The sequence below is a fragment of the Dermochelys coriacea genome, chromosome 24 (assembly GCF_009764565.3).
Source record: "Dermochelys coriacea isolate rDerCor1 chromosome 24, rDerCor1.pri.v4, whole genome shotgun sequence".
Lineage (NCBI taxonomy): Eukaryota > Metazoa > Chordata > Testudines > Dermochelyidae > Dermochelys > Dermochelys coriacea.
In genome coordinates, this window is record NC_050091.1 from 16838968 (window position 1) to 16950461 (window position 111494).

The 111494-nt window shown below is 54.7% G+C and overlaps 2 protein-coding genes and 2 long non-coding RNA genes across 17 annotated transcripts; all 4 read right to left on the reverse strand.

The window, feature by feature from the left end:
- Positions 1–31257: 31257 nt before the first annotated feature.
- Positions 31258–53570, reverse strand: LOC122457392. The gene is made up of 3 exons (XR_006276914.1): positions 53487–53570; positions 35302–35306; positions 31258–31268 (listed from the first exon to the last, which is right to left on the reverse strand). It is a non-coding gene; the product is annotated as an uncharacterized LOC122457392 (long non-coding RNA).
- Positions 43174–52376, reverse strand: LOC119847859. The gene is made up of 3 exons (XR_005290171.2): positions 52311–52376; positions 51853–51933; positions 43174–46015 (listed from the first exon to the last, which is right to left on the reverse strand). It is a non-coding gene; the product is annotated as an uncharacterized LOC119847859 (long non-coding RNA).
- Positions 53571–58402: 4832 nt separating the features above from the next.
- On the reverse strand, positions 58403–66252 carry SCN1B (sodium voltage-gated channel beta subunit 1). Its single transcript, XM_043501880.1, has 7 exons — positions 65268–66252; positions 65172–65237; positions 63798–63964; positions 62720–62960; positions 61551–61692; positions 60421–60530; positions 58403–59928 (listed from the first exon to the last, which is right to left on the reverse strand). Exons 2-6 carry the CDS (start codon positions 65212–65214, stop codon positions 60464–60466), a joined length of 660 nt encoding a protein of 219 aa, XP_043357815.1. The 5' UTR covers positions 65215–65237; positions 65268–66252; the 3' UTR covers positions 58403–59928; positions 60421–60463.
- A 3747-nt stretch (positions 66253–69999) lies between these two features.
- On the reverse strand, positions 70000–98179 carry GRAMD1A (GRAM domain containing 1A). Of its 14 annotated transcripts, none has more exons than XM_043501879.1 (20): positions 98042–98179; positions 91904–92100; positions 90304–90324; positions 89379–89463; positions 88713–88816; positions 83138–83233; positions 82382–82462; positions 81819–81940; positions 81245–81398; positions 79772–79976; positions 79318–79458; positions 78434–78552; positions 77982–78124; positions 75522–75625; positions 73722–73907; positions 73197–73284; positions 72622–72633; positions 71860–71967; positions 71471–71591; positions 70000–70941 (listed from the first exon to the last, which is right to left on the reverse strand). In XM_043501879.1, exons 2-20 carry the CDS (start codon positions 92000–92002, stop codon positions 70855–70857), a joined length of 2076 nt encoding a protein of 691 aa, XP_043357814.1. In that variant the 5' UTR covers positions 92003–92100; positions 98042–98179; the 3' UTR covers positions 70000–70854. The 14 variants fall into 14 exon arrangements, with proteins under 14 accessions (XP_043357814.1, XP_038239032.1, XP_043357808.1 ...); XM_038383104.2 differs by having other exon boundaries at positions 91904–92105; positions 98042–98156; XM_043501873.1 differs by lacking the exon at positions 72622–72633 and having other exon boundaries at positions 98042–98156.
- Positions 98180–111494: the final 13315 nt, after the last annotated feature.

Below are 111494 nucleotides of genomic sequence, written 5' to 3' on the forward strand. Positions count from 1 at the left end.
ACAAAGTTCCTCCTCTGCCTTGGTGGGTCCTGCGCTTATTGGCGGATTTTCTCGCCTCAGAGGTTCACAGCAGCCCCCATATTGGCCACTTTCATGGCTCAAACCTGCCGTTCACTCGGTTAGCCTCATCACTGGCCCGCATGGGGAAAAGAAGAAGAACAATCCCCGCAGCCTCTGCTGATCCACCTAGGGGATTAGGGAACAGAACAGAGACCTTCCCCTCTGATGGAACCCGCAGTCCAGGTCAACTCCTCTGGTATCAAGTAGGGAGTTGGAGGAATGGGGGGCAACCTGGGCCCGCCTGCTACTCCGGGTTCCAGCCCAGGGTTCTGTGGATTGCAGCTGTCTACAGTGGCTCCTGTAACAGCTGTGTGACAGCTACAACTCCGTGGGCTACTTCCCCATGGCCTCCTCCCAACACCTTCTTTATTCTCACCACAGGACCTTCCTCCTGGCATCTGATAACGCTTGTACTTCTCAGTCTTCCAGTATTCAGAGTAGCAGCCGTGTTAGTCTGTATTCGCAAAAAGAAAAGGAGTACTTGTGGCACCTTAGAGACTAACAAATTTATTAGAGCATAAGCTTTCGTGAGCTACAGCTCACGACATCTTCCAGTAGTACGCCTTCTCACTCTTAGCTTCTTGCGCCTCTTGCTCCCAGCTCCTCGCATGCACACCACAAACTGAAGTGAGCTCCTTTTTACCTCTGCCTTGATCTCCTCCCTTTTGCTGCTGGGACCTGATAAGGCCTTAAAGTTACCTTTGCTCCAGGGTCTGTGATAATATGGTGATATGCTTCGGTGGTCCTACCTGGTTTGGTTGAAAACACATCCTGGTATCGATAGATCATCTCAGTTACGTCCTTTTTCTGGTTTGGTGTCAGATCAGTGGATATCCTGATCTGCTCCTGCATGTTATTTCCCTGGATCGGGGTCTCTTGGGCCACTACACACGGCTCTTGTTGGTGCCAAGGCTTTAAGAGGTTAATTTGTTCTTGTTTCCAACATCCTGGCTGCCACACCTTGTAGGTTACTTCCCCCACGGGTGAAACCACCTCATAGGGCCCCTGCCATTGGGCCAAAAGCTTGCTTTCTGCCGTGGGTACCAACACCGTCACCCGATCTCCTGGTTGGAACTGTCAGACTTTTGCCTGGCGATTGTAATGGGTTCGCTGGTTTCCTGTGCCTTTTCCAAATGTTCCCGTAAAATGGGGGTGACCCGGGCTCTCCGTTCTCGCATCTGCAACACATGGTCAATTATATTTCTCCCCTCACTGGGTTTCTCTTCCCAGATTTCTTTTGCGATATCTAGTATGCCACGGGGATGGCGTCCGTATAATAACTCAAAGGGGGAAACCCAGTTGAGGCCTGAGGTACCTCCCGGATTGCAAACATAAGGTAGGGTAGTAGGGTGTCCCAATCCTTCCCGTCCCGACTTACCACTTTCCTTATCATTGCCTTGAGGGTTCGGTTAAACCTTTCTACCATCTCATCCGTCTGCGGATGATAGACCGAAGTCCTCAATGTATGTATATGGAGCAGTATACAGAGATCCTACATTAGCTTCAACATAAATGGGGTACCTTGGACTGTTAATATTTCCTTTGGTAGCCCCACTCGGGCAAAGATCCCCACCAACATTTTGGCTATCGTTTTAGAGGCCGTGTTCCACAGGGGGACAGCTTCTGGGTAGCAAGTAGCATAGTCCAAAACAATAAGTATATATTGGTGACCCTGAGCTATCTTCTCCAGGGGTCCCACCAGGTCCATGGCTATTCACTTGAAGGGGACCTCTATGATGGGAAGGGGTATTAAAGGTGCCCTCAAGTGGGGACAGGGACTGTGCAGCTGACACTCTGGGCGGGACACACAGTACCTCAGTATTTCTTCATGTACTCCGGGCCAGAATAACCGTCGTAGGACCCGGGCCAGGTTCTTCTCTGCCCCCAAATGCCCCCCAAAAAGATGACTATGGGCAAAACTTAATACAGCATTCTGGTGTTTTTGAGGTACTAGGATCTTCTGTACCTTCTGTCCCTGTACTGGTGCAACCCAGTATAAGAGATTCTTCTTCATTATGAAGTAGGGTCCTGGTCCCTGGGTTTTTGCTTGCACAGGAACCCCATCTATTTCAGTCACCTCCTTCCTAATGTTGTTGTACCTTGGGTCTTCAGCCTGGTCCTGTCCAAAATTTCCTCTCCTGGGGTTAATCTGCCTGAGATCTAGGGGGCCGGTCTCTGTTGCCTCTACTGGTTCAGAGGCGTTAGGGTGGGGGTCAAACTCGGGTGCTTCTCCATCCTGGGTGATGTCATTTTGAGCTGCTCAGGTCCATCTACCTATGAGAGCGACCCTCTGGCTTTGAGTCAGTATTCGGGTTCCCAAGGCCTTAGCTGCCCTTCTTTCCCTTTTCGTCTTTCTACCCCATCTGGGAGGGGAGAACAAATCTGGGGATATTTCAGAGAAGATTGGGGGTTGACAGTCAACTGGGGATGCCTCACTAATTTCAGGGTCCCCCTCTCTCGCCAAACCCCCTACTGGGATTAAGTCTCCAAACCCTGGGAAGTCCCTTCCTATGAGCACTGGGTATGGGAGTTTAGGGACTATACCTGCTGCTACCTCAGTAGTGTTCCCCTGGATTTCAGTTTTTACTGGGATGGTGGGGTAGTAATTAACAGTCCCATGGACACATGTTATTTCTGTACGTTTAGCCTGCAGCAGCTGACTACGCTTCACGAGCTTCCCTGAGAAAAGTGTGATAGCACTCCCTGAATCAACCAGTGTGGTGGTCTCTACCCCATTTAGCTTCACTGGTCTGGTGTACATATGTGGGGTTAGTGAGACCCCTACAAGGTGGATTAGGTAGCATGGGTCTGCTCACACAGGAATTGGGGCGAGGATGCCAGACCACTGATCTCGAGGCCAGGCCTCCCATAGGGCTGTCCTCTCAAAGGCTAGGAGATATGCCTCTATGTCATCCTCCCACGTCATTTTCTGCAGGCAATTGCTGGCCTGTATTATACGCGTCCCACCATGGACACGGTTCATCTTTGCAAGGGCCTTCACTTGATTTACCAGTTCCTGCAACATAGTACGGTCTTGAGTGGCCTGGTCCATCAACAAGCAATTGGTCTCTTGCTGCAGCCGCACTGCCTCCTGTTGGGCAGCAGCCTGGACACGGGTAGCCTCCTCCCAGAAAAAGGGACCTACTTAACCTGGGGCTAATATTGCCTTCTATCACTCTCCTGTAGCCATATGGCCTGACCCTGTCACAAAAGATAAAAAAGCACCCCCACCTTTGCCCCGGCCCCGCCCCTACTCCACCCCTTCCATGAGATCCCACCTCTGCCCTGCCTCTTCCCACCCCTTTCCCACCCCGATTCCAACCCCTTCCCCAAAGTCCCCACCTCGCTCCTCTCCCCACCCTCCTGGAAAGCACTAAGCAACGCCAAACAGCCAAACTCTCTTGTTTTTTTCTTGTTTTTTTCAATGGTTTGCCTGCAGAGGGGGTAGGGCTGTTTCCCTGGCTGTTAGTGGTTTATGAGGTGACGGGAGATGGAGTTTGTTGTTACAGAGGACCCACGGTGGAAATGGGACCCCAGCCAATGGCCTGGAGAATGGATACCCCAGCGACTGGTGACCTGGTGACCGGGAGGGTCAGCTCAGGAGTCGCAGCCGGTTCTGGCCAGTGGGAGGACAATGGGCTGCAAAGAGAGGACCCCGGTGACCTGACCAGCTGGTTCCAGCCAGCAGGGTACAAAGCAGGGCTGAGAGGAGAGAAGGCCCAGGTGACCCTGTTACCTGGATAGACAATGGACAGAGGTGGGATGTGGGGGAGGTGATATCGGATGCCCAGCTGGGAAGCACGGGGCGGGGCGGGGTCTCTGGACTGGAGAGAGGGAGCAGGCAGAGCCCCTTGGATGCAGGGGAGGCTTAGATGTACGGTGCTGAGGGAGGCCAGGCCTGAGGCCTGGAGAGTTTCCTGTGCTGGGTTCAGATGCTCAATAAAGACTCCAGTTTTACACTGGCTGGGAGTCGCTCCGGGCTAGAGAACAGGGGGGCATTATTCCCTCTGGGCCTGGAGGCCCCGGGGGTCCAGAGCGAGGGGACTCCCTGAGGGGGCCCACGGCGAGAGACAGGTGTGCTAAGGCTCAGAGAAGTGCAGTTCCAGGAGGCAGAGGGACTTAACCCCCGAGAGAGAGTGGATCCCCAAGAGGGGCTGTCGCACCGAAAGGGGTTCCCCACCAGGGACCGTATGGGCCAAGAGTGGGCACAACCTGGGAGTCTGTGACACCCCGTTCCCCACTCCTTGAGCCAGGCAGTCTCTGCCCTGGGGCCGGATCAGAGCCAGTGCCCCATGTGGGGAAAGGCCCCATTACTCATTAGCCACCCCCTAGGCCAGCCAGCCCTATGTGAATTGTGTTCTGTGTTGGTCCCAGCTTAGCTCTTCACCAAGGTGCTAGGGTCCCTGAAGCAGATTGACGCTGGCAATAGGGAGGTGATTGGTTTGGATGAAGCTGGGGATGTCTATGTCCTGTACAAAGAGAACTGGCTCTATGTGTTGGGGCCCATGCTGCACGTGTCCAGGGGTCCAGGGGCATGTGGGCTGTGGACAGGCACAACTACATCTACTGACTGCTGGGCAGCACCTGGCAGAAAACAACAGGTACCCATACCGCAGGGGCTAGAGGCAATCTGGGGTGTCAGGGTCCTTCTCCCCGAGGGGCCACCCTAATCCATCTGGGACAGGGCAGAGATCCCTGCTTTGCCATCCCAGCTGAGGTCCCTGCATCCCCGTGGCTATCGGCTGGGACCTGGGCTAGGGGCTCCCTTGCCAGCAGCTGGGCTGGCTCGGCCAGGGGAGCCAAACAGAGAGCAGAACACAGCTGTGCCTGCTCTAGTTACTAAAGACTTTATTATTAGGGCTTTTATAGCTTGAAGGCAGGGCCCCATCCTGCCATGCACTGCACAGACTCTGACTGAGATTGGGGCCCCTGTCGTGCTAGGTGCAGGCACTGCCCAGGCTGAGATCAGGGCCCCTGTTACACCAGGTGCTGCACAGACTGTGACCGAGATCAGGGAGGGTTTATTTCCCTTGATCCCAGTCTCATCCCTTGTCTCAGGGTCCCTTGCACAGCTCGACCCAGGGAAAGACCTGTTTGTGAGTGGTGTTGACGCCTCCATGGGCACCTGGTGCCTCTTGCGACTGGGGGCCATTCTGCAGTGAGGCAGCCCCTCCCTGCCCTGGGCCCACATGAATGGGAAGCTCAAATACATCAGCTATGGCTGGTGGGGCTGCTGCGGGGTGAACACTGTCAGCCAGGTCTGGTTCCGCTGGGGCATGTGGCCGGCTAGTGCATGGCGACCCACTGGGTGCACAACCTGGGCACACTCACCATGATCGAGATTGGCACTGATGGGAGCGTCAATGGGGTGAATAGCTAACACAAAAGCTAACAAAATGTTAGGAACCATTAGAAAAGCAATTGAAAACAAGACAGAAATTATAATTAGGGCTGTCAAGCGATTAAAAAAAATTAAACGCGATTAATCGCGCTGATAAACAATAATAGAATACCATTTATTTAAATATTTTTGGATGTTTCTACATTTTCAAAGCTATTGATTTTAATTACAATACAGAATACAAAGTGTACAGTGCTCACTTTATACTTTTTTTATTACAAACATTTGCACTATAAAAAAGAAACTTCAATTCACCTCATTGAAGTACTGTAGTGCAATCTCTTTATCATGAAAGTTGAACTTGAACATGAAAGTTGAACATGAAAGGGAACTCACCAGCTGCGTGCTCCTCCACTGTTGTGCCCCAGGTGTCTCCGGAGGGGAGCAGGGCCGAACCCCTACCAGCAGCCCCAGCAATCAACACCAAGACAGTGCATCCAGGAGCACGAGGGTGGGGGAAGGGCTCATAAGCCCCTACTCCGTGGGTGCTCCAGGGAAAAAATAGTGTGTGCTCTGCACCCACCGGCAGCCAAAGTCCCCTCACTTCCCCACCTCACCACCCACCTCCACCGCCAAACAGCTGTTTCGTGGTGTAGCAAGCTCTGGGGGGGAGGGGCAGGAACGTGGCATGCTCAGGGGAAGACGGAGAGCTCAGTGGTTTGAGCATTGGCCTGCTAAACCCAGGTTTGTGAGCTCAATCCTTGAGGGGGCCATTTAGGGATCTGGGGCAAAAATTGGGGTTGGTCCTGCTTTGAGCAGGGGGTTGGATTGGTGACCTCCTGAGGACCCTTCCAACCCTGATATTCTATGATTCTATGGGGGGGGGATTTGGGGAAGAAGCTGGAATGGGGCAGGGAGGGGGCTGAGTTGGGGCAGAGATTTTGGGGAAGGGATTGGAATGGGGGGTGGAGCAGGGGCAGGGGTGGGTCAAGCACCCACTGCTGCGCCTATGGAAGGGCTGCTGATTTGCCCCATCTGCCCCAATCATAGTCCAGGAGGCTGTGGCTGCAAAAAAAGCCCCTGGTGGCCGCATTTGAGAAATGCTAGGCTAGGGACACACAGAGCATGAGGTTGCATTCCTGGCTCATAGCCACAGATGGACTCATCCTCCGTGAATTTATCTGGTTCTTTTTTGAACCCCATTATAGTTATGGCCCTCACAACATCCCCTGGCAATGAGTTCCACAAGATTGACAGTTCCACAGAAGGAACAATTTCTGGCATTAATTGTTTGTCTGGGTGCCATGTGTGCTAGTGAAGCCCTGGGGGGAGGGATAGCTCAATGGTTTGAGCATTGGCCTGTTAAACCGAGGGTTGTAAGTTCAATCCTCAAGGGGGCCATTTAGGGATCTGGGCAAAAATTGGGGATTGGCCCTGCTTTGAGCAGGGGGTTGGACTAGATGATCTCCTGAGGTCCCTTCCAACCCTGATATTCTATGATTCTATGACTGGGGTGGGGGTATGAGGGCAGAACATAGCCCTGAGCAGAGTCAGAGCCCAAGACTGACTAGGAGGTGGCGTGGTGAGGGGTTTGAGGGGAGGGGGGTCTGACGGTGCCCCCCATAAGGCTTCATGGAGCTATGCTTATGAATGCATATATGACATAATTGGAATATGTTTTATGCTACATATGCCATGTAATTTATCTCTGTAGAGGTTATGATCTACTGAATCTATTAGTCCTATTTGTATGCATGTATCATTTTCATATTCGAAGTTATGAATATTGGCTGTATACCTGTTTGATTCTGAGTAGGTTTTAGTGAAGTAGTTGGTCAGCTGCCTGAGAAAAGACTATTCTCAGTAAGTGCCCAGTCAAGAAGCCCTTAAGCTAACAATGAACTTGGAGATGCCAATCCACATCTGGGCTTTCCCAGGAATGTGGCTTGGCTGGTAAGGAACTCAGTCATGCTTGGACATGTGACTTGCCAAGATGACTCCAAAACTCCATTTTGTAGCTGGACTTTGCATAAGAGAGAGGAGGGGGTCTCCACCCACAAGAGAAAGTCTATTTAAACCCCTGGGAGACCCCTCCATTTTGTCTTCAGCTGGCTAAAGAGAGAGCCTCTCCACCCCCAAAATACCTGAAAGAAACTGGAACAAAGGACAATAACTACAGGGGGTGTGAGTCATTGCTGGACCCAGAGTATAAGGAGATTAGTCTGTAAGAGAGAGCTTGCTGGAACTGGTGAGGTTTTTATCTGTATTCAGTTTTGTTACCATACTAGACATAGACTTGCATGTTTTATTTTATTTTGCTTGGTAATTCACTTTGTTCTATCTGTTACTACTTGGAACCACTTAAATCCTACTTTCTGTATTTAATAAAATCACTTTTTACTTATTAATTAACAGAGTATGTATTAATACCTGGAGGGCAGGGAGGGCAAACAGCTGTGCATATGTCTCTATCAGTGTTATAGAGGGCAAACAATTTATGATTTTACCCTGTATAAGCTTTATACAGGGTAAAATGGATTTATTTAAGGTTTGGACCCCATTAGGAGTTGGGCATCTGATTGTCAAGGACAAGAGCACTTCCTAAATTGCTTTCAATTAAGCCTTCAGATGTTAGATGACGTGGTTCAGACCTGGGTCCAGCTCAAACCAGGCCGGGCACTGAAGTCCTAAGCTGCCAGGGCAGGAAAGCAGGAGCAGAAGTAGTCTTGGCACATCAGTTGGCAGCTTCCAAGGTGGTTTCTGTGATCCAACCCGTCACAGGGGATACGGCTGAGAGTGAGGTGGCACCACCCTGTTTCCTCCCCCACAAAGACACTTCCTGTGTCTTCCCCCAGGACTATTCTGACCCTGCAAAGCCCTATCCGAGGCTGGACTGCCCAATGGCACCGTCCCCCCCCCCCTTGCTGCCTTTGGGCCATGGGGTGTCCAACACCTCTGGGAATTGGCCCCTTCCAATCCTGCATTTCTCTGATTTAACATGAGATTCTGCAGGCTCCAAAAGAATTCATCTTTGCATAGCTGCCCTGGAGCCCTGGACTGCCCCAGGGCAGGGTCAGGGCCAGCTCCAGCGGCAAGGCAAAGAAAAAAGAAAGAAGCAAGGCCTGCGCTGAATTGCTGCTGAAGCGGGGGAGACCTGACCCCACCTCTGGCCCAGCCCCCGGGTGCTATTGACACGCCGGGTTTGCAGTGCCGGGGACGCAGGGGCAATCTGAGAGCCACCCCCACGGGTCTAAACCCTCTGAGGGTGCTGGCGCCAGGCTGGGCTGCTGCATTTTGAACCGTCCCTGGGGCGGGGAGCTGAGGCTGGTCTGCAGCAACCCCGCTCTCAGTCAGGCCCAGCCCGGCTCGGCTCGCAGGGATGAGCAAAGGAGCAGTACGTTTAGCTGCAGTACCCACAATATTCCACTAGAGGGTACCATGACACAGGAAGTGGGCTGCGAATTGGCTGTGCCATTAACATTAAACATCCTGTGCCTGGCTAGCTCAGCTGGTTTGAGCATGGTGCTAATAACACTAAGGTCGTGGGTATGAGCCAGAGTTGCTTTTTATCCCCTGACAGGAAATAGACACATGAGAGCTGCGCCTGCTCCTTGTGTTTATTTATGTCTTTAATTGGAGCCAAAGGCTGCTGAGAGCCCCATGCTGTCATGGGATGTTCCCCGCAATGCATTACAAACTGGGCCCCGGGGACATGCAGGGAAAGTGGGTGACACAAATACTGCGCCTTAATCCCACAGCTCTGCTTCTTGCGCTTTCCTCTACAGCACATCCAGCCTTCAGCACAGGTCTCCCAGGCCATTGACCAGAGACAGGAGAGAACTGGCCAGAGCTGGGGCATTTCTAGTCACTGCAGGACCCAGACCATAGTCTGCCAAAGCTTGTGTCAGCCTGTCCGCTCCATGGGCAGAGCAAATACAGGTGGGGTTAGAGTAAGTGGAAACTAAAACAGCAAAGGAGGGTTTCAAGCCAGCCCCTTCTGGGGTCCAAACCCAGCAGGGGCCCACTGTGGGGTCAGCTGCTTCTGGGGTCCAAACCTAGCAGGTGACACTGTGGGGCCAGCCAGCCGCAGTGCATGGACAATAGGGAAAAGATGACTTTGCTTTGTTGACAACACAGCAAGCTCGCAGCTGGCCGGCTTTTCCTCTGCCTGTATTTGAGCCCTAAGAGCTCGCTCACCCCACTGGTTACACCAGGTCATGCCTGTCTCCGCCAGGAGGAGTGTAAGGAATTCCGGCCCATAGGCTGCCTGGCTGGGCAGGGTTAGAGGTATTGCAGACAGCTGATGACATTGCTGACAATTATTGTTCATTCCCCACCGGTGCTGGAAATAGACCCCAGGAGAGCTGATTCCCACTCCCAGGTCCCCAAACAATCACAATACACAACCCTTCAGGTGAGCTGAATCCATCGCCCCACTGCAGCCATGCCGCGGGGGTCATGGAGCTGGAGCAGCTACCTGCTCTTGTGTTTTTCTGCTGACAGTAGCATAGCCTCCATCTTGGGGACTCAGCCCCCAAATCTGCTGTGCCAGGCAGGGCTGCTCCGCACTGCACTGACAGGGAAGGAGCCAGCAGTTGCCCCTACACAGAGACTGTGGAGCGCAGCTGGGGCAGCCCTTCAGTGAGTGGGGTTGGCAGGGGATTTGTCTGGGAGGAGGTGCTCTGGGTTCGGGATGGGTGGGTGGTTTTCACAATGGTTGCCAACCCTCCAGGATTGTCCTGGACTCTTCAGGAATTAAGCAGTAATTTGTAATTAAAGATTATGTCATGTGATGAAACCTCCAGGAATACATCCAACCAAAATTGGCAACCTTAGCTTTCACAGCTGGGCAAAGGGCCAGATTGGGAAGTTGTGTCAGAGCACAGAGGGGGCTTTGCCAGAGGGGCTGCTGAATGTTGCTGGGGAGTGTTGTGCCTCTGGGGTCAGGACAGGGACAGCCGCAGGGGGATCAGTTACCTAGTGGGGCTAAGATTGAACTGTGAAATTACCTTACCCTGCCCTCCCCCAGCCCATAACCAATCCACACCTCCCCCACTGAGCTGGCAGGGCCTGTTCTCAGCACTGCCCAAGGGAATGTGATGCAAAAGGGCAAGGCTGGTGCTAGCAGTGGGATTTGACCCTCAGCTTCCCAGAGCTAGGCCAGCGGGTTTCAGGGCATTGGGAAAGGGGGAGTGGGGAAGAAAAGTGAGAAAAATCCTCTGGCTCCGGTGATTTCAGCAGCAGCAGGTAGAGAAATCCCAGCTCCTGCTGCAGAGTTTCCTGGGGCGCTCCAGGGGGTGTCACAGCAAGCAAGGCTCAGAGCTGGGCAGTTTGTCACATCAGGGTAATGCTCCCCTGGCTGAGCAAGCCCTGCCATGGCCTATTGGCTCAGCTGTGCCCTGGCAGCAGAGGAGAGAACCTTGCTGCACTTGGATCTTTTGCAGCATTTTCTCCCCCGTCTTCCCCAGCCCAGAGCCCAGTGACCCCATGACCTACAACCTCACCCCGGTGGACAGCCCCTCTGAGTCCAGAGACAAACCCCTTGGTCTGGCCTCTCTCCCAGCTGTGACACCCCCTCAAAGCCCAGAGCGACCACCTCTGGGTCACAGCCCCAGAGGCTTGGCTGGTTCAGGGGGCTGGGAATTGGGTATGGCTTTGGGGGTGGGGGTGGGGGTGGAGAATGGGGCACAGGGCCTTTCCCCTCTAGGGGACACCAGCTCTGATCCGGCCCCAAGAGAGAAGGCAGCGGCAGTATAATTGGGAGCAGGGCTGGGGGATGGGGCACTTTCCCCTCCAGCATCTGCCATGCAGTCTGAGCGCTGGACGTCCAGACAACCGACTTGCTGCAGCTGCTGCCCTCACCCCAGCACTCTCTCAGCTCTTGGCCTCAGTCACATCTGGGGGCTCCTGCAGCATCCGTATGGGGAAGAGGGTCTCTAGCCTGCTGAGGAGCAGCCAGACCCTGCCCCCTAATCTCTCCCCTGTGAGCCCAGCCACCCCAAGCTCTAGTCCGGCCAATTTCCATGCACCCCACTATAGTGCTAGGAGCAATGTCCTGCAGAGAGCTGGGTCAGGGGGATCAGTCGGGGGCATCGTGCTGCAGGGAGCAGAGCGGAGACTCAGCAGGGGGTGCTGTGCTCCAGGGAGCAGGGGGGGCTCAGCAGGAGGTGCCATGCTGCAGGGAATAGAGCGGGGGCTCAGCAGTGGGGCACTATGTTGGGGGGAGCGGGATGGAGGATCAGTAGGGGGCGCTGTGCTGCAGGGAGCGGGATGGAGGATCAGTAGGGGGCGCTGTGCTGCAAAGAGCGGGATGGGGGATCAGTAGGGGGCCCTGTGCTGCAGGGAGCGGGATGGGGGATCAGTAGGGGGCCCTGTGCTGCAGGGAGCGGGATGGAGGATCAGTAGGGGGCCCTGTGCTGCAGGGAGCGGGATGGGGATCAGTAGGGGGCACTGTGCTGCAGGGAGCGGGATGGGGGATCAGTAGGGGGCCCTGTGCTGCAGGGAGCGGGATGGGGGATCAGTAGGGGGCCCTGTGCTGCAGGGAGTGCGGTGGGGATCAGTAGGGGGCGCTGTGCTGCAGGGAGTGCGGTGGGGGATCAGTAGGGGGCCCTGTGCTGCAAGGAGCGGAGTGGAGATCAGTAGGGGGCGCTGTGCTGCAGGGAGCGGGATGGAGGATCAGTAGGGGGCGCTGTGCTGCAAGGAGCGGAGTGGAGATCAGTAGGGGGCGCTGTGCTGCAAGGAGCGGAGTGGGGATCAGTAGGGGGCGCTGTGCTGCAGGGAGTGCGGTGGGGGATCAGTGGGGGCGCTATGCTGTAAGGAGCGGAGTGGAGATCAGTAGGGGGCGCTGTGCTGCAAGGAGCGGAGTGGAGATCAGTAGGGGGCGCTGTGCTGCAAGGAGCGGGGTTCGGGCTCACCAGGGGGCACTCTCCCCTCATTGTGTTCACCCTGATGCTGTGGCACAAACCCCGTTGACCACAGACCCAGGCCAGATAGCGCTGTGCTGTTGGCCCTGGGAAAACACAAAGCCCAGAGACCCCTAGCCCCTGCCACCACATGTGATCGAAATTTAGCTCTTGACCCCAGGGCTGCCCTGTGCAGGGCCTCGGGACAGGACCCTGCTCCTCGACCCCAGCACTGTGCTGGCATCGGGGCCTGGAGGGGGTGGGCAGATATCAGGATTTCTGTCTGGCCTCTCTCAGTCCCAAGAGAGAACAATCACTGTTAACAAAGAGCACAAAACAAAAGCCTTCACCCCCCCCACCCCTGCAAGATTTGAAAGTATCTTGTCCCCTTATTGGTCCTTTGGGTCAGGTGCCAGCCAGGTTAGCTGAGCATCTTAACCCTTTATAGGTAACAGGATATTGCCTCTGGCCAGGAGGGATTTTATAGCACTGTACACAGAAAGGTGGTTACCCTTCACTTTATATTTATAACAAGTCCCCTCAGCGCGGGATCTGGCCAGGCTCAGGACAAGACACAACGATCCTTCTGCTGAAACAGAGCAAAAATCCAGAGCTGTAAATCATATACTCTGGTACATCCCATATGTAAGGGGACTGTTGCCCCCATACTAACATTCAGTGGGGGTGTTTTACTTGCTAGCTTCCAGTACTAAAAAGGGGGAAGGGTTGATGGGGAATCAGGACCCTGAAACTGACAGCCCCCAGGAACAATGAGGAGAGGCCAATGCTCCAGGTCAGCCTGAATGACAGGGCTGGCAGGCTAATAAGGGAGTCAGGAGGCCTGGGAGGTCCTGTCCTCTGTGTGAGCTGGAATTGCCTGGGTCAGACAGAGTGGGGCTGAGCTAAGGAGAAAGCAGGGGCCCAAGCTGAGCAGGGGAGCAGAGCTGTGCCAGATCCAGAGGGACCAGAAAAGCAGCCCAGAGAGAGCAGACCCTGTCCTGGGAGCAGAGCTGCAGCAACCAGAGGCAGAGGGGCCAAAGAGGCAGCCCAGGGAGCTGGTGGAGGCAGAGCAGCAGAGACAGAGTGGTGGAGCTGGGGCTGGAGCTATCCGGAGCTGGGTGCGGTGAGCAGCTGGGAAAAGCGAGGGGGACCCTGGGCAGCGGGCCCAGCACAGGGAGGTGCCTCGGCCAGGAGGCTCTGCAGGCCAGGCTTGGATTGTAACCCCGAGAGGGTGGGGGCGACACTGGGAAGAAGAGTCCTGCCACTTAGAGCCTGAAAGCATGTGGCCACCACCAGAGCGAGTGTCCAATCCATACATCCCTGCAGCATGGCCAGGGCCGGAGAAGGAGGCCGGGGACTTACAAGGAACAGACTGTGAACTGCCCTGACGTTCCAGAAACACTGTTTGTGATGTTCCCTGCCACAGAGTGGGCTGATGTGTTTCCTTTAACCTTTCCCATTTCCCCTTATTCTTTTTAAAATTAATTGTTGATTAAATAACTTGCATTTGCTTAAAATTGTATGTAATGGTCAGAGAAGTGCCCAGTGCAGAGAGAGTACCCCAGAGTGCCCAGTGCAGAGAGAGTAGCCGCTGTCCTAGGTGACCACAGCAGGGTTGGGGATCGAGCCCCCCAGGAATCCTGGGCCCAGCCTTGTTGGGGTTACGAGGACTCTGCCAGACAGTAGAGTGGAAGGGGATTCCTCAAGGGCAGGGAGGCCACTGGGCAAAGGAAGTGGGAGTGAGGACTCAGATCCTTTTGCTAGCCCACTTCACCGGGGTCATGCAGAAGCCAGAAACGTTCCTCACAGCAGCAGGACCATCCCGCACTCACACTTGGGCAACAAGCCCCATCAACTCTCCCAGAGCAGGTCTGCACAGACGGGCACGGCTCAGCCGGGGGCAGCTGGGGCAGGCCAGCCAGACACAGGTTAGGAGGAAATGTTATGTCACTCAGAGCTCACCGGGAGGGGGGAGGGATTTTCTGGCCTTTGCTGCTGCTAGACCTTTGAGTGAATGAGTCCCTTGGCAAGGCCCTTTTGAAGCTCGGCACCCAAGATCTGTTGGTGACCAGCCTATTGTGTCTCTTGAGCAAGCCTGGAGTTTGCTGCGGGTAGCTTTGCCTGAAAGGAGCCCAATGTGATCTCCGCAGTGCACAGCCCCCCACTCGCCCCACTCCTCTGCCTTAGCCATTGGGCCAAATTTTCAAAAGGATCCTCTACATTTGGTGGCCTCCACCCATGTCTACAGGAGATGTCTAGTTGTCAGAGTCTCACAGCAGCCACAATTCTAACAGAAGTGAATGCGGGGGCAGGGGAGGACAGGACTGACTTATGAAAATCAGGCCCTAGATGGGCATTTAAATATTGACATGTTCTTGGCAATATTAACAGCTGCACTCAGTGTTTAGACACTGTGGCATGCCCTGGGTACAGCCTGGGCTGTGGAATTGCTGTGCCCCCTGAACTCTCTAGCTCAGGGTACCCGCCTCACTGTTCAGCTAGTGACAAGCAGGACTTCAAGCTTCGCTCTCACCCAGCCACCAGCAGTGAAGGCCACCCATGCAGGCTCTCACAGCAGGTCATGAACTGTACACAGGGAGACAGACGCAAATCTCCCTGCCCCAGCCTTGCACCCCAAAAATGTGCATCTTACACTGCTCAAGACCCCCTTGATCAGAGTAAGCTTATTAATTAGTTTGTCATACCAGCAAAGGGTACAAATATGCACCAGCCTTTATAACTCCCCAAACTTCAATCAAAACCACATTGGCTTAGCTAAAACATTAAAATAAGTCTATTAACTACAGCAAGATCAATGTTAAGTTATTATGCATATTAAACATAGAAATTGAGAACTGGTTACAAAAGGAAATAAAAGATAAAAAACCTACAATATTTCCTCAACTTTATCAGGCTAAATCAAATTTGTAGCAATAAGGTTTCTCTTTCCCCAAAGCCTACAGCAGTCTGTGCTGATAACTGGAAAGCTTTTCCAGTTAAGACCACTCCCCACAGTTCAAATGTTTCTTTTCTTCCAAATGATCCTTTTGCCTTCAATATATGTCGGGGAGGGGACATGAAGTGGTGATGTCATTGTCCCTTATTTCTACTCTCTTCCTTGCATTCAAGACTACCCCCTGCTGGGGTGCAGCCACTCAGTCTGTGGTGTACATGAGCTTTGTAGGGGCTCCAGGTGAATTGCAGATAATTTGCTCACACCTTTTGTGTACATGAAGCTTCACATGTGCGGCTTTTGTTCATTGTCCTTTGTTGCCTCTCAGGGGCTGGTCTATGGGCATTCCCCAGACACAACATGTTTCGGTAACAAGCATAGAGCAAAATTTCAGAACTTCGCACATAGTGACGATACACACATTTTAGCAGGATAGGTTTCAGAGTAGCAGCCGTGTTAGTCTGTATTCGCAAAAAGAAAAGGAGTACTTGTGGCACCTTAGAGACTAACAAATTTATTAGAGCATAAGCTTTCGTGAGCTACAGCTCGATGAAGTGAGCTGTAGCTCACGAAAGCTTATGCTCTAATAAATTTGTTAGTCTCTAAGGTGCCACAAGTACTCCTTTTCTTTTTTAGCAGGATAGTGATGCTCAGCATAACTTTTCCAGTGATACCTCACAAGGCGTACTTTGCACAAGATTTATCATAATTTTGTAAAAGTGGTGACCATAATAGTGTAGACTGTCACAGACACCTTTTAGACGACTTAGATACATTGCCAGATTTGTGGTGTATTGTGGACTGGGCTGGAATTGCAAGCTGTCACTCTAAGAATTGGGCAGATTCCTGGTCCTATTTGCAGAGAGGGGCCTCTGTAATGAAGTGTGCAATATGGGACTGATGCAATCTGGAAAGAACCAGCCTAGAGCACAGTGGGGAGAGCTGGGTCTCTCTGCCTTTGGGAGCAGCCTGCTTCATCTCTCTCTGGTTTTGGTTTCTCTGTATTATTGTTCTAGATTCAAAGAATAAAAGTTGTTACAGTGCAGCCTTCCAGCAAGAGGATATGATATTTCCTGCTTCTCTGTGTGTGTGCTGTGAACATAACAGAAAACTGGTGACAAGGATGGGAGATAGATAGATATATGTTTAAAGATAGGAAACACAAGTAAAGACAAAATGGCTGCATATTGCAATATGGATAATTTCCAATTTAATGAAAAAGAGGATGCTTTTGCAGCATATGCCCAGTTCCTTGAGCAGCATTTCTTTGAAAATGATATAGAAAATACTGATAAACATTGGTGTGGAAAACCACATTTACAGGATTAAACACTGATGTTTTCAATAAGAACCTGGTAAGCTGCCACTAGAGTAAGAGAGTGGACAGAAAGCAGAAAGAAAGTATAACTGTCAGCTGGAGAAGTAGCCTGGTAAGTGTTACAGTAGTGAAAGGACTATACGCAATCCAGCTAGAAAACCGGATGGTGTCCAAGAGACCCTGGTGAGATGCTTGTACATGAATGCACGGAGTCTAGGCAATAACCTGGAGGAAGTGGAACAACTGGCACAGGAGGCCAAACCAGCTACTCCAGGGATACCAGAAACACAGTGGAATAGCACTGATGACTGGAAGACATGTACGGAAGGCTGTGCATGTCCATATCTAACATTCCTACAATATCATGTTTCAGGGCTTCTGCTGGTCACCTGTAGGGGTCAGGAAGGTGTCCTTTCCACACTGCCTCAGTGTTTTACGGGGTTTTGTATCCTTCCTCTGGATCATCAGGGACGGCCATGGCTGGAGATGGGACACTGGGCAAAGTGGGGCAAGGCTCTGAGGTGGCACTGAGCCATTCTCTCTCTCTCTCTCTCTCTTTCAGGTGCGTGACTGGCTGCATCTTGCTCACTATGATGGTGGGAAAAAGGCTGTTTACTCTCAGGCAGGCTATCCAACAGGTGTGACTGACACCTGGCTGTCTGGGGCCTGGCCTCCATCACTGCAGTGTCTGAGAAGTAAATGCTTAAGCCAAAGACTGGGACATTTACCACCTAGCAATTAATGCCCATGGAGGGCACACCCCCTCTGCAGGAATCCAGCAGGGTTTGTCCAGCTGGGACCAAAGGACTGAGGAGTGGCAAGGTGGGGCTGGACCCAGGAGTTTGGACAACGGGACTTGGAGGGGCATAGTGGGAGCCAAGGGGGACACACCGCTTGGCTGAGGCTCTGAGTAACCAGAATGGATCATACTGTACCTTTCTGGTCTCTGAGCTAACCAAGCACTTTCTATGCTGTGTTCGAGATGTCTAACAAACCCGAGTGCTTTCACCACAGTGGCTAAGAGTCACCACAGGTGCTGAAGGTGGGGGTTCACTGCTCCTTTTGGATGTTTACATCTCTCTCAGGTGCCCATCTCATGTAGACTCAGTGAAGGGAACTTGTGGTATGAAGCAGGGGTGCTAATGGCTCCAAGATCCAGTCCAAGGGCTGTGAAGTCGAGTGGCTTATCCCAGTGAAAGAGTGAGACACTGAGGGGGTCCTCCCAGGGCCTGTTCCAGAGCACTGGTCCTGAGGATCCGTGACACTCACATGCTCGGACCTAACCAATCTCTAGGCGGTTTCAGGAAGGAATTTCCCCCCAGGGCAGATTGGCAGGGAACTTGGGGGGTTTCACCTTCCTGTGCAAGCTAGGGGTCACTTGCTGGGATTATCTGGGCATCTCATTCGGTCATTTCTCTGACACTGCGGAGGCCTTGGGCACGGTGCTCCTCAGCCCCTCCTATTCTCTGCCTGCGGCACGTCATAGTCTGAGCTCCTGAGGGCCGTGATACCTTGGTCTGATTTGGGTTTCTGGGTTTGGTATGCGGGGGGGAGTCTGTGGCACACAGGTGATGAGACTAGAATATCTGGTGGGCCTTCTGGTTCTGTGCCCTAGAGCAGGGATTGGCAACTTTTGGCACGCGGACCATCAGGGAAATCCACTGGCGGGCTGGGACGGTTTGTTTACCTGCAACATCCACAGGTTCGGCCGATCACAGCTCCCACGGGCTGCGGTTCACCGTTCCAGGCCAATGGGGGCTGCAGGAAGCAGCGGGGACTGAGGGATGTGCTGGCTACCACTCTGAAAGATGAGAGTGGTATTTTTCGAAATAAAGTGTTTACCCTGGGCATGTCAGAGCTATAGACCAGCTACACCTGTTACAAGACAGTCATAAAGAAACCCCCGCACCACAGCCTGTCCCGGAGCTGGCCACATGTAATTCTTGTGGGAGATTCATTCCACATGTATCATAGGGTTGCCAGGTGTCAGTTTTAACCTGTTCCTCCCCACTCTTCAAAGAAAGATCTCAATAGGCTTCATTAGGAGCATCTTTGTTATTTTAAATGCTAAATCTGAGCTGAGATCAGTTGTGGTAGGACTGTGTTTCTGCCCAACCTGCTAAGAGCTAAAATCACGGAGAACTGAAATCACCTGAGATGGGGCAGTGTTTCTGCCAGCCTGCAAAGAGCTGAAAATTACTAACAGAGTGATGTGCAGAGGTCACAGCAGAGAGACAGGTTGCAGCAGAAGGTGACTGACAGTTGGCTGGAGAATGAGTAGCTGGTGAGCCACTGAGCGGAAAGAGTGGCTGGCAAGAAATCAAGGAACCTTGGCTGGTGGGACAGCCAGCAGTGAGAAGCAGCAGCAGCTGGCAGGGTGGCCAGACAAAGCTAGTGCTCAGATGGCAGAGCAAGCAAGGTGCCTTCTTCCCCAGCTGGGAGGTGAACTCACACAGGTGGACCTCTGAACCCTGGGTCCTCACTGACCAAGGACAACCACTGTGAGTGGGGCATGGTGAGAGAGCAGAGGGGGGCACAGTATAGGAACGTTTGGTTGTAGAACTCAAGAACATGAGTTGGAAGGATCTGCCCCACGCACTCTAGGGTGGGTGTCCGGCTCACAGTTTTATGGTTATGAATCCTGCTTGTGGCATTTTCCCTAATTAATGTTGGGTGACTTCCCTCTTCTCATTAAAGGTTTCTTTTCTACACTCAGACTCTGTGCTTGTGAGTGGGAAATATTGCCCCTCAGAGGCGCCCAGGGATAGTGTGTAATTTTCCCAGGTTAGCGGATGGGGCCTTGAGCAGGGTTTTGTGTTGCATTGCTGGAAAGGAACCCCTAGATATTGAACCCGGCCCTGGTTGCCGCTGGCTCCACTTGGCAGAAGGGTTACATTAGAGAACATCAGACAAACTTGCGAATGTACATGCCCTGGCCCCTTTGCCCCTCTGCACGGGGGCAGCACGGTGAGGAAAATCCCGTCAATAGAGTCTCTTTTGTAGGTGACCTCCTGAGTGCAACATAGGAAACTGCTCTAGTAACAGGACAAGGCCCCGTTGCGGGAGAAGATACACTGCGGATTGCTAGAGTGGCCAAATCCCATAACCAAAGAGCTGCTCACCCCTTACTAGTCTGAGAACCTGGAGCTACCAAAGGAGAACGGTTCTGTGTCCAGGGGCAGTGAGTTATATGGGCCCATGGTGCCCGGGCTCCCGCAAATTCAGTGCTCCAGCAATGTTAGGGGCCAGGTCTCTCCCCCAGCTCCATCGGTCACCTCCGTGCACCTCTCCTGAGCATCCCTGACCGCCCTGGGCAGTGGGCGGCTGCCCTGCCACTCCGTGCTGCACTCGCACGCCAGGGACAGACTAAGGCAGCTGCTGCACCAGCGGAGGGAGGAGACGCATGGCATGTGACTCCAGGGGGGTGAGGGCTTATCCTGGCTGGATCTCCTGAGCAGCAACCTGGGGGGGCTTGGGTAAGTGTCTTGCCGGGGGGCTGGAGAGGGGCCTCCCACCCCTTCTTCCCAAAGCTCGCTGCTCCCAGTGGGGAGAGGCCGGGTGGAGTCTTCCTCTCTGCCTCCCCACCCGAACCCCAGGGCAGCCTGCCTGCTGCACCCCAAACTCCTCATCCCAGGCCCAGCCCCATGTCCCGCACCCCCTCCCACACCCCAACCCCCTGCCCCAGCCCAGAGCCTGCACCCAGCACCCAAACTCCGTCCCAGAGCCTGCACCCCTCCCGCACCCAAACTCCCTCCCAGAGCCTTAGACAGGTATGGGGAGTGGGTGAGACTTGGATCCATTCTGGACACCACCAAATATTATACAAACCTGCCTCGCTGTCTGTGCCATAGAGTCTAGAGTTATCGCTTGACATGTTTGGTCACAGAGACCCCCTTGGGACTGTCACCTGATATGCTGGAATTACCTCTGAGCCCATTTTCCACTGCCAGCTTTAGACTCCAGAACCTTGTCTTGTTGAGCCAGACATGCTAGTCTGCTGCAACACAGACCCAGGGTCTGAACCATGCCCCCAAAGCTGCAGACTTAAATGAAAACAGCTTAGCAGGTTTCTTATCTCCAGCAGCCAGACACTCAGCTCCCAGTGGGATCCAAACCCCTAATAAATTCGTTTTACTCTTTATAAAGCTTATACAGGGTAAACTCATAAATTAACCACCCTCTATAACACTGTTAGAGAGATATGCATAGCTGTTTGCTCCCCCAGATATTAATCACTTACTCTGGGTTAATTAATAAACAAAAGTGATTTTATTAAGTATAAAAGTAAGATTTAAGTGGTTTCATGTAATAACAGTCAGAACCAAGTAAGCTGCCAAGCAAAATAAAACAAAACACACAAGTCTAAGCCTAATGCATTTAAGAAACTGAATACAGGTAAATCTCACACTCAGAGATATTCCAGTAAGCTTCTTTCACAGACTAGACTCCTTCTTAGTCTGGGCCCAATCCTTTCCCCGGTACAGTTCTTGTTAGTTCCAGCAGGCATCTTAGGTGAAAAGCACAGGATTCCACATGACTGGTACCTCCTTTGTTCTGTTCCACATCCTTTAATAGCTTTGGCACAAGGTGGGAATCCTTAGTCTCTCTCTGGGTTCCCACCTCTCCTTCTAAATGGAAAAGCATCAGGTTAAAGATGGATTCCAGTTCAGTTGACATGATCACATGTCTTGTGAGACTTCATTACCCACTCGCTGGCACACATGTATAAAGGAAGGCTTACAAGTAAACAGAACCATTTACAACCAATTGTCCTGGTTAATGGGAGCCATCAAGATTCCAAACCACCATTAACGGCCCATGCTTTGCATAATTACAGAGTTATATTTCATATTCCTAGTTTCAGATACAAGAATGACACATTTAGACAAATAGGATGACCACACTCAGTAGATTATAAGATTTGTAATGATAGCTTACATATCAGCATATTCCAGTCACATCATATCCACACGTATAAATATACTTTTATAAAAATATGGAGTGCAAAGTCACAATCGCATCACAAAGCTCACAGGGGGCAGTGCGGGTGGAGTTCCATGCGCAGCACCACAGACAGGGCCCAAAGTTGGTTTTGGTGGCTGGCTTTAGATCACGATATCGCAGTGGAAAGTATCCAGTGTGACTCCTGTACCAGCCACTGAAACAGGCCAGAATCAGCACCATGTCACCAGGGCAGGGGGCCGTGAAGCCATGGAAACAGCTGCACATGGGCTTGCAAAAAAAAAATACACAGATGTACTTAGTCGTGGCTGATGCTTATTCTCAGTGCCGGGTGCATGGCACCATCTGCTGCTGGACAAACACCGCCATTGCTGGCCCCTACCTTGTGCTGCCTGTGGCTTGCTGAGGTGCTTGGTTCAGATACCAGCCCACAAGATGTGTCTGAGGATCTTCAGACATTTCTACAGCCAAACTGTGTGAAACCTGCTAGGTCGGCCACCCATCACCCAATGGCCTGGCAGACAGAGCAGTCATCAGCGTACGGTGAAGAGGGGCGTCCGCTCCGAGCCCCGTGATTTGGAGGGCCCAGTGCTTCATGAGGAGGTGGGCAGGCAGTGAGAAGGAGCCCTCCTACTAACCTCTCCCTCCCCGCAGCACCTCCTGCCTGCTGGTGGACCCTGCCGATTAGCGCATCCTCCTCCTCCCTCCCTCCCTCCCTCCCTCCCTCCCAGTACCTACTGCTGATCAGCTGGTTCGTGGTGTCTGGAGGCACTGGGGGAGGGGAGGAGCGAGAGTGCAGCGTGCTCGGGGGAGGGGGCAAAACTGGACAGAGAAAAGGTGGGGTTGGGGCAGGAAGAGTGGGGGAGGGAAGAAGCAGGGCGGGGATGGGGCTTTGGGGGAAGGGGTGAAGTGGGGGTGGGGCCTGGGCGTGGTCAGAGGGCAGTACCCTCTGCAGATAGAAACTCGGCGCCTATGTCCCAGCCCCACATCCCCCTAGGGGCGGCCCTGCTGGCAGAGAACTGTGTGTATGGAGATCCCAGCCATGCTACAGTGTGAAGATCCTGGTCTCACAGACATCACCGCAGAGTCTGCCAGTCTGAAACCTCCTGCAGAGCTGGGTCACCTGAAGGTATCAGTTACTGACTAGACTGGATTTACTGAGCTCAGACTTACTGGGAGCATTTAGAAAAGATAACGAACAGTGAATGCCCCCCAGGATTTCCTGCCTCGGGCAGACAGCGGGGGTAGAAACGTACAGGGGACGTGGGCAAAGGGGGATGAAGCCGACAGTGGGACATGGGATGTATGCTGCATAGGTGGAAGGGGAGATAATGAAAATGCCCATTGATCAGCTGTCCAAGATAAAAGTTCAGTGCCGGAACAGGACAAAGGCCCGGTGTCATTCACGTATGGCAGGTGCCACCAGCCCAGTGAGAAGGGGGATGATGTGGCTGTTCAGTTCTGTGAAATGGGCCATCTCACATGTTCTGGGGCAGCCTGCCTGACTCCTCGCAGGCACAGGGCCTGCGCAGTGGCTCCTAGCCGTCGGCGCCGAAGGCTTCGTCTGGTATGTTCTTCATGTGCTGTGGGGCACTGTGGCAGTCCAGGGCGGCGAGCCTACCTTACGACACTGCTGCTTATTATAGACACCCTGCTCCTGCCAGTGTGATGCCCTGACCAGCAGAAACACGGCTCCCTTGTCTTGTCTGGGTCCTGTGAGCAGTGTTGACCTTCTTCCTAAGCTGGCTTCATGGGCCCAGCTTGTTTTCAGATTTTGGCACATTTGTCTTTGGAGGTTCTAGACAATTGAGGAAACTCCACAGCTCGCTCTACGCAGTGTTCAATGGGCTCTCCCTTCATTACTCCGGAAACAAACTTCTCTGGGAGCCTCCGTCAGAAAATTACCAGAACAACAAGCAACAGATAGATGTCTCAGGCTTGCCAAATATGTTCAGAAATACGTTCGTCTTCTAGTTCTGTGGCCATCAACTGGTAGATTGTGATCAACTGGTTGATCGTGGAGCCTCTTACAGTCGATCTCAGTCACAGTGGTTGCCAGCCCTCCTGAAGACAAACCAGGAGATCGGTTGCTAACAGTCCAGCCGGGGCTAAGGCAGGCTCCCTGCCTGCCCTGAACCCACGCCGCTCCCAGAAGCATCTGGCATGTCTGGCAGCAGCTCCTGGGCAGGGGGAGGGACAGGAGGTCTCCATGCACTGCCCTCACCTGCAGGCACTGCCACTGCAACTCCCCTTTGCCACTTAGGAGCCTCATTTTGATTTTCACAGGACATTGGCTCCCAGGGACAGATCTTTAAAACTATTTACACATCTAAAGATGCAGATGGGAGTCAAGCGCCAAACCTCCCTAGGCACTTTTGAAAATCCCACTGGGCTTCTCTCTGCATCGCTAAGCACCTAAACACCTTTGAAAAACTGGCCCCCAATTCCCACCAAAAGTCAATGGAGTTGGGCACTTACCTCCCCTTCATCCCTTTGAAACTCTCCCCCCTGAGGCACTAACAAAAAGTTTACCCAAAGAGTCTTTTATTATTCCATGGTATTAAGGGCCTTACCAGTTTCCACTGAACTTAATGGGAAGGCTTCCATCAACGTTAGTGGCTTTTCCATGAGGACCTAATTTTCCAAATATCTCAGCACCTTGGGTACTGAGGGAGACTTCTCCTTGCCTTGCAGCACTCTTCATTTGGGAGAGACACGGGCCAATGGGAGGTGTTGGGATCCTCACTTTATCATTTATTTCTTCAAGAGTGGAACTTCTCTGGGCTGCTGACAATTGCGTTAGGCTAATTAACCCTCTAGGAGAAGAGCTGCCACTTGGTCTCACCCCACACACAGCTCAAGAATGAGCCAACTTTGTTCCCTATTAACAAGTTAGTTACACCTAACTCTTGGGAGTTCTCCAGGACTAATGAGCGCTACTCTGCCTTGCCCAGAGAGGGGATGATTTATTACAAAAACAAACTAATTAAGATGCAGTTCCCAGAGCTGTTCATCTTGTAAGAATAAACAGAAACTTCAAATAAAACTGTGTACAGACCTCTTCTTGCAAAAACCTGACATTTCCTATTTTCACACAATACCCACTGGAAAGCAGATTGAAAATGGAGATTTTAAGTGAAAGCGATAATATGAAAGAAATCTGTTGGTGCAGAAGTGGTGACCACCCCGTGCTCCAGAAACTCCTTGACACCCTTTGAAAGGGTCCATATTAATTACAGGGGGAACCCTCTGCTAACACATCACCAGGTATTAGAGTACAGGGACCATCTACTCCCTAGAAACTTGCATTCAAGAGGGCAAGGTTTATCCACTACAAAGTGGCTGCCTGCTTGAAGATGGGTGTTGACACTCTCCAGAGGTGCACTGACCCCCAGCTGTAGACAGGGACCACCAATAGCCCTATCTGGGAATGGTAGGAACAGGCCAGGCAAAGATGCCCTGCCCCCACCTGGACACAAACAATGGACGTCACTAGGGGCTAGATCCACAAACAGATTTAGGCATCTAACTGACTTTTTAGATGCCAAAGTCCAAAATTAAGATCTTCAAAACCCTGACTCAGCCGTCACCTAAACCTGTAAACACCTAAAAATCTGGTACTGGGCATGCACAGAGCCACCTCAGCCTTCATGCCTGGTTGCCTTGCTCACAGCTAGGCCCTGGTGAGCTCCCAAAGCCTATCTCACCAGTGGGGCCCAATTCTGTGCCTATGCTCAGGGGCCACCTAGCAGGCCCCACACAAAACACAGCCAGTGGAAGAGGAACTAATTGTGCTCTCCTGATAGCCTTTAGCCCAGTGAGTAGAGCACTTACCAAGAAGGTGGGAAACGTGCTCAGTTCCACACACTGCCTGATATGCCTCAGGGATCTGAACCCAGGTCTTCCACACCCCAAGTGAGCACCTCAAACAGGGCTGGCTCCAGGCACCAGCGTTCCAGGCAGGTGCTTGGGGCAGCAATCTGCAAGGGGCAGCACTCCGTGTGCCGTTAGGGCGTTTCCGCCCCTTGCAGATTGGAATGCTGCGGCAGCCTCTATGGGCAGCAGCTCCAATCTCTTTCAGCCACTCACGGTGGCAGCAATTCGGTGTGCTGCTTGGGGTGGCAAAAACTGTAGAGCCGGCTCTGACCTCAATTGGGGGGAGGAGCCATTGGACGCAGGCTACAGCTGAATACTGGGGACAACAAATGACAAAACAGGGACAGGAGTGAGGTCAAAGGTTTAAAAATCAGGGAACCAGAGGGGGACATGGTAGATGGACATGTGCCCCTGTGGTGGTGGGATTGAAAATGGTCAGTAATCATCTGGCCTTCTCTGGCCAATGTGTTCACTTGGGGGACTGGAACGATAGCGGCACCAGGCTGCTGCTGCTTCTTCCATCACTACTGGGAGTTCTAAAGAACTTGGGTACCCCCATCACATTCTATTAACTAAATAACAAAGCAGAGCAATGCTGGCACAGGGTATACTGTAATGAACCTATTGGCTCGTTACTGGATGTGGTGCAGGAACATATTTCAGGCAATCGCCTGTGGAGGGCTCCATGATGGTCAGTGAACTGGAAATGGTAGGGTGCAAAGGGAATCAGGTTCAGGGACAGGGATGGCTGTGGAGGGAAGGGCAAGTACCAGGTAGCTTGAGAAATGGGCCTGAGAAGCTGAGAGCCAATCAGGGAAGTAGGCTGTGTCTGGCAGGGGGTAAAGGCATAGGCGCCTACGCCGTGGGTGCTCTGGGACTGGAGCACCCACAGGGAAAAATTAGTGGGGCTCTGCACCCAGCATCAGACAAGTTTCCCCCGCCTCCTCCTTCTCCCCGCCCAAGCGCACCGCATCCCCGATCCTCTGCCTACCTCCCAGAGTTTCCCACTCAGCCGCGGTCAAACAGGTGTTTGACAGCGTTAGCACGCTCCAGGAGGGAAGGGGAGGGGAGGAGCGAGAACATGGCTCACTCAGGGGAGGGGGCAGGGAAGAGGCAGGGCCAGGGCAGGGATTTGGGGAAGGAGTTGGAATGGGGGCGAGGAAGGGATGGGAAGAAATGGGGCAGGAGCGGGGCCTCATGGAAGGGGTGGAGGGGGGGGGCAGGGCCGGGGGCAGAGCAGAGGTTGAGCACCCTGGGAAAGAGGGGAAGTCGGCACCTATGGGTAAAGGATACAGCTTATAAGCAGGTTTCAGAGTAGCAGCCATGTTAGTCTGTATTCGCAAAAAGAAAAGGAGAACTTGTGGCACCTTAGAGACTAACAAATTTATTTGAGCATAAGCTTTTGTGAGCTACAGCTCACTTCATCGGATGCATTCAAGCAACTGCATATCTGGACAGAAGGGGAATGCAGAGGGCTCCCCAATGAAACCACCAGACAAAAACACCTAAATTTGGCCTTTGGGATCTACAAACTAATATCAAATTGACCTCCAAGTCAGGAAGGGATTAGAAAGGGCAACCCAGATACTAGTATTAAAATGGTCCATTGGGCACAGTTATCCTTGCATCCGTCTACAGTAGAACCCCGTTTATCCAACCCACCATTATTTGGCTCTTCGTGTTAACTAGACAGCCAGTGCACACAGCTCCAAATGGGGGCAATCTCTCCTCTGGCCTCTAGATGGCGATACAGCATTGCACTTTCCCATTATCTGATTTATCTGGATTTTTGATTATCTGATCTGGCCCTGGTCCCAGTTAGATCAGATAAACGGGGTTCTGCTGTACTTGGGTGCCATAGAGGCAATTAGGAACCACATGTCCTTTGTTATTGTATCTGCTAACCAGAAACTGGTCAGAAGATGGATTTTCTTTCCGCGGAATGTTTTGATCAAAACCAACAAAAATTTATTTTCATCTAAATTTTCCAGAGAACATTTTGATTTTTCAGTGAAAAATTCAAATACTGAAAAACTTTGGCTGAAAACCAAAATACTTTGTTTTGGAAATGTAGAGATTCCAAGGCAAAAAGGGACCATTGTGATTGTCTAATCTGGCCTCCTGTATAACACAAGCCAGAGAACTTCCCCAAAATATTTCCTAGAGCAGACCTTTTACAAAAATAGTCAGTTTCAGAGAATCCACCATGGCCCCTGGTAAATTGTTCCACTGGTTGATTACCCTCCTCTCATAAATATAAAGGGAATGGTAACCACCTTTCTGTAGGTTTCAGAGTAGCAGCCGTGTTAGTCTGTATTCGCAAAAAGAAAAGGAGTACTTGTGGCACCTTAGAGACTAACAAATTTATTAGAGCATAAGCTTTCGTGAGCTACAGCTCACTTCATCGGATGCATTTGGTGGAAAAAACAGAGGAGAGATTTATATACACACACACAGAGAACATGAAACAATGGGTTTATCATACACACTGTAAGGAGAGTGATCACTTAAGATAAGCCATCACCAGCAGCAGGGGGGGGAAAAGAGGAAAACCTTTCATGGTGACAAGCAAGGTAGGCTAATTCCAGCAGTTAACAAGAATATCAGAGGAACAGTGGGGGGTGGGGTGGGAGGGAGAAATACCATGGGGAAATAGTTTTACTTTGTGTAATGACTCATCCATTCCCAGTCTCTATTCAAGCCTAAATTAATTGTATCCAGTTTGCAAATTAATTCCAATTCAGCAGTCTCTCGTTGGAGTCTGTTTTTGAAGCTTTTTTGTTGAAGTATAGCCACTCTAAGATCTGTGATCGAGTGACCAGAGAGATTGAAGTGTTCTCCAACTGGTTTTTGAATGTTATAATTCTTGACGTCTGATTTGTGTTCATTCATTCTTTTACGTAGAGACTGTCCAGTTTGGCCAATGTACATGGCAGAGGGGCATTGCTGGAACATGATGGCATATATCACATTGGTAGATGCGCAGGTGAACGAGCCTCTGATAGTGTGGCTGATGTGATTAGGCCCTATGATGGTATCCCCTGAATAGATATGTGGACAGAGTTGGCAACGGGCTTTGTGGCAAGGATAGGTTCCTGGGTTAGTGGTTGTGTTGTGTGGAGTGTGGTTGCTGGTGAGTATTTGCTTCAGATTGGGGGGCTGTCTGTAAGCAAGGACTGGTCTGTCTCCCAAGATCTGTGAGAGTGATGGGTCGTCCTTCAGGATAGGTTGTAGATCCTTGATGATGCATTGGAGAGGTTTTAGTTGGGGGCTGAAGGTGATGGCTAGTGGCGTTCTGTTGTTTTCTTTGTTGGGCCTGTCCTGTAGTAGGTGACTTCTGGGTACTCTTCTGGCTCTGTCAATCTGTTTCTTCACTTCAGCAGGTGGGTATTGTAGTTGTAGGAATGCATGATAGAGATCTTGTAGGTGTTTGTCTCTGTCTGAGGGGTTGGAGCAAATGCGGTTATATCGTAGCGCTTGGCTGTAGACAATGGATCGAGTGTTATGATCTGGATGAAAGCTAGAGGCATGTAGGTAGGAATAGCGGTCAGTAGGTTTCCGATATAGGGTGGTGTTTATGTGACCATCGCTTATTAGCACCGTAGTGTCCAGGAAGTGGATCTCTTGTGTGGACTGGTCCAGGCTGAGGTTGATGGTGGGATGGAAATTGTTGAAATCATGGTGGAATTCCTCAAGAGCTTCTTTTCCATGGGTCCAGATGATGAAGATGTCATCAATGTAGCGCAAGTAGAGTAGGGGCATTAGGGGACGAGAGCTGAGGAAGCGTTGTTCTAAGTCAGCCATAAAAATGTTGGCATACTGTGGGGCCATGCGGGTACCCATCGCAGTGCCGCTGATTTGAAGGTATACATTGTCACCAAATGTGAAATAGTTATGGGTGAGGACAAAGTCACAAAGTTCAGCCACCAGGTTAGCCGTGACAGTATCGGGGATACTGTTCCTGACGGCTTGTAGTCCATCTTTGTGTGGAATGTTGGTGTAGAGGCTTCTACATCCATAGTGGCTAGGATGGTGTTTTTAGGAAGATCACCAATGGACTGTAGTTTCCTCAGGAAGTCAGTGGTGTCTCGAAGATAGCTGGGAGTGCTGGTAACGAAGGGCCTGAGGAGGGAGTCTACATAGCCAGACAATCCTGCAGTCAGGGTGCCAATGCCTGAGATGATGGGGCGTCCAGGATTTCCAGGTTTATGGATCTTTCTGTATACAGTGCTATAAAATCACTCCTGGACAGAGGCAAAACCATTTCACATGTAAAGGGTTAAGAAGCTAAGGTAACCTCGCTGGCACCTACCTCAAATGACCAATGAGGGGACAAGATACTTCCAAATCTGGAGGAGGGAACAAAGGGTTCGGTCTGTCTGTGTGATACTTTTGCCAGGAACAGATCAGAAATGCAAGCCTTCCAACTCCTGTTAAATTAGTAAGTAATCTAGCTAGAAATGCGATAGATTTTATTTTGTTTAGTGGCTGGTAAAATAAGATGTGCTGGAGGGAATGTAGATTCCTGTTTTTGTGTCTTTTTGTAACTTAAGGTTTTGCCTAGAGGGATTCTCTATGTTTTGAATCTGATTACCCTGTAAGGCATTTGCCATCCTGATTTTACAGAGGTGATTCTTTTACTTTTTCTTTAATTAAAATTCTTCTTTTAAGAACCTGATTGATTTTTCATTGTTCTTAAGATCCAAGGGTTTGGGTCTGTGTTCACCTGTACAAATTGATGAGGATTCTTATCAAGCCTTCCCCAGAAAAGGCGGTGTGGGGCTTGGGGGGATAGTATTTGAGCCTATCACTGTAAGCCATGTTTCTAACCCTTTAATAATTCTTGTGGCTCTTCACTGAATCCTCTCCAATTTATCAACATCCTTCTTGAAATGTGGCCACCACAACTGGACATAGGATTCCAGAACCAAACATATAACCTCCCTACTCCTACTCTCTGTTTACACATCCCAGGATTTCATTAACTCTTTCGATCACACTGGCAGCTCATGTTCAGCTGCTTATCGGCCATAACCCTGAAATCTTTTTCAGAATCACTGTTTCCCAGGATAGCGTCCTCCATCATGTAAGTATGGCTTCCCCCAGATGTATATATTTACATTTAGCCATATTAAAATGCACATTGTTTGCTTGTCCCTAGTTTACCAAGCAATCTTATCATTGTTGCTGTAATGTCCCATGGGAGTTGTATTTGGGGTGCCACATTGTCCCATTTCACCCCTCCCCCCAGGTGGGGTTCCATAATCAGACTGGATTTTCAAAAGCGTTCAGCCAGCAACAGCTTCCATTGAGAGAAAGAGAATTCCCTACCTCGTGTACAATAATGGGAATTGCAGGGTGTTGTTGAGCACTTCTGAAAATCTGTCCCCTTTGTTTGATGTTAAAATGGGAGCTGAGCTGTTTTGAAAATGTAGTCCTCACTGTGGTGAAGTGGTTGGTTTGGTTTTTTTTTTTGTTTTTGTTCTTACGGGTGGATTTAGGTTGGGATGTGTGCCATTGGTGTTCTAACACTCTACCAATGGTGAGCCCCTCCTCTAGAGATGTGGGTGTCTTGGGGCCAAAACATTGATGGTAGTTACCACCTAGTATCATGCCAACTCATTGACCTCTTGACCGTTATGCTGAGTGGCTTGCTCTCGTAAGGTGAGCTGAAAGCTTTGACAAGTCAAATGTTTTCAAAGGTGAACCATCCGCAGGAGTACCATATATCTGGAATTTCCTGGCCTCCTTTTTGGTAGTCTGCCCTCCATCCAAGTGGAAATGTCTGGGATTTTTCAAGCAGAGTAAACTTTGCAGCTCAGAAAGAGCCATCTCCACTCCCTGATTGGTCCCTCCCTGCATCTGTGGCTGCCAGATCTCACCTGCCCTGGCCTGGCCTGGCCCACCAAGTAAGCGGAGGCACCAAGCACCTCTTGGACAGTTCACATGCCCACTGCGGTGCCTGAGATTCCAGCTGGGAGGGGTGACAGGGACAGGCCCTGGCGGGGAGACACCTGCAGGGAGGCACTGACTGATGAGATGGTGCTGAGTCCTGGGCCTGTGCCAGGCACCCTACCACCATGACAGGAAATGCAACACGGTCCCCACCTTGAGTTAAGCTCAGGTAACCTCTCCAGTGCCCCCAAATGCCTCCTCCAGTCCCAATATATGCACACCTCAACAGCACCCCCAAAACCCCCTCCCCATACACACTCCCCCTCCCATTCTCCCAACTACCCCCTCCCAGTACACACATACACACACACACACACACACACACCCACCCTCCAGTACCCCCAAATGTCCCCTGCAGCACCCCTCAAATGCCCACCAATACACACACACTGCCCTAGCAACCCAAAAAGCCCCCTCACCTCCCCATACACACCCCTAGCAGCTCCCCCAAAATGCCCCCTCCCAGTACTCACACAATCCTCCAGCACCCCCAAATACCCCATCCAACACCCCCTAAATAACCCTCCCAGTACACATACACCCCTCCAGAACCCCCAAATACCTCCTCCAGCACCCCTCAACTGAACCCTTCTCCAGCTCCCACCCCCCATGCCCCCACGGAAGTGTCCTTTATTTGTGAACTTGAAATATGGTGACCCTAACCATCCATAAAAGTTTGTTTCCCTGGTAGAACAAATGGAAGACTTTGAGCTTCACTTAGATGATCTTGTTGGACCAGGAGGTCAGAATGTTTGTACATTTATACTCTTAGCCTAAAGAACATGGCCAGCACATGTCCTGCCGAATGAATCACTACATAGACAGTGTGTGAGAATCCCACAGGTCTCCCTGTGTATCAAGAATTTAAGCACTAATGAATCCTTGGCCTTTTCTTTTCAGAAGCTGAGGTTGCCAGGGACCATTGGGGTTCCAACACCTTGCTGTTCAGCAGTCCCATTCCTTCAGAAAGTTGGCAAGTTTTGCCGTACAGATCATATGCATCCAAATGCTGATAACTCTGGGGTGAAGCATCTCTCCCTCTGAGGCTGCAGGAGAACTGGACTGCTCCTCTGTCTCCTCTTTTTTCTTTCTGCCAAATTCTAGGATCTTTTGAACATAAACACGCTGTTTCTCCAGGGGTAGGTGGAGAACCCCTACAGGGACCCAGTGCAGTCCTGACCAAAAGAACTCCAGAATCGATGTCCGGAGGTTGGCCAGGAAACCCGGGGCCGGGATCAGGGTGTTGAGCCGGCACCAGAGCATGGACAGGACTAGTTGATTAAGCACTAGCGCTCTCCCTCGAAGGGAGAGGCACCGGAGTAGTCCTGTCCATTTCCGGAGCCGCTCTGTCACCCCGCCCTCTAAATTCTGCCAGTTCTCCGGCAGAGAGGGATGCGTGGCAGAAAGGTAAACGCCCAGATAGAGCAGCGGACCCGTGCTCCACCGGATGGCCTGAAGCGTGGGTGGGAGGGAGCTCGCCTGCCGTCAGTCCCCTACCACCAAGCCAGAGCTCTTGACCCAGTTGACCCGCACGGAGGAGGCTGCCGAGTTGATGGCCTGGCAAGCCTCCACCCGCGCCAAGTTGCCCGGGTCCTGGACCACGAGGAGCACGTCATCAGTGTACGCCGACAGGACCAGCCGCAGCTCCGGCTCCCACAGCACCAACCCTGTCAACCTCCTTCGGAGGAGACAGAGGAAAGGCTCGATCGCCAGAGCATACAGCTGGCCCGAGAGGGGGCACCCCTGCCGTACTCCTCGCCCGAAGCTGACTGGTTCGGTCAGGGTCCAGTTGAGCCTGACCAAACACTCTGCGGAGGCGTACAGTGCCCAGAGAAAACCCACAAACTGGGTCCGAAGCCAAACGCTTGCAGAGTGCTCAGGAGATACCCGTGATCCACCCTGTCGAATGCCTTCTCCTGATCTAAAGACAGGAGGGCGAACGACAGACCATCCCTACACCCGAGTTCCAAAAGGTCCCGGACCAGATATAGGTTGTCGAAGATGCTGCGGCCTGGGACAGTGTACGTCTGGTCTGGGTGGACCACGTCCGCCAGCACGGACCCTAGCCGCAGCGAGATTGCTTTTGCCAACACTTTGTAGTCCGTGCTGAGGAGCGAGACAGAACGCAAATTTCGTAAATCGCAGAGGTTCCCCTTCTTCGGCAATAAGGCGAGCACGACTCAACTGCACGAAAGAGGGAGGACGCCGCTCTGCAAAGACTCGGCCCAGACGGTAACTAGGTCTGGGCCGAGGACATCCCAGAACACGCAGTAGAACTCCACGGTCCGCCCGTCCATGCCCAGAGATTTATTGGTGGACATTCGACGGAGGGCTTCCGAGAACTCGGCCAGAGTGAGAGGCAGCTCTAGCTGGTCTCGGTGCTCCGGGTGTAGTCACGGCAGATGAGCCAGGTGTGCACCTTCCCTAGGTCCCACCACCGCCACGCCGAGGGAAAGGCACGCTGCTGCCCTCGCCAGGCCAGCCAGAACTCCCAGAAGGACGCCACGAAGCCCACATTCTCCAGCAAGCTGTTGTTAAAATGCCAATAGGCCGGCCCCGGCCTCTCCACGCAGAGGGAGGCCATCACGGTGCTAAATGATGGTCAGAAAATGGGGCCGGCCGGATGCTGGAGGAGTGGGCTCGTGAAAGATGAAAGCGTGATAAATAAATGCGGTCCAACCGGGAGTGGCGCGACCGATGGGCCTCCACCCGGACAAAGGTGAACGTGGAAGTGTCATCCGGGTGGTGGTCGCGCCAGACGTCCACCAGGGAGTGGTGTTCGACTATCTCCTGGAGGACGGCGGCGGCGGCCGGGCTCTGCTCGGTCCCCGAGCGGTCCCGCTCCTCAAGGGTGATGTTAAAGTCCCCTCCCAGGACCAGGCACTCCTGAGGATCCAAGGTGCCGAGGAAGGCGGACGCCTGCTGACAGAATTGCAGCCGCTCCGGGCTTGCTGCCCGGGCATAGATTTTGACGAGGTTGACTATGAGCCCCTCCATGTGGACCCGGAGGTGCAGCAGGGGACCCGGCACAGCCTCGGCAACCCCCAGCACCTCGGGCCGTAGGTCAGGGGAGAACAGGGTCGCCACTCCAGCCGTACGAACTGTGAGATGGCTAAAGTAGACCCTGTCCCCCCAATCCAGCCGCCAGCTGTCTTCGGCGGTCGGATCTGTATGGGTCTCCTGCAGGAAAACCACAGAGTACCTCCCCTCTCGAAGGAAGGAGAGCACCTGGGACCTGCAGAGACCCATCCTACAGCTGCGGGTGTTCAATGTTGCGATGGTAAGAGGTGCCATGAGGAGGGCTTGCGGGGGGATCCTCGCCGGTAGGGATGCTCGTGGCTCCCGGTGGGCCGCGCAGCAGTCCATGACCTACCGCCTAGGTGAGTAAGGAGTCACGGAAGAGGCGGACCCGCTGGTAGGCCGCGGCGCCCTGCCTCCCGGTCCTTTTACCCTCCCCCATGAGGGCCCTTTCGGCCCAGAGGATTTGATTAAAGTCACCCCATCGCTGGAGGGCAAGCTGGACTTTGTTGCGGGAGCCACGGACGTCTTCTAGAAACTCCCGCAACTCCTCTCGCAGCGCATGGGGGGCTGGGGTTATGGTCTGGTTACTCCCCGACGGGGCCCTTGGTACAGCCCCGTGGCCCACCGAGACGGGCAGACAGGGTGCGGACCCCCTACGGGGCTCCTGATGGGTTTGACCTGAATGCTGGGGCGATAGGGGGCGGCGGAGGGAGGATAGCAGCCCCAGGTATATCGACCTACTATATACCTACAAATAACCCATTCCTACAAATAACCCATTCCAGTGCTTCACCACCCTCCTACTGAAAAAGTTTTTCCTAATATCCCCAACCTAAACCTCCCCCACTACAACTTCAGATCATTGCTCCTTCTGCAACCACTGAAAACAGCCGAACTCCATCCTCTTGGGAACCCCGCCTTCAGGTAATTGAAGACTGCTAGCAAATCCCCCCTCACTCTTCTCTTCTGCAGACTAAATAATCCCAGTTCCCTCAGCCTCTCCTTGTAAATCATGTGCCTTAGACCCTCCGCTGGACTCTCATCTTTTCGACAGTGTAGGGCCCAAAAGTGGATGCAATACTCCGGGTGTGGCCCAACCTGCGTCGAATATAGGGGAATAAGCAGTTTCCTTGATCTGCTTGTAATGCTCCTACTAATACAGCCCAATGTGCCGTTGGCCTTCTTGGCAATGAGGGCACACTGTTGACTCATATCCAGCTTCTCATCCACTGTAATCCCCAGGTCTTTTTCTGCAAAACTGCCACTTAGGCAGTCGATCCCTAGCATGTAGCAGTCCATGGGTGTCTTCGCTCCTAAGTGCTGGATTTTGCATTTGTCTTGGTTGAACCTCATCAAATTTATTTTGGTCCAATCATGCCAAACTAACCTAATTTCCTTTTTTGACCAAGGTACTGGGCTAGTGGATGGGGCGAAGAAGTAGATGTGCTATATCTTGACCTTGGCAAGGTTTTGGACATATTCCCACGATATTCTCATGAGCAAACTAGGGAAACACAGTCTAGGTTAAATTAGTATAAAGTGCATTCACGAAAGAGAGCGCTCAAAGAGTAAATATAAAATCACACTGGGAGGGCGTATCTAGAGTGGTCCTGCAGGGTACACTTTTCAATGGAGTCATTACTTGGATAATGGAGTAGCATGTATGCTTGCAAAATTTGTGGATGACACCAAACTGGGATAGTTTGCAAGAATTTTGGACGACAGGATTAGACTTTCAAATAGAATGACCTTCACAAAAAAGACCTTGAGAAATGGAAGAATTGGTCTGAATTGTACAAGATAAAAGTCAATATATATCAGTGCAAAGTACTTTACTTGGGAAGAAAAGGTTAAACACATGACTACAAGATGTGAAATAATTGGATGGGTGGTACTGCAGAAAACGACATGGGGTTATAGTTATATAAACATGAAAATGAGTCAACAACGCAATGAAGCTGCGAAAGAGGCGAATATCATTCTTTTGTGTATTAAGACAATAAAATCTTAAATATTAGACACAGGATGTCATTATCTGGGTCTGCATGTCAGCGGTGAGGCTTCAACTGGAATACTGTGTCCACCTCTGGGTGACAAGTTTAGAAACGGTGTGGACAAATTAGAGTCTAGAGGAAACCAGCAAAAACGATAAGAAGTTTAGAAAGCCTGACCGAGGAGAAAAATTAAAAACCTGGGCATATTTAGTCTAGGAAAAAGAAGGCGGGGCGGGAACCTGAAGATAGTTTTCAAATATGTTAAGGGCTGTTATAAAGAAAACAGGGAGCAACTGATCTCTGGCCACTATACATGGGACACTAATAAATGGGTTTAATGGGCAGCAATAGAGATGTAGGTTAAATATTAAGAAACACTTTCAAATATAATCATATTTAAGCTCTGCAATAGACATCCAATGAAGACAGTGAAATCACCATCATGTCAGCCATGTCAGCCTTGGTTTAATTGGTCCTTCCTCAGCTGTATTTAATGACTTCTGTAAATAAATTTCTGTGATTCTATGAATTCTACTTAAAATTGATACATTCTTGTTCTGTATTCATATTGCTGCAGAACGCTTCAATAATTCCTAATCAGACTCCCCTTTGGCTATGGTCATTGTTTTTATTCCTAGGCTACCAATAAGGAACCTGAAGCACAGCAGCGGGAGGTGATTTGTCATAGATGAATCTCAGGCCAGAAGAATTAAGGCCAATCAGGACTTTTTTAAAGAAAAAGAATTCTAGCAGTGGTGGTCTATTACTAGATGGAAATGCTAGAATTGTAAGATGTGTTCAATAAATATTTCTGTTCTGTTGCTGGGGAAAAAAACAAACAGAACTATTCCATCACACTTCCATCAAACAGCAACTACCAAAGCAGACATTTTTAATCAACACAGCTGAATGACTTGTATCCACGATCTTTAAAAGAACTGGCTGAGAAGCTCGTTGCCTCATTATTGTTTATCTTTAATGTCTTGGAACACCGCGGAAGAAAGCCAAAGGTGTACCAATATTTGATAAGGATGAGCAGCACAACCTGGGTAACATGGGCCTCTCGGTCTGACATCGAGCCTGGGCAAATTGATAGAAGAGTTGATTAATAAAGAACTAAATGTTAATGCCCATCACGACAGGTTTACGGAAAATAAATTCTTTCAAACTTACTTGATATCCTTTTTGATAAGATTACAACCTTGGCTAGTAAAGGTAATAGTGTTGACGTAATATACCTACTTCTTTAAGACACTTGATTTGGTAGAATATTGCATTCTGATTAAAAAATTAGAATATTATAAAATAAACATAGCACAAAGGCTGGCTACTCCATAAATCGCAATATGTGATTGTAAATGGACATGAGAGAGGTCTTTACCTTCTGGGAAGTGGTAGATGCTGCAGAACAATCTGTTGTAGAAGGAGCAGCCTCACTTGATAAACTGCATGTAAGCAAATAATATGTACTATAATAGGACTAAATATATAATATATAAATGTGCACATCTGAGCTCATACTTAAAGGATGGGGCAGTCAATCCTGGGACGTCGAGACTCTGAAAACAAATTGGGGTTATGATGGATGATCAACTAAACATGAGCTTGCAGAGGCAGGCTGTGGCTTTTTGCTCGTGCATATACAGGAGACTCTTAAGTAGGATTAGAGAGTGTTTTTGAACCTCTGTATTTGTCGCTGGTGCCACTGCTGCTGGAATTCTATTAATTTAACAAGGGTTGTGGTATATTCTCCAGCCCTGACAATGTTTACATCAAGATTTGATGTTTGCCTAAAATGTTATGCTCTAGTAATTATGTTAGGGAGGTTTCCTGAGCCTGTGTAATGCAAGAGATCGGACTAAATTTTCATAATGGCCATATTTGTCCTTGGAATTTACAAATCTATAAATGTCACACAGTGATTAAAACTGATAAATACCATACTTCCAGCATAGTGATCACTTCTTCACATCACCTTGCCGCTTTAAGCGTACGTAATATTTTTCTGGGAAGGTGAGACTGAACTCTCTGGTCATACATTTCATTTAAAAGGAATCAGCTAGCTCCAGAATAGTCAAACCTGTGCCACAGCCCTATCCACTGGAACACAGGAGCATAGTCATTACTGTACTCAATCACACCAACAGTCCATCTAGCCCAGTCTCCTGTCCCCGACAGTACCAATGCCAGCTCCTTCAAAGGAAGATGTGAGCGACTCTGCAGAGGTGTCTGCTTCACTCCCCTTAGTTAGACAACATTCATTCTCCATTATTTGTTAATACCATCAAAGAGGCTAGTTTGTAGCCCCTCCAAATTTGAAAAACGTGGGGTAAGTCCATCTGACTCTCAGACTGCTCTAGAGTACAGTATACAGCCTTATAGCTAGATTGTCAGGGACAAGTGCTCACTCTGCTTTGAGATACACGATACAGGAACCAAAAACCAGACTAATACAGTAGCATTAATGACTTGAGTTGTTGATGCAATTCAGCAATGAGCCTTTCAACTTCAGATCCCAATATTAATTAAGAACTGAATCATTTATGGCTCTTATGTTATTATATATGCTATCTAATGCCAAGGCTCTAAATTAAACATAATTCAAGATTTGGAAAGTCTGATTCCAGAATGCTAATGACATGGTTTCACACAAGGTTAGGGCTGCATGTGGAAGGCTGCTGCTGCTGGACCTCAGGTCTCTCACCAGTTGTTATTAATGGCAGTTACATGAGAATTGTAATTGTAAGCTCATAGTAGGTAGGTGATATGGAAGGGGGGGGTTCAGCTGTTGTGACCTGCACTGGATGTGCCATGTTTGTCTTTCTTCCACAGGACAGAAGCGACTTTGTCTGTACAAAGTGCAAGCTGGTCTCCATATTGGAAGAGAAGATTGAAGGTCTGGAGCAACAGGTAACGACCCTGCGTTGTATACGAGAGACTGAGGATTTTCTGGACCAAACTCAGGATAGCCTTCTAGGGGCACAAAGCTCTAAAGATATAGAGCAGGTTGCACAGAGGAGCCAAGAGGCCAGTGAAGAAGCTTGGCAACATGTGACCTCCAGAAGAGGTAAGCGGAATGTCCGGGTTCCAGTAACACAGACACAGGTAACTAACCGCTTTCATGTTCTCTCCACAGGTACCAATGCGGAGAGTGGACCAGATGATATGTCTGGGGGGAGAAAGCAGAAGGAGACTCCGCTGGTTGGGAGGCATGAGATGCGATGTCCTGAGGTTGGGGGTTCCACGACCACCAGTCCCAAGAGGAGAAGGCGGGTGGTGGTGGTCGGGGACTCTCTCCTCCGGGGGACTGAGTCATCTATCTGCCGCCCTGACCGGGAAAACCGAGAAGTCTGCTGCTTGCCAGGGGCTAAGATTCGTGATGTGACGGAGAGACTGCCGAGACTCATCAAGCCCTCGGATCGCTACCCCTTCCTGCTTCTCCACGTGGGCACCAATGATACTGCCAAGAATGACCTTGAGCGGATCACTGCGGACTACGTGGCTCTGGGAAGAAGGATAAAGGAGATGGAGGCGCAAGTGGTGTTCTCGTCCATCCTCCCCGTGGAAGGAAAAGGCCTGGGTAGGGACCGTCGAATCGTGGAGGTCAACGAATGGCTACGCAGGTGGTGTCGGAGAGAAGGCTTTGGATTCTTTGACCATGGGATGGTGTTCCATGAAGGAGGAGTGCTGGGCGGAGACGGGCTCCATCTTACGAAGAGAGGGAAGAACATCTTTGCCAGCAGGCTGGCTAACCTAGTGAGGAGGGCTTTAAACTAGGTTCACCGGGGGAAGGAGACCAAAGCCCTGAGGTAAGTGGGAAAGCGGGATACCGGGAGGAAGCACAGGCAGGAATGTCTGTGAGGGGAGGGCTCCTGCCTCATACTGGGAATGAGGGGCGATCAACAGGTTATCTCAAGTGCTTATATACAAATGCACAAAGCCTTGGAAACAAGCAGGGAGAACTGGAGGTCCTGGTGATGTCAAGGAATTATGACGTGATTGGAATAACAGAGACTTGGTGGGATAACTCACATGACTGGAGTACAGTCATGGATGGTTATAAACTGTTCAGGAAGGACAGGCAGGGCAGAAAAGGTGGGGGAGTAGCACTGTATGTAAGGGAGCAGTATGACTGCTCAGAGCTCCGGTACGAAACTGTGGAAAAACCTGAGTGTCTCTGGATTAAGTTTAGAAGTGTGTGCAACAAGAGTGATGTCATGGTGGGAGTCTGCTATAGACCACCGGACCAGGGGGATGAGGTGGATGAGGCTTTCTTCCGGCAACTCACGGAAGCTACTAGATCGCATGCCCTGATTCTCATGGGTGACTTTAATTTTCCTGATATCTGCTGGGAGAGCAATACAGCGGTGCATAGACAATCCAGGAAGTTTTTGGAAAGCGTAGGGGACAATTTCCTGGTGCAAGTGCTAGGGGAGCCAACTAGGGGGAGCGCTTTTCTTGACCTGCTGCTCACAAACCGGGTAGAATTAGTGGGGGAAGCAAAAGTGGATGGGAATCTGGGAGGCAGTGACCATGAGTTGGTTGAGTTCAGGATCCTGACGCAGGGAAGAAAGGTAAGCAGCAGGATACGGACCCTGGACTTCAGGAAAGCAGACTTTGACTCCCTCAGGGAACAGATGGCCAGGATCCCCTGGGGGACTAACATGAAAGGGAAGGGAGTCCAGGAGAGCTGGCTGTATTTCAAGGAATCCCTGTTGAGGTTACAGGGACAAACCATCCCGATGAGTCGAAAGAATAGTAAATATGGCAGGCGACCAGCTTGGCTTAATGGTGAAATCCTAGCGGATCTTAAACATAAAAAAGAAGCTTACAAGAAGTGGAAGGTTGGACATATGACCAGGGAAGAGTATAAAAATATTGCTCGGGCATGTAGGAAAGATATCAGGAGGGCCAAATCGCACCTGGAGCTGCAGCTAGCAAGAGATGTCAAGAGTAACAAGAAGGGTTTCTTCAGGTATGTTGGCAACAAGAAGAAAGCCAAGGAAAGTGTGGGCCCCTTACTGAATGAGGGAGGCAAGCTAGTGACAGAGGATGTGGAAAAAGCTAATGTACTCAATGCTTTTTTTGCCTCTGTTTTCACTAACAAGGTCAGCTCCCAGACTGCTGTGCTGGGCAACACAAAATGGGGAAGAGATGGCCAGCCCTCTGTAGAGATAGAGGTGGTTAGGGACTATTTAGAAAAGCTGGACGTGCACAAGTCCATGGGGCCGGACGAATTGCATCCGAGAGTGCTGAGGGAATTGGCGGCTGTGATTGCAGAGCCCTTGGCCATTATCTTTGAAAACTCGTGGCGAACGGGGGAAGTCCCGGATGACTGGAAAAAGGCTAATGTAGTGCCCATCTTTAAAAAAGGGAAGAAGGAGGATCCTGGGAACTACAGGCCGGTCAGCCTCACCTCAGTCCCTGGAAAAATCATGGAGCAGGTCCTCAAAGAATCAATCCTGAAGCACTTAGAGGAGAGGAAAGTGATCAGGAACAGTCAGCATGGATTCACCAAGGGAAGGTCATGCCTGACTAATCTAATCGCCTTTTATGATGAGATTACTGGTTCTGTGGATGAAGGGAAAGCAGTGGATGTATTGTTTCTTGACTTTAGCAAAGCTTTTGACACGGTCTCCCACAGCATTCTTGTCAGCAAGTTAAGGAAGTATGGGCTGGATGAATGCACTATAAGGTGGGTAGAAAGCTGGCTAGATTGTCGGGCTCAACGGGTAGTGATCAATGGCTCCATGTCTAGTTGGCAGCCGGTGTCAAGTGGAGTGCCCCAGGGGTCGGTCCTGGGGCCCGTTTTGTTCAATATCTTCATAAATGATCTGGAGGATGGTGTGGATTGCACTCTCAGCAAATTTGCGGATGATAGTAAACTGGGAGGAGTGGTAGATACGCTGGAGGGGAGGGATAGGATACAGAAGGACCTAGACAAATTGGAAGATTGGGCCAAAAGAAATCTAATGAGGTTCAATAAGGATAAGTGCAGGGTCCTGCACTTAGGATGGAAGAATCCAATGCACCGCTACAGACTAGGGACCGAATGGCTCGGCAGCAGTTCTGCGGAAAAGGACCTAGGGGTGACAGTGGACGAGAAGCTGGATATGAGTCAGCAGTGTGCCCTTGTTGCCAAGAAGGCCAATGGCATTTTGGGATGTATAAGTAGGGGCATAGCGAGCAGATCGAGGGACGTGATCGTTCCCCTCTATTCGACACTGGTGAGGCCTCATCTGGAGTACTGTGTCCAGTTTTGGGCCCCACACTACAAGAAGGATGTGGATAAATTGGAAAGAGTACAGCGAAGGGCAACAAAAATGATTAGGGGTCTAGAGCACATGACTTATGAGGAGAGGCTGAGGGAGCTGGGATTGTTTAGTCTGCAGAAGAGAAGAATGAGGGGGGATTTGATAGCTGCTTTCAACTACCTGAAAGGGGGTTTCAAAGAGGATGGCTCTAGACTGTTCTCAATGGTAGCAGATGACAGAACGAGGAGTAATGGTCTCAAGTTGCAATGGGGGAGGTTTAGATTGGATATTAGGAAAAACTTTTTCACTAAGAGGGTGGTGAAACACTGGAATGCGTTACCTAGGGAGGTGGTAGAATCTCCTTCCTTAGAGGTTTTTAAGGTCAGGCTTGACAAAGCCCTGGCTAGGATGATTTAACTGGGACTTGGTCCTGCTTTGAGCAGGGGGTTGGACTAGATGACCTTCTGGGGTCCCTTCCAACCCTGATATTCTATGATTCTATGATTCTATGATTGCTCATGACTGTGTGCCACCTGAACAGAATGGGAGCTGCACCTGATCAGCACACCACAAGGGGTATTGGGACACAAGCTGTGTCATCTTAGGCACCCAAAACTGGAGGCACTAAAAATTGTCTCACTGGCTAGAAGGCCTTGATGTATAAAAGTAAAACGACTGGTGGGAGGGTAAGACAAAAACCAGAAAGGCAATAATATGATGCAACATAATTTTTACTGCAAAGAGGAAATCGAATATAGAGTTACAGAGTAGAAAAATATCTTCCCAAGGCTTCTTTATGGCTATAACCATCACTCACTCCAAGGTCATGCATTTCACACACATCGGTCTTCTTTCTTTCTCGTAGCTGTGGAGTTTCACAAGAAAGGACTTCTTGAACCCATTTCATGATCCATATTTCACCCAGCTCAGTGTCATGTTGACAAATGAAAACATGAGCAGAGGGGGTGTGTGACTATGACTCCTGCTAGTAATATTCGGCTTATACCTTGTTCTGTGACTATTCCTATACCAAAGGTCGAAACATTTTTCTAAGGGTTTATCTTGGTACCATGTGATGTTAGCTTTGCACCCAATTGCTAAATTAAATTTATATGATTTTAACTTCTTGGTTGATCTAGTTTTTATTTTGACTTTCCCTGCCACACTAAAATTCTAACATTACTTTTCCCATCATAATTATATTCCTATGAACTGTAATCAAGTTACTTTGTCACCTCTCAATTTCTTCATTTATTTCTTTTTTAGTAAACTACGTATGTTGAGCTCCTTGACTTAGTGAGACTAAGGTGTTTTTTCCAACCCTCACATCACTCTGCGCCCTCTACAAATTTTCTGTTTCTCAAACCCGGCCGCAGTATGCTAATCCTGGTATCAGCAATGGCAGATACCTAAGTAAAATCAGTTTCAGACACCTACTAATAATTCACCGATGTATACATCCAAGGATAACATGGGTCCTTTTTACACAGCATCACATTGTGAGCTCATGTTGCGCTACTGGTGCATTCTGACCCATCAAACTTTGCTTTGTTCTCCATTGTGTAGGTATGGACTCCCTTCCTTGTCCCTACATATATGATCTTCCATTTAGCAGCAATAAAATTTGTTTTGTTTGAATTGACCCAGTCTACCAGGTCTAGCATAGAATACTTAGCTAAATTAGATGTATTCAAGTGAGCAGGGCCTGATTCACGCTAGTGTACTTAGGGAACTAGCTGCAGCACTCTCTGAAAGATTAACGATTGTCTTGGAGACCTTATGGAAGGTGGTGACATCCCAGAGGACTACAGAAGGGCAAACTTAGTGCTCATCTTTGAAAAGGTGGAAAAAGTAGGACCCCCCCAAAAAATTATAGACTTATAAATTAACTATGATACTGAGAGAGATACTGAAACAAATTATTACATAGTTTGTAAGCCTGTAATAAGCTGATAAGTAATAGCCAACACGGATTTCTCAACGACAAATAGTGCAAAACCAAAATAATTTCTTCCTTTGACAGGGATATTGGCCTAGTGCATGGGGAGAAGCAGTAGACATGATGTTTTTATTTTAGGAAGGCTTTTGGACAAGACATTTTTATTTTAGGAAGTCTCACAAGACATCCTCATAAGCAAACTGAGGTTGGTAGTCTAAATAGAAGTACTATACCGTGGATGGAAAACTCGTTCAAAACTCTACTCAAAGAGTATTTATCAATTGTTTTCTCTCCGATTAGAAGGTCTTCATTTGTTCTCATAGGACAAGATGGAATCATCTGACTTTGCAGCAAGGAAGATTCAGGTTGCATATTAAAAAACATTGTCTAACTCTAAGGAGGGATAAAACCTGAAAGAGGCTAATTCGGCCTGTTGTGTAATTCCCTGTGCTCGGAGGTTTTCTGAATTGGTTAAAGAAATAACTGTCAAGGAAAACATGGATTTAAAAATACAACTAATGTCAGAGCAGGTACCAATGCCTCCAGACTCCCAGCTGAAACATTGCTTCTGATGATCGTTTGTGTTTGACAACTTCTTTACTGGTCTCTCAGTTAGTCAGCTTTTAAGACATTGAACCTGGGCTTTACTAATTTGTTTATTTGTTATGTGTTAAGGTAATTTTATGTTTATGAAAACTTCATTTTCTTTCAAAATGTTTTAACAACTCTTACAGCCGGGCATTACGAAAAAGAATGTGGCAGAACTTTTCATGAGTGTGTGAAAAGCTGTGACTTACTTTTTTGTTTAACATGTGGAACACCTCATGTTCCCAAAATGCAGAATATTGAAACTCAACCTGAAGCCAAAGGAAGATGGAGGATCTCAACATTGCTGGGTAGAAATCAGGGCCAAAGATGTTGTCAGGCATTCAGAAATGGAGGTAGCAAAACTTGGGGATACTTTGTCTTAACTTGGTATACAAGCCTTAGGGATATGAAAATGTAATGAATGGGAGACAACAGAAAACCAGAATGTCAATACTATGATGCAACATAAACTTCAATGAAATGAGAAATACTGCAGTGTAGAAAGAATGTCTCCCCAGTCTTTCACTAGGAGCTGCAACCAATCACTCGCCCGAAGTGATAAAGTTCACACAAGATGTTCTTCCTGGCCGCTGTGGCGTTTCACAGTCAAGATCTCTTTGCAACCATTCAAGATACTTATTTTGCATTAGATAGTAACAAAAAATAAATGTTCTGAGTGTAAGAAGTGAGAGCGGCTCCCCGGAATGTCACCATTGCGGGAGAAAGGTAGCTCACCACCCTGGAGCCGCCACACCCTGTAGCACATGCGTCGATGGTGCTGTTAAGATATGGCTTGGGGAGTGCCTCCCCACAGGGTGAGCAGCAAGACATCTCTCTGCGATGGAGTTAAACCTGAAACACACAGCAGTAAGTCTAGTAAATAGAAGGCAAAAGTTCAACTTCAGTTAGAGTTTCAAAGCTCAAATACAGGGAGCAGGCAAAAATCAGAGGAAAAAGAATACTTTATATTGGACGGGCGTTCTCAACATAAAAACTTTATGTTTTTAAGTTTGTTTCAGATAGTTGTCCAAGGTTTGTCACTTTTGCTTTCATTTTCTTTTTTAAAAAATTGTTTTCAAATTCCTAGTAAGATCTTGTCAAATGTTTTTTTTTTCCAAAAGGGTTGATGAAAACATTTTCAAATGGTTTAAAAGGAGCCTTCTGACTTTTATGGAAAGAAAAGTCTCTTCTTTTTGAATCTGAAAGAATTCAGTGAATTCAGCCCAATGTCGTGAACAGTTCCCTTGCCTGAGAAGAGCATTTTGAGCTAGTAACAGCACTTTGACTGTTCTCTAGTGCCTTTGTGCCCCCTCAGATAACAAGTAACTTCTGTTTCTTTTGCCCTCAGTCATGAACTGCACTTCATCTCTGAATTCTCCACTGAGAACGCTTCCAAGAGCTCCCAACTCTTCTGCAGGGTACTGCAGTGTGTTTCGCATGGCGCAGCAGTGACACTGGGTGGCCAGTCCGGGTATTGCACAGACTGTGTTTCCCATTCAGCTGTGGTGACACCTCGTGGCCAGTCCGGGTATTGCACAGACTGTGTTTCCCATGAAGAGTCAGTGACATTCTTAACTGGCCATTCAGTCTTGCAGCAGCAATTTGGGGAAGTACACTGAGTGTTACCAGAACTGGCTACTCGGTGTCACTGCTCTGTGGCTGGAAATATGTGCTGTATATGTCCATGGTGCAGGCCCCACGTCCCCAGGCTGGTTAGTACAGTGCACAGGGCAGCACGAGGGAGCTGTGATTTACCCCACACACAATTAGTTGTTCTCCTTTGGGCAAGTTCTTTGCTGGGTCTCAGCTCTGCTATGCCGAACTATGTAGTCTGATACCAGCTCTTGCAGGCAGCCAAGGGTGGTGACAATGGCCCAACACCCCAGTCAGTGTTTGACTCTGCCAGAGCAGCTGCTTGGCTTTGTCTGTGGAGAAGGCAATGTGAAGCAATCGAGTTCTAAACAGCTCTGAACTCACAGCAAACTGGGTACTGTTCATCTATGGAGGGTCAGCTTTTGCGAAAAGCTAGTGTTGTAGCTGTAGGGTTTATGTAATTTGAATACTGCCAAGAAGGTGCCTCATTGGTATCCATAGAACCAAGTAAAAGATTGCTGGGTGTAGCGGCTCTGTCATTCAACTTGCTTTTGAAATACAATAGCCCTGACCACAGGCCTTTGGGCAACAGTTGAGGTTCTCCAAGGACCTCTGGCTCTATAGCCAGTCATGTTACTGACATGCTTGAGCCAGTCTAGCAGAGCAGGGGGCTGTGATTCCCTTTTACGGAAGCTGTGCTGGGTAGGTCCTAACGTAGCATGGCCCTAAATAAGATACCCCAGGCAAGATCTGACCCTAAGCCCACCTGCCTCCTGCTCCCCACCATCTCCAGGTCTTGGCACCCAGGGCACACCCAGTGAGCTGAGAGGGCATCTTTCCATTGACTCCAGGGGGTTTGCTTGTGGTCTGTCCCAATGACCAGCAGGGAGGATTGGCAGACAGGCCTGAGTGCTTTACACAGTCCCTGGGACAGCCTGCACACAGGTCAAAAAGGGCTGGTTACACTTGGAGCGAGAAACTGACCTAGGTGTCCATGGTCTTGCCAAGGGTAACCCAGGCAAGCTCAGCACTGGCTCTCGCTGGTCCCAAGTCAACTGACAGGCCAGGCCGACCCCTCCCCAGAATCCCACCACACACTGCCCTGGATCCAGCCTGTACCAGCCACCCGCCCCTGACTCGGCCCCTGGCTTGTCAGAGCATCCTCCCATTCCCTGAGTACCTGGCACGCTGTGTCCTCCCCCATACATAGGAAGCTGGGACAAGCACCAACCTCCACCATGCCTCAATACCAGCCAGAGCTTGGAAAGAAGGACACCAGATACAGCCCACAGAGCCAGACAGACAGCCCACAAAGCCAGACAGGCAGCCATGCTTCCCACACAGCAGTGCTGAGCATGGCCTGGACACCAGGCATCCCAGCTAATGTGCCGAGCATGGCCTAGGTACCACGCACATCCACTACCTGGGCACCGGTGTCTGACGCTGGCAGACCAAGTCCAGCTCATTCCCAGGGTCTCATCTCTCAACCGACCACTGACAAAGGCAGAGCTGGAACCATCCTGGCTCAGCTGTGGGTATATTGGTACACCAGGTATTAGAGTTATAACAAAGGGTTTAGTGTTTGGATTTTACTGAAGGCTTGTGGGTTGCTACCTGCACGAATCTCACGTCTAGAGTCTGTAGCCCACATTGTCAGGTCTCTGTGACATTGTAAATCACCAGACAAGCAAGAGCCATCCCTGTAAAGTGCAGCTCTCCAGCAGAACATGCAGGAGTCCCGGGGGGCCATCAGAGGCAAGAAGCAGAGGGGGTTGGATAGGGGGCAGGGGCCAGGCCATGCCTGGCTGTTTGGGGAAGCATAGCCTCCCCTAACCGGCCCTCCATACAATTTCTGAAACCCGATGCGGCCCTTAGGCCACAAAGTTTGCCCATCCCTGGCCTATAACCATCTCCTTAAGAAGGACATTGTAGAGCTGTGAAGAGAGAGAGGGCTGCGCATTGGAAGAGTCACCAAGGCACAGATGATTGCTCAGTTGGAAGAGAATGATTGCTCTAAGGAGCTGGTTCCTGACCTAGCTGGGGCTGTGAGAGAGGCTGGAAACAGCCAGGCAGCCCCAGGGGTCACCCCACTCACTGACCCAACTGTGGCCATGGGAGGGGCTGAAAGCATCCAGGTAACCCCAGGATCCCCCTACCCGACCAACAGGGGATCTTCCCAACCGAGTTCCCCGTTGGTGGAGCTGAGATGGTTGGAGTTGGAACTGGAACTGAAACTGAAAGAGCTGAAGGACCATGAGAGACAGAGGCAGCATGAACCAGCGATGGCAGAGCTGAGAAGGAGAGAGACCCCAGCCGTGGTGAGTGGGGATAGGCCCACAGGAAACTCTGATATAAAAGTGCTGCCTCAGTTTAAGGAAGGGGATGATAAGAGACGCCTTCCTCACAGTCTTTCAGAAGGCCTGCAACGTGCACCAGGTTGGCCCTGCAGACAGGCTTCAGCATCTCACTCCCTTACTGGGTCCCAAGACCATAGAGATGTTCAGCCAGATGGATGAGGTGGAAGCAGGGGGACTGAACTGTTCAAAAAAGCCCTACTGCGCAAGTTTGAGCTGACCCCTGAGGCATACAAAAAAAGGTTCCGGGGTGTGCAGAAGACCTAGGGGATGACCAATCTGGAACGGGTCACGTTGATGGGGGAATACACTTGCAAGTGGGTGAATGGGACTGGGCAGACGAAGGAGGAGGTGATTGAACTGGTGGGGCTGGAACAACTGTATGAACTCTGTCCCCCTGACCTGAGGATGTGGCTGGTGGACAAGAGGCTGAAGGACCTGCGCCGCACAGGGCTGCTGGCTAACGAGTTTGTAGCTAGCAGGTCGGGACATGGAATGGAATCCCAGAGGGACAGGCCCACACCAGTGCAGAAAGGGAGGGGTGCAGAGGCTTCTCTGAAGGGAGTCAGATAAATCCCTCCCAAGAGACACAGCCAATAGCTGAGCTGACCGACTGGCCCCAGGGGACCAAAGGGACCTGAGGTGTAATTACTGTGGGCAGAGGGGCCACAGATGGGCCCAGTGCCAAAAGCTCAGGGACAGGATGAGCAAACCGAGCCCTCAAAGGGTTAACTGGGTGGGAGCCCAGCTGGAGGACGGGCTGGCTCCCCAGGCAGGAGGGGCTGGCAGTTTAGCCATGGCCCAAGAGGGAGGAGTCTCCCAGGCCAGCTCCTCCGGTAGACTTGATGTTCTGGATTCAAAGTTCAGTCTACAGGGTGGGCACAGAATGGCCCCCGAGGAGCAAGTGCCTCATTCACCTGGAGGTGGATGGGAAGCAGATCACTCAGTACTGGGACATGGGTGCTAAGGTGACGCTGGCCCGGACCAAGATGGTGGCCCCAGACCAGGTGTTGCCCAAGACCTACCTGACCCTGACGGGCGTGTGCGGGCCCCCATTGAAGGTACCTGTGGCGAGGGTACATCTGAAATGGGGGGCCAAGGAGGGGCCCAAAGACATAGGAGTGCACCATCAGTTGCCAATCGAGGTGCTGATGGGAGGGTGACCTGGCAGATTGGCCGGGCAGCCCCCAGAGCACCCTAGTCATCACCCCTAGCCAGGGCAAGCAAAGGGCACTCTGCCCTGACACCGGGGGGCGGTGCCCTGCTGGGGACACAGGTTCCTACCCCAGCAGGAAAGCAGCCACTGGGGACAGGACTTGGGGCTGCAGCCTCAGACCCAGCCACTGAGATGGAGCAGGTCCCCATTCCTTTCCCCAGCCGCTGAATTCCAGGCTGAGCTGTGGAAGGATCCCTCCTTAGAAAAGCTGAGGGAACTTGCTGGCCACAGCAGGCGAAACTCCTGAGGGAAGACTGCCAGGAAAGATTTCTGTGGGAGACGGGATTCCTGTACCAGGAATGGCTCCCCAAGGGGAAGTGGAACTGTGGGGGATCAGGTGGTCCCCCAGAAGTACCGCCGCAGGCTTCTGTACCTGGCCCACGATACCCCTCTATTGGGACACCAGGGGATCCAGTGCCCCAGGCAGAGGCTGCTAAAGAACTTTTACTGGCCCGAAGTCTTTGATGCCGTCCAGCAGTACTGCAAGTCCTGCAACCCCTGCCAGAGGGTGGGGAAGGCCTGGGACAAGGGGAAAGCAGCTTTGGGGCCCCTGCCCATCACAGAGGAGCCTTTCCAGAAGGTGGCCATGGACATAGTGGGAGCCCTCAGCAAGGCAACTTGCAGGGAAAAATACATTCTGGTGGTGGTAGATTTTGCTACTCGCTATCCCAAGGCAGTGGCCTTGTCCTCTATCAAGGCAGATACTCTGGCAGACACGGTGCTGACCATTTTCAGCAGAGTGGGGTTCCCCAAGGAGGTCCTTGCAGACCAGGGCTCCAATTTCATGTCAACTCTGCTCCGGTGCTTGTGGGAGAAGTGTGTGGTCTGACACATTTGGGCCTTGGCATATCACCCTCTGTCCAACGGGATGGTGGAGAGGTTCAATGGGACCCTAAAGATGATGCTAAAAACCTTTATGAACCAGCACCCACAGGACTGGGAAAAATATTTACCTCAACTGCTTTTCGCGTACTGGGAAGTGCCCCAGGAATCAACTGGATTCTCTCCTTTTGAGTTGCTGTATGAGAGGAGAGTGAGATGACCCCGGACCTGATGAGGGACCAGTGGGAGGGGAAGGCCTCCCCTGATGGAGAATCAGTGGTGGAGTATGTCCTGACCTTCCGGGAAAAGTTCGCTGAGGTAAGTCCAAGGTAAGCAGGTCTGGTACGACCGCTCAGTGCATGCCTGCTCCTACACCACCGGGGACCAGGCGATGGTTCTCATTCCCGTGAGAAAGAACAAACTACAAGCTACCTGGGATGGGCCCTTTAAGCTCATCAAACAGCAGAATGAGGTGAACTATGCAGTGGAACTGTCTAACTGGGCTCACCAAGTCAACATGATGAAGCCCTACTTTGACAGGGAGAATTTGTTACTGACTGTGCGTGGCCCGTGGGAGGAGTTGGCCGGCCCTTCACTGAATCAGTTCCCCTCTCTGACCTGCTAACCCCTGCCCAGCAGGCGAGATCTGAGAGGTGCTGGGCTCTTACAAGCAGCTGTTCTCCAACTGGCCTGGGCTCACTAACCTGGCTGTCCGCCATGTGGAGACAGGAGCTCCCCCTCTTGTAAGATGCTCCCCGTTCCAGGTCACTGAAACAGCCCAGGACCTGGAGAGAGAGTCAAGGATATGCTGGCTTTAGGGGTGATCCAGCCGTCCTCCAGCCATAGGCATGTGCATGGGGTTGTACCAGGCACCCCCTAATGCCCTGAGTTCCGGCTGGAAAGGCTGCTCCTCCCTCCTGCCCCACTGGAGGCTTAGGGGGCTGGGGGATGAGGAAGAGGAGGGGGCTGCAGCGGTTGCAGGCAGCGATGGCGGCGGAGCCGGGTTTACATCGTTGCTGCGCTCCTGGCCCCAGCAGCGCGGGGTGAGTGGAGTCGGCCCAGGGGCCCAGCTCCACCAATATTTAGGGCCGGGTGTCCCCCCCCCGGCCCCACCTGCCGCCCCCCTGCACCTCCCCCAACCCCCTCTTGCTCCCCCACACACCTCCCCAGGTCCTGGAGCAGAGCATCTCTGCCTCTTCCATGAGGCTCCATGCTGCCTCCCTGCAGCAACTGCTGCCGCAGGGTCCTAGTGCCGCCCCTCGACTGCCTGGGCAGACTGACCCTGAGCCTGCCCTTCCACCTCAGACCCTTCCCTTTTCCAGCGGGACCCTCCACCAGCACAGGGCCCCCTGCCCGCAGTCCCCGCTCCTGCCCCACTCTGGGCAAGGGGCAGCCCCATCCCTCGCCCCCAGTGAGGCTACAGGCAGGGGCAACAGCCGGGGAGGAGGTGCACGCCATGGGGGAGGTGAGGGAGATTCCTGGACCTGAGAGGGACCCTAAGAGCACATGCAGTGACAGTGGTGGGGGTGAGTGTGCTGCTGGGAGGGGGGAGGGGGTCTCCTCCCTCAGAGGTCGCTGCTGCTGGCAGGGAAAGGGCTGGGGGGAGTCCTCCTGTCTGGCCCCTGTCCCAGAGCAGCCTGCCTGCACCCCAAACTCATCCCCAGCCCTGCCCCACCCCAGAGCCCACACCCCCAGCCAGAGCTTTCAGCCCCCCCACCGCACCCTCAACCCCAGCCCTGAGCCCCCTCCAACACCACAATCCGCTCATCTCCAGTCCCAGCCAGAGCCCTCATTCCCCCACCGCACCCTCAACCCTCTACCCCAGTCCTGAGCCCCTCCAGCACCCCAAACACCCCAGCCCCAGACAGAGCCCTCACCACCCACACTCCTACTCTCACCCTGAGCCCCTCCCACACCCAAACCCCTCATTTGCAGCCACATTCCCACAGCCCTCACCCCACACCTCTTACCTCTGCACCCCCTCCCATCCCCAAACTCCCTCCCCAGAACCTGCACCCCCTCTCATCCCCAAACTCCCTCCCAGAGCCTGCACCCCAATCCCCTGCCCCAGCCTAGGGCCTGCACTCCAGATCTCCCCCACCCAAACTCCCTCCCAGGGCCTTGGCAGGTGGGGGAGCGGAGTTTGTTGGGCGGAGATTGGGCAGGGGCAGGTTCTGGGCACCACCAAAATTTCTACAAACCTGCCACCCCTGGTGATAGGGTCCCCCTGGCCCACCCACACAGGGTGTATTTGTTACTTCCCCAGCAGCTGCACAAAGTTGTTGTAATTGTGTCACATGGCGAACCCCACGCTGCTACCATCACCCCTCCTGGCCACCCACCCAGGCCCGCCCAGCCAAACGCCGCCTCCCCAGCGCTACACGTGACCTTTGTTGACTTACATCAGTCATAGTGCTCTTCCACAGCTGTGCTCCGGCTTGGTTGGCGCTCTTTGCGCCCTCCCCGTAAGTGCCATCACGTCATTAGTCAAGGGGGTGCGTCATAACCATACAGCTAAGGGTAGCCTAGAATTCCTCCTTACCTGTAAGGGGTTCAGAAGCTCAAATAACCTGGTTGGCACCTGACCAAAGGGACCAATGGGGAAAGAAGATACTTTCAAATCTTGGGGGGGGAAAGCTTTGTGGTGTGTTCTCTGGGGGAAACTAGAAAAACATCAAGTCAAAAAAAAAAAAAAAAACCTCCTTCTCTTATAAACCATCCTGTACAAGTCTCTGATATTACAAAAAGAGTAAGTAAATAAGGCAAGGCGTGTTAGATTACCTTTTGTTTTTTGTTTGTTTTTTTTGCCGTGTGCATGGTGTTTAGGATCTGTGTGCGCATGCACACATGCACAACTTAGAGGGAACAGTGGACCCAACTGAGAGTGCCAGTTCAGGACCAATTGCTTCAAGCAGGGCAGTTACAGCCCAAGGCTGGGGATTTTCCACCTCTAAGGCAAACCAAACCAGACAGACAGAGAGGACTTTGGTCTCACCCCACTGGCTAACTACAAGTCACACAAGCAATTCCCTTAGACACTCCGGTTTCCCAGTATCTCCACCAGTGCCACTCGTTATGGGGACAAATGGTTATGAAAACCAATACCCCAGTAAAAGAAAAAAGGTTCTCTCGATCCCAAAGGACCACGCCCCAGACCCAGGTCAATATACAAATCAGATCTTACCCACAAATCACACTGTTGCCAATCCTTTAGAATCTAAAATCTAAAGGTTTATTCATAAAAGGAACAAGATATAGATGAGAGCTAGAATCAGTTAAATAGAATCAATTACATACAGTAATGGCAAAGTTCTTGGTTCAGGCTTGTAGCAGTGATGGAATAAACTGCAGGTTCAAATCAAGTCTCTGGAGAACATCCACAGCTGGGATGGGTCTTTCAGTCCTTTGTTTAGAGCTTCCATTTGTAGCAAAGTCCCTCCAGAGGCAAGAAGCAGGACTGAAGACAAGGTGGAGTTGAGATCAGCCTTTTATAGTCTCTTCCTGGCGTAAGAACCCCGCTTTGTTCTTACTGTGGAAAATTACAGCAAAATGGAGTTTGGAGTCACATGGGCAAGTCCCTGCATACTTTGCTGAGTCACAAGGCATATCTGCCTTCTCTCAGTGGGTCAGGTGTATAGCTGATGGTCCTTAATGGGCCATCAAGCAGGCTAGGCAGAGCTAACACTAACTTGTCTGGGGTGTCACCCAGAAGCATAGCATAAGTTTGAAATACAGACAGTATAGAGCCAATATTCATAACTTCAGCTACAAAAATGATACACATATACAGACAGCGTAATCATAACCAGCAAACCACAATCTTGTCTTAGACACCTTATTTAACCCCCTTTATACAAGATTTGGTGCCACTACAGGACCTGGTTGCAACAATGATCTATATGGTCACAATTTATGTGAATAACGTCACAGTAGCTCTAAAAAACGAACTCTAAAACTCTGAGGTAAGAGAAAGTGGACTGCTCTCCACCCCTTCTTAGGCCATAGAGTGGTTTGCCCGCTCAGCACAAGATAGCCTCAAGGCAGAGCACGTGGGAGGGAGAGCGCATGTGCGGGCTGAATGGACAGTGCTACCAAAGATCTCCGATCAGGGACGCAGGGACATCCATAGGGACACATCTCAAAGAAGAAACCTGGGTTCTATCCTGGCTGATGGAGGAGAGTGGGTTCTGGTGGGTTAGAGCCAGGGGCGAGTGTCTGGGAACCAGGACTCCTGGGATCTATCCTGGCTCTGGGAGGGGAATGTGGTTTGGAAGTGGGGTGGGGTTTGGAGCCAGGACTCCTGGGTTCTGTTGTCCATCCCTTTCAGGGTGGCTCCCTGGCTCACAGCCTGTCTCCGTGGGGTCACCGTGCCCCACATGCCAGATGCTGTCGCTGGTGACATGCAGCAGCAGCCGCTGACCCTAATTCAGTGAGTAGCACTTAGTGAGTGGAGCCCAGTGCCAGGAACCTTGAGTCCCCGATGGAGCCTGGGGACCCTTCACTTCATCCATGTGCATAACCAAGCCAGGGACAGCTTCTTCACAGCCATCTAAGTATGAACCAGGTTCAGTGCCCTCCAGGGGGAAAGGCCCCATCTTCCATTCCGCCAACTTTGCAGCCCCCTAACCCGGCACGGTGGCCTGGGGCAGATGGTTCCTGGGGTAGACAGATTGCACTCCCCACACCTTCCAGTCCACATCAGCCCCTCAGTCCTCAACATCCCAGCCCTCAACTTCAGAACACCAGTTTTGAGGCCTTGGTCAAGATCCCGAGAGACCAAGTGATGAAGTTTGGGATTTTTGTAGTGTTTTCCATGAATAGTGTGTCTGTACGCACTTCTGTTTCCTGTGTGCTGCATATTTAACAAGGTGGTGTGAGAGGGTTTTTTGTTGCAAAGGACCAGGGTGATCTCGCCTAGCAGGTGGGGCCCCGCACAATGGCCTGGAGATGAGGAACCCTAACAACTGGTGACCTGGTGACAAAGAGGACCACCCCAGCTTGCCTGTCAGCTGGGTTCTGGCCAGTGGGAGGACAAAGGGCTGAGGAGTGAAGACCCCGGTGACCTGACCAATCCGTTCCAGCCAGAGGGGAACAAAGGATTGAAAAGAGAGGGTCCCAGTGACCCGTTTACCTGGGATGGAAGACAAAGGACAAGGGAGGAACTGTTGGGGCCAGTGATATCGGATGCCCAGCTGGAAAGCACAGGGTCTCTGGACTGGACAGAGAGAGCAGGCAGAGCCCACCTGTATGGTGCTGAGGGAGGCCGGTGCTGAGGGAGGCCAGGCCTGAGGGTCCTGAGAGTTTCCTGTGCTGTGTTCAGACGTTCATTAAACCCTCCTGTTTTATGTTGGCTGAGAGTCACTCCAGTCTAGAGAACATGGGGGCATTATTCCCTCTGGGAGTGGAGGCCCCTAGGGGTCCAGAGCAAGTGGACTCCCTGAGGGGGCCCACAGCGAGAGAATTGCATGCTAAGGCTCAGAGAAGTGCGGTTCCAGGAAGTGGAGGTGTTTAACCCCTGAGAGAGAGTGGACCCCCAAAAAGGGATGTCACAATGAAGGAGGTTTTTTCCCCCCAGGGACTGTATGGGGCCAAGACTGGGCACAATCTGTGGGTCTGTGACAGACCACGCCCCACATCAGCTGCAACCTCCCTGCCCGCATAGCCTGCACTCCCCACACGACCCCCTCCCATACTGATGGGCTCCCTTCCAGCCCCCTTCCTGCACTTCCAGCCTGAACTCCCCATGCTGTCCCCTCCTCAATTGCCAGTCTCCCTTCCTCTCTCCCAGCCCCCTCCCCCCCAGCCTGCACTCCCCCCACACACCCTCCCCCGCTGCCAGGATCCCTCTCCCCATTCCGGCCTGCACTCCCCATGCCTCCCACTTCCGAAGAGCCCCCTCTACCTAACTCCATATTTCCCATCACCCCCCACATCTATCACTCACATAGCCCCCTATCTGCTCCCTGACCCCACTGTGACACTGCACCCCATACTCATCATAGTGATGATTATGGTATGATTATTATTGCATAATTATGATGCATTTTGTACAAAATGGGTCATGTGAGGTGTCATTGGAAAAGTTATGGTTTGCCAAATATGATTATCCTATTTGTGGGCATGTATCATTTTTGTATCTGAAGTTATGAATATTGACTATGTACCTGTATTTCAAATGTGCTTATTGTGGGTAACCCCCACACCTAGCTAGGTACAACAATGAAGAAGCTAGACAGTGCTAATGGCTCATCAACAAAGACAATGGACCATGGAAGAGTTTAGCCTTCCTGTGTGAACATTTCAGCCAGCCTATGAGTAATGGCTGCTATGACTCAACAAGGCATGTAAGGGCATGCGACTCGGCCACATGACACTGAACTCCATTTTGGTACCTGTATTTGTCCACAAACTGGACTGGGAACTGAGTTTGGAACACAGGGTTCCTGCTATATGTTAAAGCTATATAAGGCAGGGAGTGACATCATCTGGTGTCCTCACTCCTTACACAAGGACATTCTTGGCAACACCTGGGAACAAAGACTGAATTGGGGGAAAGTGCTGGTCCCAGGCTAAAGAGATTTTTTTAACCAGTGTATGAAAACTCAATGAATTGCTTATATCATCAGTAAGATGGAGAAATTGCCACTTCAAATCTTATCCCTCTAGTATTTTAGGCTTAGTTTGTGGTTTTGTTTATTTACTAGGTAATCTGCTTTGATCTGTTTGCTGTCACTTAAAATCTATCTTTCTGTAGTTAATAAACATGTTTTATGTTCTTATCTTTACCAGCATGTTTTAAATGAAGTGGGTGGGAAAATTTCATCTCTGCAAACAAAGGCTTTTGCATATCTTTCCCATATCAAGGGGAAAGCAAACTATATTAAGGAGCTTGCATTGTACAGTGCAAAATGGTATAATACTGGGTTTATACTCCAGCGAGGGTGAAAGGCTGGGGAGCTGGGAAATTGGCTGTTGACTTCTCTCTGTCCTTGAGTGGCTTAGGTAAAGCACTCAGGTAGCTCAGTTGGGTATGTGGCACCATCTGATGTCATGTTGGGTGATAACAGGGCCTGGAGAGGCTGGCTGAATCTCTACAAAGCAGTGTGAGAGCAGCCTGCCCAGCTGGCGGGTTAGGGGGCACAGCAGTTCCCACAGCTCCCAGGCTGCACCCTGGGGGTTGACAACCCATTACATCCATACCCCACCTCTATCCCCCACCCCATGTCCCCTCCACCCCAGGAATCACACTGTGAGTGCAGGATGAAATCCAGTCTCTTTATTCCATGAACAGCCCCTACGGCACCGTGACAGGCGGGTCCCCAGGACCTGTCCAAGGGTCGAAGGAGGAGGGGCCAGAAGCCACTCAGCTGTATTCCCTGAAGAGCCCAGAGTGGCTGGGTTGAGGTGATGGGTCCCCTGGGCCAGGGGGACTGAGAGGGACATCGCATTGGGGAGTGGGATGGTATAGGGGTGCTGGCTGGCATAAGGAATATGGCTTTGGAAAGATGGCATTGAAGGGGCTGGCTGGCATGGGAGATATGGCTGGATGGCATGGGGGCTATGGGCACTGGGGGGCTGGATGGCATGGAAGGTTATGGCACTGGGGGATATTGCATGGGGGGCTGGATGGCATGGGGGCAGCTAGTATCTCAGGTGTCAGTGCATGGAGGGGAGGGGTTAGAGTCTGCAGCACCCCTTGGAAGGCTGAGGGGGGCACTCACTAGCAAACACCTCAGGTACCTCTGTGGGCCCCCCCCCCAATGGGAGGAGCTGTCTGAGTGCCATGGACCTGGAAGAGTCCTAACCCAGCCCTGTCCTGCCTACCATGCCTTGACCGTTGGGAGGGGATGGAGGGTGGGGGACCCAGGGGAGTCTGCCCTGGGAGTCCACAAAGCAGCAAAGCAGCCCCCTGGGGCAATGGGGAACGTCCCATTTGCAAATGGAAACACTAGCTCCTTTAGGGAACGTGCCTGGGGTCCTGAAGGCAGCCATCTTGTATGCCTGTCTCAGCCTCTGGGTTGGGCCTCAGGACCCCTTGGCAGCCATCTTGGACATTTCTCCCATCCCCACAGTGCCTTGGGTGTGGCCAAGTTGGAACCCATTGGACAGCCACTTTGGAGGCATCCCCCATCCTCTCATGTGGCTGGGACCATGGGATCCCAGGATGCAGGCGTCCTGGACACTGCTTCGAGTCCGGCTGAGGCCTAGGAACCCACTGGGCGGCCAGCTTGGAGGCCTCACCCAAGTCCCTGAGAGGCTGACGCTTTGCGCTGGTAACCTGGGACCACGCTGGAAGCTGTTTGGGGCTCTGATGCCCTTCCCTCCCCGACCAGGATGTCCCATGTCAGGCCCCCGCTCCTCAGACCCAGAACATGCTGGCAGTGAAGTCACCAAAACAACCTGAAGCGCGAGAAATGTGCAAACCAGAAAGCACGAGTGCAGTGCCCAGAGGTGGGGGCAAGGGGGCTGGAGCAGGCCGAGGCCAAGCTTTGCATTGCATGAGCAGTGGCCATGTTGCTTCCCCCATCATGCATTGTGGTGGGGGCAGCCTCGCTCACTGTGAGGCGAAGGGATGTACCTAAAAGAGCGAGGTGCCCACTGTCCGCCCCCCGTGGGGCTGGGAGAGCGAGCACTAGGATTCATAACAACATGCTTTGTTTGGGGGCGGCACCAAGCATGCAGGGTGTGTGGGGGAGCCAGTTGCGGGGCACTCTCTGGGGTGCACCCCATCTTGAATCACTCCCCTCGTCCTTCATTCATTCCTCACCGTCGCCTCAGGCCTGCAACAAACAATGTCACTCAAAACCAGGCCACCCTGACCACAGCCCCTGCAGCCAAAGGAGAACCTCGCTGCTGTTAGCAGTAGTGGGCTGTTATCCTCTCTGGGGTCCACCATGGGAGTGGGTTGTGACACTGTGTTACAACAAATTGTAGTTGAGATAGGGAAAGGAGTGAGGCCTAGTGATTAGACTGGGAGCCAGGACTCCTGGGTTCTCTCCTGACTCTGGGAGAGGAGTGGGGTCTAGTGATTAGAGCAGGGGGGGCTGGATTCTCTCCTGGCTCTGGCCCGCAGAGCAGGGGCACAAGGCACAGCACTATGGTGCATGCAGGGAACTCTTGTGCCCCCACCAAGGAGGGGAGGGGTCATGGGGCAGGTGGAGGTAGTCGGTGCTGGGGGTGCAGCGAGGCAGAATCTGATGGGAGGATGCAGGGTAGAGCCAAATCCTGTGGGCCAGGCCGACCCTCCAGGGCTCCCGCCCATCTGGGCTTACCTGCCACACGAGGTCCCTCAGGCTCACCGACGGCCCTCAAGAGCTATTCCGCCACCTGCACCCCTGCACAGTTCTCCTTGCTCTCCGACGTGATGGCCAGGTACTCGGAGCTGTGGAGAGACAGAGGTGAGGACAGCCTTCCATCCACTGCCAACCCCAGGGTTGCCAACTTTCTAATTGCACAAAACCGAACACCCTAGACCGCCCTGCCCCCCCACTCACTACATTCCCCCTCCCTCGGTGGCTCGCTCTCCCACACCCTCACTCACTTTCACTGGGCTGGGGCAGGAAGTTGGGGTGTGGGAGGGGGCTGTGGGTTGCACCAGGGGGTTGGGGTGCAGGGTGGGTGAGGGCTCCATTTGGGGGTGTGGGCTCTGGGGTGGGGCCAGGGATGAGGAGTTTGGGGCGTAGGGGGGGCTCCAGGATGGGAGGTGGGGCAGAGGGGTTCAGGGTATTGGAGGTGGCTCTGGGCCGGGGGTTTGGGTGCAGGAGGGGGTGCGGGCTCCATCTGGGGGTGCAGACTCTGGGGTGGGGCAAGGGATGAGGGTTTTGGGATGCAGGAGGGGGTTGTGGGGTTGGGGCAGGGGGTTGGGGTGCGGGCTTACCTCCTGCGGCTCCCGGTTAGCAGCACAGCGGGGAGTCTAAGGCAGACTTCCTGCCTGTCCTGGCTCCGCACCCCAGAAGTGGCCAGCAGGTCCATTTTCTAGGGGGGGGAGGGGGGGGCAGGAGGCTCTGCTCTCACCTGCAGGCACCGCCCCACAGCTCCCATTGGCCACAGTTCCCGGCCAATGGGAGTGCAGAGCCGGTGCTCGGGATGGGGGCAGCGCAAAGAGCCCTGTGGCCCCCCCGCCTAAGAGCCGGAACTGCTGGCCTCTTCTGGAGTGCAGCACGGAGCCAAGACAGGTAGGGACTAGCCTGCATTACCCCTGCAGCACTGGACTTTTAACGGCCCGGTCGGCAGTGCTGACCGAAGCCACCAGGGTCCCTTTTCAACCAGGTGTTCTGGTTGAAAACTGGACACCTGGTCACCTTAGCACACCTGGCCTTCCCCAAAGCACCCCCCACCTGGGTCCTGCCTCCCTCCCAGCCTCCACCTGCCCCTCTGAGCCCTCCCAGCTCTCTGCACTCACGCATTCTCCTGTGCAGCCACCTCAGTGGCCGCCGCGATCTTCTTGTAGCAATAAATCATCTCAGCCACCAGCCAGATGGTGAGCACCACGATGAGCACATACATCATGATCTCCGACACGATAGACGCCATGTCCCGATTCGCTGCGGGGGGGTGGGAGAGGGTGAGACCGCCCCACTCTCCACAGCCCTCTCCTCTGCCCCAGCGCTGCTCCTTGCTGGGGAAGCCAGCTCAGCACCCAGCATCACGCAGGCTGGCAGGCAGCCCCGTCTCAGCAGCCCCTCCAGAAACACAAGCTCTGTTGGCAATGGGACAGGTTCCCGCAGCTCCTGGGGGCTGCCGCAGACCTTCCCACCTCCGGCCGTCAGAAACTGGCTTCTCCCGACACTGCCATGGCCATCTGCCCAGTTCAGCCCCAATGGGCCTTGTGCCACGGGGGCCTTTAGCCCCTTAGCTCTTCCCCGCCCTGTCCCCCCACCCCCACTGAATTTATGGGTGCACATGGAGCCTCCCAGCATGCATGGGAGGTAACCAAGCCGAGCTCTTCCTGCCCCTCTCGGGAGCTCAGTGTGATTGTCCTGCAGCCCCCTACACCACCCCAGGTTGGACTGAAGTGGGGATGGGTGTACACCCCCACTCCTCTGTGTGGCTCCGCCCCTGGTGTGTACCTCCACCCCCATGTGTGTGGCTCCACCCCCTCGTGCCCTCACTCCCCGTGGGTATGGCCCTCTCCCCATGTGATTCAACTCCCCCATGTACGTGCCTCCACTCCTGTGTGCATGGTGCTACCCCCACACCTGGGCTTCCTCACTTTCAGGATGTGGGACCATGCCCCATGTGTGTAGCCCCACCCCAGTGAGTGAGACCCCTCCCTCCATGTGGCCACAGCGCAAGTGTGTGGCCCTGCCCTCTGTAGGTAGCCCCACCCTTTATGTGTGGACCTGCCCCCATTACTGTGACTTCCCTGTACCTGTGGCTCTGCCCCATATACGTGGCGCTAGGGCGACCAGAGGTCCTGATTTTATAGGGACAGTCCCAATATTCAGTGCTTTGTCTTATACAGGAACCTCTTACCCCCCACTCTTTGGCCACCCTAGTGGCACCACCCTGTGTACACAGCTCCGCTCCTGCCCATGGCCCCACCCCCTGCCCGCGAATCCGCCCACTCACCCTTGTCCACCACTGCGACGTGGATGGTCTTGTTGATGACGATGTTGTAGACGTAGCCGTTGAAGGTGAGGTTGCGGTCGACACGGCACAAGTACTCGCCCGCCTGCGCATAGGTCACGTTGGTCAGGAAGATGGACAGATCCTGCAGGTCCCGCGTGTTCTTGCTGCCGTTCCACACCACCAGATCCTGGAACCGCTCGTCCACCACCTCCAGCAGCGCATCGGGGTCGTAGCGCAGGATCTGGGGGGAAGGGAGTAAGACCGATGGCCATGCACTGTGGGGGACGCCTGTCCCAGACCACAGCCCCATGGAAGACGTCTGTCCTGGACCAGACTCCCATGGGGGATGCCTATCACGGACCAGACCCCCACAGGGGACGCCTGCCACAGACCACAGCCCCGTGGGGGACACCTGCCCCGGACCATAGCCCTGCAGGGAGCAATGGTGGTGTGCTGGGGATGGGACAGCAGCCTCCGCACCGTGGGTGAGGCTGGGGTTACCGCGCCGGGGGAGTTAGGAGAGTGGAAGCTAGACCCTCATGTCTGTGGGCAACTAGTGGGGCCAGCCCCCTGGAGAGTGACCCCCCCCCCATATTCAGTGAAAGGAGACATAAGGCAATATGGATGTGGTATCTGTTTTTCATAGGAGGTTGTAACCTCCTGGGAAGAGAATGGGGTATACTGGTTAGAGCCGGGGGGCTGGGAACCCAGTCTCCTGGGTTCTATCCCCAGCCCTGGATGGGGAGTGAAGTCTAGGGATTGGGAGGGAAGCGGAGAGTAGTGAGCACCCAGCAGAGAACGAACCTTGTCTGCCTTCACCCAGCTCAGGGCAGCTGGTTAGTGACCAGGGCCTGTCTGGAACAGGCCGGTGCTGAGATGCAGCCACCTCTGGGGTGGGGCCCAGCTGCTGTCTAACAAAACATGGGGTTGGGGTTGGGCTGGGCTGTGAAGGAGGAGGCTGTGTGCTGGGGAAGCCTCAGGGAGGAGAACAGAAAGCTCTAGACAGAGACCTGATTCCCTCTCCCATTCCCTGTGCTTCCCCCAGTGTGGTCCAGCCCCCCAGCCAGCCCTCACGCACCCTGGTGAAGGTCTCAGTGCCCTTCTCCTTGAAGTACCACTCCGTGTAGGCCTCGGCTGCGGTCTCGCTCCGCTTCTTGCAGGAAATGCAGAGGATCTTGAAGGTCATCCCGAAAACGGCCTCGGTGTGGGACTCCACCTCCACGCAGCCGGCCCAGCACAACGCCACTGAGGAAGGAGGGTGTGAAAGGGTCACACAGAGCCCCCCCTCCAGGCCCCCAACACCACCCCTGAGCTCCAGTCCCAGTCCCCAATCTGCACCCCCAAAACCACCCCAGCATCCCACATCTGCACCCCATCATCCTCTGATCTACACCCCTTCTACCAGCACCCCCAGATTTGCACTTCAGTACCCCCAGAACCACCCTCAGGCTCCCCCATATGCTCCTCCTTCCCCTCTCTTCCCTCCAATCAGCACTCGAGGGCCTGCACTGGCCCTGCCCCTGGGGGAGCTGCAGGTCGCTCACCCAGCCGGAGAGGTAGGAATCAAGGCAAGGGCCAGCGAAGGCCATTGTTGGCTGGACAGGATCACACCTGCTCTGTGGATGTCTGTCTGTGTCTGTGCTGCCCCCAGCATGCACCAGATTATCTTGGGGCAGTGCTGGGTGGGGGGAGCCCAGGGCTGGGATGACAGGGGACTGCGAGTCGGGAGTGAGGGGCACCGGAGAGCTGGGTGGGGAGAGCCCAGGGCTGGGTTGGCAGGGTGCTGCTGGTCTGGAGTGAGGGGTGCTGGCAGAACGGGGTGGGGAGAAGCGGAGCCCAGGGCTGGGCTAGCAGGGGGTTGCGGGTCGGGAGTGAGAAGCCCCAGCAGAGATGCAGGGAAGCCCAGGGCTGGGCTAGCAGGGGGCTGCGGGTTGGGACTGAGAGGCCCCAGCAGAGCTGAGGACAGAGCTCAGGGCTGGGCTGGCAGGGGGTTGCGGGCTGGGACTGAGGGGTGCCGGCAGAGCTGGGGGGCCCAGGGCTGAGCTATTCATTTTGTCACTGCCGTTGGATTCTGCTACCTAAACTTTCCTGGGTGGTTCCTGCCCTGGTCGCTCGGTGTCACCCCAGGGCCTGTCAGGGATCAGCCCCTGTGAGGGCAGGTGGCCCCGTTTCTCTGAATCATGGCTCTGGGCACTTGATGTCCCCCCATCCCCATCTCTCCATGCCTCAGAGCTAGTCCCACCCTGCCCAGTCAGTGGCTACGTCCTGCTCCAGACTTTCCCTGAGGGGAGGGAATCTGCCCCAGAACGGGGGGGGGGGGGAGATGGCGGTGTGGAGAGAGCTCAGGGAGTCCCCACTGGGACAGGCCCTGCGGCCCCTCCCCCCAGGGCCCAGGAGCCCCCTCTCTGGGCAGCCCTTGGCCCCCAATCTTTTGCCCCAGGTGTGCACTCACCGAGGCTGAGGCAGATGAGGAGTGATGGGCCCAGCAGAGCCATGATGCGGTTCCTGGGATCAGGGGCCCAGGCCAGCTGCGGCAGCTCCTCAGTGAGGCTGGTGCTGTGGGTCCCCCTCTGCCCCTGCCCGCCGGCTCCGTGCTCAGCGGACAGACGATCCCCGACAGGAATCTTCCAGGAGGGTATTTATAGCCAAGGGCTCGGTGCCCTGCACTGCCCAGCCTGCGCCTTGGAATGTCCTGGCCGGATGCTCCCAGCTGGTCCTGGCCGGCCCGTTCCTCAAGGCAGAGGCTAGCACAGCCTGGCTGCCCCCGTGGCCATGCGACACCCCAGATGGGCCCAGGGCCCAGCACTGCTGGGAAAGGGGCACCCCCCCAGCCCAGGGCAGACAACAGGGCTGGCCGGAGGAGCCATAAACAGGGGAGCAGGGGGAGCTGTCAGCAGGCCTGGGTCCCTTGCCCTCCACAGCGACCCCGTCCAGACGCAGCTCTCCTGGTCCACAGAGCAGAGTCCACAGCTCAGCTGCTGCCACCTGGATCCTGGCAGCCCATGAAATGAGTCAGGCTCACAAGGGACGCACTTGCTCTGCCTGGGACTGGTGCTGTCAGGACTGGGTGCCCAGAGTCCGGGGGAGGGTGGGGGGGCAATGTCACTGCAGTCCCAGCTCGGTCCCGTCCAGTCGCTGTCTCAGTGTCACTGCAGAGCTGCAAACTGGTCACTCAGCAAATCCCTGGGTGGTGCCCACACCCAGCCAGCTGCCCTGACCCACATCCTGCCGGAATCACGCCCACTTTAGGGATGCCCAGGGGCGACCTCGACACTGCCCACTAGGCTGGCACAGGGAGGTAGTGATGAAGCCTGTGTCCAGCAGGGAGGATGCAATGGAGCCAGTGCCCACTTTGGAGGGGGTGATGGAGCCGGGGCCCGGTCCGGATGGGGCGATGGAACCGGAGCCCGGTCAGGTGGGGAGGGGGCGATGTAGCCGGGCCCCGGTGCGGAAGGCGCGGGGGACCCTGCGGCTCAGCCCGTCCGGCGCACTGCAGGGGAGCCGGCTGCGGCGAGCAGCTGCGAATGAATGGAAGCGCCAAGCGCAGAGGGCGGGCGGGGATTGATGCATTGCAGCATGCGCCGGCGGCAGGCCGGGGAGCGTGGGGCTGGGGGCGGGAACGCAGCGGCCGGTCCCCGCCCACCCGGGACGCACGTGGGGACGGGACCGACAGCACCGGGCACATCCACTGACTGAGGAGAGAGTCACGAGGACGGATCCAAAGACCCAGCTCTGCCTGTGCCCCCACTCCCAACCCGCAGCCCCCTGCTAACTCAGCCCTGTCCCCCGGCTTTGCCTGTGCCCCTCACTCCTGACCTGCAGCCCCCTGCTAGCCTAGCCTAGCCCAGCCCAGCCCTGGGCTCCCCCTCCCCCAGCTCTAGCAGTGCCCCTCACTCCTGACTCGAAACTCACTGCTCGCCCAGCCCTGGGCTCCCCAACACCCAAGCTCTGCTAGTGCCCGTCACTCCCAACCTGCAGCCCCTGGCTAGCTCAGCCCTGGGCTCCTGCCAACTCTGCCGGTGCCCCTCACTCCTGATCCACAGCCCCCTTCTAGCGAGCCCAGGGCTTCCCCCAGCTCTGCCAGTGCCCCTCACTCCTGACCCACAGCCCCCTGCTAGCCCGGCCCTGGGCTCCCTACCCCGCAGCTTTGCCAGTGTCCCTCACTGCCAATCCAGAGCCCCTGCTAGCTGAGCCCTGGGCTCCCCGGTGGGTGGCCGCTTTGCTCTGTGGAATGGGTGAGCCAGAGCAGGTGGAGGCTGCTGTGGTGCTGGTGCTGCCTGGCTCCCCCACCTTTCCCTTCCTCAGGGCACCTGCCTTCATTTGCAGAACTAATGTCAGGTGTGCAGGGATCCAACCGCTCCCGTTTCTCCCTCCCCTCCCTGTCTGCCTGCCCGGTGGAGCCGGCTCCCTGTGCACTCAGCTCCCTCCCGACCCTCAAGTGTAGCAGTGCCTCAAGGGGATGGGACATGGGTCCTTTCCCTTCTAGATGGCGCTATCTCTTGTCCGGCCCAGGGCAGGGGGTTGACTGATCAAGAGTTGGAGGGAACACCCCATAAGGGATGGAAGGAGGGCTATGTCTATGCTGGCAAGTCAAAAACAAAACTTTTGTCATTCAGAGGTGTTAACCACCCCCCTCCCCCCCACACACAAAAGACAAAGTTTTGACCACAAAGTTTTATGTTGGCAGGAGAGCTGACAAACAGCAGCTACACTGTGTGACTTTTAGTTGCACAGCTGGGTCTCTAAAAGCAAGGTCTCAAGTGGGGTGAGGCCACAGCTGCAGTATTGGGTCTGGTTTTGGTCACCAATGTATAGAAAGGGTGCAGAGAAACTGGAAATGATCCAGAGGTGAGTGACAAAGATGATCGGAGGGAGGGAATGCAGGCCATCTGAGCATAGGCTGAAAGAATGGGTAGGTTTAGTTTGGAAAAGAGGAGATTAAGGGGAGGACATGATAGCAGTCTTCAGATATTTGAAAGGCTGCCATTAAAAAGATGGAAAAAAGTTGCTCTCTATTGCCACGGAGGGCAGGACAAGAGGCAACGGGTTCAAACTACAGCAGAGCAGATTGAGATTAAATCTCAGGAGAAACTTTCTAATGGTAAGAACAGAAGGACAATGGAGCAGACGCGTAGGGAGGTTGTGGAATCTCCTTCACTGGAGGTTTTCAAAAGGAGGCTGGAGCCATCTGTCTGCGATGGTTTAGCCACATCAAATCCTGCACCTTGGTAGGGGTTGGACCAGATCCTTGTGGTCCCTTCAAACCTAATGGGCACCGCTCGTCTCTGCCCAGCTGCCTCTGGGCTCAGGGAGCGACAGCCCCAGCTGTGGGCTGAGCCTGGGAGGCTGGGTGTGTGAAGCAGGCTCAGCGCACCTCACTCAGCCCCTCACAGGGGCTCCGTGGGGCTGCAACCCAGCAGTGGGGCTGGGAGACAAGTCTGGAGTATGGGGGAGGGGCCCTGTCACAGAAGAATCTCGGTCACTGTCACCACTGTGCCCCAGTACTTCACTGCCCCAACACTTCACCATACTGCCCCTAAGCACAGCCCCTGCACTGCACTGCCCCATACTTCCCCCAGCACAGCACCGCCCTGCCCCATACTGCCCCCAGCACTCAGCCCTGTACAATATTTCCCCAGCACCCTGAGGATCATGCTGTGCTGCCCCCTGCAGGTGCTGCCTGGCCAACACAACTCACTCTCGACAGCTGAAGGCAGCCTTGGCCAAGGAAGTGCCGGTTACGGAAGCAGATGGGTGGGATTCCAGCTGCAGGCTCCAGCCATCTCGAGCCACCGGGAGGGGGGAAAGCCCAGGGCTGGGCTAGCAGGAGGCTGTGGGTCAGCAGCAAAGGGCACCACAGGGTTGGGTGGGGAGCCCAGGGCTGGGCGAGCAGTGGGCTGTGAGTCAGGAGTGAGGGGCCCTCGCAGATCTTCTGGGGGTAGCCCAGAGCTGTGGGTCAGGAGTGAGGGGCCCTGGCAGATCTTGAGGGGTAGCCCAAGGCTGGGAGAGCAGGGGCTGTGGGTCAGGAGTGAGGGGCACTAGTGGGGCTGGGTGAGCAGTGGGCTGTTAGTCAGGAGTGAGGGGCCCTGGCACATCTCAGGAAGGGGCCCAGGGCTGGGCTAGCAGGAGTTATGGGTCGGGAGTGAGGGGCACCAGAGGGCTGTGTGGGGAGCCAAGTGCTGGGATAGTAGGGTGCTGTGGGTCAGGAGTGAGGGGCCTCAGCAGATTTTGGATGAGGGGAGTCCAGGGCCGGACTAGCAGGAGGCTGTGGGTCAAGAGTGAGGGGGCATCGCAGGGCTGGGTTGGCAGGGGGATTTGAGTCAGGAGTGTGGGGCACTAGCAGGGCTGTGGGCCAGGATTGGGCCCATGGCCAATGTCTAAGGACTGCAAGGGGGTCTCTGCTTGCAGCTGGGTCACGCCAGGTGCTGTGTCCTTGGGTGGGCTGCACGAAGCTGCTGGGCCCATCTCTGTCCCCAGGGAGGGGGCCTGGCAGGGCAGAGCAGTGAGATGTGGTCAGTGGAGCCAGGCAGTGGCAGAGCAGGGGGGCGAGGCAGTTGTACATTGGCCTGGGAAGGATCCTGAGCAGTATTGGAGCTGAGCTCCACTGCAGAGGGGAACGGGATGGGACACGGGAACAGTAATTGGCTCATCTGCACGCGCCTCCCCTGGCAGCTGGGGTGGAAACACTGGCTAGGGGGCAGTAGAGGGTGGTGCTGGGCAGAGTGGGGCATGGATGCAGGGACAGAAGCACTGGCTGGGGGGGGGGCAGAGGGGAGCACTGATGGGGGGGGGAGTACAGGGAGCACTGGCTGGGGGGGCCCTGGGCAGAGGGGGGATGCAGGGGGTAGATAGGGGCAGAAGCAGTGGCTGTGGAGCAGGGGGGAGCACTGGCTGCAAGGTACTGGGCAGAGTGGGGTGGGGATGCAGGGGGTTGATGGGACAGGGGCAGTAGTACTGGCTGGGGAAGAGCTGGCTGGGGGGCAGCAGGAGGAGGGGCAGGAGCACTACCTGGGGCACAGCGGGGAGAGGGATGGGAGCCATGGCAGGTTCTGACTGTGGGGGGCACTGGGCAGAGTGGGGCAGGGACGTGGGGAGTTGATGGGGGCAGTGGCAGGAGTGCTGGCTGGGGGCCAGCAGAAGGAGGGGCAGGAGTGCTACCTGGGGGGCATTGGGGGGAGGGATGGGAGCAGGCTCTGGCTGTGGGGAGGTACTGGGCAGAGTTGGGCAGGGATGCTGAGGGGCCCCTCTCCCTTGTGGTCCCCTCACCCCCAGACAGAGACTCGTCCTGGATGCACTGTCCCAGCCACTCTCTTTAATCAGCTAATAAATAGTGGGGTGGGGCCAGAGCCCCATAACACTGAGGATAGAAGGGAGCAGACAGCGTGCAGGCTGGTGGGGGTGCTCACACACACACAGCCCCTTCCCCCCTGCCCCCAGCAGTGGCAAAGGGCAAGAGGCCCAGACTGGGAGACAACGACCCAATGCCTGGTGGGCACCGAGCCCTCCAGGAATCGAGTGTTTGGGAAGGGGGCAGAGACATGGGCAGTGCCCCCGCAGCACATGAAGCCTGCCCCAAAAGTGCCCCTGCTCCAGCACAGAGAGGACCCAGGAGTCCTGGCTCCAAGGTAAGGGGGTGGGGGAACAGCCCTGGCCTCTCCTCACAGTAACACTATGCAGCTAGACCACCTAGAAAGTCAATTCCCAGCCCAGACTGGATGGGTTCCCCCAGGTCTCGACAGGCTCCCAGCCGGCAGACATGGGGCGCTGGACCCAGCTGGCAGCCACAGTCCAGCCACCGTTGTCCTGGGCTGCAGCCAGCGGGAGGATCACAGGGGGCAGAGCCGGCCCACAGCGGGTCCTCCATGTGTCCCACGGTGCAGCCTCCACCTAGCTGTCCCCACAGAGACCTGCTCCGCCAGGGGGTGGCAGGAGAGCGGAGCAGCCCAAGCCAGGGCCGACGCCAGCCAATGGCTGGGTGCTGCTGACCCAGCAGGAGAAGCAGACCCTGGGAGGCATCCACCAGCCAAGGATGGGGCAACACTGAGCTGGCCGACGAGGAGCGTCCGGGCGGCGCTGACCCGGCCGCAGTCTCAGATCCAGGTCAGTCTCCCATGGCGCCGGTGGCCAGCGCAGCCTCAGGAGACAGTGTCAGCCTGGCCTGGCTCTGGGGGTGGCTCTGCCATCGCGATGCCCTGGTGCAGCTTCTCCAGGGAGACCTTCATCTGGGGGCAGTGGGGGGAGGAGGTACCAGTTATTCCTGAATGGCCGACAGTCCATGAAGAGGACTTCAGCCTTGTAGTCCTGGCTCCCAGCCCACCTCTCCCCCATCTAGATTGCACTCCCATCAGAGCAGGGAGAGAACCCAGGAGTCCTGGTGCCCAGACCCCCACGCACACTAACCTCACTCCCCTCCCAGAGCTGAGGAGAGAACCCATGAGTCCTGGTGCCCAGCCCCTCTGCTCTAACCAGTAGATGACACTTTCCCAGTGCCTCCTCTTTCCTCGGGCTCCCGGATCACCAGCTGGGCTGGGTCCTGCTGCCAGGCAAGGGGCGCCCCAAGCAGCTCTGGGTGCAGAGATCTGAGGCTGGGTGACTGTGCATTAGCGCGGCTGGCCCCAGGGCTGCAGAGGAGGCAGGGGGAGCCAGGCCCAGGGGAGAGCCAGGCCAGGGGGCCGCGCAAGCAGAGCTGCAAGCCCCCCTGGGCAGGGACCCAAAGAGCCGAGCGAGTCCGGCCCGGACCTGCAGCATCACCTCGTCCAGCAGCTCCACAGAGGCCTCCAGGATCTGCCTCCACTTCCGCACCTCGGCGCCATGGAAACGGCGCTGCAGCTCCAGGACCTCGGCCCACTCGCCTGCCGTCTGGGGCAGCTTCCTGGGGGGCGGCAGGGGGTCATGGCCAGCTGAGGTGGGGGTCATGGCCCCCAACGCCAGCTGCTGGCACCCCTCCTCTGGCACCTCAACCCTGCTCCAACAAATACCCAACCCCCCTCGCCTCTTGTGCTCCCCATGCTGCCCCCACGCCCACCACTGGGATTGCTTCCAATCCCCCTGGCCTGTGCTCCCCACACTACCCCTCCCCTACTGCCGGAAATTTCCCCATTCCCCCACCCACCCACCCTGCCCCTGCCAGGATCACTCACCCTCGGGCCAGTGCGGAGGCCTGCCAGGCCTGAAAAGCGTGGGCTGTGTGCTCCAGCGCCCACAGCCGGTACAACAGCATCACGTTGAGAACCACCAGGACCAGCAGGCTGTGGGGAGAGGGAGAGTGAGGGGCGGACAAAGCCCCGCCCCCGGCCGGATGCTGGTAAGGGTCACCCAGTGTCCCTAGGACACAGCCCTGTGTTACATGGGGCAGAACCCAGGGATCCTGGCTCCCAGCCTCCCTGCTCAAACTACTACACCCCACTCCCTCCCAGAGCTGGGGAGAGAACCCAGGAGTCCTGGACCCCCTGCTCAAACTACTACACCCCACTCCCTCCCAGAGCTGGGGAGAGAACCCAGGAGTCCTGGACCCCCTGCTCAAACTACTACACCCCACTCCCTCCCAGAGCTGGGGAGAGAACCCAGGAGTCCTATCCCCGTCCTGCCCCCAGCTACATGTGTGGCTCTCTCAGACCCCATCTCCCTGCCCAGAACACGCTCAAGGAAGGCTGACAGATTTGCATACTGCACTCTGATTGGTGGGGCCTGGAGCTGAGGCCTGCCATTACCCATTATGTCAGTGGTATGTTGGCCAATCAGAGAGCAGTATGCAAATCATCCCACCTCAGAGCACTAAGGGCAGGGCAGGGGTGGTGCTGGGGGCAGGCGGGGCAGAACCAGTGGTCCATGGAGGGGTATCTGGGGGCACAAGGGGGCGGGGTCAGGGGGTCTATGGCAGCCGGGGGGGGATCACACCGTACCTCACACAGATCCTGTGAGGCAGCAGAGACAGAAAGAAGGAAAGAGACACGTGAGGCCTCACCCCAGAGAATCACCCCATAGCTCCCTCCACACGCAGCCCCCCTCTCCCCACACACAGCTCTCCCCACCAATAGCCCCTGCCTGGCCACACACAGAGCAGCTCCAGCCCCCCACAGCCCAGTCCAGTCCAACTCCCACATCCCAACTCTGAAAAGGGTCTGTGGCTCTGCCACAGGGGGTGCCCCTGCTCTGTTCCCCAGACCATATCCCCTCACATCACCCACAGAGCCCAGCCTGAGCTCGGCTGTGTGTCCCAAATCCTGGACCCTCCACGCCCCCCACAGAGCTCCACCCCCCATTACTCCTCTCAGTGCCCTGCCCTGCCCCACCCTGCCCCCCACATCAACCCTCCCCACAGAGCCCTGCCCAGCCTCCCACAGTATGCCTCCCAGAGCCCTGCCTGGCCCCCTACATCACTCCTCCAAAGAGCCCCAGTTCCCTTTAGTCCCATCCCCCCATAGCTCAACCACCCACCCCTCCGCCTCCCCATAGCCCAGCCCTGCAGGCCCCTTACACCAGGCTGACGATGAGGATGAGGGTGGACACGGTAGGGCCCCGGCTTCGCTCCACCAGCTGCTGGGAGAGCCGGGTTGCCAGGCTGCCTGCGGGGAGAAGGGGCAGGTTAGGTGGGGGCCGAGCCAGCCCCATGCGCCCATGAGTCGCTCCCCATAGGGGACTGCAGCAGCCCATCTCCCATCCTCTGGCGGGGAGGAATAGCTGCCCTCGCAGGCTTCCTCATGGGGGATCGTCAGGGACAAGGCATGTTCCCCCTTACTGGCGGGGGCGGTGATGGGGGTGCATTCCCCTTTACCTGGGAGTGGGGAACAGGGATGGGGATGCATTTGAGGGGGTGGGTTCCCTTTGTGCTGGAGATGGGGCTGGGGTGGGTTCTGGGGGACAGGTTACAGGAGGGGGCATATTTCCTTTGGACGGGGGGTGGATTGTGGGTAAAGGGTTGGGGGCAAGTTCCCCTTTACCCAAGGGGGGGGAAACAGGTTCCTTCTGGACATGGGCAGGGATGGGGTGGGTTTTTCCTTACTGGAGGGGTGCAGTGGGCGGGGCCCCATCTCGCTGGGGGGCAGTGTGGCCAGGGTGGGCTCAGCATGGGGGGCCCTCCAGCTCAGCGTGCACTTCCTGCGGCGCAGCCCAGCCAGCAGCCCCCGTGGCTCTGTCCCGCAGCCACTCTCCTCCAGCAGTGTCTTCTCCGCCCGTGCCAGTGCCAGCCCTGCAACACCGAGAGGAGTGAGACACCCACACCAGCCCCACCACGCCGGGGGGGGTGTGAGACGCTGATGCCCGCTACGCCCTGCCACGCTATGCCCTGCTATGCCAGGGTGGGTGAGATGTCCACGCCAGCCCTACCACACCGGGGGGTGAGATGCCCACGCCTGCTACGCCAGCTCCACCATGCCAGGGGGGTGAGATGCCTGTGCCAACCCTACCATGCTGGGGGGTGACGCCCGCTACACGAGCCCTGCCATGCCAGGGGGGGTGAGACACCCACACCATCCCCACCACACTGGGGGGTGATGCCTGTGCCTGCTACGCCAGCCCCACCATGCCAGCCCCACCATGCTGGGGGGGTGAGATGCCCGTGGGAGGAGGCCACATGCACCCCATAAGGTCCAGAGGGAGGGAGCCATGTGAAGCCCAGGGCCCATCCCAACTGTGTCCCTCCAGCTGCCCAGCTGTGTCACCTCCACCCAACCAATGGATTTATTGGGAAACCCCCTCTGGTTGGTGGCCTGCCCCACCTGGACCCCTTCACGTCACCTCCCCAGCCCCCTTGTTTCGCTTGCCCCCCTCCTGCCACCGCTCATGGGATGTGACACAGTGGGAATTTTCTTAGTATTCAGTACGAGTTCTGGGTGTGCCTCAGTTTCCCCAATGTGCTGCATGTTTACCTAGCTGGAGGGAAAGGGGGTTTAATTTTGCAAAGACCCAGAGAACCAGGTGGGACTGTTGAATGGCTGCCTGGACCCACACAATGGCTGGACATTTTGTAACTCAGCAACTGATGACCTGGGGGCTAGGACCAGGGAGAACAAAGCTGAGGGTGGAGGCCAGGTGACCCTCTTTGCCCTGAAGGGGAACAAAGGATGGAGGAGGGGCAACTGGGCATGACTGAGGGTGGGCTGCTGGAAGCGGGTCTCAGCCTCCTGTTGGGGTCCGAGGTGGAGACCAGGGCTCAGAGCTCTGGGTCTGACCAAGATGGACGTGGCTGGAATTTCCTGGGTTCGGTGCTAACAAAGAACTTGCCTACGCTGTGCTCCCACGGCTGAGAAACCTTCTGTGTCACACGCTGTCTGAGTCACTCCAAAGAGTGGGGGTGCAGGGCCCTTCCCCAGGTGTCCCATCCAGGCAGACTCCCTGCGGGGAGCTAAGGGTGGAGCAGGGGCTGAATGCTCCGAGCTCAGACCCAGGAAACGCTGAAACCAAGGAGGCTTCTCGCCCCCCGAGAGAGTCTGGGGGTGTCACATTGAAGAGGGTCCTGCCTGGGTTTGATTCAGAGCTGTTCAAGAGCACCGAGCCTGTGACACGGCCCCACCAGCCCAGCCCCCCTCGCATTGCCTGCCACCCGTCCACGTCGCCCCCCTCACCTCGGCCACCTGCACAGCCGCTGTATCTCCATCTCCAGCCCTGCCCGATACCCTCTGACAGTCCCCTGCCCCTCTAGGCCCCCCTCCCCCCATAGGCACCTCTGAGTCCCCAGAGCTCTCCCAGACTCCAGCACTGGGCGCACTCTTCTGCACCTGCCCCCTTACCCCGGTGCCAGCCATCCCTCGCAGTCCCCGTCCGTTCCGTCCCACCCCCCGTCCCAGGTGCTGTTGCCCCGTACCCAGGTGCTGGAAGTACTCCTCCACGCCGCTCCATGTGTTCTTTTCAATCAGGGCTCTCACTAGGTTCCAGGGCTGCTTCCGGTACCGGATCTCAGAGGAGACTCTGGGGAAGGCAGAACCGGGGGGCAGGGAGGGGGCCGTGTCAATGGCCTGCTCCTTGAGGCGCACTGGCGGGGGACGGGAGCTGCCAGGCCAGAATGCTGGGAAGCAGCTCCCTAGAGCAGATGTGGCGGGAGCCTGTTTCCCAGAGATTCCCAGCAGCAGGCCCCTCCGTCACAGATCTCAAGGCCAGAAGGCACCATTGTGCTCATCTGAGCTGAGCTACCCCTAGCATGGGCCTGTCACAAATGAACGCCTGCCCCCGCCCCATGGCTGCAGCAGGGCCTCAGTGGGGTCCTGGCTCCAACTCTAGTCCCCCAGGGCCAAGAAAGATCAGCTCCAACCAGGCGAATGCAGGTGGCTGCAGGACACTCAGGCCTAGCTCCTGAGAGGGGCGGGAAGAGCTGGGCTTGGATAGCCCCCAGTGCATGCTGAGAGGCTCCATGTGCACCCTGTAAATCCAGCAGGGGGTGGGTTTAGAAGAACTATAGGGATAAATACCCATCTGGCACAAGGCCTAGTGGAGCCGAACTGGGCAGGCACCCGTGGCGGTGTCAGGAGAAACTGGTTTCTGACGGCTGGAGGTGGGAGAGTCTGGGGCAGCCCCCCAGAGCCGGGGGAACCCGTCCTGTTGCAGACAGAGCTCAGGATGTCCCTGGAAGGGGTGCCGAGATGGGACTGCCTGCTGGGCCGGGGACCTGCCAGCCCTATGTGAGCTTTACAGATGGGTAGTGAGGGGGAATCTGCACATCCTTGGAGATTGTTCCAGGGCACAGTTCAGTTCCAGGCTGATTTAGTCCAGCTTCAACTTCTAGCCGCTGGCTGCTTGTGTTGGACTTTGGTCTGCTAGAGAGACAAGCCCAGCACTGGGTGTCTGACCTCACGCAGCACGGTCAGCCGGGAGCCTCACCCCTGACCCTACTCTGGGTTAAGTGAAAGAGCTGGAGCTCCGGGAGCCTCTCCCTCTCAGGCAGGGTTCCTGACCCTTTCCTCATTCTCGAGGCTCTTCCTGGACCCCTTCCCAATTTATCACCATCCTCCTTGGCCTGTGGGCGCCAAACCTGGATACAGGGGCCAAGCTACATCACACCAGGACCAAACCCAGAGGGAAAATCACCTCCCTGCTCCTCCTCGAGATTCCCATTTGTGCACCCAGGGCTGCATTAGTCCCTCTGGCCCCAGTGTTGCATGGGAAGCCCGCATTCAGCTGGTATCTCTTTGGGAGATGCCAAGGCTGGTGGCAAGAGGGAACACTGTTCACGTAACACACCTAGATCTTCTACTGCCTTTGACTTGGGACCACACATTTAGAATGACAAACCGAGACTGATACGAAATCGGCATGGCCCACACTGAACGCATTCACAGCCAGCTAACTGAGAGGGCCCAAAATGAACCTGTAAAGGGGAACCAGCCCTTGAGGGGGGTGTCTCTGGGGTGGTCCTGTAGGGATCAGGTCTTGGCCTGTGCTATCTGCAGCTTTATCAATGATCTGAAAGAAAACATCAATTCGTCCCTGGTAGAGTTAGCAGAAGACACAGACATTGGGGGAGCAGAAAATAATGCAAAGTCCAGGTCACTAGCACAGAGCCACTGGGATGGGGGACTCTACGACCCCCAAATCTTTTCATCCCTGCTCCACACAGAGGAGGGACAGAGACACCTGGGCCTGAGTGCGTGGCCAATGCTCTTTGTGCCGAGCTGGACAGTTACATGGAGCCATATTACAAGACAATGTGTGCTCATGGCCAGCTCACTAAGCCGTCCCGATTTCGTATCAGTCTCGGTTTGTCACTCTAAATGTCACGTAGTCCCAAGTCAAAGGCCGTAGAGGACCTAAGTGAGTTACATCAACACTGTTCCCTCCTGCCACCAGCCTTGGCATCTCCTCCCGAAGAGAGCAAGTTAGTGACAGGATCTATTCTCCATAAACCCATGGCAATTGACATTAATTCCATCCCCCTCCTTTAATTTGTTATTAACTGAGTCCATATCAGCTGCTCCTTTCTCTCTCCCAGGATTGCTGTCAGGCCTATAATCATCCAAACTATCCCCTTTACCCTTTTTAAAAGAGTAGCACAACAGTAGTTTTCTACCAGGCCTCTGGAACTTCCCCAGTGCTCTAAGACTCATTGAAAATCAACCTTAATGGGCCAGCAAGTTCCTCATCCAGCTCTTTCTTTTAACTCTTGGGTGCAAGTTATCTGGACCTGCTGATTTCAAAGGGTCTGACTTTCATCGTGTGGAGCAGCCATGAGACAAAGAGAGCCAGGCACCAGAGGAATTCCCAGCACCACTCTCTGGATCGGGAGGTGCCCCCCAAACCCCCACTGCAGAGGGGCTCTTAGCTGAGTCAGTACCTGAGGCGGGCCGTGCCTGTGGCCAGCGTGCTGATGCAGTAGCGGTGGGTGGTGTAGAAGTAATCCTGGTAGGGGATGCCCTGAGTGATCACCTCTGAGTCCACCACGTAGGCACCGCTCTTGGGGCTGGTACGGAACAGGGTCTGGGGGGAGGCCAGCTCTACTCATCCCATCACAGGCCAGAGACAGCCCTGCTTTGTTCCCCTACACCTGCCGCCCCCACCACACAGTCCAGCTGCCACGCCTGCTTCCCACCACCATGCAGTTCAGCCCCACCCCTGACCTGCTGCCCCCCACCACACACTTCAGCCCCCATGCCTGCTGCCTCCCACCATGCAGTCCAGCCCCACCCCTGACCTGCTGCCCCCCACCGCGCAGTCCAGTCCTCCCATCCAGCTGCCCCATATCTGCTCCTTCACGCCCTCTTGGGGCTGCGCTGCCCCCTCCCTCACCTGTGTCTCCACCACAGCAGCTGCCTTGGGCCCCAGCGGGTTGCTGAGGGGGATGGTATAGGAGAGGACGCGGCGCTGGCGGCACTTACTCTTGCCACTCCATGAGGTCAGGGTCACGTCTGGGGAGAGCAGGGGGTATGTCAGGGCAGGGGGATCCCCAACTCAGGGGCCTCCCCCTATGTCCCCCCACGCATCCCTCTTGTCCCCGACTCCCAGCTGCTGGGCCCTGCCCTTGGTGGCATTAAACTGGTGTGGCCCAGTGGGGTGCCCAGCAGCACAAACACCCGACCCAGTGCTCTGCCATGGCCCCCTTCCCTCTTGGGCCCTGCAGCAAGTGTGCTCCCTTCCGGCCAGAGCGAGCGCATGGCTAGTGCTGCCATGGGCAGCAGCCGCCAGGGCTGGTGACCCATGTCCTCCAGCTGGCACAGGCCACTCAGGTCGTGTGCAGCGCCAGGCATGGGCCTGGTGCTCAGTCCAAGGCCTCCCCTGCACTGCAGTTGGCAGCTCCCTTGAGCACTAAGCCCAGACTCTCTGAGGGCAGCGAGTCCCAGGTGTTGGGTGACCCCCCCTACCACCCTGCCTTCCTGTGCCCATCACACACATGCCCAACACCCTCGGCCTGGCCAACGCGGGGTGTGTGTCCTGGGGGTGGAGAGAGCCCTCGCCCCGCACTGGCTGCTCCTGGCCCAGCCCCGCTCAGCTTCGGGATCTCTGCCAGGCTGCCTGGCCTGGAGCTACTGGGTCCCCTGCCCCATACACCTCTACTCGGGCCAGCAGCGCCCCGGGGTGTCCTGGGCAGTGAGCCAGACCCAGCCCAGCCATCATCTGGAGGGTGGCAGGGGGCAGCCAGCTCCAGGGAAGACTCAGCCCCTGCTCCACCCCACCTGTGAACTTGCGCTGGCCCAGGAAACTCTGCATGAACAGTGAGTCGGTGAAGAGCATCTGCTGCAGCCGCTCAGCCCCCAGGCAATAGACGCAGTTCAGCAGCAGCCGCCCAGGCAGGTCCGAAAAGGCGTCCACCTCCGCTGTGAGGAGAGAGGGGTGAGGAGCTGCCTGGGTCCTAACCCAGTTCTGGGAGGACAGTGGGATCAGAGCAGGCAGGCTGGGAGCCAGGACTCCTAGATTCTTTTCCTGGCTCTGGGAAGGGAGTGGTCCTAGTGGTTAGAGCAGGGGGCTGGGAGCCAGGACTCCTGGCTCTGGGAAGGGAGTGGTCCTAGTGGTTAGAGCAGGGGGGCTGGGAGCCAGGACTCCTGGGTTCTCTCCTTGGCTGTAGGAGATGGGTGGGGCCTAGTGGTTAAAGCTGAGGGCTGGTATGTTTGGGCAATGCTGGGCTGTCACCTTCATCCTGTGTGGAGGAGGATGAGGAGGAGGAGGAGTTGCTGGTGTCAGTGGGGAGCTCCTCATGGGGCAGCAGGTCCCCCAGGGCAGGCAGCGGGGCCCCCCCGAGTGCCGCAGCCTTCGGAGGCTCCAGCCCCAGTGTCGCTGTGCAGTTGGAGGCAGCATCCGCCGGGCTGTCCACATTCTCCTCGGGGTCCTCTGCCAGCTGGGGGGAAGGGAAAGTGAGGGGGCCCAACATGGGCCCAAAACCTCCCCCGGCCATGCCCCAACTCCCCAGAAGGTCCCCCAGCCCCGCCTGCTTCCTCCCCAATACCCCCCCCCCACACACCTCCTATGGCGCTGGCAGCTGGCCAGCTCAGGGCAGGACCTGGAAGAGGGGTTAATTTATTGTGTGTGAGTACAAAGGGCCATTAACTAGGCTAACTAAGACAAGCCCATGCACTTGTGTTGATAGAAACCAAGAACTGATGGTAATTGTATTTACCTACATCCTGGTGGCTGTAACCAAATGAACTGGTACCTGCAAAATCCTTTTCACCTCTTGTCGCTCTTTATTACCTGCACATCCTGCATGCAGCTGTGCTCAGGTGTCAGAAGATGCAAAGGCCTGTAGCTAACATGGAGGGTGAATTCACTGACCAGAGAACCGTTTGGCTAGGGCATGTCATGGCTATAGGGTGTTTACAAGACTGAAGCCTCAGATTGAAGCATTTGATCTTGAAAGCAAGTGTTACTGGGACTTTTCACAGCTTCAAGTGTCCATCACATGCTGTGACAGGTTTTCTGTAAGGACAACCTGTCCGCTGGCTCTGTGCACGGGAGGGCTATAAATACCCCATTCATTGGCCTGAGCCAGTACCTCTGATCTGCTGAACTCTGACCAGGGAGTCTGAGCCATCGGACTGAGAATGGGACACCCGGAAAGATTCGTGGAAGGATTCTAAGAGACTTATGGAGAATCTGCCGACATTAAATCTCTGCTAACAACTGGACTCTCACAGTCTTATTCACCTGTAATGTGTTTTATCTGCTCTGACTTTGAATAATGCTCAGTTATTTTCTTAGCTAGCTTTAGACACTAAAGCAAGTGGCTACCTGTGCTGTCTATGTCTGACCTGAGGTAAGTGATGAGTCCTTTGAGACTGGAAGAACCTAATGTGTGGGGAATGTGGATTTAATCACCTTTCATCGCAAAGTGCAGGATGTCTGGGGGATAATGAGGGTTTGGAATGCCAAGGGGCTGTCTGTGCTCCATGGTAAAACAGGTAGACTGAGCCAGGGGTACATTTCAGTGCCAGCTTGGTGAAATCAAATGATAGAATACACCCCCAGTCTGGGGTGTCTGTCCTGAGTTTGGCTTTCTCAGCTGTGAGTCACTCCAGGCATCTGATACCTCCCCCAACCCCATCCCCCGAACCACCCCAGTCCTGCCCCCTCCCTAACTCGGCCCCACCAACCCTTCCCCCCACTCACCGAGGCGGCCCCATCACTGCTGCTGGCCAGTGAGTGGAAGCTCTGACTGGCAGCTGTCCTGGCCAGCCTGGGGCTGGGGTCCACCTTGAGGTCAGCAGTGCAGGGCAAGGCCAGGTCTCTCAGCTCGATGATGTCACTGAGCTCTCTGGCTGGCCTGGAGGGGGGGCAGTCACTGGGGTGCCAGGGGTCGCACAAGTGTTGAGGTCACTGGGTCCCGTAGGGTTGGGGATCGCACCAGGGCAAGTCTCGGGGTCAGACACATGGGTGGGGGGGAGGGTGCCAGTTTGTCCCGGGGTGGGGGGGAAGAGCAGGCACCAGCTTATCCCGGGGGGGCAGGGCAGGGGCTTTCCAGTCGACAGGGGTCCCAGGTCTCCCAACACTTGGGTGGGGCCAACCTATTCCTGGGGAGGCAACTCCCCCCCAGCTCTCTCTGGGCAAGAGGACCCAGACACTCTCATGGGGCGGTGGGGGAAGGTGCAGGGATGGGCAGCCAGACCTGAGGGACCTGCAGCAGAGGTCGGAGGCCTGTGGCTGGCCCCACGCAAGTCGGAGGTCGGGGGGGGCTCACACTCACCCCAGGCCATTGAGCTCGTCAGTGGGGACAGGACAGACGTAGTCGTTGTCCTCGCTGGTGAGGCCGAGCTCAGCGCCATAGCCCTGGTGGACTATATGCCAGAGCTCCTGCGGGGACAGTGTCTGGGGGGGAAAGAGACAGTGTCTGGAATGGAGAACTGTGACAGGGGAACAGCGTCGGGGGGGGGGGAAAACAGCGTCGGGGGGAGAGAGACAGTGTCGGGAGGAATAGCACTGGGGGGGAGAGAGACAGCGTCGGGGGGGAGAGAAACAGAGTTGGGGGCAGACAGCATCTGGGGACGGATGACAGCGTCTGGCGGGGAACTAACAGCATTGGGGGGACAGCATCTGGAGGGGGAGAAAGCGTCAGGGGAAAGGGACAGTGTCGGGAAAGGGGACAACATCTGAAGGGAGGGGGACAGCGTCGGGGGAAAGGTACAATGTCAGGGGACGGGACAGCATCTGGAAGGGGGGGACAGTGTCGGGGGAAGGGACAGCGTCTGCGCCCCCCAGAATCCCATCCCCAGATCCTCACCCCCAAACTGCCCCCCCCCGCGTCTGTACCTTCTCCAGCAGCGCGTTCTGCCACAGGCGGAAGATCAGCATGAAGCAGCGATCACGGGCTCCAAATGAGGTGAAGAAATGCTGGGGGGAGGGGGAAGTGAGACCCGACTCCCGGTTCTCCTGGTGCCCCTCCCTCCCGACCCGCAGCCCCTGCTAGCCCAGCCCTGCCCCGCCACCAGCTCAGCCGGTGCCCCTCACTCCCGACCTCCCAGCCCTGGGCTCCCCCCTCCGCAGCTCTGCTGGTGCCTCTCACTCCCGACCCGCAGCCCCTGTTAGCCCAGCCCTCGGCTCCCCCACACCTGTCCCACTCCTTCCCAGAAGGGGGCCCAGCAGGGCACTGATGCTGCTCAGACAGTGGCCTCCAGCAGCCAGGAAAGCCCCCTCCCCCCAGGTCCCAGCTCAGAGTGACCAGACTCAGTGTCCTTAGGGCAGCACTTCTGTGAGGGGCAGGGATGGGGGTTAGCCCCTTGGCATTCCCCAGCCCCGCCTCTAGGGGATCAGGTCCCCACCTGACCCCTCCTCAGATGAGGATGCCATCACCCACACAGAGGGGCAGGCAGGACCTGTCCCCTCTCCCTGTGGGGTTGCCCCCAGGGGATCCACCCAGCTGTCTCTGTATCTACCCTGCATCGGGCAGGGGCACCTGGGATGCCATAGTCCTGTGGGGAGGGACTGTGCGGAGCCCAGACAGGGGCATGGGGCTGCCCCCCAAGGAGAGGGGCCCTGGGGTTGGGGGGAGCCCCAGCCCTGTCTCACCTTGTCGGCCGCAGTGCAGACCTGGATGGCGTTGGGAATCAGTTTGGCCATCTTCTCCTTCTTCAGGCATTTCACCTCTCGCAGTGGGACAGAGATCTGCAGGGGGCAGCGGTCAGGGTGTGCCACAGCAGGAGATGCAGGTAATGTGGGGTTGGGGGGATAAAAGGGAAGCTGGAGGTGACCCAGGACAGCAGTGGGAGAGGCAGGGAGGTGCCTGGGGATGGAGGGGAAGCTGGAGGCATCCCAGGGCAGTGCCTGTGGGGAGGGGAAGCTGGACAGGAGGGACAGGGTTGGTGTGGGGGGGTGGGCAAAAGGGAAGCTGGAGGCGGCCCAGGGTAGCAGGGAAGTGACCAAGTGGGAATTTTCTTAATGTTTTGTATGAATACTGTGTGTGTGCCTCAGTTTCCCTTATGTGTCACATAAGTATCTAAGTGGTGATAGTTGCAGAGGCCCTTAGGGGGTGGGTGGGACTGCCAACTGGCTGCCTTGGCTCAGACAATGGTCAGACATTCCGTATCCTGGCAACTAAGGCTGGGGCCTATCCTCTGCATGGAGCCAGCCGAAGGAGTTAGACAGAGGTGGAGGCCAGGTGACCAGTTTGCTGGGGAAAGAGACAAAGGACAGAAGAGGGCAGTTGGGCATGACTTAGGCTGGGCTGCGGGAAGCTGGTCAGTCTCTTGATCTGGGGACTTGGGGGGAGAGCCCAGGGCCCTGGATCCCCCCAAGATGGACTTCGCTGTAACTTCCTGGTCTCTGGCTGAGAGTCACTGCTGAGTGCGGAGTTGGGGTGCAGGGCCCTTTGGGGCATGTGAGGCTTCCCCAGGTGTCCTAGTCAGGTGGACTCCCTGCAGGGAGCTCATGGCATGGAACAGGGGTGCTGAGCACTACGAGGTCAGACCAGGAGGCGCTGAAGCCGAGGAGACTGGCCCTGGGGAGTGTGCCCTGGCGGGTGTCACACTACAAGAGGGTCCTGTCTGAACTTCACTCAGAGCGGTTTCAGAGCACTGAGCCTGCTCGCCCGTGGCAGCTGGTGGGTCAGGTGGGATATGCTGCATCCCGTGGACGGTTGGCTTCTGAAGGCACTGGGAGCATCCTGCAGTAAGTGGCTGGGTGCAGTAAAACACGGGGAATTAGAGGGAAGAGCGGAAAATGACGGAGAACCACCTCCATAAGACGGGCACTGTCGAGCTGTGCAGAGGGAGAGCGCTACGCATTGGAAAGTTCACCAAGGCGCAGCTGATTGCGCAGCTGGAGGAGGATTAGATCTAAGGAGCCAGTTCCTGACACAAACTGGGCTATAAGAGGGACTGGGAGCAGCTGGAGCAGCAGTAGGGTGATCCCAAGACCCACTTCCCTGTCCAGCAAGGGGTCTTCATGACTGGGTCCCCCGTTGGTGGATCTGAAATGAAGGGAATTGGAACTGAGGCAGAGGGACCCCCCCCAGTGGTGAGTGGGAATAGACCCAGGGATGCCAATTCCTTAGGGAACCTAGATACTAACTTGCTGCCCCAGTTTAAGGAGGGGGGCTATGGATGCTGATCTCACCGCCTCCGAGAAGGCTTGTAATGTGAACTAGCTTGACCCTGCAGAAAGTCACCAGTATCTAACTCCCTTACTGGGCCCCAAGGCCACAGAGGCATTCAAGCAAGTGGATGGGGAGGAAACAGGAGACTAGGAACTGGTCAAGAAAGCTCCACTGCTTAAGTTTGGCTGAGGCCTGAGGTGGACAGGAAAAGGTTCCAGGGGATGCGAGAGACCCCGGGGGTGACCTCCGTTGAAATCACCACCCTGCTTGGAAAATCTCTCTGCAAATGGGGAAAGGTCCCAGGGTCACCAGCATGGAGAACGTATAGGATCTGGTGGGGCTAGAGCAGCTGTAGATCTGCTCTCTGGATCTTACAGTGTGGTTAGTGGACAGGAAGCCACAAGACCTGCGGAGGGCAGGCAGGTTGGCCGATGAGTTTGCGGACAGCAGGTCTGGGTATGGGAAGGGACCACTTGGGGACTGGCCCAGGGACAAGTCCGAGGAAGGGGAGCCCATGGAGGCATCCCCAGAGTGAACCTGGTGTTATGGGAGAGGCTGAGGAGGTGAACCTCCTCCAGGGGGCCTCAGAGACCTGAGATTTAATTACGGCAGGCAGGAGGGCAGAAGGCTATGCAGTGCCCAAAGGTCAAGGAAGCATGGGTCACCGAGACCCCTCAAAGGGTTAACTTGGTGAAGGGAAGACAACCTGTAAGTCAGGCTCAGAGAGCAGGCTGTCTCTCTGACAGACCCCAGCATGTATATCTGCTTGGATTCTACTGGGCTCAGGCCCCTCCGATCCTCAGTGCAGCAGAAGGCAGTGGTCAATGGGGAGACATTCCTGGGGTGGTGAGACTCTGGGACAGAGAGAACTGTTATCGGGCCCTGGGTGGTGCAGCCCCCCTGATGCTGAGGGGCTGCGTGACCTGGGTGAAGGTCCCAGGGATGAAGCCATTTGCCCTGCCATGGCTCAGACCCTGGGGCAGACACAGGAGGGATTGGGGTGGCTAGTAGTTAGAGTTCTCCAGGACATCAGCTCTGACATACTCTTGGGGAATGACTGTGTCTCTGAGACAGGATCCAGGCCCTTCTACTGTAAGGGCCAAAGAGCTGAATTTGAATCCAGGGAACCAAGTGGCTGAGACTGAAGCAATCAGTGAAAATGTAGATGACCCGGCTGGCAGAGGGGAGGAGCTGCTAAGCTCGGGATACCGGCCTGTCTGTAACTAGAGCCCTGGAGCTGAGTGGGATGGAACAGAGGACTGGTCCAGCAGCCCAGTGCAGGGGAGAGATAACTCACCTTAGCTCTGTAGCTCAGATGCTGTGAGCAAAGCAGTGGGCTTGCTGCCTGCCCTTACTGGGACAGCGGGGCGAAGCTGAGCACGGGGGGATCGGAGACCCCAGCTGAGCATGGGAAACCACAGCCAGGGCAGGACAGCTGCCAACCCACTTTGCCTTTTTCAGAGGTGTGAGAGGCCCCAGGGAAAGGGGAAGTAGCTGGAAGAGCTGGTCAGATGGGGGTCAGAGGTGGAGTCAAGGCAAAGATGGGAGCAATTAACCCTGAGAGCCCAAATCTCAGTGTTCCAGACGGAGGGCGGTTTTAGTTTGAACCCCAAAGGCTTTGGGGTGGCAAAGGGCACAAGCCCCATAAAACCTCCCCACATGTGGCCTGCGAGTGTCATCAAGCAGACCAGACCTAAGGGAGGGCGTGGAACTGGAAGGGACTGGTGTAACTCCCACCAAGGAATGGGAGAGGTGCTGGGGCATCTTTGGTAACAGTGGGTTGAAACTTCCCCAGATCACTGGCTGAAGTGACCCTGCTCATTTGGTCTCGAAGGGGGTAGAGATGTGACAAAGTGGGAATGTTCTTCATGGTTTGTATGAATACTATGCGTGCCTCATTTCCCCTAATGTGTGGCACAAGATTCTAGGTGGTGGGACAAAGGTGTGTGATCCTTGCAGAGCCCCTAGTGGGCAGGCGTGACTGCCATCTGGCTGCCCGGGCAAAGACAATGGCCGACACTCTGTATACTGGCAACTGATGGCCGGGGCCCATCCTCTGCAAGAGCCAGCTATGAGGAGCTGAAGAAAAGAGAGAGGTGGAGGCCAGGTGGCCAGTTTACCCAGGAAAGAGACAAAGGATGGAGGAGGGCAGCTGGGTGTGACTGAGGCTGGGCTGCTTGAAACTGAGGAGTCTCCTGGTTTTGGGACTCGGGGGAGAGCCCAGGCTCTGTGTCTCCCCCAGATGGGCTCTGCTGCACTCTGTGCTAATAAGATCTGTCCTGTGCTGTGTTCAGGTGGCTATTAAACCTTCTGTGTCACACGCTGGCTGAGTCCCTGCTGAGTGTGGAGCTGGATGCAGGGCCCTTTGGGGTATGAGGCTTCCCCAGGTGTCCTAGTTGGGCAGACTGTCTGCAGGGAGCTCACGGGGTGAACAGGGGCTGAACACCCCGAGGTCAGACCCAGCAGGTGCTGAAGCTGAAGAGACTGGCCCTGGTGGCCTGAGGGCGTCACACTACTTGAGGGCCCTGGCTGAACTTCACTCAGAGCTGTCCAGAGCCCCCAGACTGTGCACCCGTGACTGGGCCCCTAGGTGGAGGGGCAGGGGAAGCTGGAGGTGGCACAGGGCAGCAGGGACACGGCAGGGCTTGGGGTCCCTGGAGGGATGGGAAGCTGGAGGCAGCTCAGGGCAGATGGGGCAGGGCAGAGCTCAGGGGCACTGGGGGGAGAGGGGCAGTGGCCCAGGGCAGCAGGGAAGGTGCAGGATTCGGGGGTGCTGGGGGGCGGCGAGGGGAAGCTGGCAGGGCCCAGGACAGTGGGGGTTGGTACAGGATTCAGAGGTGCCTGGTGGTTTGCGGAGCAGGGCCATGGGGCAGCTGGGGAGGGCAAGGGAAGCTAGCAGGGCCCAGAGCAGTGGTGGGAGGTGCGGGCTTGGAGTCCCCTGGGGGATGGGAAGCTGGAGGCAGTCCAGGGCATCAGAGGCAAGGCAGAGTTCAGGGGTACCAAGGGGGAGGGGCAGTGGCCCAGGACAGCAAAGGGAGGTGCAGGGCTCCGGGGCACCTGGGGGGGTGAGGTGGGGCCATGGGCGCACGGGGGGCAGGAGCAGGGCCCAGAACAGCGGGGGAGGGGGAGAGCAGGGCGGTAGGGTGCCCGGGTCGGGGGCAGGGGAAGCTGGCAGGGCCCAGGACAGCAGGGGAAGTACAGGATTCAGGGGTGCCGGTGGGGGGGGAGCAGAAATGTAGGGTGCCCAGGGCCGGGGACAGGGGAAGCTGGCAGGGCCCAGGACAACGGGGGAGGGGCAGGATTCAGGGGTGCCGGGGGGGGAAAGGGAGAGCAGGGCCGTAGGGCATCCAGGGGAAGCAGGCAGGGCCCAGGACAGTGGGGGAGGTGCAGGATTCAGGGGTGCCGGGGGGGAGGCAGGAGCAGGGTCCAGGACAGCAAGGGAGGTACAGGATTCAGAGGTGCCAGGGGGGGAGGAGCAGGGTCAGAGGGCGCCCGGGGGGGGACAGGAGAAGCTGGCAGGGCCCAGGACAGTGGGGGAGGTGCAGGATTCAGGGGTGCCGGGGGGAGGGGGAGGGGAGCAGGGCCACAGGGCACCCGGGGCGGGGACAGGGGAAGATGGCAGAGCCCAGGATAGCAGGGGAGGTGCAGGATTCAGGGGTGCCATTGGGGGAAGGGGCAGGAGCAAGGCCGTAGGGCGCCCGGGGTGGGGGCAGGGGAAGCTGGCAGGGCCCAGGACAGCGGGGGAGGTACAGGATTCAGGGGTGCCGGGTGGGGGAGCAAGGCTGTAGGGCACCCGGGGCGGGGACAGGGGAAGCTGGCAGAGCCCAGGACAACGGGGGAGGGGCAGGATTCAGGGGTGCCGGGGGGGAAGGGGAGAGCAGGGCCGTAGGGCACCCGGGGAAGCAGACAGGGCCCAGGACAGTAGGGAAGGTGCAGGATTCAGGGGTGCTGGGAGGGGAGCAGAGCCATAGGGCACCCGGGATGGGGGCAGGGGAAGCTGGCAGGGCTCAGGACAGCGGGGGAGGGGCAGGATTCAGGGGGGTCACTCACTGCCGTCTCCCAGCGGAAGATGTTGCTGTAGAAGCAGAGCCAGTTCTCAGACAGGTAGAGCCGCCCCTGGAGCAGGATGTCGCGCTGCAGCGCACAGGAGTAATCTGGGGAGAGGGGAGATGTCAGAGCCAGCCCAGCGGGAGGCTGCGGGTTGGGAGTGAGGGGCACCAGCTGAGCTGGGGGAAGCCCAGGGCTGGGCTAGCAGGGGCTGTGGGTTGGGAGTGAGGGGCACCAGCTGAGCTGGGGGGAGAGGAGAGAGACACTCCCATTTGACAGCGCAGGGAGTAGGTCAGGTCTATGGGGGGAAGGGAGCTGCCAGCATGGGGGGGCCAATGGAAAGGGGGGGGCAATAGGTCGTGGGGAGTTGGTACAGCAGGAGCCACAGGGCCAAGTGCCAGCACAGCTCCCCCAGACACACAGGGGGAGCCCCCCTGAGTGATCAGGGACTGGAGGAGGGTGGGGAATAGTTGTGAAAACAGCTGGGGGACGAGTGAGAAGATGCGGGGGCCTCATTCCACGGCCCCCCTCCCTGCTCAGCCTACTCCTTTGTACCCCCATCCCCTCCCTGCAGGCCCCTGCTGCCCCTCCCCTGTCCCACACCCCTCCCCTGTCCCTGCCCCCCATGCCAGCCCCACCCTGGTGCCCCTCTCCCATGCTCCTCCTCACCCACAAGCAGCCGCTCGCTCTCCGGCAGCCCCTTGAAGATCCTGCGGAAATCCTCATTGCGCTGTTTGTACGTGGGGCTCAGCATCTGCGGGGGGAATCAGGCCCGTCAGGGGTGCAGAGGGCCATGCCCTGCCCCCTCCATGGCCCCGCCCTCAGCTATGGTTTTGGAACATGCAGGGGCACCGGGGAGGTCCCTAGGCCAGGCGCAGGGGGGACTCTGGGAGTGGGGGGATCCGGGAAGGGCAGCATTGAGGGGCTAGGAGAGTTCTGCCCAAGTTGGCCCCCCCGCCCAGCCATTTGGCTGCTCCCCCCTCCCCCAGTCACTTACAGGAAACAAAGGGGGGAAGGATCAGGCTGTGGCTCCCCCATCCACAGCAGGCTCGGGCCCTGGCCGGGGCTAAGCAGAGCTAGCAGGGAAAGGAGAGAGCTCAGAGCACCCCCTGCCCCTCCCGCTCCAGCCAAGCTCCTCTCCTTGCCCCTTCCCACGCAACTCCACATCAGAAACCATGGGGGGAGAGGGGGACATGAACCAAGTCCCTTCCCACCCCCTTACTCCTCCTCCTCATCGGCCCCCCTCTCCAGTTGGGCTGCAGCTGAGCGTGGGGGGAGGAAGGTCTCTGACGGGAGCAGGGAGGCCAGGCTCAGCCCCAGCAAATGGAGGCAGGACAAAGCCCAGAGAGGGGGTGAGGGGCGCAGCAATGGCAGGGCTGGAGGGTGTTGTAGGGCCTGTCTGCCCTACCCCAGGGATGTGCCCAGCTCTGGGCTGTGCTCAGATGGGGAGGTCCACAGAGTCCCTCATGCTGCTCCCTCCCACAGCTGCCAGAGGCAGAGACCAGGGAGACCGGGGTGGGGGGTGCAGGCTGAACCCTGGGAGCTGGGCAGTGTGTGGGGTGCTGGGGCTGCAGGCAGAGCTGGGAGGACTCACGCTGTACCAGCTTTGTGCTTTCTGCAAGGGAAAGAGAGAGATGGGTTAGAGCAGGAGTCCCCCAGGGGTACATCCCCAAAGCCTGCTCCCTCAGGGGTACACCCCCAAAGTCTGCTCCCACCAAGACCCCCCAGTTCCCTGCAGTACCCCCAAAGCCCTGCTCTCCCAGGACCCCCAGACACATCCCAAAGCCTGTTTCCCCAGGGATACTCACACAAGCCCTTGAGTATCTGCCCCTGCGAGAGCCCTCCCCTGAGCATTATGCCCTAGGGGATACCTCCCAGAACCTCACAGAGGCTGGCCCCCAGGAATGGCCCCCAAAGATGCCCCAGATGCTGGCCCCCCAGAGAATACCTCCCCAGAATGTCCAGGACACCCACAGAGCTCTCAGTACTGCAATACAGAGCCCCTTCACAGGGATCCCAACAGCCCTGAATCCAGGGAGTCTCCCAAACAACCCTCAATACCCTGCAGAGCTGGGGGTGGGGAGCCCAGAGATGAGCTAGCAGGGCCTGCAGGTCAGGATTTAGGGGCACTGACAGAGCTGGGGGAGGAAAGCCCAGCACAGGGCTAACAGGGGCTGTGTCATAAATATAAAGGGAAGAGTAACCACCATTCTGTATACAGAATTATAAAATCCCTCCTCGCCAGAGACAAAACCCTTTCACTTGGAAAGGGTTAAGAAGCTAGCATAACCTCGCTGGCACCTGACCAAAATGACCAATGAGGAGACAAATTACTTTCAAAGCTGGGGGGGAACAAAGGGTCTCTCTGTCTGTGTGATGCTTTTGCCGGGAACAGATCAGGAATGCAGGTCAGAACTCCTTAAGTTAGTAAGTAATCTAGCTAGAAATGCGTTAGATTTCCTTTTGTTTAATGGCTGGTAAATAAGCTGTGCTAAATGGGATGTAGATTCCTGTTTTTGTGTCTTTTTGTAACTTAAGATTTTGCCTAGAGGGATTCTCTATGTTTTGAATCTGATTAGCCTGTAAGGTATTTACCATCCTGATTTTACAGAGGTGATTCTTTTACTTTTTCTTTAATTAAAATTCTTCTTTTAAGAACCTGATTGTTTTTTCATTGTTCTTAAGATCCAAGGGTTTGGGTCTGTATTAACCTATGCAAATTGGTGAGGATTTTTATCAAGCCTTCCCCAGGAAAGGGAGTGTAGGGATTGGGGGGGGGATATTCTGGGGGGGAAGATGTCTCCAAGTGGGCTCTTTCCCTGTTCTTTGTTTAACCCGCTTGATGGTGGCAGAATAGGGTTCAAGGACAAGGCAAAGTTTGTACCTTGAGGAAGTTTTTAACCTATGCTGGTAAGAATAAGCTTAGAGGGTCTTTCATGCAGGTCCCCACATCTGTACCCTAGAGTTCAGAGTGGGGAAGGAACCTTGACACGCTGCAGGTTGTGATTGAGGGGAATTGGCAGAGTTGGGGGGAGCCCAGGGCTGGCTAGCAGGGGCTGTGGGTCGGGATTGAGGGGCACTGGTAAACCTGGGGAGGGAGCCCAGGGCTGGGCTAGCAGGGGCACCCAAAAAGTCCCCAGTATCCTGGCACACCCCCAGACACCCACAGCCCCCCAGGATCCAGCCCTCCTCACCTTGTTGTTGCGCATGAAACTCCTAGCGCTTAGCGGGTAGTTGAGGGGGGTGGACATGGGGCCCCGCTCTGGGGTGCTCTCTGTGATCTTTTCCACCATGGGATCTGCAGGGAGGTCCGGGGAGGTCCGGGTGGGCAGCAGTAGGTGCTTCCGCAGGGACGGAGAGCTGCTGGGGCTGCTCCGGGGAGAGGGGCTGCCTGTGCTGGGGGAAGACAGAGTGGGGGGGGCCCACATTTTCCTTCAGTTCCCCTCCCCATTCCTCCCAGGCTCTTCGCTCCCCTTCGCTGGGCCCCCCAGTGCCTCCTTTCATCCCGTTCCCCATCTCCACCTGTGGCACACTGTACCTCAAAACAGCACCCTGTAATCCCCATATTCATCATTCATATATAGGTGTGATATTTCATACAAAGCATGCCATGTATGATATCATATGAAAGGTCATGATCTGCTGAAACCCCTTGTTCTGTCCAAATATGTATATTCTCAGTGAGTATGAAGTTATGAGATTGTGCTATACGGTTGTTACTGAAATATGTTCTAAGTTTGAGATTTTGTACTATATGGGTGGTGACCCCAGCCCAGGAGGGTGTAAATCGACCGTTAATCAGTAGGGGAGTTGTAATCAAGCAATTTACAATTCAACAACAGTTGTGCAAGCACCACACCAGGGGATCGCTCAACCCTGTAACTCAGCAAAGCCCACCAGGACCCATCTGGGCAAGTGTCTTCCAGACACGTGGACTGAGGATATAAAATAGGGAACAATGGCATCATGCTTTGGCCTTTCTCCTCCCCCACTTACGAGTAACAAGGACCTGAGAAGACAAAGAACTTCAGCAGAGGAGACTGGTCCCAGGTTTAAGGGAGAAACCTATGTATTATGAATAAGGCTGAGAGTCTTTTACATAGGTCACGGAAATCACAGATTCCATGACTTTCCAGGATCTCCGTGACTTCCACAGCTGCAGTGGCTGGTGCGACTGAGCCCAGGGCAGCCTGAGCAGCTGGGGCGGTCCTGGGGCCAGCTGCACTGGCTGCTGCTCCGGCAGCCCTAAGCAACTGGTCCCAGGGACTGCCCCAAGCAGCAGTGGCGCCCCAGGCCGCCCCTGCTTGAAGGAACAGCAGTGGTGGTCATAGACTATCAGGGTTGGAAGGGACCTCGGGAGGTCATCTAGTCGAACCCCCTGCTCAAAGTAGGACCAATCCCCAATTTTTGCCCCAGATCCCTAAATGGCCCCCTCAAGGATTGAACTCACAACCCTGGGTTTAGCAGGCCAATGTTCAAATCACTGAGCTATCCCTCTCCCCAAAGCAACTACGGCCCGTACGGGGCTCAAACCTGTTACCTTGGCATTATTAGCACCATGCTCTAACCAGCTGAGCTAACTGGCCACAGGCTGCCCCCCACCCCCAGGAGCAGCAGCGACCGCCGGAGCACCCCCTCCCAGCAGCAGCGTCGATTGGAGCACCCTGACACCCCACCCATCCCCAGCACCTAAGATTTAGATAGGGGTATTTTTAGTAAAAGTCATGACAAGTCACTGGCCATGACTTTTTGGTTATTGCCCATGACCTTTGTCCGTGACTTTTACTAAAAATACCCATGCCTAAATCGTAGCCTTAATTATCAACTGTAACATCCAGTGGAGTGAGCAAATTGCTTTATCTAAATCAGTGGTTCTCAAACTTTTGTACTGGTGACCCCTTTCACATAGCAAGCCTCTGAGTGCGACCTCCCCCTTATAAATTAAAATCACTTTAAAATATATTTAACACCATTATAAATGCTAGATGCAAAGCGGGGTTTGGTGGCTGGATGCAAAGCGGGGTGGAGGCTGATAGCTCGCGACCCTCCATGTAATAACCTTGAGAACCCCTGAGGGGTCCCAATCCCCAGTTTGAGAACCCCTGATCTAAATACTGCCAAGTGTGATAAGTTTAAGATTTAGGTTGTGCGCTTATTTTTATTTTCATTGGTAACCATCTGTCCTCTTTTATGTCTACCACTTATAATCACTTAAAATCCATCTTTCTGTAGTTAATAAATCTGGTTTATATTTTACCTCAAACAGTGGGTTCTGCTTGAAGTGCTTGGGAAACCTTAGCTCGGACCAGAGCTGCTACGTGTGCTCTCCACACTGAGGGCGGGGCGGACTGGGTAATAAACTTGCAGTGGTCAGGCTCTGCCCAGGGCAGGATGGTGCAGCTCAGGGGGGCAAGGTCGGGGAGCCGGGGGGAACTGGCTGGTGCCTTTCGCTGTGTGAGTCACGAGAGGCTTTGGGTGCCTTCATGCAATCTAGTTGGGTGTGGGGCTTTCACCTGCTGTTGTGCTGAGAGATGGGAGGATACAGGGGCGTGGGTTGCTGCTTGTCACTAGCAAGACATACTGAGAGAAAGCCCCGGCTAGAGAGTGAAGGGGGCACAGCGGTACCCCAGTTCCAGGTTGTACCCTGGGGATCCTGTAAATCACCCTCCCCCAGCTCAAGACAGAGCTGTTCTTGGGACCAGGGACTAGAAACAGGAAATGCTGCTCCCATGGGGTGACATGACTCTGATTCCAGAGGGGGCATCTGGGGATGCCTGAAATTGGGGGACAGCTCAGAGCAAGAGAAGTGACCCCCAAGGAGGCAGAGCCACATGTGAGGGATCTCGTGGGTCTGATGGGGGGTTGTGCCAGCTGGGGGGGAGCCTGTGGGTCTGATGGGGGGTTGTGCCAGCTGGGGGAGAGCCTGTGGGTCTGATGTGGGGTAGTGCCAGCTGGAGCGGGGGGCTGTGGGTCTGATGAGGGGTAGTGCCAGCTTGGGGGGAGCTGTGGGTCTGATGGGGGTAGTGCCAGCCGGGGGGGGCAGGAGTCAGCCCCACTCCCAGTGCAGTGGGACTGAGCTGGAGCCAACCCACCCATCTCACAAACGGCTCTTTGTTCTGAGCTCCATCCCGACTCTGCTCCCCAGTGCAGCCAAATGGCTCCATCGCCGCCGTCCACCCCCAGCCTGACCCCAGCCCCCCTGGGCCTGGTGCCTCCCACTGGTGCCTGGAGTGTGACACCCCCCAGCACACACACAGCCCAGGGGAAAGAGACAGAACTGCAGTGGCAGGGGCTGCAGGTCAGGAGTTAGGGGCTCCGGCAGAGCTGGGGGGAGGGGAGCCCACAGCTGGGATAGTAGGGAGCTACAGGTCGGGAGTGAGGGACACCGGCAGAGCTGGGGACAGAGATGAGGATGGCCAATGTTGCTGCCCCCCAAAACTTCTCTCCCCCTCCCGATCACATGCCTCCCCATGCCCGACACTTACTGGCCATCTGGGACTCAGGCTAGTGGCAAGGGCAGCATGGGGGGGCCACGCTATTTCACGGGCAGCTCCAGATCTGGCTACTGTTGCCCCACCCCTCCCCTCAACAGTGGACCAGGGCTAGCCTGACCTGAGACAGCTGCTGTGGGCCAGCGCATGGGGGAGAGGGGGCCTAGAACACCCAGCACAGCCAGGGCTGGGGGGCAGGGGCAGTATGAGCCTCCCACGCCTCCCCCCCCAGCAGGGTTCAGGCCAAGCAGGAAGGGGGTCATGGCCAGCACTGGCCCTAATGCCCTCATACAGTGCTATGGGGCACTGTGCTGCAGGGAATGTGGCTGGGGGGAGAGCCAGGCTGTGGGGGGTGTGCCAGGCTGTGGGGAGAGCATCCCTTGCTGACCCCTTTACCCCCTGCAGCACACGCCCTCTAGTGCCATGCTGGGGCACTGGGTCTGGCACCAACTGCCAGGAGAGAGTGTCCCTTGCTGAGCCCTGGCCCCACTCCCTGGCCACTTACCAGGGTCCAGAAGGACCCAGATTCCCCCGGCCACTGCTGTCAGCTGGACTGAGCCTTTGGGCTGTAGGACTCTGGTGGCTCCTGGGGGCCCAAAGGGATGGGGGGCTGGAGCCTGTCACATGCAGCAAGATGCTGCCGGTCCCAGCCCTGGCACATGGGGCCCCTGGCTGCAGGAGAATGGTTGGCCCAAGACCTGGTGCCAACTGGAGGAGGAGGGAGGTAAATATGGGGCAGATCCTGCTAGCTTGGCCGGGCTTGAGGAGCTGCATGCCTGGCCAGTGACTGCCTGCAACCTCCGGCCTCGTCTGACATTGGGAGGGAACCCAGAGAGCATCCCTTGTCCCAGGTAGGACAGACCATGCAGGACAGCTCCACCAGTGCCCCTCACTCCCGACCTGCAGCCCCCTTCCAGCCCAGCCCTGGGCTCCCCCAACCCAGCTCTGCTGGTGCCCCTCACTCCCAACCCGCAGCCCCTGCTAGTCCAGCTCTGGGCTGCATAGATTCCTGGGCCAGAAGGGACCATTGTGATCATCTAGTCTGGCCAGAGAAATTTCCCAAAATAATCCCTAGCACAGAGCTTTGAGAAGAACAGCCCCTCATGGTTTAAAAATGGCCAGTGACGGAACCCTTGGAACAATTAATTCCCCTCCCTGTTCAAATGAATGCCTCATTTCCCATCTAAATTCATACAGCTTCAACTTCCAGCCGTCAGGTCATGATTGGGGTGTCTGACCCCCCACCGCACCCCTGCAGCATGGCCAGACGGGAGCCCTCTCAGGCAGGGTTCCTGATCCTTTCCTCATTCTTGGGGCTTTTCCTAGACCCTTCCCCAATTCATCACCATCCTCCTTGACCTGTGGGCACCAGAACTGGACACAAGGGCCCAGCAACGTCGCACCAGGGCCAAACCCAGCCTCCCTGCTCCTCCTCGAGATTCCCATTTGCACACTCAGGGCTGCATGACCCGCCCCCAAGTCCTTTTCAGTGTCCCTGCTCCCCAGGACAGAATCCCCCGGCCTGCGCGTGTGGCCAGCGTTCTTTGTTCCTAGCTGGACAGTTACATGGACTCATATTAAACAGTCACTACCCCCTCACTCTTGACCTGCAGCCCCTGCTATCCCAGACCTGGGCTCCCCCCACTTCCACTGGTGCCCCTCTACTCTGCCCTGCCCTGGGAGCACAGAGGGAAGGGGAAGATGGGCATTTCCTGTCTCGGAGCCCCTCGAGCCTGGGTTCTAATGCCGTAGGGGACAGACGCTCAGCCTGTTAAAGGGGCTGTGCCCCAGCTGGGCACAGAGACCCCTGAGTGCAGGGCCCCCTGCCCTGCTCGGCCCATTGCTCTCCCAGGAATCTCCAGGAGCACAGAGCAGTCAGGGCAGGCACTGAAGACACCTAGGCCCCTCTCCTACCATGGGAGGGAATCAGCCCTTGCTGGGCTTACAGAGGGATTTGGGGGCTAGTGAGGCCTGGCCTGCCCTGTTCCTGTAGTGCTCTGGGCCGGCACAGACCCAATGAGATGCTGGCATCCTCCCTGGCCTGTGGGCTCCAGGCTCTCCGGGATCTCCCTGCTGCAGGCACCCACGGCCCCGGGCACTGCTTGGCAAACAGATTCCTAGAGCAGTGGTTCTCAACCAGGGCCCCCTGGGGGACCGAGAGCAGGCTTCAGGGTCTCCACCAAGCATGGCTGGCATTAGACAGCTTGCTATCCCCTAACGAGGCCCTGGCTTTTATATGCAGAATTGTTGTGGCACAGCTGGACCATGGAGTTTTTATAGCATGGTGAGGGGGGCACAGAAAGAAAAAGGGAGAACCCCTGTGCTAAGGCAGCTCTGTGAGCTCGGACAGCTGGCGCCAAGCTGGGAGGGGGACCCAGGCGTCCGACTCAGCTGAGTGCAGGGGAGGGTGCTACAGGTGCCCGTGTCTGCACAGGGCCCATCGCTACCCAGACCCCCAGGGCTAGAGCAAATGCCAAAGGCCTGCGCCGGGCCCAAGATCCCCAGCCAGGAGCTCAGCGCAGGGCACCGGGCAGCGCCGGGCTCAGGGCCGGGGACTCGCTCGGCAGAGCCTGGGAACCTGCTGGGGAGCAGAAAGGGGGGTTCGGGCCGCTGGGGGGCACGGAACAGGGAGGGCAGGGCAATAACAGCCCAGGAGTCATGGCTCCCGGCCCTCCCCCCCTCTAACCACTAGACCCCACTCCCCTCCCAGAGCCAGGGAGAACCCAGGAGTCCTGGATCCCAGACACCCCTCCCCCCAGTTCCAACACACCGCAGCCCACTTCCTTCACCTCCATCCCCCGCTCACGCCACCCCACAGCCCCCGCCCCGGCGCCCCCTTACTCGAACATGGCCCGTGTCCCGGCCCGGCCGGCCGGCGGCCCTGCCTCCCCGCGGAGGAAGAGGAAGGAGCCAGAGGCCCGGCGGCTTCCTCCCCTCCCCCTCTCCGCGCTCCGCCCGCTGCACAAAGGATGGGGGTGGGGGCTGGGCACCAGGACCCCTGGGTTCTCCCTCTGGCTCTGGAAGCGCCCCAAACCCCTTGGAAAGCAGCGGCGGCTTCCAGGAGAACCCACCAAACCTGCCCCCGCCTCCCGGGCGGCCGCACAGGGTTACTGGGCTGGGCAGCCCCCCCGAGCGACGCACCGACCCCGACGGCCACGCATCGAGCCCTCCCGGCCATGCACTGAGCCCCCCCATCCACATCGGCCATGCACCGAGGCCCCCCGGCCCCACAACAAGCACAGGTGTCACTGGGGAGAGAAGCAGCACCCCTAGAGCCCCCCGCCATGCATCCAGCTCCGCCCCCCGCCCCCGCACGTGGCCCCCTCGGCCATGCACCGAACCCCATGGCAGGGAGGGGCTTCTCTTGGGGTGTGTGTCTAGAACACCCAGCAGGGAGCGGGCCGTCTGGGCCGGGTGCTGCACACCCCAGGGGCTCCACTCCCTGCCCCCCAACATCCCAAGGCCCTGGGATGCGGGTGGGGTGCACCACACTAGGGAAGGCAGACGATGGCAGCACCTGGCCCAGATCAGATCCCCCAGCCACTGGCACCAGGTTGGCCCCAGCACAGCTATACTCCTGCCCACAGCTGTACTCCTCCGTCAGGCCCATCCATGGCAATGCCCGCAGAACCGGGGAAGCCAGAGAGCAGGGCTTGGCTCCAGCAGCACAAGTGCACCCAGCCCCTGGTGCCCACCATGTCCGTCTCTGCACCCGCATCCTCTGCCACTGCCAGCCCTGTGCGCTCACCCCTGCCACCGTCAGCCCCATGCCCTCAACCCTGCCGTCCCCAGTCTTGTGCCCTCACCCCCTGCCACCATCAGCCCTGTACCCTCACCCCTTGCTACTCCTCAGCCCCATGCCCTCAACCCTGCTGTCCCTAGTCCTGCGCCCTTATTCCCTGCCACCCCTCAGCCCTGCACCCTCAACCCCGCCACCCCTAGTCCTGCGCCATCAACCCGCCACCCCCAGCCCTGCGCCCTCACTCCCTGCCGCTGCCAGTCCTGCGCCCTCAACCCCACCTCCCACAGTCCTGCACCCTCACCCTGTCACCCCTCAGCCCTGCTCCCTCAACCCCATCACCCCCAGTCCTGCACCCTCACCCCCCCAGCCTTGCACCCTCACTCCCTGACAGCCCCATACCCTCAGTCCTGCCACCCCAGCTCTGTGCCTTCACTCCCATCATGCCCAGTTCCCTCTGTTCCCCGCCTCGCTTAGCTCCTGCTGTCCCCAGCCACGCTGCAGGCAGAGAGGTCAGTACGGAGTGGTTCCCAGGCCAGAGGGGACCCTTGTCACCATCCCAGCTGCCCGCTGCGTCACATGGGCGGCACTTGATGCTGGCCAGGGGAAAAGGCTACAGCTAAAGCGGGACAAACCCAGCAGGGCCTAGTCTGCCCCAGGGAGGATCTGCTGGCATGGCTGGACCGGAGCCCCGACAGAGCCATCCCAGAGTGTCCCAGCACGACAGCGTCAGTGCCCCCAGCTCAGCCACGTCCCTGGGGCCCTGGCCTCTAGTGGCAAAGCCCCCAGGGTTGGCAGAACTGCAACCACATGGCTCTTCAGCTGGCACTACTCTGCCGGGCAGGGATGGAAATAATCCATTCCGGGCTGGGAAGTGTGGAGCAGGCTGGTGGCTGACCCGATTGGGTTCTTGGGTAAGATGGCTGTTGGGAGCAGCCACCGCCCTGCCACCGCTAGTGAAGCTGGTACCCACACCTCAAAGGGAGAACACAGCCATGCCATGCAGGGCTTTGGCCAGGATGGCACTGTTGGAAACCAGCACCCCTGGCCTAGGGCTGAGCAGCCCCTGGCCCCATGGGGCCATCTCAGCTGGTGGCAACACACCTGCTGAACAGCTATCCTGCCAACGGGCAGGGGGGCTTGCCACAGTTACATGCTGCCATGCATGCTGCCACACAGCCCACACCCACCCTGTGTCCAGGAGTAACAGGTTCAGTGCTCTGGAACTGCTTTAAATTAAGCCAGCCCGGACTTTGGTGCAGCATCTCCCCATCAGGGCGCCCGTACACCAGGGCAAGAAGCTTCTGCAGCTTTGGTGCTTCCTGGGTCTGACCTTGGAGCATTCAGCCCCCTGTTCACCCAAGTCCACCCCACTAAGACACCTGGGTAAGCCTCACATGCCCCCAAAGAGACCATGCACCCAGTTGCCCAGTCACAGGGACTCAGACAGCATTGACACAGAAGGTTTATTAGTCAACAGGAACAGCATAGAACAGAGCTTGTTAGCAGAGAGAGCAGGAACTTTCAGCAAAGTCCATCTTGGGGAAGGGCATCCAGGGCCCTGGTGCCTATTCCCCTGAGTCCCAAAACAGGAGACTGACCTTCCAGCTACCTGGCCTCCATCAGGCCTATCGCCCCTCCTCCTTCCTTTGTCTTATTCCCTGGCCAGCAGGTCACCTGGTCTCTTTGTTTTCCAACACCTCCGGCTGATTCTGGCAGAGGAAGGGGCCCAGCCATCAGTTGCCAGGCCAGAGTGTGAGCTATTCTCTGCAGCCAGTCAGCAGTCAGACCTGCCCTCTAGAGGTCCCTGCAATGATCACACATACGTGTCCCACCACCTAGATACTTGAGTAACACATAGGAGAAAAGAACAGGAGTACTTGTGGCACCTTAGAGACTAACAAATGTATTAGAACATAAGCTTTCATGGGCTACAGCTCAATGTACTTCTTTTCTTTTTGTGGCTCCTTAGAGACTAACAAATTTATTTGAGCATAAGCTTTCGTGAGCTACAGCTCACTTCATCCGATGCAATTTGCAAAAAATTGCTCAATTTTATGCTCAAATAAATTTGTTAGTCTCTAAGGTGCCACAAGTCCTCCTTTTCTTTTTTGCGAATACAGACTAACATGGCTGCTATTCTGAAACCTGTAATTAATTAAGATGAGCTTTTATCAGCTGGAGAAAAAAACTTTTGTAGTGATAATCAAGATGGCCCATTTAGACAGTTGATAAAAAGGTGTGAGGATACTTAACATGGGGAAATAGATTCAACATGTGTAATGACCCAGCCACTCCCAGTCTCTGTTCAAACCCAAGTTAATGGTGTCATAGTTTGCACACCACAGTATTCAGAGAAAACATTAATATTCCCACTTCATCACACAGTGACATGCTGAACAACCACCGTGCCAACAGGCAGAGGGGCTCTGCACATACACACACATGCTACTATGCACACAGTGCCCGGAGGCTCTCAGCACACACCCTGACACACTCTCTCTAACACACTAACACCCAGTTCAGGTCTCTGGGTACCCTGCCTGTCCAGCCAGTGTGTCTCCAGTGCTCGGCTGGGAGGGGGTGAGCGATGCCCCTTGTGCTGCCTGTGGGACCCAATTCTACCCCATGGCACAAGCCCCTCCTTCAGCCCGGCTGCCTCCCACTGGCCACCCACATCCCAGGGTCACCCTGCATATGCCCCACACATCTCACGGCAGCAATGGATCTGCTGATGTCATTGATCCATGTGGGGCAGCTTGCCTGGCACTGGGATGCAGCCACCTCTGGGAACAGCAGCACAGCGACACTAACTCCGGGCATAAGTGCTGACTCCGTGGGTGCTCCAGGGCTAGAGCACCCACAATGAAAAATTAGTGGGTGTTCTGCACCCACCGGTAGCCAAGTTCCACTCACCTCCCCACCTGAGCTCTGCCTCCTCCCCTGAGCACCCCGCGTCCCCGCTCCTTTGCCTGTCTCCCAGCGTTTTCTGCTGCCAAACAGCTGTTTGGTGGCCTAGCAAGCTCTGCGGGGAGCGGGGCGAAGCCGGACTGTGATGCGCTCAGGGGAGGAGGAGAAGAGGCGGGGCCAGGGCTGCGATTTGGGGAAGAAGTCGGAATAGGGGCAGGAAGGGGGCAGAGTTGGGTCAGGGACTTTGGGGAAGGGGTTGGAATGGGGGTGGGGTGGGGTGGAGTCAGGGTGGGGCCGGGAGCAGAGAGGGGTGGAGCACCCACCAGCGACAGCTGAAGTCGGTGCCTATAACTCAGGGTGTGGAGGGAACGAGAATGCCCTACATAATACAAACAACACTGAGGACTGGCCAGCCTGGCAGGCCCTGCTGCAACCGGGGAGTGCTGGTCTGAGGTGCCAAGGAAACACCTGCAACTGGGAAAGAGCCCGCGCGTGTCAGTGAGTGAATTAGCCTCTCACTCAAAGTAGGTTAGACAGCACAGCACTGGGGCCAGCTCTGACTGCCAGGGGACAGCGCCCCCTACTGAGCCCCCCATTCCCCGCAGCCCAGCACCCCCTACTGAGCCCCCGCCCCCGTTCTCCGCAGCCCAGCGCCCCCTACTGAGCCCCCGCCCCCCTTCCCCGCAGCACAGCGCCCCTGCTGAGCCCCCTTCCTGTTCCCTGCACTACAGCGCCCCCTGCTGAGCCCCCCACCTCCGTTCCCCGCAGCACAGCGCCCCCTACTGAGCCCCTGCCCCGTTCCCTGCATGTCCCTGAGCCCCCATCTGCTTCCCCTCCAAATAGACTGGAGGGGAAAATCCCTCCTCCACCAGGAATAGACCAGAGGGGAAGATTCCGCCTCCTCGGGAATAGACTGGAGGGGATGATTCCCCCGCGATTCCCCCCCACACATGCAGGAATAGACGGAAGGGGACGACTTTCCCCCATCCCCGGAATAGACCGGAGGGGACATTTCTCCCCCCACCCCGGGGAATAGACTGGATGGGAGGGGACGATCCCTCCCCAGCCCCAGGCAATGGGGTTGGCTGGGAGCTGTTGGGACATCTCAGTCTACTGTCCCCCACCCTTCAGGCCTTGAACAGATGGGGTTCAGTGTGTCCTTGCTAATGGCTTCTAGGTCCATTTTCCCTCCCCAGAACAGGGGGCCGCCCAGGGGCAACAGGAGCTGACTGTGTCCCAGGTGCCTGTCCAGGGCCCAGCAGGGAGTGAGCAGAGCCTGTTTGCTTTGCAATCCAATCACCCGTCAGCAAACACCTCCTGAGATTACCCAACCCTTATCAGCCTGGCACGGGCAGCACACACTGCACTGGCACTGGCCCAGCCACACCCAGCTCCATGGGCACAGTGCCAAGGCACCCCATGGCCCATTTCTCATTCCTTGAGCCAGCCAGTCCCCTGTCATGGGGCCGGATGGCAACTGGGGCCCCCTACAGGGGACAGGCCCTGGACCCCTTTCCCTGTCCCCCCCTCCCTCAAGCCAGCCGGTGCCCTGCCATGGGGGTGGATTGGAGCTTGCACCCCCAAGGGCTGAGTCTGTATGTTTCACTCATGCCCTCCATCCTGTCGGATCTCAAAGCATCCTCCAGTCCATGCTCACAGATGCAGCCACCTCTGGAGGAGGGGCATTCTCTCAAGCCCCCTGGCATCAGCTGCCCCCACCAGATGCCGCATATCCAGCCCTGAGTCGGGAGCCCTGACACTCTTACACATGTGGGAGGCGAGCATGGGGCTAGGGGCACCGAGCCTCCCAGGAGCCAGGGCTGCCGCAGGGTTATTGGCCTCCACAGTCCCTGCCCAGGTGCTGTCAGACCAGGGCCCAAGTGAGTCTGGGGACCCAACCTGCAGAGGCCTGTTTGCCATAGGCACCATTGTGGTGACACCCCAGTCGACCTATGAGCAGGCCAAGCAGCTGCCACCCCCAGCCTCTGAGCAACAGCAATCAGCTCCCCACTGGGCTGACAGGGGTCACTTGGCTCCTCACACTTGCCCCATGTGCCCCCCTGACCGTGGCTCAGGTGCTGAGTGTCTCAGGGCTGCTCCTGTGGGCACTGGCAGCCTGCCAGCACTTTGGCTACATGCCAACACCAGCCCATACCTACTGCTCTGCACCCGACCCCCTGCTCCTCAGGCAGCCCTCTGCCCAGCCGCCCCCCACCCCGAGTCAGAGGGTGGCCACCACTTCAACAACAAGGAGCTTGTCCAGAAGGGGGAGGCAGAATGGTGGTGGTGATGGGTAGGGGAACCTGTGGAGGGTGCTGTGCAGGGCAGGCAGAGGGGAGCCTGTGGGGTGGGCTGGTGGGGGGGTAGCATATGGGTGGGGCATAGGGGAGCCTATGGGGCAGAGACCTTTCAGGTAGCCAGTTTTTAATCCAATCAATGGGGGCCATGTTAATTTTGTACCTTTCTAGTTTTTTAATGTAACTGTCCTGCGGCACTGTGTGAAATGCCAGGTCAGGCCTTCAGCCCCCGCTGGGCTTTCCCTGTCACTGTGTTGCATCCAGACCCAGGCTGGGCAGCGCAGTGCCAGTCTCTGGAAATGAGGGGCCAGCTGATCGGCACTCCTCTCTCTGGCAGTGGGCCAAAATCCTGGCAGTTTGTGTAACCAGAGGTGAGGAATTTGCATTACCCACTCCCACCCCCCCATACTCCCCTGCCTATGGGCAGCGTGTGAACCATGTTCAGGTAGGTTAGCCCCGGCCCCTTCTGCCCAAGGCCCTGACTTTCTCCCACCCATTCTTCCCACTCCCCACTAGAGCCCAGAGCCTCCCCACTGTGGCCACCAGGCTCCCTGCCCCAGCCCTGGGCCACACAAGCGCTCCCAGCCCTGGAGTTCCAGGCGTCATGAGGGGTGAGCACTGGCCCCAGCCACCCTGAGTCCTTGGCTCCAGGCCAGCGCACCCTAGCCCCAGCCCCAGCCCAGGCCACAGGGGAAGAATGGGAAGCAGGAGGGGGCCTTGGGTGGAGTGTGGACAGGGTCACACCTTGCAGTCTGGATTCCCTGGCCTGTAATACCCACAGAGGCAGCCCATCCATATAGGCAAACTAGGCAGTCGCCTAGGGAGCCAAGTTAAATAGGGCACCAATTCGAGGAAAAAATCAAATAAAAAAAATGAAAAAGATGAAGAAAAATACAAATAAAATAATGATGTCGTTATTTCAATTCCCATGTGCATATGGAAGGAATATGAAATATAATTCATTTCGCTACATTTCTGAGAATGTATTAATATGTCAAATCTTTTATTTACTGCAAAAATAAATAATATTTTAGTGAATGTTTTTTCAATTTGCAACGTAGGGTCAAGATGACCCACTCTGCAATTTTGATAAGCAATAACTCAGCCTCAATGAAACACATCTGCCACTGGCAAGAGCGGCAATGCTAGTGACACCTAACTCGAATATACATCAAGGTCGCATAGCCAGAAATTCATGTAGAGCGGAGATATCACGAGTTGATACATGTCAAATGGTCATTTTAACACAAGTTGCAGGTAGATGGTTAAGAATCAAGCAAATACTGTGGAAATTTGTGTTTCTTGGTGCCAAAGAATAAAGAATAAAGTCTTTCACATTATAAATCCAAAATGTGAGTCTCTTTAAGCGTTATTAAACCTTAGCGTTATTATCGGCCTGTATAATTATGAACTTTTCTTTGTTATAACTGGTTCACATGTAACAAATAAGGTCCATAAAAGAAAAGTAACAGCGTTAACGCTTAATAGACTACGAAAGTGATGACGTTACACTCCAAGCAGGTAACCGTGAGGAAGGGGATTACTTTCCAAACAACCGCTGTCGGGTTATAACGTCGAAAAAGGTCATTTTGTTTCCGTGTAAATGCTGTAACTCAGTGTTTTAATAGGTAAGTGAGTGTGTGTTACTAATCAGTGACCCTTTAAGCAGTGAAAAGATATGTTGCGATGGCTGCAATGTGGTTTAAATCATTAGCCATCCCTTAATGCTACAATGCTTGCAGTCGGGAGCACAGTACATAACAATATTCAAATGCCCCATGGCAGAAAGAGGAAAAGGAAAACCCTCAGGAGCTGAGTATCCGAAACAAAAGGCTGAGAAGGAAAAGGACCAAGCAAAACAGCAGGGATCCTTCTTGAAATATCTTCTCTTTAATCCAAATAAAGATGGAAGCAGTTCACAGAATCCAGATGACGGAATTTTACTCGGAGAGGAAGTTAGCTCACATCCGCATGGAAGCAGTTTGGAACATCAAGATGCAGGTATATTACTTCTAGATGAGGGTAGCTCACAGCCACAAAAAAGCAGTTTGGAAACTCAAGATGATGGAAATTTACTTCTAGATCAGAGGTGGGCAAACTTTTTGGCCCAAGGGCCACATCGGGGTTGCACAACTCTATGGAAGGCTGGATAGGGAAGGCTCTGCCTCCCCAAACAGCCTGGCCCCTGCCCCCTATCCACCCCCTCCCACTTCCTGCCCCCCTCAGAACCCCCGACCCATCCAACACTCCTTGTCCCCTGACTGCCACGACCCCCTCCCAGGACCCCGGCCCCTAACCGCCCCCCGGGACCCCACCCCCTATCCAACTCCCCCCCCCGCTCCCTATCCCCTAACTGCCATGACCCCTATACACACCCCCACCCCTAACCACCCCCCGGGACCTCACCCCCTATCAAACTCCCCCTGCTCCCTGTTCCCTGACTGCCTCCCCAGAACCTCCACCCCATCCAACTGCCCCCTGCTCCCTGTCCCCTGACTGCCTCTGAGGACCCCTTGCCCCTTATCCAACACCCCCACTCCCTGCCCCCTTACCATGCCGGAGCCAGCCACGCTGCCATGCTGCCCTACAGGAGCGGCGGGTCAGAGCGCTGCCCCTGTGGCGGCATGACTGAGGGGGAGGGGGGACAGCGGGGAAGGGGCCAGGGGCTAAACTCCCCAGTGGGGAGCTCAGGGGCTGGACAGGACAGTCCCGCGGGCCAGATGTCGTCTGCGGGCCATAGTTTGCCTACCTCTGTTCCAGGTGAAGGCAGCTCACAGCATCAGACTGATATGGAAGTGGAGAAAATTTATTCACCTTCAGAGACACATGCAGAAATTGAAGTAAATGAAGTAGAAGGAAAAAAGGATGAGGAAGTTACAAACAATATGGGGACCCAGCTTCCTGGCCCAGATGTGATGACAGTGTGCGGCAAATTCTCATGGAACATGGACCCGAACAAGTTCAAGAATTTCCCTTCTCTAAGGATGGAAATAAAAGAAAATTCTCTGCTCAGGATTACAAGAGGAAACTCATTAACGGGGAAGAAATTAATCAAAACTGGTTATAATATTCAGTGTCGAAGGACTCTGTGTTTTGCTTTTGCTGCAAGTTGTTTAGAAATCAAGCAATTGGTACATCTGTCATAAATATAAAGGGAAGGATAAACACCTTTAAAATCCCTCCTGGCCAGAGGAAAAACCCTTTCACCTGTAAAGAGTAAACCCTTTCACTTGTAAAGGGTTAAGAAGCTAGGATAACCTCGCTGGCACCTGATCACAATGGCCAATAAGGAGACAAGATACTTTCAAAGCTGGAGGGAGAGAGAAACAAAGGGTCTGTCTGTCTGTATGATGCTTTTGCTGGGGACAGAACAGGAATGGAGTCTTAGAACTTAGTAAGTAATCTAGCTAGATATGCGTTAGATTCCGATTTCTTTAAATGGCTGAGAAAAATAAGCTGTGCTGAATAGAATGGATATTCCTGTCTTTGTGTCTTTCTTGTAACTTAAGGTTTTGCCTAGAGGGATTCTCTATGTTTTGAATCTAATTACCCTGTAAGGTATTTACCATCCTGGTTTTACAGAGGTGATTCTTTTTACCTTTTCTTCTATTAAAATTCTTCTTGTAAGAAATTGAATGTTTTTTTCATTGTTCTTAAGATCGAAGGGTTTGGGTCTGTGGTCACCTATGCAAATTGGTGAGGATTTTTATCAAGCCTTCCCCAGGCCAAGGGGGTGGGGGTGCAAGGTTTTTGTGAGGATTTTTGGGGGAAAGACGTTTCCAAACAATGCTTTTCCAGTAAACCCAGTCAAACATTTGGTGGTGGCAGTGGAAGTCCAAGGGCAAAGAGTAAAATAGTTTGTACCTTGGGGAAATTTTAACCTAAGCTGGTAAAAGTAAGCTTAGGAAGTTTTCATGCCGGTCCCCAAATCTGTACCCTAGAGTTCAGAGTGGGGAAGGAACCTTGACAACATCACTTACTGAAAATGGTTTGAAGGACTGGAAAAATATATCTTCAATTCTCTCTTCACATGAAAGAAGTACAGAACATTTGGAATGTTTTCAAAATTGGAAAGAACTTGAATTACGATTGAAAAAAAGGAAAAACTATCTATGAAGAAAATGTATGTGTGATCAAGAAAAAAGAACAATATTGGCAACAAATATTAGAGTGTCTGATTGCTTTAGTGAGAGTTCTCGGTGGGCATAATTTAGCATTCAGTGAATGCGGTAGAAATGAAAAATTATACACTCCAGGTAATGGAAACTTTTTAAAATTTGTTGAATACCGAGCTTTGTTTGATCCAGTCATGAAAGAGCATCTATGTAAAATAACTGATCATGAAACACCAGTTCATTACTTCGGAAAAAAATAAGCAGAATGAACTGTGACCATTCTGCAAAATACTTTTCAATAATACTGGACTGTACACCAGATGTGAGTCATGTTGAACAAATGACGATGAGCATTCGTTTTGTGGATATGGAAAAGTCTGCAGATGAAGATAATGTTGAAGTGCTCATAAAGGAACATTTTTAGGGTTTCGTACCACTGACTGGAGCATTTATGACTGAAAGTATTCTACAAGAGCTTGAAACAATGTCATGATCTGTTGAAAACTTAGGTGGCCAAGGCTATGATAATGGGAGTAATGTGAAGGGTAAAGACAAAGGTGTGCAAAGGAGAATGATGGAAATCAACCCTAGGGCCTTTTTCATTCCTTGCAGTGCGCATTCTCTGAATTTGGTTGTCAATGATGCTGCTAGATGCTGTTTGGGGGAAAGTAGTTTCTTTGACCTGGTGCAACGTGTTTATGTGTTTTTCTCAGGCTCAACATGCTGTTGGGAGATTCTGACTCGCCATATGAATTCTCTAACTGTGAAACCACTTAGTCAGACAAGATGGTGGAGTCGTATTGATGCTTTGAAGCCTCTTCGCTGTGAACTTGGAAACATTCATGATGCCCTAATTGAAATTTCTGATGATACTACCTTTATTGGATCATCTGGCAATATGGCATGTTCAGATGCAGAAGCTCTTGCAAATGGCCTTTCCAAGTTCAAATTTGTGACTTCACTCATTTTGTGGTATAATATCCTTTTCAAGATTAACTTCACTGGTAAGTAGTGTCAGGAAAAGAATTTGAACATATAATCTGCTATTCAAAAACTGCAGCAAACTAAAAATATTCTGGAGGAATTCAGAAGTGGTGAAGGATTTGAAAAAACACTGGTAGATTCCCTTGAGCTTGCTGAAGAAATAGACTTTCCGACAGAATTTGAACCTGAGCCAGTGTTTTTTATTCGGAGTGCTTTGTAAATACAGGTTAAAGTTCATTGGAGAGTTTTCTTATTTCTTTGTATATTGGATGTGGTGGAAATGGCGGTTAAAGCAGAATAGTGTAATGGATGATTTTGGATTTGTAATAATAAAAATTATAATTAACATTTTTAATGCATTTTTATTTGAAATCGGACTGAAATATCATCTGGCTGTTGTGTACAAATCTATTCTGAAAATTTCATGTCTCTATTTTATCTGATCTCAGAAACATTGGTTGGACAGATGGATGGACGGACAAACCAAATAATTAAGCCTCTGTTTAAAAAAAAAATGTGTAAAAACATTAAAAGGGAAAAAGAGGCAAAATGTTTCCCAGTCTACCAAAAACCTAGATCTGCCCTTGGGGTTTGGAGGTGGGGGGCATCGATTGCATGGTTTGCCTAGGGCACCAGTTGCTGGCAGCTAGTCTAGGGCGGCCCCTGGATATCCACTGCCCATGCCCTGCCCCTGCATTGTCCCCAAAGTCCAGTCTCGTCGGGCACATTTCTAGGCTCATCCTGTGAGCTGCCCAGCCCCTCACAGTCCCTCCTAGCAAGGGGATGTCCAGCCCACAGTAACACAAGAGCGCTGCATTCAATACAATGGACCCCAAAATGGTCATGGGCTGTCACTGCTGCTCCAGAAGCAACACACTCTGTTCAGCCCCTGAGCTGCCCCTCCCCTCCAATCCCTCTCAAAAGACCCCCGAATGCAGTGGAGGTGGATCAGCCCCTTGTTATTCTGTCCACCACTCAGGCCAAGAGGTGCTGGAAGCAGGGATGCTGCCACATCCCCTGGCTTGAAGAAGTTTCCATCATATACAGGGTTTACAGTTTGGTTCAATGACCACCACTCTGGCTAACAAGAAGTCAGAACTGCAGCCCCCTTTGAAATCCCAGTCCTGGATTCAACACCCAGATGCTAGACTTAATGATGAGTGATTATTTAAAATCAATTTCATCAAACAAAGGGTTCTTCTGATCCCAAAGGACCAGCCACATACCCAGATCAATAAACAACTTAGATCTTGAGGGAGGTTACCAGTGGAGTTCCTCAGGGATTGGTTTTGGGACCAATCTTATTTAATCTTTTTATTACTGACCTTGGCACAAAAAGTGGGAGTGTGCTAATAAAGTTTGCAGATGATACAAAGCTGGAAGGTATTGCCAATTCGGAGAAGGATCGGGATATTATACAGGAGGATCTGGATTACCTTGTAAACTGGAGTAATAGTAATAGGATGAAATTTAATAGTGAGAAGTGTAAGGTTATGCATTTAGGGATTAATAACAAGAATTTTAGCTATAAGTTGGGGACGCATCAATTAGAAGTAACGGAAGAGGAGAAGGACCTTGGAGTATTGGTTGATCATAGGATGACTATGAGCTGCCAATGTGATATGGCTGTGAAAAAAGCTAATGGGGTTTTGGGATGCATCAGGAGAGGCATTTCCAGTAGGGATAAGGAGGTTTTAGTACCGTTATACAAGGCACTGGTGAGACCTCACCTAGAATACTGTGTGCAGTTCTGGTCTCCCATGTTTAAAAAGGATGAATTCAAACTGGAGCAGGTACAGAGAAGGGCTACTAGGATGATCCGAGGAATGGAAAACTTGTCTTATGAAAGGAGACTTAAGGAGCTTGGCTTGTTTAGCCTAACTAAAAGAAGGTTGAGGGGAGATATGATTGCTCTCTATAAATATATCAGAGGGATAAATACAGGAGAGGGAGAGGAATTATTTAAGCTCAGCACCAATGTGGACACAAGAACAAATGGGTATAAACTGGCCACCAGGAAGTTTAGACTTGAAATCAGACGAAGGTTTTTAACCATCAGAGGAGTGAAGTTTTGGATTAACCTTCCTAGGGAAGCAGTGGGGGCAAAAGATCTATCTGGCTTTAAGATTCTACTCTAAGTTTATGGAGGAGATGGTATGATGGGATAATGGGATTTTGGTAAGTAATTGATCTTTAAATATTCAGGGTAAATAGGCCAAATCCCCTGAGATGAGATATTAGATGGATGG

Coding starts and splice junctions, on each gene's coding strand:
- GRAMD1A (XM_038383104.2), bottom strand. Junction 81,399..81,818: donor GACGAGCTCAATGGCCTGGG/GTGAGTGTGAGC, acceptor CCCCCCCTCCAG/GCCAGCCAGAGAGCTCAGTG. Junction 71,592..71,859: donor GCCTCCGCACTGGCCCGAGG/GTGAGTGATCCT, acceptor GCCGCCCCCCAG/GAAGCTGCCCCAGACGGCAG.
- SCN1B (XM_043501880.1), bottom strand. CDS start 65,214: ATGGCTCTGCTGGGCCCATCACTCCTCATCTGCCTCAGCCTCG. Junction 63,965..65,171: donor CCTCATCTGCCTCAGCCTCG/GTGAGTGCACAC, acceptor CTCCTTCCTCAG/TGGCGTTGTGCTGGGCCGGC. Junction 62,961..63,797: donor GCACTGAGACCTTCACCAGG/GTGCGTGAGGGC, acceptor CCTTCCCCCCAG/ATCCTGCGCTACGACCCCGA.